This window comes from Diabrotica virgifera, chromosome 4, assembly GCF_917563875.1.
Source record: "Diabrotica virgifera virgifera chromosome 4, PGI_DIABVI_V3a".
Taxonomy (NCBI): domain Eukaryota; kingdom Metazoa; phylum Arthropoda; class Insecta; order Coleoptera; family Chrysomelidae; genus Diabrotica; species Diabrotica virgifera.
The window spans coordinates 146,952,784-147,096,962 of record NC_065446.1 but is presented as its reverse complement, the minus strand read 5'-3'; the positions used below and the strand labels follow the sequence as shown (position 1 = coordinate 147,096,962).

The 144,179-nt window shown below is 31.9% G+C and overlaps 1 protein-coding gene across 1 annotated transcript; it reads right to left on the bottom strand.

Annotated features, from left to right (window-relative positions):
* Nucleotides 1–40,971: 40,971 nt before the first annotated feature.
* LOC126883691 (uncharacterized) lies at nt 40,972–42,597 on the bottom strand. The gene has a single exon (XM_050649352.1). The coding sequence runs from the start codon at nt 42,595–42,597 to the stop codon at nt 40,972–40,974; it is 1,626 nt and encodes a 541-aa protein (XP_050505309.1).
* Nucleotides 42,598–144,179: the final 101,582 nt, after the last annotated feature.

Here is a 144,179-nt window from a genome sequence, read left to right as displayed (position 1 = left end):
CAAGCTTACTTTACGTTTCGACTTTCACTTTGGAAATCGTTATCAATATAAGAACAACATTCATACATTAAAAATTTAACTTTGTTTCTGATGAAGCAGCGCAGTTGGAACAAGTAGATATATTATTATAATTGTGTCACCGGAAAGCGAAAAAGGTAGTCCCTAAAATTTTCAGGACTGAAACAATTCCTTAAAATTCGAGAATTTTTACGATTTTGACAAGGTAAACATTTGGTCTTAGGCCGCACCTACATTGGATCCGATATTCTCCGATCCGATCAGATCAGATCAGTTCAGATGCGATCCGATCCGATAGGCGGCACCTACATAGGGCTTTTCATTCACAGTCATTTTTTTCGAGCTTCTGTCATATGTCGTATAATCCGTGTATATTAATATTATACACAGATTATACAACACATGACAGAAGCTCGAAACAAATGACAATCGATGAAAAGCCCTATTGGATCCGTATTTCTCCGATCAGATCAGATCCAATATAGACCGATTTTCCGGCGAGGGTGCCTACATTGGTTCCGTTAACTTCCGACCACCGACCACCGACAATGAGTTCCGATGAAGATGTGTTAAGGAGATGATGACATTGAATATATTTAAACATGTTAACTTGCAACCCCCAACTTGCAACCAACTTGCAACCAACTTACAACCAACTTGCAACCAACTTGCAACCCATCGGAATGAAACCAAACACTTCTCGATGAGAATAGGGGAAGCTACTCCCGACGTCGGCCGATATCGGATCTGATCTGATCGGAGAAAATCGGATCCAATGTAGGCACCCACATTTAATACTAATTATCTACAATTTTACTAAAGGTTCGTAAGTTTCCTCTGGATTGCGGAAGGTTCGTCAAAATGAAAAATTTTAACGAACATTAACAGCGCCACGAACGTGCGGCGTGCGGCGCTCACACGGCGCGGAGTTCGCGGCGCGGATATGTATCTCCGTCTTTTAAAAATTCTGGTCGACACCTTAACACTATAAAGTCGGGGGTGGGGGCAATTTGGCACCTGTTGCGATTTGAAGTTATTGTAGTTCTTTTATTTGAGGCAATAATAGTTTCATATTTTATGACTTTTAATATTTTGATACAAAGACTTATTTAACACAAAAAAATATTGTTTACTAAATTTATTAAAGCTCTTTTCTAACAAATCTACCATAGAAGTCTAAAGGGGCCAAATTGGCTCTGTGTAAGTTATTATCGTTTTCGGGGAAATTCGACGAGCCTTTCTTTCAAATTCCTGTCGGATGGGTAAAATTATATTTATGTATGTTTATTGTAAATGGTTACCCTTATACTGGTACTGATCATCTACGTAATAAAGATAAAATTGTTGGTGAACACAAAGATACAATTGTGGGTATAAAGGACCAAATGACGCGTCTTTATACTACAAAAGTAACTTCAAGACGATGGTATATGTACGTGTTTTATAATACTTTTGACTTAGAAGCAATAAATGCATGGATTATTTACAAAGAAATAACTGGAAATAGACTTAATTTTTGTAAGTTTATTCTTCGGCTGTGTGAATAATTATGGGCCCCATACCTTGCCTCCCGAAATCTGGAACTACGCCTAGCAACACCAGGTCCACCAACAACTATCACTGTAACTATCCAAAAACAACAAAAATATCAGTTGAAAATATTTTGTACAGGAAATCATACTTCCAATCATTGCCGCGGCTGTAACAAGGCAATGTGTGGCAAATATCAAAAACTGCAAACTGTATGGTGTTCCGAATGTTTTTGATAGGCAGCGAATGTGTTAAACAATGAAAGTAAAAAATAAAATTAGATTGTATCGTCTAGAGTAAATTTAATTTCTTTAAACTGAGTTTTAATTGATTAAAGAACGTGGGGCCAAAATGATTCCTTCCGGCTTTCTAGGTAGGTAAGCTAAGCCCGACTTTCTAACTAGCGTCTAGACAGCATACAAACAAATCAGGCAGATCAGTATCGATTCATACAAATCAGATTTTTCGATAACATCGAAAAGTATCAACAATCGAATCGTATTTAATACTATTTACTATTTCTTAGATCTAACATCTAACCTAACCTAACCAACCCTCTTTTTTCAGTCAGTAAATTAGTAAATACAATAATTATTTTTTTATTTATGTATTTACTTGTGTTTATTTATTTACGTCATAAATGATAAAATAATTCACTTTTTTTATATGGAGTGCCCAACTTGTTGCAAAAAAATACAAAGCGATGTCATAGTAAGAGATACTCGATGAAAAAAAGTAATTGAAACCAAAAATGATAGTAAAAACTATCATTAACTTAACTTTAACTGTTAAACTAACAGCTCAAAATGTTCTATCAAAAAACTAATTAACAAAACATCAGTTGTAAACTATACACAAGTAGCATTAAAAATAAAGAAGGAAGAGTTATTGAAGAAGTAAAATATATGTCAGTTTAAGAGGAATAATTTCAAAAACTACTAACAACAAATTACTAACAAGAAAAAAGTAGAAGATGTGGACCAATTATGTGGAAATAGACGATCCTGCCAGAGATGAAATTTAAGTGTTTATTTGAAAAACAACACATGTCCATTTTTCGCAAATTCGACTTTATGTATTCTTCTCATAGAATAATAGATTCTTTATGCATCTGACACATTCAGTTGTGTAACAATCTCAGATGTCGGGAGTAAACTGCATAGAACATTTGGATAGTTGTATAAAAACAACAGATGTCTGGGAAGTTTTTCTTGATTTGCTAAAATTTAAATTTTTGGACAAGTGTTGTTTTTTAAATAAACGCTTCAATTAATGAAATCATGATGTAACAAAGCACCAGGTAAAGCTAATATAGCAAAGAATTATGCAAATATGACAGTGGCGGCGTTTGGGGGTAGGCAGGATAGGCCGGGCCTACCCAATAATTTTAACAGCTATAAAATTGAAAAACATATATTCAAAAATTTATTCTAATGCATGTAAATAACTTTTAAATGTACTAAATCACTCAATACATTAGCTTCCGTTAAAACAACTGTTATATATCCAGGCATATTCCTGTATCCAGGCATTTTAAATATCATTATTAGGCCCTTTCGGAGCCGGCCGACCCCGCTCACATAAGATCTCCGTACAAAAAGCGTTTGAAGTTAAGTCGCTTGCCGGACAACGATTTATATTGTCGTGTTATGCTTGATGTTTAGGGACCAGACGATCGGGCCTTCGCCGACCATCGTTGCCACTTGTAACGTAATTATCGAGTTGTAACATAAATTTTCTTTTAAATTATGATAAAAAAATATGTAACTGTAACATAATCTATAATTGTAACATATTTTTAAACAAACGGAATTTATTTCTAGAATTGGGCGATAATAAAAGATTCACACAGAATATGGCGCTAAATTTCCACAAAAAGCTTTGGACTCATTGATGGATACATATGAACTACTTTTTAATAAATCCTTATTAAAAACTGAACTGGAAATTATTTTTTCTGCTATTAATCTTGAAAATTTTCACGATACGAGTTTGTTAGAACTAATTAAAAGTATGTTTGACAACGAAACCAATGAAATGCTTCCTGAAAGCTACAAGCTATTTTGTTTACTTGCTACAATACCTGCAACAAGCTCTTCAGTTGAAAGAACCTTCTCCACTTAGCGAATAAAGTCACCTCTTCTCGGTGTCTCTTCGAAATATATAGAAAGAGAGATTATAGAAAGAGAGAGACAACAGGGGTAAACAAGAGCAATATAAGCAACAGAGAGAAAAAGAAAAGAACAGAAAAAGAGCGGCTGTGCGCGCGAGAGAACGGTGTGGAAAGACGTGCCACGCGCGTAAGCCGAGAGTGGGTTTAGTTGGTAGCTGGTAGGCATTGTAACACGGATTCATCCGGGGGCAAGGCCCCCAGTGGGGGAACGGGGAACTGCGTTCGGATGTACTTCGTTTACTCTGAATCCAACACACCCCAGGTACGATTCATCTGGTACGGTGTTTAGAAGATTCCCACTCTCACACAAAAAAAAATATGTATTACACACACTGGCGGCTATTTTTTGGGGGGGTCATGGATCTTGAGGGTGATTACTTTTCTCTGATGCAAGGTCACTTTTAGTCTTACCGCCAATAGGATAAGTGAATTTTCAAATATTTGGGGGGGGGGTCGTGACCCCGTGACCCCTCCCTCTGGATACCCCACTGATTACACATAGCTATGTGTAATTTGCTGGCTTGGCCTACCCAAAATTTTACCCCACCAGCCGCCACTGATAATATGAAGACCAAAAACGTGTCAGAAACTGATACACAAGTAAGGCAATACCAGAGAATGTAAAAATTCTAGAGGTAGTTCTTCTCAATATGTCCTATAAAGTGCAATCAACTATTATATGTATAAAAGAAGATGCAACACACACAACAAAACAAGTAGTGGAAAAATCATATCATTACCAAATAGGGCTTTTCATAAATTCTCATTTGTTTCAAGCCTCTGTCATATGTTGTATAATATTCATATATACTTACATATATCTGTATACCTACAGTGATAAGCACACTAATAACCGCAAAAGATGAAAAATATAATATATTGTGAAACAAAAAGAGATGAAACTAGTGGAGGTGGAAATTATCGTTCTAGACATATAAATAAGTAAGGGGTCATCCATTAATCACGTGATGTTTTTTTGGCATTTTTAACCCCTCTCCTCCTTCGCGATACATGGAGAGGTTTAAGACCACCTATAGACGGAGAGCTAGAGGCGAGAAATCATCGTCATAAGTAATATGGAGTTTGGCATGTGAAATGTGTCTATTGTATATTGATAACTATGACCCCTTTCAGGCTGACACCTCAGTGGATACAGGAAGTAGCAATAAGGGATGAAAGGGGAAAGTTGGTGCAGTCATTAAATGTTTTCACCTTCTATTTTGTTAAACCTCCATCGATTTGCATGAAAATTGGTGAGTAGTTAGAGCATAACTCAAGAAATAAAACTGATATGGTGCCAACGTACGCTTTTACCCTGGGGGTGGATGCCACCCCTTCTCGGGGTGAAAACTATTTTATTAAAAATAACCCCATTAATCGATAGAGGGACAAATTTTAAGCAAAATTTGTTACTTCTAATTATTAAAATAAATCAATACTTTTTGAGTTATTAAAGATCAAAGATTTGAATTTTTCGTGACATAAATGCATGATGTAAAGCGGTTTTTCGTGAATAATTCAAAAACTGTAAGTTTTATCAAAATAGTTATGATTACCAAAATTGAAGATAATAAAAATGAAACCAGATTTATTATTCGAAAAACCTTTGAGAATTAATAAAAAGTGAGTTATAGGTGATGGAATGTACATTTTTTTCGGCTAATACCCAAATCTAAGTATTCAAGCTCAAATAACGGGAAAACGGTGCATTTTATAAAATATATTTACTGAACACTTGTCAAAGTACTCAAGAATACCTATCAAGTGAGCTCCAGATGAAGTTTATAACATCAAAGCTAAGCAAGTGATGATGGAAATAAGAGAACCCTTTCGAGTTTTTAGGAAAATGTGAAATTTAAAACATACGCTATTTATATATTTATTTTGAAATTTGTTAACAGAATAATTTTTAAAGGAATTTCAGGAATGAAGTTATTATTATAATTTATTATCAAGTTCGTTTTATTACAATTTAAATATAACAAGTTAAAAATGCGAGCATTATTATAACGAAAACTTTGTTTTTTATGTATTTAAATTCCTAATATGGAAAATTGCTATTATGAAAAGTTGTTTAGAATTAAAAATTATGTTTAATGTGCAATTATATCCTACTCTTTAAATATTGTGAGCTATAAAGGCACTTTACTGAGCGAATTTCTTGAGCTAAATTCACATTTTTTACACATCGACTCAAATCGATACAAATTTATATAATCTTATGTTTATGATTGCATCTTGGATTTTAGACCGTGCAGATCTTTTTATGAAGAATAATTTTTGTTCGTAAAATTAATAATAAAAGAGTTATAAATGAAAACGATGGTAGGTATCTCTAATTTCAGAAAAAAATTAAATATTTTCTTTTTATTAGAAGAATGTAGATAATAGTTGCATTATTATAATAATTATTAATTATTTAATTATAATAATAACAACTATTGCATATATTAGAACACAGTTTTTAATTCCAAACAATTTTTCGTAGTAAAAATAATTTACAACAGTGTGAAAAAAAGGTACTTTAATCTTGAGCGAAATTCATATTTTTTAAAATACCTCCTATAATATAGATAAAATTTGCTATCTGATGATTGAATCGTAGGTTTTAGACAATGCAGAACTTTTATGAATTATAACTTTATTTCGTAAGATTAAAAATAAAGACGTGTCCCGTAATATATGTGTGTCCAACTTAAGTAGACACACTGTATATTATACAATATAATATACATAATACATAAATCATTGGGTAGACAGCACCAAAAATTTCTAACCTGCCATTTAACATTACTTACATTAAAATTAATAAGTAATATGTATTTATTTGATATTTCAATTCTTTTACAGTTTATATGAAGTAATATATTTTTGAAATAATATGTGTTACTAAAATATTATTTTTATATTATTGCGATATTTAATTGAATTTTTTCTATCGACATAAACTTAGTGGCGGTTCCAGCCAGGGGCAGGGGGGCAGCTGCCCCCCCTACAGTTTTTACAGTACTTTTGTACTATAATTCTCGTTAAAAAGGCACGTTATCTTGTTTATTCACCGGTTGTGTTCCCTTGCCCTCCACTTTTTTTGGTCTAGAACCGCCCCTGTATAAACTGAATATGTACAGAGACTGAGGGTGTCCAAAATGGGCACATTTGACATAATATTCAAACACATTTTTGCTATATTTTATATAAATGTCATAAAACAATTTTAAAAACTTATATAAATAATATAATAATTAAGCTCCAAATTTTTGGAGCCTAAACTTTGAAAAATGTTTGTAGCATAATGTTTAATGGTATCAACTTTTCCGGGAGCTCATTTGATACATATTTCTAAGTACTTTGACAAGTGTTCAGTAAATATATTTTATAAAATGCACCGTTTTCCCGTTATTTGAGCTTGAATACATAGATGTGGGGACTAGCCGAAAAAAATATACATTCCATCACCTATAACTCACTTTTTATTAATTCTCAAAGGTTTTTCGAATAAGAAATCTCTTTTATTTTTTATTATCTTCAATTTTGGTAATCATAACTATTTTGGTAAAACTTACAGTTTTTGAATAACTTACGAAAAACCGCTTTAAATCATGCATTTATTTCACGAAAAATTGAAATCTTTGGTCTTTAATAACTCAAAAAGTATTGATTTATTTTAATAATTATGGGTAATAAATTTTGCTTAAAATTTGTCCCTCTATCGATTAGTGGGGTTATTTTTAATAAAATAATTTTCACCTCTGAGAAAGGGTGGCATCCACCCCCAGGGTAAAAGCGCACATTGGCACCATATCAGTTTTATTTCTTGAGGTATGCTCTAACTACTCACCAATTTTCATGTAAATCGATGGAGGTTTAACAAAATAGGAGGTGAAAACCTTTAATGACTCCGTTAACTTTCCCCTTTCATCCCTTATTGCTACTCCCTGTATTTACTGAGGTGTCAGCCTGAAAGGGGTCATAATTATCAACATACAATAGACATATTTCACATGCCAAACTCCATATTACTTATAACGATGATTTCTCGCCTCTAGCTCTTAGACTACTATATCACCTGTTTTGTGACATTTCGTGATTTTTTATGGACCTTTCCTCTCCCTCCTTTCGAGCCTTATGTGATTAATGGACAGCCCCTAACATTAAATTCCATACTTAGTTTCTCGCCTTTAGACATGTGACAGGAGTATTTTATAAAATTCTACTGTCACAGTGACAGTTGTCATACACCTCTGATACGTCAAAAGGTGGGAAACTATGTAATGTAATTGTAATTTTTACGTTTATAACGATAATCTCCACCTCCACTAGTTTCATCTTTTTTTGTTACACAATGTATTATGTTTTCCATCTTTTGCGTTATTTTGCCAGTTATTAGCGCACTCATTACTGTATAATTCATATATAGTCGGTTGACTAAATTCAGACACAACTGGCTAGTGATTTTAGTAGGTAATTTTTTTGTTTTTGCCAAAATTGGCAAAATTACTAACTAATAGTTATTAACTATTTAATAATTATTTTTTTTTGTCAATTTTACCAAATTGGCAAAACTACTTACTAAAATCACTAGCCAGTTGTGTCTGAATTTAGAGAACCGACTATATACAGATAATATATAACATATGACAGGAGTTCGAAACAAATGAGAATCAATGAAAAGCATGTATGGGAAAAGTAGCCAAACCATAAATGGGTAAAATAGGGATATTCACTATCAAACTGCAATAAGATGAAGAGCCTAACAAACAGTGTCCTCTTCTGGTCATATAGTTATAGTAGCGAAGAGGAGAGATATGATGGCACAAATGTTGCAAGAAGTATGTTCCGAAGAAGCAATGATTTGACTTAAAATAAATGGGAATTGATAAGGATATTCAAAATAAAATAATAAAAATAGGAAGTATATAATTTTTAAGTTTTATAAGAGGAACAGTGTCCTATGTCTTTTCTAAATCAACACATAGTAGAAGTACAGTAAAACGTCCGTTAACCGAAACATTGTTTAACTGAAACGGCTGACAGTTTCAATAAATTCGTCAATAAAAAGTAATTTTTAATCACAAAACGGAAAAAATTCGATGTCAATTTGTCAACGTCACTAACATTGTTTTCATACAACTAAGGAACGCAATTAACCTTTAACTACACGCGCTGGCGTATTCTGTACGCCAGATATAAGAATTCTACTGCAAATATATTTAAAAATTTAATTTTTGACCTTGTTTATCTCTCTAACCTATCACTGGAATGTGCTTTACAATTTGGTTTTAGTTTCGTTATAATCGGCGTTCTGGGAAGATCGTAATTTACAGTTTATTATTTGTTGTTTCCGGTGGTGGACAATATACGCAACGATTATATTACTATAAGTAGTAATATAAGTACATATTTCAATTGATTTTTAGTCATTATGGCACAAAATATATTTTGCTTTATCAACAATACTTTTTCTCCTGTAAAAAATCACATTTCAAAAAATTTTTTATTAGTAATTTTATTTATCATGGAATCCAGTTATTCCATGATTCCAGTTATAAATCCCAATTGGCTTACTGATAAATAACTCCAAGTATTCACTGATGCCGAATAAGGTTTATAACAAACAACTAAATGTATTTTTTCAAAAAAAAATAAACAAATCCGCTGTTTTTAAGTGTATTTTCTTGTGGCGTATAAAGTACGCCACGCGTGTAGTTATGTTTTAACTTGATGCGCGGGTAGTTAAAGGTTAAATATACAACATATTATGAAATGACCTTATAGTATTTTTTAATACCAACTTTGACCAAGAATAATATGTACTTTGATACAAGAATAATACAAAAAGCAATGATATTTTTAACCGAAATTCTTGTTATTGGAAACGGCCTACCACCCTCCCCCCCTCCAATTATTTCGGTTAATGGAAGTTTTACTAGGAAGTGATCCGCTGTATACCTGCCTGTATTCCTTGATGATGTACCTCGATAGATATCATACTTATTTTATCTCTATTAAACCAAGTAAACAGTATCTTAACCATAATATATATATATTGTTCTCTCTCAAAAATATGATGCATCTTATTTTAATTTCATAATAAATGGTATTTTGAAATTTCTTATCATAACTGCGTGATATGTTCATTCAATTTCTATAGTTTTATTGTAATTTTCCTGGAAAATAGTTAAGTACTTTTTAAATAAACCTTTTTTTATTTTTCTTACAGATGTTTTTTGTAGCATTCTATTTTTTTATGAGAATGCTGTGAATAAGCCATCATGTGTTTATTTGCATGTATGATGTGTCATTTTGACTATACTTTATTCAGTTCTATTTACCAAGGATTTTTTAAATTCTTATACACTTATACTTACTGCATCACTAGTTGTACTCACTCAATATCTACCAAACAAACTTCCCATGTGCCATATCGTATGCTTTTTCGAAATGACTCAGATATTTCATTTCTATACACTGCTATAAATTATTTTCTTCCAGATTGTTATACCCTCACTAATACGTGATTAATATGACTCTGTTAACAGTCTTTTGTTTTTATGTTAATAAAGCTGAGATTAATTTTATTTTTGTTTCAATTTTATTAAATCCTGTACTAAAATAAATTACTTAAAATAATTATTATTACAATAAACATTTAAATCAACCTTCGTAGATTTAATATAAATAATAAATCTTGAATGGGTTGCATGTGAGAGTTCATTTTAAATGAAGTAAAAGTCAGACTTACTCTCAATCTTTATTATAACTTCCGACGACCGGTTTCGCTCTTTAAAATTTGTAGAGCATCTTCAGGTCAAAGGTAACAAGTTACAAAATGCTACAAATAAAAACCAGAATTAGCACATTGTCTGGTTGTAAAAGATGCTAAAGATCCATATGATCAAGCCAATGTTGAATAACATACATAAAAGTAGCGAAATAGCATACCAATGCACATGCAAGCATTCATGGGGGTGGTGGTACAAAACTTCCCTCAAACGCAACAACATGCGCAGAAGTATGCTATATATAATCATGCAATCATAACGTGTCGTACTTACATTCGGATACAAGGTGCTATCAACTCAGTTTTCATTATCATGATGTTTCTTTTAAAGTTATGTTAACGGGATATGGTGGAATAGACGGACGATGCAGCAAAGGTAAACAAATCTATGGGACTTAGGAGTTCTTGAGGGTGATGAGATAGTTGGTGTAAGTTAACCAGCAAATCTATGTCTGTTATTATGTTTGTGTAAATCAAATTAGTGAATGACTTATTTACAATTTTACAATTTTAATGTGTGTTGATTTTAAAGATTTTATTTTTATTTTATTTTAATTTTATCTATATTTATATATATTAAAGAATTCTATTTATTATTAATGTAAGATTGACAACGTTTGGATCGTAAATGTATTGAGTAATTATTGTGTATCTTAGAACTTGATTGTGCAGTTGCAAATTGATTATTTTAAGGTCAAAACAAGATCTGTGACGTGTACTGTTCATGTGGGACTGTTGTTCTAATAAGAGTAGGGTGATCGAAAGCTTTTAATTGTAGTTAAAGTGCCATATCGGCAGTCATATAATAAATAGCAATACAAAGTAAAAAGGTGGATTTAAATTAAAAATTAAAATTAAAACAGCAATATAGGTAAACAAAACATTACAAATTTAAGGGTGGAGAATTGGAATAGAAATTAAATAGAAATGTAAATGTATTAGGAAGTAATTGTTTTTGAATAGCAACTATGTTTTAAGTGATATAAGCTATGGATAGATATTAAATATATCAATAGTTCATTAATATCTATATATCTAATAGGTTCAATAGTTTATTAATATCTATCCATAGCTTATATCACTTAAAACATAGTTGCTATTCACAAACAATTACTTCCTAATACATTTACATTTCTATTTAATTTCTATTCCAATTCTCCACCCTTAAATTTGTAATGTTTTGTTTACCTACATTGCTGTTTTAATTTTAATTTTTAATTTAAATCCACCTTTTTACTTTGTATTGCTATTTATTATATGACTGCCGATATGGCACTTTAACTACAATTAAAAGCTTTCGATCACCCTACTCTTATTAGAACAACAGTCCCACACGAACAGTACACGTCACAGATCTGGTTTTGACCTTAAAATAATCAGTTTGCAACTGCACAATCAAGTTCTAACATACACAATAATTACTCAATACATTTACGATCCAAACGTTGTCAATCTTACATTAATAATAAATAGAATTCTTTAATATATATATAAATATAGATAAAATTAAAATAAAATAAAAATAAAATCTTTAAAATCAACACACATTAAAATTGTAAAATTGTAAATAAGTCATTCACTAATTTGATTTACACAAACATAATAACAGACATAGATTTGCTGGTTAACTTACACCAACTATCTCATCACCCTCAAGAACTCCTAAGTCCCATAGATTTGTTTACCTTTGCTGCATCGTCCGTCTATTCCACCATATCCCGTTAACATAACTTTAAAAGAAACATCATGATAATGAAAACTGAGTTGATAGCACCTTGTATCCGAATGTAAGTACGACACGTTATGATTGCATGATTATATATAGCATACTTCTGCGCATGTTGTTGCGTTTGAGGGAAGTTTTGTACCACCACCCCCATGAATGCTTGCATGTGCATTGGTATGCTATTTCGCTACTTTTATGTATGTTATTCAACATTGGCTTGATCATATGGATCTTTAGCATCTTTTACAACCAGACAATGTGCTAATTCTGGTTTTTATTTGTAGCATTTTGTAACTTGTTACCTTTGACCTGAAGATGCTCTACAAATTTTAAAGAGCGAAACCGGTCGTCGGAAGTTATAATAAAGATTGAGAGTAAGTCTGATTTTTACTTCATTTATAAATAATAAAGATAATAAAAAATAAAATTAATATAATGAAAAACAAATGAAAATTTGGTATTTAATACAGTTGTAAATACAAAATAAGACTAATTTACAAATGAAAAAATTTCATTAACTGACAATGTTTAAAACACCATTTTATGCTCAATTTTGATAATGTGGTCAGTAATATTAAGCCTAATTTTATTTGTTAAAATACAGTTAATTCAAGTTTTCCAAAACAGTTACTAAAATGGCGAATCGAAGGAACTAGGTATACATACAAATCTGATCTAATAACTGGACTATAATGTACAATAAGAGCCCTAAAATTAATATTATGGAATCTTTTTGTAATAAAAGTGTACTTGGTGGACTAAGTACGTTATCATAAAATATGCACTTGCATTTTTTCTTTCTCCAGTTATTAGTGCACAAAGGGTACCCCCCGTTAAGACAGGCAAAATGCCCTCACTCTCAGAATTCAATTTTTGTAATTTTTTTACGTTCTGTGCAATTAAAAAATGAGATAACGCGGATTTTTACCTCGCCACCCCCCTTACCCCACCCCCCACAGCCAAAAACGTAGATTTTTAGATTTAATTTTTTTTAGTTGGGTTGCAATTGATCTAAAAATTTCAAAAAATTCACACATGTAGCTGAGGTTTTTGCAAAACATGTCCATTTTTTATGGACCCTTAGGTCGAGTGTACATAACCTCAAATTTTTTTTTAACTTTTTTAAAACCTATAACTTTTTTTTGGAGGGGGCTGCAGGTCCAATTTTTTTTTGGATTTTGTGTATTTTATCAAAAGCTATCTCTCTGATTTTTTTCAGATTTTTCTGTCAGGTGCGCCATCTTGAAAAATCTGGAAAACTGTTTTTTTAGGGGGTTTTTAGGGATTTTCTCCATTTTATAGACTGCAACATAGATCAACTCAAGGTTTTGTTAATAGATTATGTATAATTTGAAATAAAAAATGAGTATTTTAGGATCATCAAAAATTGGGCAAAACACCTTTAAACCCCCCAAAAACTATGTTTTTTTAAGTTATGTAAGGGTCTTTGCGGGCTTAATGATATTTTTTGAGATCGATACAGCCTGAATATTTTTTTTCATTTTTTTACGTTATATGTGATTAAAATATAAGACTAATCGCATTTTTAGCCCACCACCCCCTTCCCCTTCCCCCACAAAAACGTCAATTTTCTGTTTTTTTTTTTTGTTTAAAGTTGCAATTAATTTAAAATTTTTATGAGGCTTATACAAAACATATCTATTTTTTATAGACCCGTGTAGGTGGAGTGTACAATACATATAACCTCAAAATTCCTTTTTTATTTTGTTAAAACGTATTTTTGACTTCCAATCGATATTTTTTTAAAACGTCCAATGAATATTCTACATCTCCCTTTCGCGGACGGCCGCTTCAATACATGCTTAGCGCTCATTTTTAATTATTAAAAATAATAGTTAGTAATAAAATAATGACAAAAATTTCTTTAGGCTATTGCAGGGGGGGGCTTTAAACTTTGAGTTGGTCACTTTATGACTTTAATAACAGTAATTTTTAATCGAGTTATTAAGCCTTAAAAATGGCCATTTTCGCGTTTTTCAAATTTGAAATTGCATGTAACTCGACAACAGTCAATTTTATAGAAAAATCACAAGATACCTTTTTTGCTCAGCTTGATCCAGAGAATCTAAAACAAATTTTTCCGAAGTGAAAAAATTGATTTTTTGAATTCGTTTAAATAAACATTTCCGACCGCGGTACTGCCTGGCACCTTGTGGATTTGTTATAAGGACCTGTTTTGAGTCAGTTTGTGTAAAAAAATTAATCGGAATAATTTACCTAACCGGACAAGCATACAGCGTGGACTATTTGCATTATGAGCCAAACGTAGATGGTTTGTAAAATACACAAAACACAAGAAAAAATAGCAGCCATCGCCAAAAAAAGTTATAGGTACGTACCTATTAAAAATAAAAAAAAAAGAGGTTATAATATGTACACTCGACCTTCGGGTCCATAAAAATAGATGTTCTGTAAAAGCCTCAGCTGTGCGTGTGAATTTTTTGTAATTTATAATTTAATAATTACTAACTATTCTAAATGCGAAATAAACCACAATTTAACTAAAAAATGATTTTATTAACGTTTCGACGTTCACCACGGACGTCGTTGTCAAAATACAAAATATTAATAAATTAAACAAAAATGTTGCTTGGTAAAAAAATCTTCTAATAATTTAATTTAATCTGACTTATTTATATAGATCGTCCCAAACCATTTTTCAGTTCGTCACAGATTATCGAATTCTCTCAATCGCATTACAGGTGGAAAATAAAATCATTTTTTAGTTAAATCGTGGCTTATTTCCCAATTAGAATAGTAAATTACCAAAATGCCACAAAGAAATAGCTTCAGAACAACATTTATAATTTAATTGCAAACCAACTTAAAAAAAAAATAAAATCGAAAAATTGACATTTTTGGCTGTGGGGAGGGGGAATAGGGGAAGTGGGCTAAAATTGCAGCGAGTCCTAATTTTTTAAAATCATATAGAAAAAAAAAATAAAAAAAAATATTCAGGCTGTATCGACCTCAAAAAATATAATTAGACCCGCAAAAATCCTTACAAAACTTTAAACAAACATGGATTTTGGGGGTTTTAGTGTTTCGGCCAATTTTTGAATATCCTAATATACTCAGTTATTTCAAATTATACATAATCTATTAACAAAACCTTGAGTTGATCTATGTTGCAGTCTATAAAATGGAGAAAATCACCAAAACCCCCATAAAAAAACAGTTTTCCGGATTTTTCAAGATGGCGCACCTGACGGAAAAATCTAAAAAAAAATCAGAGAGATAGCTTTTGATAAAATACACAAGATGCAAAAAAAACTGGACCTGCAGCCGCCTTCAAAAAAAAGTTATAGGTTTTAAAAAAGTTAAAAAAAATTTTGAGGTTATGTATACTCGACCTAAGGGTCCATAAAAAATGGACATGTTTTGTAAAAGCCTCAGCTATACGTGTGAATTTTTTGAAATTTTTAAATCAATTACAACCCAACTAAAAAAAATTAAATCTAAAAATCTACGTTTTTGGCTGTGGGGGGAGGGGTAAGGGGGGGTGGCGAGCTAAAAATCCGCGTTATCTCATTTTTTAATTGCACAGAACGTAAAAAAATTAAAAAACTTGAATTCTGAGAGTGAGGGCATTTTGCCTATCTTAACGGGGGGTACCCTTTACTTAGTGTTTTCATATTTTCATTCTACATCAATCTAAAATCCTGCAAGTTTAAAAACATTATGAGATACCAATAGATTATAAGAGACAACTGAATACCTGTTGGAAGAACTTTCACTGCTTTTTAGGCAATGCATTTTTACCTAAAATGCATAATCTAATGTGTTGCAACTAATTTAAATATTGTTAGTTCTTCCATTTAATTATGTCACCATTAATTTAATTTAGGTTATGTTATTGTTTTCCCAATGACATAACCAGCTCTCCGAGCTACTAAATTCAATTCAATTGTATCGATCTGAATGTGATATCGATACTGAATCGCCTGATTTGTTGGTATGCTCATGATACTATAAATAAAGAGATAGTATTTTTCCGTAGCTTAAATACGTCCGAGTTCGCTCATTGATTACGTAACTGGAGACCGGAAGTTGAATTTGAATTCTTGTTAAAGATAAATGGGATTTGTATGCATTATGTGATGAAATTATTCAATTAGCAAAATAACATTAAACTTCAATGTATTCGAAAAGAATTTAGTGTCGAGATTCCAGTCAAAATAAGTGTCAAAGATAAAATATAAAATACAACCGGGAACAATTCAAAGTAATCGGACATTACGAATGATTACGAACCATTACGAACTTGCCGATCTCCAGTTACGTCACGACTTCCGGATGTGCAATATATTATCTTGTTATTTATAGTATCATGGGTATGCTGTTAGACGCAAGTGACTTTCTAGTGTTAATATCAATCTTATGTACAGGTGCAGGTGCGTCAAACGAATCGTGCTGAACAGTCAGCAAGAATGGTTCATCTTTTTTTAACATAATCGATCTTATTTTTAGCCAGTTTATTTTTTGTCCGTCGATGCTTGTTTTTCTGTTGACGATTTTTTTTTCCATACTGACACTCAAAAAATCACAGTTGTTCATTTTCGTTACCACAAAAGGTTTTTTTTTTCGACATTGTTTCATTACCTTCACATATTCGGAGGGCAAATACAATCTTTGAACATAAAAATTTTAAAGTAATATCAGTCAAAGTAGATGATTCATGTAAGATAGCTTTTAACATAAGAGTTAACTTAATATTCCGGTTTTGACCGCCGCATAAATCACTCCAGAGAATGAGATGTTAAACGCCTTTTTCTATGTGAGCATTTATAATATGTTTAAGAAGGCAAAAACCTACCTCTTGAGCCTTGAGCCCCAGTGGCGGCTCGTATAACTTTAGGAAGGTAGTGCCAGAATCCGGGCAGTTGCCTAAATTTTTAGTGACGGTTTCACGATATTGTCAAAAAGGATATAAAATAGAAATTAAAAAAATAGGCGCAGATATTTATATATATATATATATATATATATATATATATATATATATATATATATATATTCTATAACACTATAAAACAGTGTTGAAATTATCGGGAACTGCGGTCTGTGGCTTAGATTGAAACTACATTTAATTCTGTTGAATTCGGTATTTCGATGAGTATTTATTAATTTTTCATCTTCATCAGGAACAAACTATGAAGATGAAAAATTAATAAATACTCATCGAAATATCGAATTCAACAGAATTAAATGTAGTTTCAATCTAAGCCACAGACCGCAGTGCCCGATAATTTCAACACTGTTTTATAGTGTTATAGAATATACTTGCACGGTCGATAAATACATCGGATTTCGAATCCAGTTATATATATTATTATATATTTTTTTTTAATAATAATTTATAATTTATTTATTATTATTTATTTATTTATTATATATTTTTAATATTTATACAACAATGGGTAATTATATATTTTACTATTTAATTAAATATTTTATTTTTTATAATATTTATTATTATTTATTATAATTAAACACTTTTTGTTATATCATTATTGAAATTTTTATTTATTGATTTGTATCGAATCTATTGGGCGCCATCTATTGAGAAATTATTGTACCTACCAGCTCAGTCAATGTCCGAATCCATATATTGCAGGAAACTCTTTTCTTTAGGGGTGTGGGTTGAAATTAATTCTATAAGAGGCATTAAGGACAAAACTGTAAAAATATGTAACCAAAAACAATTGAAGACCACACTGTGATGAAAAATTTCGTAAATATATTTAAATGAAAGAAAAATACGCTTAATGCAACATCAATCTCGGTAAATACATAGAATAGTGTTAAATGTTTAATATTATAACATGTATATGATACATACTCTGGTTTATATATTTTTAATTCGCCACATGAAAGGATATGAAAACAAAATGGAAGTTCAATGACTCTGAAAATTTGTGTGATTATGGAATATAAACCAATTTATGTAAGTAAGGAATATTTCTCTCTTAAATTTATTTTACCAAAGCGGTAAATGATACTAAACTTATTAAATTTTTATTTTTATTATGCATGCTTTTCTCTTTAAATTTTTGTTAATCATGATATCATGTTAAAGTTTTGTAATGTCACCTGATTATTGTCCATCGAAGATGTTCGAACTGTTTCAACACTCCCAGATGCTGCTATACATTGAAATTCCGGATCTCCCCAGGTCCATTCAGCTTACAATCTTATTTTTAGTAACTTTCTAAAGTCAAATCTGCTTGGAAACACTTTCCATACGAAAAATAACTCTTAATGTTTGTTTTTTACTACTTTTTGATTACATTTTCCAAAAATTTATATTTTAAAATCCAAATCTTTTGGGAATAGCTTCACAAAGCGTCTGTTCCCTCTGAAAATCTCGAACCTTCTCCTGAATTCAATTTTTTAAGCTTGGCGTCGTTTTTACAGCCAATCATATTTAAATAAATTAATAATTCATGCTTTGGAAATTTAAATGAACCAATAAGATAATTTTACAAATTATGACATTTAGTCAAAATGGTATTTTTTATCTAAAATTTGGAAATATATGCCTAAATGGTGATTTTATTCTCTTATTTGAGTAAAATTGAATTAAAGAATTGAATTCATTGAACTTTATATATTCTTTTCATATATTTTGCATATCTGAGGATACTCCCAATAAGTTTTTATAGCTACTTTAAGCGAACACTGTCCGTACACTTTCTATACCTTTAATCACTACCTCTACAAATTAAAGTCCAAATATTTTCACTATTAATACATATAAAGTACTGAAATAACTTTCATATTATTCAGAAATAAATTACCAATCGACAGTGCATTAGCCATATCTCAGAAAATCATTTTTCTTTGTTAAAATTGATATCGAATTCTGACATTTCCCAAACCTACAACTTTAATGAGCTATTTTCAACATTTTGGTCAAATTAACATTAATAAAATCTAAAATTGATCTAACTATTATTCTAAATTTTTAGATTGGAGCCTCTTCTAAGATACTTTCATAAATTTACAAACTTAACCAAATCATGGAGACCGTAGTACATCAATGAACATTTTCTCCAAATGATCTTTAGAAAAAAATAATTTTTTATGATTATTCAACAGAAACAAAGTCATCATGGAACAAATTTGTAAGTTATTCTTTTGGTAAGACTAAATTTCAAACTATTGCATGTTTAGCAACAAATTCATACATTCTATGCCTTTTAAATAGCTTCCTTTATATAGTACGGTCTATTTCAAACTTTCTTGTTACTTAAACTGTATAACTCTAAATAAATTCATTCTATAACTATTAAATCAATTAAAATGCAACTTTAACTTCAATTCCTTTTAGTACTCTCATTCTATTCAACTCTCCAAACCAATCACGTCTCTCGAACAAAACCTATATCAAAATACTTACTTAACTGCTTTGGCAGTGCAAAATCATTAAATTATTTATTATTTAACTTATTCTATCAATTTGGTATCTTAAAATCATGACAACTTGCCCTAAATGAAAAATTTACAATTTTTCTAAATCAAATTTAAATTTTTCATTTAAAATTTTAAACTATTCACTAATCATATTTAAAAAAAATTATACTACATCTTATTATCTGTAACTTATCTATGGTAATATTTATACAAATCATTTATATTAAAAATGCCCCTAGATCTCCCTTCATCTATATATTCTAATTCATATGAATTTTGTCCGTTATTATTCTTTACTCTATATGGACCTTCGAAAATTGGCATAAGCTTTGCACACATATTTTCCCTAATTTATACCCCAGAAAGGTAACACTATCTTGGAAAAATTGACATTTCTTTATATTGATTTTAAGACCCGCTAAATCTAATTCTTTTAATAGTATCTCAATATGTTTTAGTTGTTCGTCTTTTGACAGTATTAGAATATCATCAATGTAGTGAAGGATAAAATCATCATACTTATATAAAATACTATGGAGAGCGCGAACTAATGCAATACAGGAACTCTGCAAACCATAAGGCACAACACAAAATCTGTAAAGAACACCATCAATCATAAAAGCAGTATAATCTCTGGATTCATGGGCTAAAGGAATTAACCAAAAACTGTGTCTCAAATCTACTTTGCTAAAATATTTTGCCCCCGTTATTCTCCCGAAAATAGTTTCTGTTGTAGCAGGTGCTTCGTATTGTGGTATGGTATGATTATTTAAATTTCTTGCATCAAGACAAAGTCTTAATTCTCCCCTACTCTTTTTAACTACAACTATTGGATTTATTATTCTTGAATTACATTTTTCTATTATTCCATTTTCTAACATCTTTTCTACTTCTCTATTCACCTCACTTCGGTATCTATATGGTATCGGATATGTTTTTGGTCTAAAATCTTGAATGTTTCTAACTTAATGTTGTGAACATAATCTTTAGCGAATCTGTTTTCCTCATTTATGAGTCCATCATACTTTAATAATATTTTCTTCACTTCTCCTATCCACTCTTTCTTACATATTAATTCCTCCTCCATTATATTCATACTACGTTTACATACATCACCTTCAATATCTTCATATAATACATTATTAATATACATCAATTCCTTGTCCTCTTCTGGACATAATTCATTAAATATTTCATTATCTTCCATATACATTCTCCTCATATTCATTAACTCCTTGCCCTTTTCTGGACATAATTCTTCCTCAAATTTCACACACTCCTCCTTTACTTGTACCAATCCTTTCTCATAATTGATCACCATACCCATTTTATCCAGCATATCCGATCCAATCATAATATCATATTTCATCTTATCAATTACAATCAGTTGTATTATATAAGCTTCTTTAATTAATTTAATATTACTAACAATACTTTTATTAACATGAGTAATCACTTTATTATTTGCACCTACTAAACTTAACTTAGGAATCTTAAAACATGAATCTTCTAAATTTAACCTTTTTATAACTTCTTGACTAATTAAGGAAATCTCTGATCCTGTATCCAATAAAACTTTAAAATATATACCACAAAATTGAATTCTAATAAAAATTAATCCCCTGAATTTTTTAGATACTACATGAGCTCCCATGTCCAAAAATTCCCTATGATGTTCATACAGTTTGGTTTCAATATTGCCTAGCAGGTGCGATCTACAAAACCCGGTTCAAATGTTTCCATCTGTCCGGATGACATTGATGGTTGATCTGAATCATTACCATCCATCACTACATTATTGACTTCAAACCGTGCCCTCCTATCATTATTACCACGACTATTTGGAGGTTGATCAGAATTCGAGTTGTCGTAATCTTGTCTTAATTTGTTATTATCATTGTTATTGGAATTATTATAATTGTTATTTTGGTTATTTTGATTATTAAAAGAATTGTTATCTGTGTTATTGTTATTATTAAATCTATTATAGTTGTTATTTCTATTATTATTATAACCTCTATTATTGTTATTATTATAGTACCCTCTATTGTTATTAGAACTATAATTTCTATTGTTGTTATAATTTCCCCTATTATTATATTGACTATTAAAACCCACACGTTCATTATTATTATTATTATTTGATCTATTGTTATTTTGACTTCTCTGGTTATTATTATTAAAATTACTATCATTAAAGTTTTGTGAATTATTGTAATTATTATTTCTTTGCCTGTAGTTTTGCAAAGCTCTTTCTTTTTCTATTAAAAAATTACAAAGCATGTTAAAGTCTGTAAAATTAAAATTTAGTCTAATATTTTCTATTTGATCTTCAAAATGACCTATTATATGGCTAATCAATTCTTTCTCTGTCAATTTGCCATCTAAATATTGGGCAGCACTAAATAATCTCATAGCATATAAATGCATACTTGTTCGCGAGTTAGAGTTATATTTTCCTCCGAACAATTCAGATCTTACTACTTGTTGTCGAGATAGTCCCCAGAAAAATTCTAAAAATTTTGTTTTAAATTGCTCAAAATTTTCTAATTCATTTTCCACATTAGTATACCAAATTAATGCTTCTCCTCTTAATTGGTTTCTTATAACTTCCCTAAATTCATCAAATTCATTATACTGCAAATATTTGGTCATGAGAATCTTTATGAATGGTACTGGATGTTGTGATTTATAATCCCCATTGAAATATATCCTGTTATCTGAGGTTGTGTAGTATTGTTCCTTTTGTTGTATTTCTTATTTTCTTCTCCATTTTTTCTATTTCTTGTTTCACTTCTTTTACTTCAATCTTCCATTTATTTTCCAACTGATCCTCCTTTTCTTTAGATGTTTTCTGTTCTTTCTTTATTTCACTTATATTTTCATCTACCATTATAAATCTCTTATTCGTCCATTCTGCTTCCTTTTCTATTTCTTCTTCTACCATATTTATTCTTTCTTTATGCTGTTGTATTTGAACTACTATTTCTTGATTTTCAGAAGTTAATTTTGTTTCTAATGTTTCATGTTTATTCATCATTTCTTCATATAACATTTTTACTTCTCCAATACTCTTGTTTATTCTTTGTTCAATTTGATCCTCTAATCTCTTGGAGGTCTGTTCAAGTTTTTTCTGCAACCTCTGACTATTTTCTTCTAATTTGTCTTCCATCTTCTCTAATGTTATTTCTAATTTTTCCCCCAGTCTTTGTTCTAATGATTGATTATTTTCTTCTGTTTTTTGACCATTTTCTTCTAATTTTTGTTCTACTTTTTGGCTATTTTCTTCTAATTTTTGTTCTACTTTTTGACTGTTTTCATCTAATTTCTTTCTCATTTTCTTATTATTTTCATCCAAGTGAATTAATTTTGTTTCTATTTTATTATTATTTTCTTCCATTTTTGTTAGTATTAATTCCATAAATTTTTCAAGGTCAGATTTCTCTTCCTTCTGTTCCTCTCCCTGTGTCGTCTTCGAAACAGATCTACGTCCATCCGCCATTTTGTATTTTTTTTTTATATCAAACTCTAACTTTTATTTATCTTACAATTTTGCCCTATATATTTATTCGTGCCCCACGTTGGGATTGCCAATTATTATATATTTTTATTAATAATATAATTTATTTATTTATTTATTATTTATTCCACGTTGGTTGAGCCAATTATTATATATCTTTAATATTTATACAACAATAGGCAATTATCTATTTTACTATTTAATTAAATATTTTGAATATTTTATTTTTATAATATTTATTATTATTTATTATAATTAAACACTTTTTGTTATATCATTATTGAAATTTTTATTTATTGATTTGTATCGAATCTATTGGGCGCCATCTATTGAGAAATTATTGTACCTACCAGCTCAGTCAATGTCCAAATCCATATATTGCAGGAAACTCTTTTCTTTAGAGGTGTGGGTTGAAATTAATTCCGTAAGAGGCATTAAGGACAAAACTGTAAAAATATGTAACCAAAAACAATTGAAGACCACACTGTGATGGAAAATTTCGTAAATAAATTTAAATGAAAGAAAAATACGCTTAATGCAACATCAATCTCGGTAAATACATAGAATAGTGTTAAATGTTTAATATTATAACATGTATATGATACATACTCTGGTTTATATATTTTTAATTCGCCACATGAAAGGATATGAAAACAAAATGGAAGTTCAATGACTCTGAAAATTTGTGTGATTATGGAATATAAACCAATTTATGTAAGTAAGGAATATTTCTCTCTTAAATTTATTTTACCAAAGCGGTAAATGATACTAAACTTATTAAATTTTTATTTTTATTATGCATGCTTTTCTCTTTAAATTTTTGTTAATCATGATATCATGTTAAAGTTTTGTAATGTCACCTGATTATTGTCCATCGAAGATGTTCGAACTGTTTCAACACTCCCAGATGCTGCTATACATTGAAATTCCGGATCTCCCCAGGTCCATTCAGCTTACAATCTTATTTTTAGTAACTTTCTAAAGTCAAATCTGCTTGGAAACACTTTCCATACGAAAAATAACTCTTAATGTTTGTTTTTTACTACTTTTTGATTACATTTTCCAAAAATTTATATTTTAAAATCCAAATCTTTTGGGAATAGCTTCACAAAGCGTCTGTTCCCTCTGAAAATCTCGAACCTTCTCCTGAATTCAATTTTTTAAGCTTGGCGTCGTTTTTACAGCCAATCATATTTAAATAAATTAATAATTCATGCTTTGGAAATTTAAATGAACCAATAAGATAATTTTACAAATTATGACATTTAGTCAAAATGGTATTTTTTATCTAAAATTTGGAAATATATGCCTAAATGGTGATTTTATTCTCTTATTTGAGTAAAATTGAATTAAAGAATTGAATTCATTGAACTTTATAGATTCTTTTCATATATTTTGCATATCTGAGGATACTCCCAATAAGTTTTTATAGCTACTTTAAGCGAACACTGTCCGTACACTTTCTATACCTTTAATCACTACCTCTACAAATTAAAGTCCAAATATTTTCACTATTAATACATATAAAGTACTGAAATAACTTTCATATTATTCAGAAATAAATTACCAATCGATAGTGCATTAGCCATATCTCAGAAAATCATTTTTCTTTGTTAAAATTGATATCGAATTCTGACATTTCCCAAACCTACAACTTTAATGAGCTATTTTCAACATTTTGGTCAAATTAACATTAATAAAATCTAAAATTGATCTAACTATTATTCTAAATTTTTAGATTGGAGCCTCTTCTAAGATACTTTCATAAATTTACAAACTTAACCAAATCATGGAGACCGTAGTACATCAATGAACATTTTCTCCAAATGATCTTTAGAAAAAAATAATTTTTTATGATTATTCAACAGAAACAAAGTCATCATGGAACAAATTTGTAAGTTATTCTTTTGGTAAGACTAAATTTCAAACTATTGCATGTTTAGCAACAAATTCATACATTCTATGCCTTTTAAATAGCTTCCTTTATATAGTACGGTCTATTTCAAACTTTCTTGTTACTTAAACTGTATAACTCTAAATAAATTCATTCTATAACTATTAAATCAATTAAAATGCAACTTTAACTTCAATTCCTTTTAGTACTCTCATTCTATTCAACTCTCCAAACCAATCACGTCTCTCGAACAAAACCTATATCAAAATACTTACTTAACTGCTTTGGCAGTGCAAAATCATTAAATTATTTATTATTTAACTTATTCTATCAATTTGGTATCTTAAAATCATGACAATATATATATATATATATATATATATATATATATATATACGTCTTCATATCAAGGCGAGATCCGACTAAATCGAGGACAACCCGAGATCCACCGTTAGGAAATTAATTATTGGAATATATTGTTCATAACTATCTTTATAATTAACATATTAATCATGGCACACTTAGAGGGGAAAAGATTTTTGTACTTAAATTTTTCTGATAAATTTACAGCGAAACGAGATCCGTAGCTGAAAAGTAAAGGGGACGACTTATATACGAAATTTTAGATATTTACCGATCAACGCGAGATCACACACTGATGCCAGCTCTAAAGAGTAGTAGTCGAGCGATTGGAGCTCGTGTTGTATTGTATATTTCCCACGATATACAGATATATAGTGGGCGGGCGAAGTCAATGACGGCAGCAACAGCTTTGTCTCGAATTATTTATGTAACTTTTAAGTATCTCTTCTTTTGTGTCTTTAACGTCTACCGTGGTTTTCTTTAAATATACTTATTATATACTTTAAATATATTTATTGTGTATAAACCATATCTGCTACCCTCTTTAACTATAACTATTTAGATTTACCTTTCAGAAAGTCCCTTAGATTTGTTACATACATAAGGGTGTGAAAAAAGAAAAAGAATACTTCACAAATAATAACCATTTAATAATGATAATTATTTGCAATACAATATTTTAAAACTATACATTAATATTCTTAAAAAACACTTACTACAAAACCAAAATGTAATTATTATATTCTTAAATAATACAAATTGTTACAAAATAATTATTTAAATGATTGCTTGTTTTAAAAATACATTACAAAAAAGTAAAAATTTTTATAATTATTATTAAAATTTAAAAAATAAAATAACTCAATATGTAATTATTATTTGATAGTTAAAAAATGATTTTAAATAAAATGATTTAAAAGATAAAAAGAAACACACATAATTTTCAGGGTCAACTCCTAATTGCATGAAAATTTGGATTTAGGTTCTACCCATCCCCCACTTCAAAGTTGAATTTGTGCCGTTGATTGCTTTTACTTAGAGGTGAAAAAATATACGTTTAAAATAAGTCCGGAAACAGATCTGACTAACTTTAAGCAACTTTTGTTCTATAGAGTTTTTTTAACTTAGGTACTAGGTTAATTCAGTAGTAGGTACAAGAGTAATTTGCGACTAAAAATGTTTACTTTTCAACAAAAAAAAAACACGTTTTTCGGTGGTTTTTCGCAAATATTCAAAAAGTAAGTATTTTATCGAAAAAATATTCTTGGAAAAAATGTAGCATATAAAAAAACGAAAAAAATGTATATTCTTAGTCTATAGAACCAGTAAAAGTAAAATTGTAGCTCATAAAAAAGACGATTTTATCCTTCAAATTCCAAATCAAATATTTAAACTTGATACATAGTACCAAAAAATGAAGCTCTTTTCGGGGAAAAACCCATTAAAATTTTTTTAAAGTGTTTACAAAAAGCTTGATTATATTTTATAAAAGTTATATACGCGTAGGAAAGACAACGGAACGAATTTTCGAATGTTTAAACAGACGACATCCCAGATTTACCAATTTCTGGACAATTGATCCAAAGGCTGGATTCTAACAACGAAACAGTTGTGGATTTTCAAGTTTTCAATGAGAGTCAGAATGAAAAAACATTAGTGACCTCGAGTATGATGGTTTGGAGAATTTGGCTGGTTATATCTGCCATAAATTGAAGGACTGCATTATTCAATCCGAAGATGTTTCAACGTACACGTGGGTTGATCATTTGAGTAAGTGTGGTTTATGTAAACCATCAGACACTCTCTTGTCATATTATTATATTAAGTAACTGGAGACAATTTTTCCTTCCACATGAATGGTGATTCCATTTTGGTAACTAAAAATTATTTAGAAAACCTTATGTCCAAAAGTGTAACTGTAGACTGTTCTAACAAAGCGAACAAGTTATTTTTTAGGTCTCGGATGTACTTCCGAATTAAAGAATTAAACAAGTGTCTTAACAACCTGACATTGCGTAAAAGAAAAAATTATAAAAACTGCTACTTAGTTGCTGTATGCAGGTCTATTTAACATGCACAAAATTTGAATAAAGTGCATGGCATGAAAACTGTAAAACTTATTTTTGTCTTTTCCAAGCCTCTTACTTAAATCTGATGAAATACATTATTTAAAAAGTAAAAATTTTTGTTTTTTTATCAATCCATTAAATTTGTGGTTTTATTTTGGGGCTTTTCTTCCCCTTGGTAAAAATTATATTTACTAATGTGTAGGCCACTAATCAATTTTTGCCAACTAACAAAATATAATAATTTTATTAGATATCGATTATATGAATATTTTTATTTTCCGGATACCAATATAATCACGAAACTGGGAACTTTACAAATAACTGAAAATCAATTTAAATAAAAGTAAATAGTTTAATAATTTTCCTCTAAACTATAAAAATTACTTAGTTTCTGTTAGTCATAATTCATTCATTTTTACTATTCTCAAATTTCATTCGCGTTCGTATTACGAACGCATAGACGGGATTATGCTTTACTCTGTTGCTGACGTCATGCGACAATCGGAAGAGCTTACGTAACTAGAATATCAGGGTGTGCATATTTCCGGGTCCCGGTGAATTTGTATCTATTTTAATCCCCCATCCTAATTACAGGCCAACTGGTAACTCTGGTGCGCAGTTAATTTTTAGACAACCCATTAACTACAGGTGAATTGGTAACTTTCATTTTTTAAGTATTGCTGATAATCTAATATCGGTATTCCAGGTATTTCGCGCTGCACTCCTAGAAAATGGAAAAAATGACACAGGAAGTGAAACCGATAACGAAACGAAACGCAAAAGAGAAAACTTGGATGACTGTTTTAATAGAAGTAATATTACAAAACGGTCACCAAGCAAAGCAGGCAACGAAAACAAGGAAGACATGGAAAATGTTATGATTACAATGATGAAAGAGCTAATGAATAAAAACGATTAAATGCTTTAGGAAATAAAACAAATAATGAAAGAACAACAACAAACCAATAAAGAGTTAATGGATGTAAAATCAGAGAATCAAAAACTAACAAAAGACGTAAAACAGCTACATGAAAGAATGGAGCAACTGGAGAAATTTAGCAAAAAGAAAAGAAAAGAAAATGATTATAAGAAATTAAAAGAAGAAATGGAAAATTTCATAGCCCAAGAGTTGCAAACACAAATAAAACTAAGAATTGCAACAAAAATAGGAGAAACAGTATGCACAATAGAAACAGAAACCCTCACGGATAAAATGGAAATCCTAAACAAGAAACATAAACTACAAGAGTATAAAGATCGTATCTATATAAACAACGATTGGACATCGAAAGAAAAAGAAATACAAAAGGAAATAACTAAAATACAAAGGACGAAAGAAGCAAAGGTAAGCAAACGAAAATCGGCTACAAGAAATTAATAGTGAATGGCAAAATCTGGATATGGGACGAAGAGAGAGAACAGCTGATAGAAAATTCAAAAAAACTAATAAACGAAGAACATCGGCTGAAATTGACATGGCAAAAAAGACTCGGCAATGCAAACGGTTAACGAAAACAAAATAACGCACACAAAATAAAGAAAGAATATCAATAAGAAGAAGATGCCATGCTGGCAGTAGGTAAGATGCATACGATGAGGGGATTGATACAAAGAGGGAACGAATGGTACGGCATTTATGGTGAACAAAAAAATGAGGGAAAAAGTGATAAACTTCAAAGCAGTTAATGGAAGGATATCTTACATAAGAATAGAAAATAAATAAGCCAACATCTCGATAGTCAATTGCTATGCACCCACCGAAGAAGCAAACCAAGAAGATAAAGCACAATTCTACGACATCCTGGAAGAAACCTGTGAAAATATTTCGAGGAATGACATATTAATAATATTGGGTGATTTCAATGCGAATATCGGAAAGGAGGACTATAATCGTAATGTAGCTGGCAAAGAAACCATTCATGAAACTACGAATAATAAAGTAGGAGAAATCTGCAACCTAGCAGCAGCAACAAACATATATAATAATAAAGACTTTTTATTCATTTGGTATGTAAAAACAAATAAGCATATAGTTACAGCACATTGAAGAATATAGAACAAAAGCAAAAAAGTTAAACCCTATTGGGATAACATCGGGCGAAGTCTAGCTAAAGCTACTCTTACTTAACCAAATGCTAATCCCCGACGCTTCTAATTAATCTAAAAATAAACCTAAACTAACTAATTAAAACGAAACCTAACTTAAAAAAAAGGTGGAGAAAAAAACTAAATATTAACCAAATACTCAAAAAAAAATATTTTTTTTCAAACTCATCATTGGGAAAAAATTCTTTCAAAACAGCCCAACCAAAAATATGTCCATGAAGCTCAATGCACAACCAAATTGTTAAGCAATGTTATTGTTTATCAAAAAGATATAAACGAAATTTATACTTGAATTGATTAATTGAATATAGTTTAATATTATGAGGAATTGAATTATACAGCTTTACTGCGTTGTAGGTAAAACTCCTTTGGAACCAAGCTGATCTGTGTTGTGGCATTGTGAAAGTGTCTTTCAATCTCACGTCTCGCATATGGATTTCCTTTCTTCGGACGAGCTTTTGTTTAAGGATAGTGGAGGTGTTTGGCATCAGAAGTAACTTGTGAATAAAGTTACCCAGATGATATGTGCTTCTATTTTTCATATTAAGCCAACCGCATTCTTTTATTTTATGTGAAATGTGGTCATATTTTCTAATCCCGTAAATCAGTCTACAACAGGAGTTTTGCATTTTCTGTATCCTATTCTTCTCCGCCTCCAGTAGACATGGCATAAAAATAAAATCATATAGTTAGTACTGGGCATAAACATAAAAAAGAACACAAAATAACATGGATGATACCAGGAAGAATGGATGGAAACCAAATAGATCATACTCTAATTTCGAAAAAGTGGACACAAATAGTACAAGACGTAAGGTCATATAGAGGGGCAAATGGAGGCACTGACCACATATTGTTGATAGCAAAATTTAAGATGAAAATAATCAAAGCAAATAATCATAAGGAAGGAAAAAGGAGGAAATGGAATATAGCCAATCTGAAAACGCAAGAAACAAAGCAACAATATACAGAACAACTGGAACAGAAATTGGGTCAGTATGAGCACATAGAAATAGAAGGAGAATGGAAAAACATAAATAACAGCATAATAGAGACAGCAGAACAAATAATAGGATTCCAAAAAACAAAGAATCGAAAGAATTGTTTGATGAGGAATGTCACCAAAAAATTCAACTGAAGCACCTCGCAAGAAACAAATGGCTACAAAGTGCCGAACAGGAACAACTGGACCAATATAGAAAAGAAAAACAAGAAGCATTGAAACTCTATAGAAGAAAGAAGAACACATGGATCTCTGAACAAAGGCAAGAATTAGAAACGAATAATAAAGACAACAAGAAATTGTTCGTATAGATAAAACAACAATACAGTACCAAAAAAATCTGTCACAAAAATAAACAAAAAATATTGGGAAAAACATTTCACGGACCTATACAAAAACGACAACAAGGCATATTCAGAGGATGAGGATATAAGAGATAACAGAGGTGAAGAGGAAGGCGCATGGAGGTATTAAAACAACTAAAAGTAAACAAAACACCAGGGCCAGATGAAATCAACAACTAACTGATCATCAACGGAGGAGAGGAGCTCACGAAGCGAATGCACAAGTTAATGGTTACAATTTGGAAGGACGAAAGCATGCCCATAGAATGGAAAAACGGACACATCGCACCAATCTTTAAGAAAGGAGATCCAACTAAGTGCTGCAACTACAGACCAATTATGCTACTAAATACAACGTATAAGATATTGACCACAATTATAAGAAACCGACTAAATCAATACACAGAAAAATTTATAGGACCATACCAACAGGGTTTTAGAAAAGGAAGATCAAGAATAGATGCAATACACGTACTGACACAAACAATTGAAAAAAGCTATGAACATGATATAGAATTATACATACTATTAATCGACTTCTAACAGGCCTTCGACAGCATATACAGACAACCATTAAAAAAAATTAAAAAAATGGAGATACCGGTAAAATGAATAAGACTAACTAGAATGACAATAATACTCAACAGCAAAAGTTAAAACAAATGAGGGCGATACAGATGACACCAAAATAGAACTTGAAGTAAGACAAGGAGACAGTCTGCCAACGACACTATTTAATATCGCTCTAGAAGGAGCAATTAGGGACACAGGGCTGAAAAAGACAATTGTTCAAAGCTCAACACAGATCAGATCATAGGATATGCAGATGACCTGGGATTGGTAGCACGAGATAAAAAAAGACTAGAAGAGTCACTTTTAACCCTGGTAACAGAAGCAAAGACGAGAGGATTAATAATCAATCAGAATAAAACAAAATATCTTATAAGCACACGAGACAATGTAAACAGAATAACAGAAATAAAGATAGGTGAAAATACATTCCAGAGAGTAGATTGCATTAAATACCTGGGGGTGATAGTGGACGGCAAAAACGGAAGGAGTATAGAGATAAACGAAAAAATTAAAGCAGGTAATAGAGTATATTGGAAATATCACCGACTACTCAAGGACAAAAACCTGAGCAAAAAAAACAAAATCAAAAATATACACAGCAGCAATCAGATCAGTGATAGCCTATGGGGCAGAAGTAATGTGCCTTACGAAAAAAGACGAAGAAAAGTTAAGAATAATTGAGAGAAAAATTATGAGAAGAATACATGGCCCAGTAAAGACAGAAACAGGGGAATATAGAAAGCTGATGAACCATGAAATAATAAATATAAATAAAGGAGAAGATATATTAAAATTCATTAAAGCACAAAGGCTCAGATGGTTTGGGCACACACAAAGAAGAGGGGTAGAAGAACTGATCAGGAAGATAATGAACTGGAAACCAGTAAAAAATAGACCAAGAGGAAGACCAAAAATAAGATGGGAAGATCAACTGCTAGACGATATATCAAAGATGGAAATTGCAAACTGGAGAGAAAAGATTCAGGACCTGAGAGAGTGGAACAAGTTAGTAGAGAAGGCAAAAAACATCACAACCTATGAACTACGACCTAAAAGAAAAGCGGACTAATTTACCGCGTGAAATGGATTAAAAGAGCTCATATTTGAGCGAACTATACTCTAACAAGAGTGAACGGTCCATATAATAATTCCAGGTATGTACCTGTATAAATTACCCTCCTTGAAGGTGGTGTAAAAGGTACTCATCATTTATGTATTGTCTTTTGAAAGGATTACTAGAGAAAATCCAAATAAATTTTGAAAAATGGCTGAAATCGCTGAAATTCTTGTAACAGATTTCGTAATGAGTGAACATGGGTGTAAGTTATTGGTGGTAAATGATTTTAAATTTCACTTAAAGAAAGTGCTAAAAAGTGGAAAACATTTATGGTACTGTTCTGCATCTGGTTGCCAGGCAACCTGTTATACTGACGGTTAGTTTTTTAATATTTTGAGTAGTAACTATGTTGGTTATCAACAATTTGATATCAAAAATGCACATTTTGCCATTTTTTGTCTACCAGTAAGAAGAAAAATATTCAAAACAAAATTTGAGATAACCGCATTATAGAGCATGTAAAACAATTTAAACAAGGTTTTATAAATTTCGCTATACTTAATTGTTGCTTATAAAACTATAAATTAAGTCAGTTGAACGTTAATATAACTTATGTAAAAATACAACTTATATCTCGATATTACGTGAAATAGCTCGAAGGAATGAGTAAAAATACACGGTTTTTATAACACTCAGTGTAACTACGTAACAATTGTTTTAGTTTCTATATGGACGGAATAACAAAATTTATGTAAATCATGTAAATGTATTATATATTGACAATTTAAATGAAAAATAGCTGATTTTAAGAATTTTCGTCTATAAGTTACAATATTTTACCAAAAAACTGAAAAAAGAACCGATTAGTTTATTGAAATAGCCTTAAAATGAGTTGAAGTAAAATAGAATTGGAGCTTTGTTTATCAATAAACATTAATGAAAAGTATACATTTACGATAGGCTCTGTGTCGGCTTAATCCGTTACTGTTCAAATTTATTTCTTACGTTTTAAGCTAACTACCTGAGGTACCCCTAAACCCTAAAAATGTCATCAAAACGACGATTTTGAAGCTCTTACGACTGGATTAAAGAAGCTATTATCGATTAAAACAAAAGTTGTGTATTTTCGATTCTAAATTTCAACCATATAATTAAAAATAAAGTGTTTCAGTTGAAAATTCAAAGTTGCTACACCCACCGCTTTCGCAGGCAGAATAAGAACTCTGCTATTGCATAAGTATATAGATTTTGAAAAACCATTAAAAAAGCAGTCCAAAGTTTTTTCGATATGACGTCTAGCTCTCGAGATATTTGACAATCGCCTTTCTGGACAGAGCCCTTAAATAATGTAAATATTCTTATTCAAGCTAGACATAAGCCGAGTGAGAGAGCTGACCGTGAAATTCATTTGCGATGTTTCCAAATTTACCGGATCTCGGATTGTCTGCAAAATATATATTTAGCATATACACAACGGATCGCGCGCGCTGCCCTCTACAGCGGATTTAGTGGTACCACTGCAATATAAAATTCACCAAAAGGGGTGCAAAATGAGGTCCAGACAAAAATCGATTTCCTTGTACCCCAACCATTGTTACATCGAGATGACACTATATACACGTGAATACAAGGTGAGATCCAAAATCGGATCTCGCCTTGCAAAACGGATCTAATCTTGTATAGCTTATGATACAAACGGATCTCGCCTTGATATGAAGACATATATATATATATATATATATATATATATATATATATATATATATATATATATATATATATATATATGTTACAGTTCAAGTTGATTCTCAGTTAGAGTTGACTCCAACTAGCTGGAGTCAACTCCAACTGAAACGAGCAGTAAAAGTTGATTTTAAAAATTTAAATCAACTTTTACTAGTTGGAGTTGACTCTTCCTGGATCGATTCAGTAAATGTTGATTATACGAGAATCTCAAGTGCATTTTTGATGAGTGTGCGTTTCTTTGTTTTGACCGTTTCAACTTCTTATAAGTATACTCTGTAACGTCGCCCCCGTTAGGTAAATTATTCTGATTCGATTTTTTGCACAAACTTACTCAAAAAAATACATCCGTATAACAATCCTTATAACAAATACACAGGGTGTCACGCGGTACCGCGGTCGAAAAATTGTTTAACCAATTTCAATAAAGTCAGTCAGTAAAGTGACTCTTTATCGAACGAGTCTGATATTACGAGCAGAGGAACAGACGCGTTCGATAAAGAGTATTGAGTTGGTGCGTACAAAATTGTATCGTCAATCATAAAAAACATTAACACTTACTTACAACTTTGAGGAATTTTTTTTAATTTTAGACGAAATAAAAAATTCGTATGACAGTAATGACAGATGACTTTTGCATGAGGGCTGGTTTTGATGTTTAATCGATAGTTATCAATATTGTATACCTACTTAATTACTAAATCTGTAAAGTTTTTATTTATTTTGTATGAATATAATTGCGAAACACTACAGAATTTTACTTTTTGACATAAATTTTATTAATAGATAATAAGATAAATTTTGTACAATATTTTTAATAATTAAAGTAAATAAATTTTAATTTCACTCAAATAAATAATCGATTGCTGCCATTGACCACTTACATTCAATCTCGGTTAATTTGATTAATTATCGCGGCAGATAAAGTAACATTCTTCTTTCAATACAACAAAGTGTTACTTTACTGCCGAAAATGAGGGTAAATGAGTACAATAATGAATGATTTTAGTGAATTTTGGCGATAAACAATGATTTTAAACAAATTCGCAAAAATACATAATTTTTTCACTTCGTACAAATTTTTTTCACTTCGTACAGGGTTAAAGATGAGTAGAAAGGTAGACACTTCGCTCTACTTTTCATCCCCAGATTTTTGGAAAAGCGCTCAGCTCTTATGGGAGAGTATGGCAAATTTCCCCAGCCCCGTATCTCAAATTTCCCCAGATTCCACGTGACAACACTCTGACCTTGATTTTAAATTAAGGGTAATGATTTATGTAGGTAGATATGTAATTTCGAACAACCCTGATGAATACTCAAAATATCTATTTTTATGAGCGTTTTATATGAAGACAAAGGAAGGAAAATATAGATAGCTGTTATCTATCTATAGATAGCTAGTAAATTCTGAAAACAATTCTGCTTGGTAAACGAATATTCAAGGATAAATAATAAAATACAAAAATGCTAAATAACAGGCATTTCGTTCCAAAAACACTACGAAGTAGCGATAAGAAAACCACAGCGTATCCTGTTTGAGCCCCTCGCCTGTAAACACATGTGTAGAACGTAGTTGCTTCGTAACAATAAAATTAAAAGGTTCTAAAAAAAAAGCATGTATGTATAAGGGGGGCTTTTTTTTGGGTGGTGAAAAAAGGAAGTGTCGGGCTACGTAAAATTTATAAGTTCGATGAAAGGATCAGGGGATGAAACCGGTAAGTAGCACGTGGTCAAAGCCTAATTAACTCGTAATATCTCGAAAAAATGCATAATATATAAGAAAATAAAGCAATGTGTATTTTTCTTTCAGTAATAGCCACAAAAGGAACACAAAAAGAAAGGCATCGTTGGTCTTCGAAGGATAAATTTACGACAATAAGGTAAGATATTTGTATTTTGTGCTTTCTTATTCACTAAAAGCTAATAAACAACCATAAGTTATGCTTCGTTATTATTCATGAAAGCGCTAATAATTAACCATATGCTTCTTTCAACAAATAGGAAGCATTTTCCTAAAAAATAATAATGCACAAGGGGTCCCTAACGTGCTTCGCTTTTGATAAAGTAGCTTATTTAGAAAATAAATAACAAAATATATATTTTTAGATAATGAGGAGGCCAAAGGGGGCCAAACATGTGACAGGAACATGACAGTCGACGCAGTGTAACAAAAATAAGAAAACTTCTGTTGGAGTGATATACTCCAACAGAAGTAAGAAAAAAAAAACTAAGTAACTAAATAGTTGTGGCTGAAACGAAGAGGGTGAAGTGACTTCTACGTTGAGAAGCCGAAGTAAGAAAACAAAAAAAAAATACTACTTTGCAGTTGTACTGAAGAAAGGGGGATTAGAAGGGATAGAAGTAAAGTGGGAAGAGACAGAGGCAAACTGAATAGAGTTGGCTAGCTATAGATGCAAGAGAGCAACTTGACACTCAAGGATGGATACGGCTCGTTTGCATGCCTGTCGAAGAACAGTAGCTCTATATAGATAGTAATGATGACTAGAAGATGAAATAATAAAATAAGAATAATATACTGAAAATGAATGGAGATGAATAATGACTAAAAACGAACAAAATAAATAAAACTAACTAATCATGGGCGCCATGAAAATGATCTTCGATCATTTTCCCAGGTATCTTACACTGCTTTCAAATATTAAATATATTAAACCTGTAATAGTGAACATAAAGGAATAATAAAATAATTGATATACAAAATAAATACATATTTATTAAAAATAACTACTAGATTTTTGACAATCTCTGAGTTACACAAAGTGTATATCATGTGACTCTAAAATGACAAAAGTTTGCAAAAGTTATGTTCAACCTAAGATAACAACAATGTTACCTGTTACAAAATTACAGGTAGAAGTACCTCTCACTAACATATAGGGTACAAAATTACATAAGTCTTCTACCAAATGGTTATAGTACGCCTGCTACGTACAACTAAAGGAAACTGACAAAGATGAAAATACTACAAATAAATAGGCCCAAGCCTCACTAAGAGAAAATACCATAATGAATAAATAAAGTTAAATATACAATTGACTAAAGTAGAAATGAAGTTGAGATAAATACCGACGATGACCTAAATTAACCGAACAAATGGAATAAAGCGAATAACAGTAAAATATTTGGGAAACAAGCTAGTAATATTAAAAAATAAATTTACCCGAATTACATAAACCAATATCAAAGCAATAATAAAGTATTAAAAACCTAATTTTCTCTAGGCTTATTCCTGTGCACAAGAAGTTACCGTAGATACAAAGTTTGGGAACCAAATAATCTAATATACAAATATGTCAAAAAAAACCAGAGGTAACCTAAATCTGGAAAAAAAACATAGTGTATTTAACAGATAGTCTGATATATAAAAAAACCAATAGTTACTAAAACACCTCACTAAATGTTCCCAAACGAGGTTGCGGTTGCATCCTAGAAAATGATGCACCAGGATGGTGCGACCCCATGACTCCTGTAGGCCCAGGTGCCAAGACGAAAACTGAGCTGGAATGCTCCCATAGCTTGCTCCCAATTAGACATACTCCCATGATGACTTGACTGTGGCTGTAGTGGTTTCTCTAGGTGGTCAAATAAGGTCTATGACTTCATGGTAGGGTTTCTCCTAAATGGCTAAAAAACATTCCCAGTTTTATTTCTCATTTTAAACATGAGCAAAAAGTAAAGGGAAGAAGAAATAATTGAGGAACTTTTTAGAAGCAATAGTATAGAAAAACCGACCATTAAAACTGGAACAAAAACCAATCTCAGGTAACCTTGAACTGTTTTGAGTGTGAATACATGGACAAATGACATTGAAATGATTTATTTGAGGAAATATCTGTAAAAATATATTGAATTTATAAAATATTGGATGTTGAATAATTTAAAACCTACAGAGAAATGGTAATTATTTTCAATATTAATTTGAGGACTTCAAAAATGTTTGGTTATGTAAAACCAAAAACCACATTAATATAAAAGATCGATATAAAGATAATATAAAGATCGAAATCATCTACACCCTTCCCTTAATAGATTGACTAAGAAAGTTTAACAATGGGACTAATATTTTAAATATTCCACAACAAAAAAACACATGACAATGGCTAATTAAAAATTATTACAAAAAAAATAAATCTCACCGAATGATTCCTATTAGGCTCCAACAGGAGTTGTCACACACATGTCTCCCTAACTCGACAACCCTTGCTGGTAACTTTTTACTTTACTTTAAATTGCTTGATGTTATAAAATAAGTTGGATGAAATCATCCGCCATTCTATATGGTACCTCTATTCGACACAACAGCCAACAGTCAAGTAAAGAACGAGAGGCGCTTCTCCGCCAAGGTAAACGTCAAACTCTCTCAGAAAACGAAATCATTCTCGATAGGTGGAGTACGTTCCATCACCGAGGTATGACGTCACGTCAGTGGTCCTATACGAGGAATTAGAGAATTTAAATGGGAGAGCGAAGGAAAATAATTATAAAAATAATTAAAGAGTTAAGTTAGTAACGTGACCGTTACAGCAGGACGTGACAACTGAAGCGACATGTGACATTTGAACGTGAATGATGTGACAGTTGACGTGACAAGATTGTGAGAAGAATCCTAAATAAAGAGGTAAGATATTTGTATTTTATACTTTCTTATTTATTAAAATGCTAATAAATATCCATATGCTTTTTTCAACAAATAGGAAACATTTTTCTAAAAATAATACACAAAGGCTCCCTAACGTGTTTCGTTTTTGATAAAGTAGCTTATTTAGTGTTGACAGGTCAAATTTAAAAAAGAGTAGCCTGAAAATAAAATAACTAGAATTTCACTAGATCTGTTCAACAAAAAATATTACGTAAATGCATCTATAAAATTGACTGCTTTTATAATATCGTCCCATTTAAACATCGGGAATTGGAAAAGATTATAAAAATATGGTATTTATGCGGTAATCGATGAAGTAAACCCGCTTAGATAACGATTTCCTGTTTTGTTAAACCATTTTGCGATCAGCTTATGGCGATAAATTCTACTGTTACAGGGGTGATAATAAAAGTTACATAATGGAAATATTATTCTTCAAACAAAAAATATAATCTAAAAGGGCTCATTAAGTAAATTATTAGGGTGGTTAAAGGTGGTGACAGTTGTACACAAATAAACATTTAAATAAAAAAAAGGGTGTACATTAATAGCATGAATTATGAGTTATTATTGAAAAATCATACATCTATTTCCATGGCCTACCCAGGAGGTAATAATTAAACAGTCCTCACCATGTACAACTATATGACAAGGTCTGCTTAATTATTGGAGATGTTTTTAGGCCTCGTTGAGATTCCCCATCTCATATCTTAATATAGCGAGTATAGAAAGACATTAGATAGGCCTACGTTATATGTATTTTGTATCCCTTCATTTTTTTTTGTTTATGTAGAAAGAGCATATAACAGGTGTATGGTTCATCAGACATCTTTTTATGATCTGAGTGTCTTTTTTTTATTTTTTATTTTATTTTTTTTTATTTTTCTTTGTTTTTTTGTTTTTATGTATGGCTACACGGACACATGGCTCTGGAGTTAAACAGAGCATTAAGTATCAATGTTTGACCATATCAGATATCTTTTAATGGTCTTTAGAACGTCTTTTGGGCTACATATTGTATTTTTAGGCCTTTATTTAATAAATTTTACACCATATGCAAGTCATTCTTCGTAAACAAAAACATGAAAGGATACATGTAAATATTATGCAAAAAAAAGTACAACAGCTCTGAAAAATTGTGAAAATAAGATAACATTCTGCAATTTACGAATCATGTGTATGCTTTGTAGTTGAAAGATAAGCAAAGCACAGACAAAAATGAATAAAAAGTACTTATCGGGGCATTTTTAAGATTTGAATATCAAATTTCGTATCTTTAAGTTGTATATAGGCATTGGAGCTGATCACCTGTTCGATCTGCTCTAACATTTTTGACATATTGACATCTGAGCTAGCTGTTGTTGAAATAGGGTGATTAAAGTTGTCATTTAAGGCAACAATGCGTATTCTGTCATTCTTTTTGTAACCAGCTTGTTTTTTTATGTTGTTAAGAGCAGACTCTAATGTATTTTTCAAAGAATCATGATTAAGGGCGCCACCTACATAGTTATTGCAGCATAGTTGGAAAGTGCACTGATGAGCATTGAATTTTTTAATTTCTCGTTGATTTGTAATACTAACAGACCACATCTTGGTACGCCTGTACTCTACGAGTGTTCAACTGTGAATGAAGAGCGTTTGTTGTGTGAGTTAAATATATCTAAGGGGCCTTGTAACCTAGAGGTATAGTATCCATAAAATCATTATTCGGTATGATCTTACGTTTTTTGTAGTCCATCTTAAAGGTCTTTGACACCCTCTTTCTGGTTACAATGTCTTTAGTGCGGACATCGCGGCATATTTGGTCATACTGCAAGCTGATTTGCTTGGAGGGATCGTGTATGATATCACTCATCGCTGAGGCATTCAGTAGTAGGCTGTTTTCATAGTTTAGAGTAAAACCCTTGATTTTAGTCACCTCTTTGCCTTTGTCTGTTTTGTAGTAATAACTTTTTGGGCCAGTTGCCTGCCATTCTACAATATAATCAAGAGCTCATCATCTGACCCAAGCTCATCGCTCCAATCGCCTAACATTTCACCTGTTTCAACAGTGTTTAGGCCATCATCAATATAAACAACGGAGTCTGTATCGAAATAAGCTACAGCCTCTCCTAGCCTGTCAAGCATGTTATATAATCGGAGCCTGGCATTAGAAGTAGTAAATAAGGCCACAAAAATATTTGTAGATGTGGGATCTTCCACAAATACGTCTTTATAATCATAAGTGACCTGTACTATGTTATCATTTATAAATATGACATTTGTTATGTAGATTTTATCATCGAGCAAAAGGTCGTGCCATCTTTTGAGGTCAGCTACATACTCTGTCTGAGCCATATTCATTCTCTGACCGTATTTACCCCATAGGCTACACAGGAATATTTTAGCGCATGCGCGTTTTCCAGGATTCGGGGCAATTTTAGCCAGATCTAAGTCTAGACCCATTTGCTCTTTTACGACCCGAACGTATTCTTCATTTGAGGCATACGTATGTGGACTGGTTTCTAATTTTATCTTCATAAAATCTTCGACATAACCCTTGAACAAAGCTGTTGAGGTTTGATTAAAATGCCAAACCTCGTAAATATTTATTATTTTATACCCCTTTTCCAATGCTTTATGAATTTCCAAAGTGGTCCATGTACCTGTCAACATTCTTTCCGGTTCTGTGTGTGTACATTCTTCAGGTCTATCCAATACACACTGGTTACAGAGAGGAAACATTAATTTGTCAGTTTTGACAGGTAGGACGGGATGATATAAATTAGTAGGTGGCAGTATTTGGCAATGTACCAGGCCAAACCACATAGGATCGTAAGATTCAGGTGCATATATTTTAACAGGGTGGCCAATGGGGTAGCGGTCATAATACTGTACAGTTGGATACAATGATACAATATCTATATACCTGAGCTTTTTCTCTGTCACATTTAGCTTTATAGCATTTGTTCGGCCCCCGAAAAAAGCATCACGAGGCTTTAGGGGTTCAAAAATGTGAGGTAGTGGAGCATTTTTACATTCTTTTGATTTTAGCCACTCACGTTCCCAAATTTCTACTAAGTTGTAACCTGCTTCTTTTATTTGTGTGGATCTCCGTACAGTTTTTTCGTATAAATCACTCATGTTTTCATTGTTGACATGTATTACTGTCTCTCTCTTATAGCATTCTGAATGGCCATGCCAGAAACAACCCTGATACTGGTACACAGTATTTGTACTGGAGTCATAGCCATCCACTTTTGCCCCGCAAATTGTCACTTCTCCTCCATTAAGAGCATGTTGTACGGCTGGAAACTGACTCAGCCATTTTATCGACGCCTGGCTATAAGTCTCCTTTATGTCCTGCTTTACAACCCCAATAGTGTTTGGTTGCAGATATTTGGACCTGTATATAGCCATGCAAACACTGGCAATGGTCAGATATTGAAAAGGGTCTATGTTAGCAATTCCCAAAAATTCCTTGCGAAATTCCAGGCAACCAAGTCTTAAAATGTCTACATCAGAATCACAATAAGCATGTATCTCCTTTTGAAAATCAAACTCGTCGTTTTTATGTGCCTCATGCCATTGTAGAAACTCTTCCCTTTGCTTGAGCTTCATTGTGTTGGAACCATAGTACTTAACATCTGGTAAACAGCCTTTATAATCTTGGTTTTCAGGAATATTGAAATAGTGAGGAGATAGGTAAGCCCTTCTTAGCCTCTTTTAGATCAAATGTTTTAGGAAAATTTGCCAGAGGGCCACTCACGAAATTAGAGCTGTCTATTATTTTCAATTTAAGAGGCTCAACTTCCAAAAGCATCAGTTTTGAGCCATTGTAGATTGTGTAAGGCTTTATCGTATTGTCCACACAGTACTTCAATATAAAATAGGAATCGTATGATTTACTATTGTGAGCTATGGCGGTATAATTTCTATGTTTCTCAGAAATTAACCATTTACAAAACTCTTCGTTATCTTTAAAAACAAATTTCTTTCCTTCAAAATCGTGGGCTATTATCAGATTTGGAACGTGTATACCTGTGTCCTGCATTGCCTCGTAGTCGAAGAATAAATATTTTTCTGTATACGAACACCTCCTTATGGGATTGTCTGCAAAACCGTTGCATAAGCAAGGTTCTGTACATGTAACAGATTTTTTATAATGCTTCCGACATCCCATATTTTCTTCATCACTAAGTTTATTACATATACAAGGTACGCCACAAAAGCCTCCTTTGGCAGGTTTCTTTACCATGTAGCATTGATGGGTAGCTATTTCTACAAATGTGTTACAATTTCTACACATTGAGTAACCACACACATGTTCCTTGGCTCTTTTGCATAATTTGTTGCAACTTGTACATTTAAAGACTTCGCTGCACATTGCTGCGTGACTAAGCAAGCACTCTGCGTTATAACAGAAACGGTTGCATTTTTCACACAGCACTGTATTTTTCGTAGCCAAGTCATGCTCAGGACTTTTACAAATTGTACAAAGAGGTACGTTCTTGCACTTATGCTTGTTCTTGCCCTGATAAGAGGTGTCGCATTTGGTACAATAAAAGCGGCTGCCGTACAATCCTTTCAAGTTGTTAATCACGTCAAAGTGATTGCCTTTTTTATATAAATATATTTTGACTGGTCTTTCCACGCCCTCGTAGATAATAGAATTAAAGTTTTCGGCACATACAATTTTTATCTGCACATCCAGCAAATCCTCCGCATTCTTAAAGTCAGCCCAGGTAAACCCTTCAACATAGTAGCCACCCAGCAGATTACATAGTTTTTCTGCCAAAGCAGTCTGCAATTTTCGCCCCTTTCGTACAGTTCTTATTTCACAGGGTGTTAGGCTGCGCCCTAATATTTTATCTATGTGATATGTTAGAGCTGTCACAATAGCCCGGGCTCCGCAAAGATTATCATCATTAATAATCCATGTAATACTCTTTTTTGTTCTTAGATCCTCTGACAAATTTATCATTCTACGCCTGCCGCTACCCCTAGGCATCTTAAAAATTTGTATATCGAATTTTGTGTCTGTTAAATGGACAGTATCACTAGATGTTAATATATTTTCAACCTGTTGCAATAAATTTTCCATATTGACATCTGTAGTCACCTTCGTCGATATAGGATGATTGAAATTGTCATTGTGTGCAATTATGCGAATTCTGTCACCTTTTTTGTAGCCACCCTGATTTTTTGCATCATTCAGAGCATTTTCCAACAGACTTTTCAAATTCTCTTGGTCGTTGCTAAGGGAACCCCCTGTATGTTTCTCGTGAGCTCAAAACTATGTAGATATGTGCAAAATTTAGTTATGAATCGATGAATCATAGTCCTTAATGACCACATTTTTGGAAATTATCAAAAATTTTTTCAAAACTAAAAAATTATTCAAACGTGTACAAATTCAAAATTTAAAGATTCACAATCTAAAAATACCCACAATACTTTAAAATTACTCAATTTCTATAAATTACACAATAAAGAACAACAAAATTTGTTCAACAAAAAAGAAGCATGTACAAATTCGATATTAAAAATGTAATATCTATTTTCAAAATAATTCAAAATATGCAATTTTACAATACCGGCCGTAAGAGCTGATAAGAGCACGAGCTGATAAGAGAGCACGTCTTAAAGCCAGAGCTGACTGATAAGAAGTGAGAGTAAATAGGGTTTTCAGGCTTTTTATACATTTTCGCTCTAGGTCACGTTACACTTGTTGATAAGGAAAAGAGCCTAAGAAAATGCTGTTTGAGAAAAATCAGAGGTGTTTATTTTCAATTTTTCGTAAAAGCAGCTGTGGAAAGTATTTACAAAGCAACAGTTAGTCATTTTACGAAATGCCTGTTGTAAATTATCTGTATTTTCGAGTTGAGGTTTGCACATTATCATACAGTGATAAAGCAAAGGGAAGTGAGTTTATTCAAAATAATGAAAGTATGTAATTTTATAATTAATTATTAGAACAAAACACAATTTATTTTTCGAAAAGCAACGATCATTTTTTCAGGAAACATTATTAAAATTTATGGCAATGTTCCTCTCGGGAGAACTCGGAACAGTTCGGTTAGTCACTCTTCACGGCTGTGATGATTACGTCATCCACTGTTTGTCTTGTATCACAGTATAAGAAAACCAGTTAAAGCCAGTTAGAAGTAGCTGACGTCATCGCTATTATCTAGAAGAAAAGATAGCGATGTGTGCAAGCGATGAAGGAATGAAATAGATCATAAAAAAGAAGGCGAATTTCAATACTATTTTTTATTTACAATTAATACATATAAAACGCTACTTTATTATATTCATTCTTGGAGGTCTTAATGTCCGAAATTTCTTTGGCTGTTCTGCATTTTCTTATATTTAGATAGCGCTGCTCATCTAAGATTTCTTCTGCTTCTTTCCCGGTTAGAGTGTTGTCTTTTGAAAGATTTTTAAGGGCATTCACAAGCATGTCTGGGTCATTAAGTCTGGAATAGCTTATTCATTGTGTTTTTTAAGTCCATCCTTCTATGTCATATCGGAGCACCGACCATATACAGTATTTCATGAATCTTAGTCTTAGGCTTAGGTCAAAGTCAGAGTTCGTAAAGACGTTTCTGAATTTCATGAATGCACTTCTGGCTCTTTCTATCCGCCTTTTAATTTCCATATCAGACAAGCAGTCTTCACATAGCCAGGTTCCCAGGTACTTAAACTTTCTTACGCGCTCTACCTCTTGGTTGTTATATGCTAGTCTTGCATTTTGATGGTGACATAGTTGACGTCTGATTATAAGGAACTTCGTCTTTTTTTATGTTGATGCTAAGGCCCATGTTCTCGCTATGCTCTCCAATTTATTAAGAAGGTTTTGGAGGTCTTCTATATTGTCTGCTATTAAGACCGAGTCATCCGCATATCGTCGACGTTATTCACGTCGCGTTATTTACGTCATTCATGTCACGTTATTTTACGTCACGCTATTTTACGTCACGTTATTTCACGTCACACCATTCACGTCACGTAACAGCATTCACGTCACGTTCTGTTAGGCACTGTCACGTTCTGTTAGGCACTATACGGAAAAGAAGAACTGACAGTTAGTATTGAACGTTGACAGAAGAAGAATTGACAGATGGCTTCTGATGGCTTCTGCTACACTCTATTCCCTAATGGTATAGGTATGGAGACCTACACAGAGGAGAGGAATCGAGATAGGACGACCTTGAAATTTTTGTACACGATTTTGCCTGTTTGCTTGGTTTCTCGCTAGGGTGGCGGTGGCGTAGAGATAGATGCTAGTTTTGCATTGGAGTGAATGTGAAAATTTCGAAAATAATTAATTATTCGTAGTTAATATAAGATTACTGGTTTTGATGGTTAATATTATTTAAATATGAGTGCCAAGAAAGCTTACAATAAAAGAAATTGCTTCGTACCAGGATTTATATCGAGTTATCGTTCCGATAAAAAATTCAAAAGGGAACTTAACGAAGTTAATAAAGACTTTTTATAAATATTTGTCTTTATGTTATTTATAACGTTCATGGATTATACCTATTCGTTTGTATGTTATTTCCTTCGGTGTAAATAAAATTTGTGTATTACCTATTATTGGTTTTTATTTTAACCTGAAAATTATAGTGATAATAATAGGAGGATCTTGAAAGTTTTTCTGTCGAAACAATGCATTTTTTGAGACAAAATATTTCACAAAAATTAACATTAATTTTATAAAAGTCAGACTGTCGTCTGTAGTTAATTTACATATAATTTATTAACTAAATTTAAACATCTGATAGGTAAGCTTTCAGAATATAGATAAATGAAGTGTTCAAAAGAAAAAACATTTTAAATTTTGATAAAAAGAATAATTTAAAAAAAAATTGATCAATAAACTTCAAATTATTTAAATAACTTTTTAAAAACAATTACGTACAGTTAAGTTCAATTTTTTCAACTAACAAACTTTTTGATATCAGTTACAAAGATATTAACAAATTAATTTGCAGTTAAAATACCATTGATATATAAATGTGGCAGTTAGATAATGTGACAAAATATTTCCGCTTCAAAATAAGCTGTCCTCATATTAAAGTAATGACAAATTTAAATTTGATGTCACATCTCCATCTACAATGGTATAAAAAGAATACACTTTTTACCACACGTCGATATGTTATAAGGTTAATATAATTTATTTTTACTGCTGATACTGATGATGATGATGAACCCCAAACAAAGAAGAGGAAAAGAGAGTAAGAATAGTAATTTATGCTTTAGTTATACATTACATAACTAATGATCAAATTTGTTGCAGATGAGAAGAGGTTGCACCACCAACACCACCACCACCCCATAATTATTAATTAATAGTTAGAATAGCGATATATGTAAATTATAAATAAATAAAATAAAAAATATAACAATACAGTGTTTTTTATTATATAGTAAACAAGGGTAAATAGTTAGCAAATTACATATTATAGTTCAATTAGCGCATTATAGACAGTAGGAGTAAATGCAATATATATATAGTGCCAAAAACGCAGTAACCATCGGACGGATTTACTTCTTGAGTGAAACCCTCATCAACATAAAGATTTTCCATATAAACCAAATCACCATTTCTAAAGAATTGCAGTTGGCACAAATCACCTTCACCATAATTCAGACCAAGCCAGATCTCTCCACCATACAATAAACAAAACGTTAGGCAAAGAAGATATACATAAAACGCTAGGGATCCACTGGTCACCGGTTGAAGATGTAGTTACATTTAAAATAAATATAACAGAACATAAAAAAATAACAAAGAGGCTGGTGTTATCAGAAATAGCAAAAATATATGACCCATTAGGATGGATTGCGCCAGTGATAATGCAATCAAAAATATTCATACAAGGTTTGTGGAAAAAAAGGATAAGTTGGGACAAAGAATTGGATAATTCTGATAAAAAAAGATGGATTGAGTATTACTCACTGCTAAAACACCTCGAAGAGATAGTAATACCTAGGTGGAATAATCATACCAATTCAGGGAAAATAGAATTGCACGGATTTGCTGATGCCTCTACCAAAGGATACGGAGCAGTAATATATACTAGAACATTATATCCTGAGGTAAAAACAAGCCTTATAGTAGCCAAGACAAAGGTTGCACCAGTTAAAGGTTTAACAACACTGCCGAGGTTAGAACTATGTGCAGCATTGCTGCTTAGTAGACTCATGAAAAGAACAATTCAATTTATCAAAAAAGAACAGGTCTACAGATAAAGCCTCAAATGGTTTCTCCGGAGAATGCCTTACATTTAAACCTTGAGTACGATTCCTACGATCAAATTTTGAGAGTTGACAAGTAGGGCATAAAGTAATAAATTCGGTTATTTCTCTATACATATTTTTCCATTTATAAAGTTGTCGAATTTTGTCTGCAGTTTCATTAATTCGTTTGTGATAATTACTCGGGTCGTTGTGATATTCGAAAATTATCCTTTGCCTATCTTCTACGGGCGGCATAGTAACGATATTTTTACAAATTACAAAGTTAACGTCTGGATAAAGGAAACTGAGCATTTTATAATAAATATTGCTTTCAAAATAAGGTATGCTATAAGTTTTATTTCGGAATAATACTAGTTTTTTCAAAGTATTAAAATTCTCAAGGCAATGGTGTGGCTTAATTTTAACTATATTAATCTCTCTACTACGATTTTCGTTATATAACTTTAAAATTTTTTCAAAATCCGAGTCACCAACTGTGGGAAAATTATCATTGATAATTTCGAAATGATTTATATTTCTGTCATTCTCATCGTATAGATATAAAATACTCTTATTGTTAACGTCTAAGATTTGCTCATTAGAGTAGGAAAAATTATTTAAAACTAAGTTAGTTTTAACATTCTCAAATTCGGTATATTCATTTTGTTTTTGATGCACATGGTTTAATTGAATTCTTGACAGAGCGTCTGCAACTCTGTTTGCTTTGCCCGAAATATGCTGAATATCAAAATTATATTCACTTAATTTCAGTCTCCATCGTGATAATTTAGAATTAGGATCTTTTAAATTTAAAAGCCATATAAGTGGTCTATGGTCTGTGACTAATCGAAATTTAACTCCAAATAGATATGGACGGAAGTAATTTGTAAAGTGTACAACAGACAATAATTCCTTTTCTGTAGTGGAATATTTCATTTCAGTTTCATTTAATGTTCTCGATGCAAAAGCGATAGGTCGATCCTCACCGTTGTCGGACATCTGTGACAAAACCGCACCGACAGCGACATTCGATGCATCGGTCGTCAAAATAAATTCCTTAGAGAAATTAGGATAAACCAGAATTTTTTCCGAGGTCAAAAATTGTTTACATTTGTCAAAGCATTCCACTACTTCGGGTGTAACATGAAACTTTATATTTTTTTTTTCAACAAACCCGTTAGAGGTTTAGTTAAATCAGCAAAATTATTTACAAACTTCCTATAATAGCCGAATAAGCCGAGAAATGATTTACATTCAGTTTGATTTTGCGGGACTGGAAAATCTAAAATAGCTTGAATCTTTTTCGGGTCTGGTTTAATACCTTCCGGTGTCAATCAATGACCTAAGAAAGTTATTTCATCCGTTAAAAACTTACATTTATCAAGTTCGATCTTTAAATTATTTTTTTTGTATTAATTCAAAAATTATTTCGATATTTTTAAGATGATCTTCGACTGTATTACTAAAAATTAAAATATCGTCCATATAAATGAAACATGGTTTGCCTATGTGCTCTCGAAATATGTCATTCATCACTCTAGCAAAGGTACTAGGAGCGTTTTTAAGCCCAAACGGCATTCTAGTAAATTCAAAGTGCCCGTTTTCTGTGGAAAAAGCTGTTTTTTCGATATCTTCGGGATTCATGGGAATTTGGTGAAAACCCGACGCCAGATCGATTGTAGAAAAAAATTTAGAGGTATTGAGAAGGTCGAAAATATCGCTAATATTCGGGATAGGAAATCTATCGTCAACCGTGATAAGATTTAATTTTCTAAAATCAATTACTATCCTCCATTTTTGAACATTATTTTCGTCAGGTTTTTTGGGGACAATAAAAAATGGCGAATTCCAAGGACTGACAGAATCGCGAATTATTCCCTGCTCTAATGACCTCTTGACCTCTTTTTTATGAACGTGAGGGTGCCGAAAATTTCTAGTACAAATCGGACTGGCATTTTCAGGGTTAGTACGGATATTATGTTTTATTCGACTGCTAAAAGTTAGATGTTCGTTAGGTAACGAGAATATATTTTGGAACTTCACATGAATATCTTTTATCTTTGTTTGTAATCTTTCATCAAGATGGTCTAATTTTAGTTTACTTATAATAGTATCAATTTTTTCAGTTGAGTCGATAACATTACTTCGGACTTGATTTTCGTGTATATTATTTAGACTAAATATATTATGTTCCCGATCAGACGAAAACAATGGGATTTCCTCATGATTAGCAAATAAAGTATTCAAACCAAAGTCAATAACACATTTATTCTTTTCTAAAAAATCATAACCAAGTATTCCATCAAAAGGAGAATTTATGTCTACTATATAGAATTTTTCAACACTCGAAAATAATTTAAAGTTTACGCTCTTTGTAACTTGAATTGGTTCGTTACTAATACCAAATATTTTAAAATTTTCATGATTAAAGTGATAAGAATCTAAAATTTTACTTGGTTTCAATATTGATATAGCTGCCCCTGAATCAATTAATAACTTTAAATTTAAATTTTTAATATGCGCGTAAAGAAGCGGTTTATTTGCTACTTGGTAAATTGTAAAGTTGTCAGCGGAACTTGCTCTAAAAAAATCCTGATCAAGTTCGATTTCTATGTCTTTTTCGCTTTCTGAACTGTCGTTGTCGCAATAGGTATTATGAACAACATTGTGAGATTGTGGTTTACGATAACATTTTTCTGCTTTATGTCCATATTTATGGCAAAAAGTGCACTTTGGAATGGTTAATTTAATTGGTGGATTTGGATTTATCGATTGATTTGTTGAACCGGGCGCAGAAAATATTTTTTGCGTACCTGCATTACTTGAAGAAATTGTATTGTCATTATTTATATTTAATTTAGAAAAATTGTCATTTGTTTGTTTGAAATATTGTTGGTTTTCATAATCGTTTAAAATTTGCTTAATTTGAATCAACGAACTGGGATTTAAAGAACGAAGCATTTGACACAAAGGTTCTTTTATGCCCGTAATAGCGGTCAGAATTGCAGTCTTACTGTGAAAATTATTTAAACATTTTTTTTTCAACATTGTTCAAACTTGAATCGTATTTGATAACTTTACTGATTCTTATCAATTGTTTTTCAATTCTATCAACGAAATTTACCGGTTTTTCATTAGAACGTTGCTTAAAATGGCATAACTCAAAATTTAGACACTGCAAATCCAAATTTTCACCAAACTGAGAAAGGAGAGCATTTTTTATCTCTTGCCATGTCGAAAATTCTTTCGAGCCAATGAAATCAAGAGCCTTTCCCTCTAACCTGCTTTTTACAATAAAAGGAAAAATTTGTAAATCCGCTGGGTCAAATTTCGCAAAAATGAAATCAACAGAATCTATAAAATAGTGTAATTTTGAAGAAGACCCATCAAAAACATTTATAAGCTTGATAGCTTTGTCACTATTAATATAATTATTAGTAGTGTTGGCGGAAATTATGGACGTATTTGCTGTTACGTCGTTAGTTGCCATTGTATTAACAAAAATAAGTTAAACAAATAAAAAAAATAAAAAAAATGCAAATACTAGATATGATATCTTAAAAGTTTGAAAATAGCGAAACAGAGTAAATAAAAAAATGAAAACAAATACAAAATTAATATAATTCGACTAACCTCAAGTACTTCCGTGAGAACGTGGCCTTACACCGGAACGGGTCGAGAACGTTGCAGCGTCTCAGATCAGGTGGATTTACACTGGAACGGGAAGAGAACGGGTGGAGAACGTTGTAGCTTCTGGATCAAGTGGCTGTACACTGGAACTGGTCGAAATTCTAAACTGTATGTAGTTGCTCCTTCTGTGGAAATGCTTCACCGTTTCCAGGGTCGAGTGGCTTTTCACTGAAGCTGGTGGTTGAGAAGATTTCACGAAGTTGCTAGTTGCGCCTCTCCAGAACTTCCGAATTGCTTTGTGGCTTTACACAACAAGTGGCCTTACACTTGGAATTCTTCAAGTTGCTTACGGGTTCCTTCAGTTTTCCTTCCTCGTCGCCTTACACTCGGAACTCAATACTAAGTCACTAATTCTCCAATTTCCCAATTAACGATTAAAATCGATTAGAAATAAAGGCTTTACTTTTTCTAATTGGAAATTTCTACTAACTGCGCCAGTCTTATTCTTTATAAAATGTGGTGTGTTCGTTGGAGAATTGAGTAACGTAACTACTGAAGGAAATGCACAAATTTATTGAGATGTTAACAGTTAGAGATACAAAACGATACTAAACTAATGAATACAAACTACATATTTCTTAAAACCTTTCATAGTCCATGAACATTTCTCTGACACCGCGAAATTACAAGCGTTGGTGTTTATCATGTCACGTAGTCTAAATATTGAAATATAAACACACACAGTGGCGTGCTCGCCATAACATATATATATATATATATATATATATATATATATATATATATATATATATATATATATATATATATATATTAATATATATATATATATATATATATATATATATATATATATAATGAATAGTTTTGGGGAATGCAGTCAATGTGTTTTGGGCTGATTAGAAGAGAAACACTTTGAACTTTTGTCGAGCTTTCGGACAATTTATTTCCTTTATCAAGACAATCTAAAAATACAAATGTTTAAATTTAGATGAAAACTAAAATATATATATATATATATATATATATATATATATATATATATATATATATATATATATATATATATATATATATATATATATATATATATATATATATATATATATATATATAAAAGAGACCAGAAGGGAAGTCTTTGCTGAGAATGTTAGATAAAAGGTTGTAGTATTGGGGAATTCAGCAAATTTTATGTGAAAAGAAAATATATATATAATATATATATTAATATATATATATATACAACAAAGGAGCACTCGTATATATATATATATAGATATATATTGATGTGATCTTGATTATTGATATGAGATAATAATTTTATATGTCATTTAATTTAATCAATGCTTTAATAATAATCTAATTAATTTACCAGATCACATATCAATATGTTTTCAATCTCAGGGCTTTTTATAAAATTAATTACTTACATACGTGGCTTCTAAGTATTTCTCAATGGTTCCTAATCGGGATAGGAAAGAAAAGAGTAAAATAATAACACATATGAGTTACAATTGTAATCAAAATATTGTTTATTTTATTTAAATGGCAATCACTGCTTATTATTTGCTATATCTTATTATTCTTAAAAATAACATTTACACATGGGAATCTTATTTCCTTTTGGTTTCCAATTGAAAGTTTTTATTAACATTTAACTATTATGATTTATTAGCAACAATTCTATTTAAGTTTGATGAAGCTTTTCTGATATTATTGACTATGTTTCTTCAATTTTAAATGTGGTATTTAATACGAAAAACCCATACATTCATGTCCAAACAAATGAGACTGACCTTTTTCTGGTGAACTAAGAATGTCTTCACACAAGACCCGTTTCCTGCTATCCTTGGCTGCAATCAAAACCTCGTCCTGGCTTCCAGTAATATTCTCCTCTGAAACTAGCTCGTATAGCTCTCGTTTCCTGCTTCTGTCGTGATGCTGTGTTCTACCTTTTTCGAAACTGCAATCAGCTACCGGGAACTCTTGGCTCAAGGAGGTTCTTTTACTCTCAACCTGGCCTACCTCTCGTTCCGCGATAGATACTCCACACTCACGGAACTACACCGGCTTTCTCACTCTCCGTACACTACCGTCTACTACTCGACTTCACTTCTCGACAGCTCAAAACATTCTGATCTCTCTTTGTCATTCATTCCCCTACTTTCTAAATATCCCTTCCAAATTCACAAATCAATCTTCCACCACCAACTCTCATTCGTAATATTCCTCAAAACCAATTTTTAATCTTTCTAAATATGCTTAATGGATTTCAAAAGAAAATATTTAATTCCCATTCTAAAATACTTTCTAACTATTTACAAATTTTAATGACCTATTCTCTCTTTCAAATGAGTCTTATTTAGCATAGGCTAATGATCGAAACCTTCCGCGAAAAACGATAATGAACTATCATCTATTTCACTGAGTTTTATTTAGCATAGGCTAATGATCGACCTTCCGCGAAGAAACGATAATGGTACGCGTCATTCACTTTGTTTATTCTAAGCACATTGTTCCGAGTTTCGTACGCTTATTCTAATCACTTCTTAAAATTACATATAACAATTTGTTGTATACAGGTTGTTTTAAATTTATATGCCCGTGGTTGAGAAAATTGAAAATATTTTATATTGAATTGAATTTTGTTTATAATTATCAAAATTTAATTTTCATATCAAATAAAAATATAACAATATATATATATATATATATATATATATATATATATATATATATATATATATATATATATATATATATATATATATATATATATATATATATATATATATTTTGATAAGGGGTACCTTTTCGCCTCAGAAACGGTGAATCGGTAGACGTTGTGGCCTCATATATGACGTTGTCGCCTCACTTTGGTGAGGCGACAACGTTTTGGGCTGAAAATTTCAGGACAGCTTTCCAACCACCTTATGAGTCGATGTGCAAAAAATAGTTTTGAGGTGACAAGGTACCCCTTTTCACTATTTTTTGGTTCGTTAGTTCGGCAGTATATCACTGGCGCTAGTATCGGCATTGCATCAGTGACTGGCTGTATGTTGTCGCCTCAGCATATAAATTCTACTTTCTGGTTAACAACCGGTACCTTGTTGCCTCAGATTTTGGCAACGTCGCTTTCAGTTTGCATTGGGTATTAGGTCGTGTAATATAAAAATATGCGCTGTCGGCACCGTAACAAGGCAGCTAAAAAGTTTAAGATAAAATTTGCAGCTTACGATTTAAAATTGTTGCCCTTATACAGGGTGTCCAGAAACTCTACTAACAAACGAAAAAGGGATATTCTCCAGATAATTTTAAGATAATTTAACCCAATTCACTTAGTCCGACAATGCTTCCTAAGAGAACTAGAGCTCTTTGAAGATGGCGTCTTGTAATTAGTTTTTCTTAACTACCGCCAGAACGCTTCTATTTAGAAAAACGAAAATTGGTACGCATATTTATCATCCAGATATAAATCGGTTCTATTCATTGTGAATTTCCAGTACGGTCATAGGCGCCCGTTTTGGGTACGGCAACGGTTATTTTATCCCATAACATTTTTGTGTTTAATTTTTAAGCATTTTTGACTATGGATTATTTAATTGTGAGTTTTTCTAGTACTAAAAGGTACTCTTGCTTTAAAAGTCCATAGAATACACTAGTGTTGCCCAAAATCGGTCTTGGTCTTGCAGTCTTGGTCTTGTTCTTGCGTTTTAGCAAGACCAAGACCAAGACCGCCTTATTTTAGCAAGACCAAGACCAAGACTGACCGTGCAAGACTTGAGCAAGAACAAGACCAAGCCTGCGAGACTCTTGCGTCTTGCAGTTTGAGTGTCGTTTTATGGAATAATACAGGGTGTAACAAAAATACAGGTTATAAATTTAATCACATATTTTGGGATCAAAAATAGTTCGATTGAACCTAACTTACCTTAGTACAAATGTGCACATAAAAAAAGTTACAGCCCTTTGAAGTTACAAAATGAAAATCGATTTTTTCCAATATATCGAAAACTATTGGAGATTTTTTATTGAAAATGAACATGTGGCATTCTTAAAGCAGTAGTATCTTAAGAAAAAATTATAGTGAAATTTAGACACCCGATAAAAATTTTATGGGGGTTTGGTTCCTTTAAACTCTTCCCAAACTTTTGTGTACGTTTCAATTTGATTATATTATTGTAGTACCATTAGTTAAACACAATGCTTTAAAAACTTCTTTGCCTCTTGGTGCTTTTTCGAAAAGTCAGTATTTGTCGAAATATTTTGCATATTACTTGTCAAATCCACCACACATTTGTATATGGCCACATATATGTTATGTTCATCTGTGATATGGTTAAGTGCGATTATGGAGACTTGATAATAATAGGAAAATTTATTTACGATTTACATATTTAGGTATATTTTAAACCATATTAAAAAAGAAGTCACATCTCGATACAATGTGCCTTATCGAAAAAATACACAGAAGCAAAAACGTTTTAAAAACACTGTGTTTAACTAATGGTATCGCAGTAATAGTTTAATTGGAACGTACACAACCATTTGGGAGGTTTAAAGGAACAAAACCCCCATAAAATCTGTACGTAAACATATTAGAAAAGAAGCCGCAACTGGATAAAAACTGCCTTGTCGAAAAAATACTAAGAACCAAAAAAGTTTTAAAAATATTGAATTTAACTAATAGTATCACAATAATAATTTAATTGGAACGTACACAAAAGTTTGGGTGGGTTTAAGGGAATAAAACCCCCATAACATTTTTATGGGGTGCACAAATTTCACTATAATTTTTCTTTAAGATATTCCTGCCATAAAAATGCCACATGTCCATTTTCAATAAAAAATCTCTAATAGTTTTCGATATTTTGGAAAAAATCGATTTTCATTTTTTAACTTCAAAGGGCTGTAACTTTTTTATATGCATATTTGTACTAAGGTAAGTTAGGTTCATTAGAACTATTTTTGGTCCTAGAATAGGTGATTTAATTTATGACCTGTATTTTTGTTACACCCTGTATATTAGTTCGGGTATATGCTTAGAGACTATGAGATACAAAAAAATATGTAACAAAAATTTGGAAAAATGGATTTATCCGCATTATGAACAATACGATGAACATACATACCGAATTAAAAATATGAACACTTATTTATTGGATACGTACTCAGAGGTCATAATAAATTATTATACAATGTAAAAATAAAATATTTCATTCTTTTCTAATATCAGACGACGCCTTCGCTCCGAAATTAATTACAATTGAGCAATTGTCTAGATTTTGAGAATAGCAACCTTTCATAAAATAATCTTCTTGTGTTGTGTGTATAACAATATCGCATTGAAACTTTTAAAGAAGTATGTCGCCTATAAGGTGATAAAAATATAATACGAATACCATATTCACTGTTACGGACTCAATTGTTTTTCCTTATCCATATCGTAAAGACTAAACATCCTACTTTTTGCAGGGTGTGCAATTAGATATTAGATCAATCGGCCCAACAAAATTTTTTGCTGAAAAAGCACTAGATAAGATAATGCCTGGCTACCATGTATAGTCCATTGGCGCACGGTAAAATGATAAAAAACCTTCAAATTTCAAAAAAAGAGATATTTATTATTATATAAAAGAGATATTGGCCGATGTGTGATTTTGCCATTGTTTTTTTTATTGTTAATGAAGAACTTATGAGAGGATGGGTGATCGGGCTGCATTAAAAACTAAAAAACAATGTTTTTTAAAATGAAATAAACAAATTACTTATCGACAACTGATAAATAAAGTTTAAACTTCAGTTTAGGCAGTTCGAGATTTCGAAAATAATATTTTTTTTCACCTACCTCTACCGAAAGTATACTTTTCCGGACCTGATTGTAGGGAGCAAAGTTGTACTTTTCCTCCCTAGGGAGGAAAATTAAAAGTAACGTCATATGTCATTCCTGAAATATAACTTATTGACGCCCTGTATAATATCTATTTTCTATTACGTAAGTATCTATACATTTTAACATTTATATATAAAACACTCTGTATTTTGCAGAATGGTAAAAAACAGTAAATTGTTATTTTGATTTAACAATGTTTACATTAATAATTTGACTTATATTTGACAGTTGAGAGTTATATTGTATCTACTTGTTCGATTTAGTTCTAACAAATTTTGTTGGTAAGTTACATAAAATAAATTAAGTAAAAATGAAAAAATGACTTGTTATTTGAGGAAGGTGGGAAAACCGTATGTATAACATGGGAGTAAAGTGCCTTTTCCACCCTTGGATGATTACTGCCCTCCGCTACGCATCGGGCAGTAAACTTCATTCTCGGGAGCAAAAGTAGCACTTTCCTCCCTTGTTATACAAATAGCTATTACTTGTGATTTTGAGCCTTGAACATCGTCATTTTTCGATTTTTTTCAGTTTTAAATTGTTTATAACTCGGAAACGAATAACTTTAGACAAAAACTACAAAAGACCTTTTTTTGTTCCATATAATTCAAAGAACCTAAAATAAGTCTGCCAGGGCTGAAACAATTGATTTTTATAATTTGTTTAATTCTTTTTTAAATAAATATAGAAATAACTAATATATAAATTACGGCATTTCGGTATATAGGAAATATTACATGAAAATTAATTAGTAGTTATTATGGTTCAAAATGCAAAAATATACAGGGTGTTCTATTCGAAATACTTAAGTTCATTATATTTTCAAAAAAACGCAAGATCTGGTAACAATCTGTAATTACCACTATAATATCGGCCGCACTAGAACACCTTTATTCACCAAATTCTATAAAAATCGTTCAAGTCGTTTCCGAGATATTTGAGGGGTTCTATACATAAATCTCACTCTGTATAAATGTTATATAATTAGACTGCGTGTATTACTTTGTATTAATTCTTGTTAAAAAAAAGTCAATCTTAAAATTTTCAACTAATAGCAAACAAAAATTTTCAACTAATAATAGTGTCAAAGCTATTGCGTACTGTGTTATAATTTAATTTGTATTTTTTTTATTTTTTATTTGAATAAATGGCAAATTGTAGAACTCTTCTATTCCATTTCATTTCATATACCTAATGTGAGAGTCCATCAATCCCTTTCTAGACAGATAAGTACAAGGAAAAATAAAAGAGAAGAGAAAATTATATAAAAAGTGGCAAGAAACCAGATCCGACACAGATCTTCAAAACTATATGGTGGCAAAAAAGGAAGCGAAAGGAGCAGTAGCAAAAGCCAAAGCAGAAGCGTATTCAAACCTATATGATCAACTTGATACCAGGGAAGGCGAAACGAAGATATATAAAATAGCCAAACAGAGAGCAAGGAAAGCAAAAGATTTTAATCAGATTTGATGTATCCGAGATGAAAATAATAAAATACTAGTTCACGAAAGGGAAGTCAAAAAGAGATGGAGAAAGTACTTTGACAGCTTATTAAATGAAGAATTTGACAGACAGCCTGTAGAGTCAACGGAGACAGTAGCAGCAATGGTCACCAAAATAACCAACGAGGAAGTGGCTCAAGCGCTTCAAAAAATAAAGAAAGGAAAAGCGGTAGGACCAGATGATATTCCTGGGGAAGTATGGAGAGCATTGGGAGAGACAGGAACAAGGTGGCTAGCAGGTCTATTTAATAGAATTATGGAAGTCGGACAAATGCCAGACGAATGGAGAAGCAGTATACTGGTACCTGTTTACAAAAACAAGGGAGATATACAACAATGTACAAACTACAGGGCTATAAAACTGCTTAGCCACACCATGAAAATATGGGAAAGAGTAATTGACAGACGGATACGTGAAGAGACCGAAATATCCGAGAATCAATTTGGCTTTATGCAGGGTAGATCAACAACAGATGCAATTTTCATTATAAGGCAGTTGATGGAAAAATACAGGAGTAAAGAAACAAACGCTCATATGGTATTCATTGATCTTGAGAAAGCATATGATAGAGTTCCTCGCGAGATTCTGTGGTGGGCACTCAATAAGAAAGGAGTCCCTGGTGAATATGTAAAGATTGTGAGGGATATGTATGAGGGAGTAACGACTAGTGTTAGGACAGGTGTGGGAGAGACTGATAAATTTCATGTGAAAGTAGGATTGCACCAAGGCTCTGTGCTTAGTCCGTATTTATTCTCATTAGTTTTGGACCAGATAAGCGAAACTACAGGGTAACATTCCATGGTGCTTAATGTATGCTGATGATGTCGTGTTAGTAGGAAATAGTGAAAGAGACTTAGAACAAAAACTGGAACAGTGGAGACAAGCTCTGGAGGAAAAAGGTTTAAAAATTAGTAGGACAAAAACAGAGTATTTGGAATGTTCATTTAAAGATGGAGCTACTACAAATAAAATGGTATCTTTGGATGGTGAAATGATTGTGAAAAGCAATAGTTTTAAGTACCTAGGATCGGTATTACAGAGTAATGGAGAAATAGATGGAGATGCATGCAGTAGAATTAGGGCTGGATGGATGAAGTGGAAAGAAGCGAGTGGTGTGTTGTGTGACAGAAAAATTCCAATGAAGCTGAAGGGAAAATTCTATAAAACAGCCATAAGACCGGCTATGATGTACGGGACTGAATGTTGGGCAGTGAAAAAGAAAGAGGAACAACGAATGCATGTGGCGGAAATGAGAATGCTTAGATGGATGAGTGGAGTGACAAAGAAGGATAAAATTAGAAATGAGTATATTAGGGGAAGTCTAGGTGTGGCACCAATTGATGCCAAAATGAGAGAGCATAGGTTAAGATGGTTCGGTCATGTTCAACGTCGAGACGTTAATCACCCAATACGAAGAATAGCTGAAGTGCAGATTCCTGGAAGGAGTAGGAGAGGAAGACCAAAGAAGACCTGGGGGGAGGCGATAAGGCAGGACATGTTGGTAAAGGGGATTAACATTGATATGACCCAAGACAGAATTGTGTGGAGAAATGCAATTAGGGAAGCCGACCCCGCATAGGGATAAGGCAAAGAGAATGATGATGATGATGAGACATAAATACATGTCTGACGTTGTCCGACGTTAATAACTATATGTTTGCAGTTCCAGGCAGTAAGCTAAAATGGGACAAAGGGGATATTGCGATCCGTAAATTGACAAGCAAAATGAATTTAACAAACCGTGAAGCTATATCAAGCAAAAAATTACGCAAAAATATTGTAACAGTAGCACAAATTTTAAGTATGTCCAAAAATTAAACTAAACAATTTGCCAAGAGTATGGGGCATGATGAAAAAATGCATGATGAATGATATGAATTACCTGCTGACATTTTTATCAAACCGTAAAATTACAAAAATTTTAATAGTAATGGAAAGGGATTATCTTCCTATAGAATATAAAGGAAAATCGCTTGAAGAACTAGATTTTCACCACGATTCAGAAATACGGAAGAAAATAAAAAAAGCAATCTTCAAAATACGAATATTAATTTTCCCAAGTATTTCAGGTATGCAAGAAGTTAAAAAAAGTAAAGCGTTGGTTGCAAAAGATAACGTTCTAGCTCAAACAAGTAAAGAATTTAAAACGAACAGCGACTATAAGTACTATCCAAATAAAAAACTACTCAAAGCATCAAAAAACCAAGCGAGGGAAGATTCCGAATGCGATTGATATATGTGCCTCCACAAAGAAGAAATATTAAAAAACAAACCTTTTAAGAGAACACTTTTCAAATTGTATTCAAGATGGCGTATATCCATCTAGATAAAAAGGTGAATTCCAATATTATAAAATCAAAAATTCAACATCTTATAAAAGTGAAATAAAATATGTATGGCATCTGTAAGTTGTTTATATGTTGCTTAAGTGAAAATATAGAAATTTTTTTTTAACAATAAAACACTGAAAAACGTTTGTTTTCTATACTTCCACAAAATTTATTACAACTATGTTGTTACTACAGCTGTTCCGGCAAAGTGTCTTTCTCAAGTGATATATTTTACAAGGTGTTTGCCTTTTTAAATCTTTAACTGAAGAGGTTGAGGAGTGGGGAGCTGTTTGTCTCGAGTTGGTCATTCAGAATTATATCTGTATTTTTCAATTTATTAATTTCCATTGATTCTAAAAATGATAGTTTAAGGCCTTTATTTTGAATATGTAGAATTTGAAACTCTTCATTGAAAGAATGATTATGATCTAGAAGGTGAAGTGCGTATGTAGAAGTGTCTGTTTTTCTATTGTTGAAAGCCCTTTTGTGTTCTGCTATCCGTTTGTCAAAAGTTCTGCCAGTTTGACCGATGTAAGTTTTCGGACAGTCACCACAAGTTAGTTTGTACACACCAAAATATTTTTTTTACTTTTTGTTGATATTTTTATAAATTTTTTTTATTCTTAGATATAATAAACATCTCACCTACGCCTCAATTAAAGGGTTTGACGACTTAGATATTAGGTCCCCATTTCGCAAACATCCGCTAATCATTTAAACAAAACATAATGAAATTATTTTTGTAGAAGGAAAAAATTAAATAGGTACCTAAAAACCTAGTTTTAGTTTTTCTCAAAATTTTTTTAAATTAGGATCAAAAGAAATTTCAGAAAACCATTTTAGCCCTTAAAACCACCCCACCTTCACCACCTTATGTATTATTTTCGTACACTTTGCTGTAAGAATACATTTTGTTGTAACATTTTTACGGCTATTCATACTAGTTCACTGGTTTTTAATTAAAATTTTTAAATAAACCGTTGACACTTTTTTCTGTGAGATAGATAAATAATAAATTATGTATAATATCGTTAAGAGCCTTTATAATTTTACTGTATAAATGCAATAATTCACACAAAATAATTTGGCTTAGCTTAATTTATTGCAAAATACTAGCTTTGGAATATCTACTAATAAAAACATTTTGCACATATAATCCAAACAAATCATGTTCATATCTTAAGCTTATTTAAAATATCAAAAATATCCATCCTTTATTTTTATTGTAAACAACAATAGAACATGTAAACAAATTCCCACTATTTCTTTACCTACATCCGTATTAAATACCTACCTCTCGCTGTGCACCAAAATTCGACCCACTCACTCAATCCTTTATTCATTTTCCAATATTTGGCAACGCCGTCTGAGGCGACAACGTACTGGCTTTCATTCTTAGTCATGTATAGTTACGAGGCGACAGCGCATTGGATTTGACCGTAAATTTATATATAAAAAAAACATCTAAAATCGTTTCCCCTCTTTAGAGATTCTTAATTAGAAAGTTCCCCTCATTATATATATGCATATATTTAAAAAAAAAAGTACTACAAAAGGGTGAGGCGAGGTCGTCATAGTTTTCACCGCGAGGCGACAACGTACCTTTTATCAATATATATATATATATATATATATATATATATATATATATATATATATATATATATATATATATATATATATATATATATATATATATATATATATATATATATATATGTATGTATATGGCTCACAAATGATAGGAAGCCCGCTACAACCTGCAGATGAATGGAAGCCCGCGGTTTACGGGGTAAGGGCATTGTAGCACTGTCTTATCCCTACAGTCTTACGAAGCCCACTCGTATAAACGCGTTCACAGTGTATATGGATTACGCATTATACGAAGCCCGACGATGTTGCCATGTTTTAATTTACGTTTAAATAATACGACTGTTCTACGAGATCCTTATATGTGTATATAAGTCGTCATATTGCCTGTTATAAGAAGCCCAATTCTATTCAGCAATCTATACGAAGCATTTTAGAAGAGTCAAGATAGAACGAAAAGATGCATTGTTTCGGAGCAATTCAAACAAGATTATCTTTTTCTAAAACTTTTTTTGTTAGTTTATATACATGTTAAAGTAAAAAGTTCTACTCACAGATTTTGCCGCTAATTGTTTATTATTTGTTTAAACAATAACAATAATTGTTTTGTACAGTGTGTCCAATTAACACGTTGACGGACACTGCGTCAAATGTATGAGCAAGTGTTGTGACACTATATGTATTTTGCAAAGTAGAATAGGGAAAAATTCAACGTATATAGACGTTGTGTCACATTACATCAATGGAAATTAGACGACTATAGACGTTCTGTTCGTCAACGTGAAAAGTTGTGCATGGTCTAAATTAAAAATAGAACCATCAGTTCATTTTTTTTAAGCCGTATACGAGATATTATGGCAAAAAATATGAATTTTACTCAAGAGTAAAGTAGCTTTATTATTCAAAATATTGAAAATTGTTATAATGAAAAGTTGTTTGGAATTAAGAACTATATTCTAATATGCCATTTCATCTTTCTAATTAAAAAAAAGTTGAATTTTTCTTAATTATGGATATACAACATTATTTTCAGTTATTTCAATTATGATAACTCTTTTATTATAGACCAGTAAGGATCTGTGAAAAAACGTCTATTTTTGGATGTGAAAGGTGGCATTCGAATTTTTGCAGATAAAGTAAGGTGCTTCGTTAATAATAATTTACTTATGCTCCTTCTCAAATATGCCCGGAACATTAATAAAAAAAAATAAAATATTTAAAAATTTCGAAAAACGTCGATTTTTTTCTGCTTTCTTTGCTTATAACTTTAAAACGATTCGTTTTGGAACAAAGTCGTAGTGAAATAAAATAAAGATAATTGAATTTTGTATGATATCCGACTGGTCAAAAATGTCTTAACTTATTACCTTTTCTGCAATATAACAATAAATACAAAATAAGGGGGCAAAATATGCCTGTTGTTATTCAATGTTTTTAACCACTTCGGTGGTACTTAGAACCTTAGTAATTCGCTTAGGAAATTATTTGTAACATACTTAAACCGTGTACCAAATTTCATTAAAATCGACCTAATAGATTTTGCATAATAAATTTGCAATTTAAATGTTTTTAAGAAAGTTCAAATTTTTTAAAATCTTTCTGAACAAAAAGTAGACCATTTAGAAGTTGTCTAATTTTTTTACATATAAAGAGGTGCTTTGCCTATCTAATACACTTCACAGAATTAAAATCGGATTATTTAAGGGGCAATGTTTTAACTTATAAACAATTTTTTGGCTTATAAACAAATAGCTTTGTTTAATAATAAAAAATTAATTTTTAGCAATGCAAATAATTAAAACCTGTATAATTTGATTTAAACTTTCAAATGCTGTCAGTAGAATTGCTATTTTATTTTTTAATCAAAAGTTATTCGCGTTCAAAAATTGCACTTTTTCGATTTTTTGAAAGTTCCACTGCGTTTATTTCGAAAACTATGCATCCTACGAAAAAACTTGTAAGAACATTTTTTGCTTAGACTTACCCAAGAAATATAAAAAAATGTTTTATTTTGCGAAAAATCGATGTTATGTAATTCCGCAAGTTCTTTGTTTATAACAATTTTATTGACCTCCGGATCAACTGTTACCCAAAAAAATCGGGTTCCACGGGTCAAAAAATACATAAAAATCTTGGGTAAGTCCATCTAAATAAAGGAGCCCGCAGCACCCCCTCCTGGCCACAGGACTAATTTGTTTATAAGCCAAAAAATTGTTTATAACTTTAAAACATTGCTGAGGCTGCTTAAACAATCCGATTTTAGTTCTGTAAAGTGCATTAGATAGGTGGAGTGCTTCTTTATATGTAAAAAAATTGACAAATCTTTGTATTTACTAGTTTTTGTTGTGCAAGATTTAAAAAATTTTAATTTTTTAAAAAAAGTTTAGATTGCAAAATTATTATTCAAAATCTAGTAAGTCAATTTTAATGAAATTTGGTGTACGGTTTTAGCACATTACAAAAATTTTCTAAGCGAATTAGGAAGGTTCCAAGTGTAACCTAAGTGATGGAAAATCATTGATTAAGAACAGGCTTGTTTTGCCCCCTTATTTTTTGCCCCCTATTTATTGCTATTTTGAAGCAAGGGTGATTAATTAAGAGATTTTTAACCAATCGCATCTGATAGAAAATTTAATTACCTTTGTTTTATTCCTATACGACTTTGTTCCAAAATGAATCGTTTTAAAGTTATAAGCAAAAAAAGTAGAAAAAAACCGAAATTTTTTGAATTTTTTAAATATTTTATTTTTTTTATTAATGTTCCGGGCATATTTGAGACGGAGCATTAATCAATTATTATTAACGAAGTTATCACCTAACTTTATCCGCAAAAATCTGAATGCCACCTCTCACATCCATCTAAAAACAGATCCTTACTGGTCTATTATTAATTATACGAAAAAAAGTTATCCTCTGTAAAAAGTTCTGCATGGCCAAAGACCTTAAATACAACCATCTTATATCAATTTTGATTAATTTTATACGAGGTATGTCAAAAAAGATAAATTTCGATCAAGAATAAAGTACCTTTATAGTTCAGAATATTTCAATGAGAAGGATGGAATATTGGAAGATGGTTTTTAGTGTTGTTCTGAAGCTATTTTCTTGTGACATTTTTATAATTATTTTGATTGGGAAATAAGCCACAATTAAATTGAAAAAATAATTTTATTAACGTTTCGACGCCCAAATCGGATGTCCTTGTCAAAATACAAAATATTACCGAGTAAATATTAGTAATATTTTATATTTTGACAACGACATCCGATTTGGGCGTCGAAACGCGAATAAAATTATTTTTTCAATTTAATTGTGGCTTATTTCCCAACCAAAGATAGATTCCCAACCTAGCGACCCGGCATTGGTCGCTAGGTAGATTGTTACGCGAGTGGTCGCGCGTGAGATTTTCTCTCACATATCTAAATTTTACCTTTTTTTACAAAATAAAGTTTTTAAACTTTTTTTATTAACTAATAATAAGAAAAAACGAATGTAACAATATAGATAATAATATAATAAAATAAAAAGAAATAATCGGAATTAAACCAATATTAATCAATCTCCGTATCTTGATAATTTACGGCACAGCACACAAATATAACAAGAATGCTCTGGAAAAATTGATTGATGACAATTACAATTTTTGTTACATTATTTCAGGTTTTAAGTGCCAAAATAAAATTAATTTTTATGTACAGTTCGTAACGCGGGTGGTCGCTTGATGAGAGAATGTCTCACTTGAAGCGCGCTGACTCAACAATTGGGTGATATTGGGTCAACTGAGTCACTATCTAAGCGGACGATTCTATTAGATTGTCGAGGGAGGATAGTTAGGAGACTAGAAGGAACTACAGATCTTATAATTTCCCAGAAAAAAAATTCTGTGCAATTTTCTGAAACCGTGAGAGAGAATCTCATATAGCGACCACTGGCGGGTTAATTATGGTTTTTAGTTCTAAACAACTTTACATAAGCACAATTTTCAATATTGTGAAAAATAAGGGTATATTATTTAAGTACTCTTGAGCAAATTCATATTTTTTTATATACCTCGTATAAAATTGACAAAATTTGATATTAGACGGTTGTATTTTAGGTTTTAGACCCTGTAGAACATTTTATAAAGAATAACTGTTTTTCGTAAAATGAATAATAAAAGAGTTTTCCACCTACCTCTACCGAAAGTATACTTTTCCGGACCTGATTGTAGTGAGCAAAGTTGTACTTTTCCTCCCTAGGGAGGAAAAGTAAAAGTGACATCATGGTATTTCATTCATAAAAATATAACTTATTGACGCCCTGTACAATATCTATTTTCTATTACGTAAGTTTGTATACATTTTAACGTTTATTTATAAAACATTCTGTATTTCACAGAATGGTAAAAAACTGTAAATTGTTATTTTGATTTAACAATGTTTACATTTTTATTTTGACTTATATTTGACAGTTGACAGTTATATTGTACGTACTTATTAGTTTTAGTTCTAATAAATTTTGTTGGTTAGTTACATAAATAAATTAAGTAAAAATGAAAAAATGACTTGTTATTTGAGGAAGGTGGAAAAACCATATGTATAACATGGGAGGAAAGTGCCTTTTCCTCCCTTGTTATACAAATAGCTATATGTATCATAAATTGAAATAAACAACTAAAAATAATGTTGATTAGAAAAATTTTCAAATTTTTTTTTCCATTAGAAGGATGAAATTGCATATCAGAATATAGTTCTTAATTCCAAACAATCATGTTAAATTATATAATTTAAAATAATTTTAAAAATATCGTTGAATTTTGTTTCTATTTTGTTTTTGATTATGCTGAATCCGAATATGGCATTACAATTTGAAAATGCTTATAAAGAAGCTCTTCTACACTATGTCTGCGTAGCAAGGAACCATATTTGAAACATTTTTATTACAAATTTTACGAAAAAAAGTTTATTCTTCATAAATTCCTCTGCATAGTCTAAAATCTAAAACCCAATCATCAGATATCAAGTTTTATCAAATTTATACGAGGTATGTCAAAAATACGAATTTTGTTAAAGAGTAAAGTACCTTTATATTCCAAAATATCAAAATATGGGTATTATAAAAAGTTGTTGGGAATTAAAAACTATGTTTTATTATAATTACATCATTATAATTAAAAAAAAATTCAATGTTTTCTCAAATTACGGATACCCATCATCATTATTTTATTTCAATTATTTATTTCAACTATTTTATTATTAATTTTACGAAAAAAAGTTATTCTTCATAAAATACTCTATTCTGGTCTAAAGTCCAAAAAACAACCATCAGATATCAAACTTTTTCAATTTTATACGAGGTATGTAAAAAATATGACTTTTGCTTAACAGTTCAGTATGGTTTGTTCAACAGTAAATGGTTGAGTTCAATTAGTGCGGTCGTAAATATTATTAAATTTATCTGACCTGGCCCATTGTTAAGACCCACCCGGAGCGATAAGCAACCGAGGTAGACAGAGTTTGTCTTTTGACAATTAACACTGACTAGACGGTAATCCCATAATAAAGCAAAGAAATTGTACCAGAAAACATATTTAAATTTTACCTGAAACCGGACCTATTATAATATTATCGGTTATTCCAGGATCTTTATAGTGGTAACTAATTGAACTCGAACCATTTACTGTTAAACATACCGTACCTTTATAGTTCACAATATCTCATTTAGAAGAATGTAATTGAACAGTGAAACATATTTTGTAATTCCAAACAACTTTTTTTAATAACAATTTTCGATATTGTGAAATCTAAAGGTACTTTACTCTTGAGTGAAATTCATATTTTTTTACATACCTCGTATGTCGAAATGTAAAATCGTATGTAAAACCTCGTATGTAAAATTAATAAAATTTGATATTGGATGGTTGCATCTGAGATCATATACGATGCAGAGTATTTTATAAAGAATAACTTTTTTCGTAAAACTGGTAATAAAAAAGTTATTAATAGGTTCGAAGTTACGCAGACATAATGTTTAAGAGCTAAAAATATTTTTTTGTTGAAAATGTATTATTGTTCAAGCTTATTATTAAATTTATTTTAGGTAAGTTTTAGAGAAAACATTTTTGATCACTTTTTATAAACAATTTTTTAGTTGGTAATTTTCGATTTTTGTATTAGGTACATTTTTGTTATCTTTCTTAATTTTTGTAAAAAAGGAATAGTTTCATTCATAGTTTCATAGTTTCATTTCTAAAATAAAATTATTGAGTAAATTTTAAAAAATACATCAAATGCTTTAAAAAACACCTATAAAATTGTAAAAAATCTTTTCAAACTTGAGTAATACCGTTTTAAAGTGCTGGTAATTCTGTAAACTACGTTTTTACTTAAAACTTACGTAAAAGTTTTCAAAAATTGCATTTTTGCATCATACCATTTGAATTAAATTTTTGGCATTTTTTTGAATGAAACATTGTTTAGTAAGATGTTTGAAAGGTAATTTGTGCAAATTTGAGAGCTTTATAAGAAGAATTTTATTAGTTACACATTTTTAAATAATGTTTAAACAAAATTCAGCCCACACCGTACTTATGCCCATACATTTTATTTCTTTTTATTATAACCATAAGATAGCTTAATTGTTCTTCTTTCCAATTAAGCTATCCTTTCTTGTTCCTTCTCTTAATTTCCTTCTTTCTTGTCCAATTTGTAAAATTTTATTTGATCCATTAATTGGAGAAATACACTGAAATAACTCAGCCGTGCACTTCGCTAGTTTACAGTGCGCCAATGTTTGTGAGAAGGGTGACTTATAGCGTTATAGCGTGAAGCGTTATAAATAAAAAATTATAGAAGCTACAGATTTAATTTTATAAAAATTTTAATCTTATATTTAGGTTTTTTTCAATAGTCTGAATTTTTCAATAGTCAAGTCAGTTTTTTTCTAAAATTTATATTTTCGGGGTTATTTAAAGAAACATCTAATTTCGCAGTTCATTAGTTTAATAAAAAATTAAGTGCCCACTTCTAGAGTAGAACTTTTTAATATGTTGTTTATTAAACATTTCTTAGGGCCATCGGTACATAATTCGCAAATATTTTAAGGCTATCCCTACTTTTTCTGTCTTTACACGGCAAATTACGTGTAGTAAAATTGTCACTGGTATGGATATGTAAACTTTACTTGACAATTTCATCATTAACTGTAAAGATGGCTTTTGAATATTCTTGGATAACTTTTACTAGTATAATTAATTGCCTTCATTGTTAATTCAGTTAATTAATATGATTATTTCATATTTCCGACCAATAGAAAGCTACAGAAATACAAATTAAATTGATTATTTTTGATAATATCTCATCGTCAAGTATATTACGTCAGATGCCCTTCGTTGCTGTGAAAAAATACATTCAGTGACATTAATGACAATTACTGTTTTAAAACTTATAAAAGTGATGACTTTCAATCGTCAAATATTTATAACAAGTGTGTGTTTAATTGTACTAATTTGTACTTACATAAATAAATTACAATAAAATTTTGGTTTTAAACAGTTTTATTCATGAAATAATCGCAGCAAATTGCAGCTCGATCTCTGAAATTGTTATCGAATTGTTTCCCTCGTGCCACTTGACGTAATTTCACTCCCCTTCGGGTCGTGAAATTAATACTGTCAAAGTGTCACTCGGGAAAAATTCGATAATTTCAGAGCTCTTGTGCAATTACTACTGATAATTTTTTCACTACCTATGTATTCAGTAATAATTTATCTACTGTACAACAAAAGCTAATAATCAATCGAGAAAAGAGGAAAAGTGATAAAGTGATTTTTTTACTATGAAACGCTTACAATTTTGAACATCTGTAACAACACAATACTTGTATCACTGAATATATCCTGGTGTATTCTCTGCTTTGGATCTTCCATAAATAATAAACAATAAATAACTTTTTATTAAGTTCACGTCTTAAATCAATTATTTATCAAACACATTATCAATATTATTTAATCAACAACTGAAAATATTCCCAATGCCAGGTCAAATTTTTAAAATTGTCACTGTCTGACTGACAATATGCTGGCAATATTCTATTTACTACTGACAAAGATTTGGAAAATATTACCACGGACATTGTGTTCATTTTTTTTTCAAATCCTGAAAAAAAAACAATAAATATTTTTGAAAAATTTAAACGCAAAATGAAAGACTAAATTATTACCGAGGGCCGAAAGTCTCTTACAATAAATAAAAAGTTTATTTTGAATGAGATATTTTGGAATTAAAAGTCACACTAAATTTTCTTTTAGTTTTTTAGCCCTGTAACTTATTAAAATAAACATTATGGAAGTTCTCAGGGACTTTCGGCCCTCGCTAATAACGTAATCTCTTATTCTGAGTTTAAAATTTTCAAAAATACTTATTAGTTTTCTCAGAATTCGAAAAAAAATGTATTCCATTTGAATAGCATTTCAGCAGAAACTACGTACCCATCCCCTTAATGAAATTAAAAAACATCTATATTGTTTGATTTTTTCCGAAGGGAAAATCTATATGCATTTGTATTAAATATTTTGTATTTGTATTAATTGAGGCGCTCAGAGCAACAGTGGCACAGTCCACAAATTGAGCATTTTTAGATTAATACATCAATAAAAGCAGAAAAATTGGATATATGATTCAACAGTGGTCTACACAATCTAGCTCTATATTTGGCAAGATGGCACTACATAATGTATTCTTGCCTTGACAAATACTAAAAATACGAATGAAACAGTGGCCTAACCCTCAATTGTGTGGCTCAGACCCATCAAACAAGTGTTCATCGTATCAGAATCAGAATAATACGCATAATTCATAAGAATGACTATTTTTAATTTTATAACGTAATATTTAATAAGATTAACTTTAACCCCGTCCTTGAATGAGTGGTAAGAGCGCCTACCTTTGGATCGAAAAATCCGAATGGTTGTGATTTCGAATCTCACCAGGGTCAGAAATGTTTCATTTATTATAAATTAATAAATGAAAATAGTTTCTGTCCTTGTGGGATCGGTACTCACCGGAGGGACCGCAGACGTTCGGATACAGTTAGCGTCTCTTTGCAAAGACAATAACGTCAACTTTGCAAAGTAACAAGACACTTACTCAACACACACACATTACACTAGGTACCTAACTGTTAAAAATTACCGTACCTACCATGCCAATGGCCATTAGTTGTCGTGGCAATAACTTTTTTAAGTGAAAAAAAAACAATAATTTAATTTGTCATATTAATTTCCTATTTGGTAGCAAATTTTGTGGCTTATTACAAACTAAAATAGTAAATTAGTAATACAAAGTATTAATTTGTATTAATTGTATCAATTAAAATAAATAATTCTTTTGCGATTCAATTTTTAAATCTTTTATCTGTCGGTATCTTACTGTGTACAGGTAATGCTAAGAATTACCATAATCTGTTCTCGGGAGTCTTAGTACACAAGATTAATGACGATGAACGACCCAAAAATACGAAAAATGTGCATTGCCAGGTAATAATAAAAATGTTTACAACCTAATAGTACTTTGAGGAATACGCAAAAACGTTGCCAAACTTCAGGGCTTCTTATAATCGGTAGCTCAATGTGGGCTTCCTAACGCTGCTGAACTTCTACAGAGTATATACTTTTTTCGCAGCGCAAACTGGTGGTAGATACCATGAACTACGAGTGTATGTTTTGATAATAATTCCAGGCATAAGCAGCCCGGGCTTCGTATTGTTAATCATGATTTCAGAGCTACCTATGGTACATTTCTAAAATTTGTCCGAATATATATGAAGCCCAAGCGTATTTACATGTTCTGAGCTTCGTTAAAATATCGAGAGATGGTGTAAAGTACGTTTTTTGGGGAAATAACATTAAAGAATTACGAAGCCCGAATGCGGGCTTCGTAAGGAGGTGTCGGGCTTCGTATGACCGGTGCGGTGCGATATAGCGTTTTTGGCTTATATATATATATATATATATATATATATATATATATATATATATATATATATATATATATAAAAACATAAGATGTAGATCTTTGAAACACACTCAGTGAACCAAAGATCCAAGGTTATTGGTTTAACGACCACTCGTACGAAATCAAATAGATGAAATAGAGATATATATATATATATATATATATATATATATATATATATATATATATATATATATATATATATATATATATATATATATATATATATATATATATATATATATATATATATATATTGATACATGTATCCATGTGACTTCCAAAGTAGATTCTGGTAATACGTTGTTACTTCATATATACCGTTATGACTTCCGATTTCGGAAGTCACAACGTTTTGCCTATATTCTTACGAATTTGGCTACTAGAGGGTATCAGAAGGCTTATATTAAAAATTTCGCTGGAAGTCATATCGTATCTAACATACTCATAAGATCAGATTTTAGTTCGACGGTATATCACCAGCGCTAGTGTCGCTCCCGTGCTACTATACAGGTTATGTACACAACGCGTAGCGTTTTCCGTATACCACACCGCTCGGTGTGACTTCCGTTTTTTGGCAACCCTGTGTAACGGTTTCCAGACATTTATCTGTTGTAGATTCGCAGTCCTAATCGTACTTAGTGTTTTGTGTGCCTTTTATTTTTAAACATGAATAATAGCAGCTCTGCTTTACTTTTAAAGTTAGCCTTAAATGAAGGTACAATAAGTGATTATATATCTCTATAATTATATATTTTCTGTACTTATTTTAATCTATAATATTTACTTACCTATTTACTTATATAAATTCATTTTTGTCGTGTTTTTGTTTACTTCCTTTTTTACAATGAACTTCTAATTTAATCTACACTCACCGGCACGAAAAACGGGCACCCCAAAAAAATGGGTAATTTTTGATGTCTCGTATCTCCCAAACCTGTTGTCCGTTTTAAGTAATTTTTTTAATATGTTATAGCCTTATTCTTTAACAATATAGCTATGATAATATTGTTGATAGACAGGTAAATTTTCATTGTATACCGGGTGTACCAATCAAACTGGGTTTTTTCTCAATTTTCACAACACCCTGTGGAATATTCTAGCCTTTATAAAATATTTAAATTAAAGCCTAACTATAGCTCCAGGTTTTATTAACATTCTGTTTTTTTATTCATTCGCTTACGTTGGATAATAAAAAAGTTAAGGACTTTAACAACTAGCCATGTTCTTTATCGATACAGGTGTTTCTAAATATAAGTGCGACAAACTTTAAGGGGTAATTTCTGCATGAAAAAATAATGATCGTTTGGCAAAAGAATTTTATATTTGCAAGCATTTGCGGACATAGCTTTATCAAGTAAACGATCATTATTTTTTCATGCAGAATTACCCCTTAAAGTTTGTCGCACTTATTTAGAAACACCATGTATTGATAAAGAACATGTTTAGTTGTTAAAGTCCCTAACTTTTTTATTATCCAACATAAGCGAATGAATAACAAACAGAACGTTAAGAAAACCTGGGGCTATAGTTGGGTTTTAATTTCAATATTGAATAAAGGCTAGAATATTCCACAGGGTGTTGTGAAAATTGAAAAAAAAACAGTTTGATTGGTACGCCCAGTATACAATGATAATTTACCTGTCTAGAAACAATATTATTACAGCGATATAGTTAAAGAATAAGGCTATAACATATTAAAAAAATACTTAAATCGGACAATAGGTTTAGGAGATACGAGCCATCAAAAATGACCCATTTTTTGGGGTGCCCGTTTTTCGTGCCGGTGAATGTATCTATTAAATGATCTAAATTATTTTTAAAAATCTTATTAAAAGCTTAAATACAAGAAATGTAGGTAAATGTTCTCATTTAACGAAATTTCCGAAAATTGCGTATTTTTTTGACCCAAGTAGGCTGAAAAATCGATTTTATAGTTATTGTTATTTCGAAAGTAATAAAACGTGTAAAAATATACAAAAAAATTGAATGTACAATTACAATTGAATGGAATTAAATACACGAAAAAATTAATCAAGAGCGATAAAAAGTTTAAAGTAATAAATTCTAGTAATAATATGAAAAATTATAGATGAGCAGCATATTGATATTTTAGTGGTACTCTTGAACAAAATTTATAGCTCAGGCACATTACCCAAAGAATGGTTGACGTCGATCTTTATTTGCCTCCCTAAAAAGAAAAACGCACGAGAATGCGGCGACTACCGCACCATTAGTTTGATGTCCCATGTGCTAAAGTTGCTGCTGAAAGTCATCCATAACCGAATATATCATAAACTAGACATAGACATTAGCGATACGCAGTTTGGGTTTCGCAAAGGCCTGGGAACTCGTGAAGCTCTTTTTTCACTAACATACTTATACAAAGGTGCCTGGACGTCAATCAAGATATATATGCGTGTTTTATTGACTATAATAAAGCATTCGACAAAGTACGACATGAACAATTAATGCATGTTCTGGAATCAAGGAAGCTGGACTACAATGACCTCAGGATTATATCGAATTTGTACTATAAGCAGCGAGCAAAAGTACGTGTTAACGATCAGCTGTCGGAGGAAATTGAAATCAGACGTGGAGTGAGACAGGGATGCGTGTTGTCGCCGGTTCTTTTTAATGCCTACTCGAAAGAGATCTTGAAAAAAGCTCTGGATGGTGAAACAGCTGGAATAAAGGTAAATGGAGTTCCCATTAACAACATTAGATATGCGGATGACACTGTCATCTTAGCTGAAAATATTGGGGATCTTCAGAGGCTGGTGACCAGAATAGCAGAGTTTGGAGAAGAATACGGGCTAACAATGAATGTCAAGAAGACAAAGTTTATGAGAATATCGAAAACTCAAAGAAATAACGAAAATCTCGTCATCAAAGGATCCAATATCGAACGAGTCGTACAATATGCATACCTTGGAACAATGATCAACTCCACAGGAGATTACTTACAGGAAATCAAAATCAGGATAGAAAAGGCTAGAGCAAATTTTAACAAAATGAGGAAAGTGCTCTGCACAAGAGATTTGAAGTTGGAGCTAAGAGTTAGGTTGGCTAGGTGCTACGTTTTCTCGACTCTGTTTTATGGAATAGAAGCTTGGACCTTGAATGCTGCATCAATGAAAAAACTAGAATCATTCGAGCTGTGGGTGTACAGAAGAATTCTGAAAATATCGTGGACAGAACACGTTACAAACAAAGAGGTTCTGAGAAGGATGAATAAAGAAATGGAAATCCTAAATACCATCAAAACAAGAAAATTGGAATATCTCGGACATATTACACGTGGAAAGAGATACAGCTTGCTCCAATTGATTATGCAGGGAAAGATTCAAGGAAAGAGAAGCATAGGGCGACGCAGAATATCGTGGCTGCGCAACCTGAGAGAGTGGTACGGATGTACATCAAATGAACTTTTCAGAGCAGCCATCTCTAAAATACGAATAGCTATGATGATTGCCGACCTCCGCCGCGGAGATGGCACTTAAAGAAGAAGAAGAATAATATGAAATACAGTAAACTCTCTCTTAAGGGGGTAGGCGCAAAATCTCGGTCAAATGCTATTTAAATGCATTCATTTTTTACGAATTCTGAGAAAACTAATAAATACTTTTTAAAACTTACACCCAGAATGAAAGATTATTATTGCGGAGGACCGAAAGTCCCTTAGAATAAACAAAAAGTTTCTTGATAATGAAATATTCGAAATTAAAAATCACACTAACTTTTCTCTTGTTTTTTTATCCCGTTATCTTATTAAAACAAACATTATATAAGTTTTCAGGGACTTTCGGCCCTCGGTAATAATGTAATATTCCATTCTGCGTTTAAATTTTTCAAAAATACTTATTAGTTTTCTCAGAATTCGAAAAAAATTAGTGCATTTAATTAGCAATTTACCAAGATTTTGCGCCTATCTCCTTAACGAACACCTCCTCTATACGGACGGTATTTAAGACAAAACTCATTTGCCGATAATATTGAACCTGTACTCTTCAACGGACACTCCCTTAAAATGATGTGTAAATGAAAAAAAATACATAGGTATTTTTTCCAAATATTTTAGAATACAAAACTACATATATTTTATTATTTAAAATTATAAAATTAATACAGAGATGTCAACGAGTGATATTTGATACTGTTTAATTTATCAGCAGTAGGTAATAAAAATATGTTTCTTAAGTGTGATGTTTCTACTACATTCTTAACTGTTTAGCAAAATGTGGGATCCGTAATTAAAATATAATATGTGTGTCGGTCATTAAAAGAAACGTGACACCGTAACGTTGTTCTAATAATATTTAACATTGATATGTTGTGACTAAAAATTCTGCTTGAACGGAAATGTCTGCTTGAACATATCCAATAAAAATTTTATTTTCTTTTAAAAATGTTTGGGATTCAAGGGTAACTTGACTGTATGATAAAACAATAATTATACAAACAAAACAATTGTAATTATCAAGATTTTGCTGTAAACTCGTGGAGAAATACATCAAATTAATATTGCTCGGGAAATATGCACTTAAAAATACCTTAAATTATGCAAAAAACAGTTGAATAATTGAAATATGCACTAAAATATTATGCTTTTATACATTTATAAAAAACGCAATGATTATTGGTGTATTGAAAGTAGGTATTTTATTTTACCTAGTCCAGGTTGTATCTTAGTCGATAGGAAAAATATTTTGATTCGTTTTTTACGATCTTACCGAAATACATAGTATAGTTCATTAACGGTTTTTGCTCCAAATTTTAAAGAACGGATTGACGTGAAATTTAGCATACACATAGGTAACATGTCAAAGAAAAAAGTGAAAAGAAAACTTTGCCCTGGGGGGCGAGTTTCTCCTCTTCTCGGAGGTGAAAAATATACGTTCAAAATAAGTTCGGAAATGGACAAACTGACTAATTCTAAGCAACTTTTGTTATATAGAATTTTTTCACTAAGTTAATACTTTTTGAGTTATTTGGGAGTCAATATGTCAATTTATCATCAAAAAAACACTTTTATACGGTTTTTTTGCCAATAACTCAAAAAGTAAGTATGTTATCGGGAAAAACATTAAAAATATAGCTTATAAAGTAACAAAATTGATGTACGTATGAACTTTTTAGAATCAGTAGAAGCAAAGTTGTAGCTAATGTAAAACAGGAAACAGGTTCATATTCGTCAAATTTAAAAACGAATAATTTCACGTGAAATAACCAAAAAAAGATAGCAACCAAAAAATGATGCACTGTTCTGAGACAACTTATTACAACTTTTTTAAAGTTTTAAAAAATATTTTTTATGTTTTCTAAAAAAGTTTCTAGCATCAAAATTAAGCAAGATACGCTCAAAATAAAGTAGGTTCTATTTTTGTTAAAAAAATTCGAAAAAGCACCCCCTAATTGGAATCTCATATGAAATTAATACTTACCGCTTCACAAGTTACTTAACTTATGTAATATTTATATGATCTGTACATCTTATATGATCGGCTCAAAGGGCTAATTTTTGAAAAAAATTGGTTTTAAAGTAAAAATTTTTTTATTTTGAAAAAAATGCTGTTTCAAAATGACATAAAATTTATTAGTGATACTAAAAATAACGAATAGTAAAAAATGTAGGTTTTGCTTTTCTGAATATTTAGGATTATGTGTTTTTCTTTGAGACAAATATTGGTTAAGATATGGCTGTTCAAAATTGGCTTACACAGTTGGTTAGTGACTAGTTCAATCCCTTTCAATTACATCCCCTTAAAATAAGCATTTTGAACCGATGAAGCTTACAGATCATATTTATAAACAATACATACACGAGTAAATCAACTTCTGAAGTGGTGACTATTAATTTCATTTCGGATGCTAATTAGGGGGTGAATTTTATAATTTTTTACAGAAAAAAAAGATCTTCATTTTGAGCGTAACTTCCTTAATTTAATGCTAAAACTGTTTTCTTTAACCTTTTTTAAACACTACAAAAAAGTTGTAATGAGTGTTCCCCAAAAAGTGCTTTAGTTTTTGACAGTTCACGTTGAAATATTCAATTTGGAATTTGGCGTGTATGAACCTATTTTTCATTAGTTACAACTCTTCTTTTACTGGGTCTAGGGATCTCATTCATAAGCAAACCATTTTTTTTACTTTTTTATGGGCTATATTTTTCCTAAGAATGGTTTTTTCGATAAAATACTTACTTTTTGAGTTAATTGCCAAAAAACCGTTAAAAAATGTTTTTTTTTGTTGAAAACTGAACACATTTACTCGCAAATAACTTGAAAAGTAACTAAGTGAAAAAATGCTATAGAACAAAAGTTGCCTGGAATTAGTCAGTTAATCCATTTCCGGACTTATTTTGAACGTATATTTTTTCATCCCGAGACGAGGTAAAAGTCACCCCCATGGCAAAACACACATCGGCACAATATCAATGTGCTTCTTTGACATGTTACCTATGTGTATGCCAAATTTCATGTCAATCTAAGCGGTTTTTTTTAAATTTATGGGTTTTGTAATATTTTACCGTCAGCGAACGGACTAATAGTAGAGGATCCGATATAAGACCGATCTGCATCGATCTATTTAATGGATAACGTGTGCGTGAAGTAACAATGTATTTTAAACGGGATTTACTTTTTCGCACTGTTTTTGACACACTTTCATATAATCAAATATCCTTAACTATCGCGTTGTCATGGTGATGACATAATGAGCAATAAATTACAAAAAAAATTTGACAGTTTTGTGGTTTGAAAGAAATTAGAATGTTTAAATGTCAAAGTTCTAAAAATTGTAGAATAGGAATGAATTCCAGTGATAAAGAGTTACAGTTTTTTTATTTGTTTATCGTAGATAAAATATTGTATGAAACTGTGCGTGAAGTACTTTTTGCGAACTTACGCGATGTATAGCACTCGCTCCGTTGTCGCTCGTGCTCTAAACATCACGTGCATTCGTAAAAAGCATACTTCACGAACTGTTTCATAAATAATTATTTTCATATATTAAAAAAAATGTTTCGACCCGGGTAGATATTATTCCAGATTTTCAGATTTCAGCACAGTGTTAGATGGTTGGGGCACATATGGAGAGCAGGTAGCGTAACAACTATAAACTCAATTTTACAATGGAAACCCGGAGTTAGAAGGAGACGCGGAGGAACTAGAATAAATGGTTACAGGAAGTAAAGGAAAATTTATATAGGGCAGGAATTAGAGACTAGCAGAAAAAGACAGAGGATAGAAAGAAATGAAGAAGCACAGTCAATGGTATCGAGTAGCAGACTGGGACTAATCTGCTCTAAAAAGATGGATCTAGATAGCTTTTTAGCGGCTCAACCCCACCTGGTGTATTTAGCCATTTAATTTTCCTATTACACATTATTATTGGTACATCAAAAATTAAAAGGACGGTGCCTGTAATAAAATCTAAAATTCAAAATTTAATCAAGAAAAATAATAAATATTAAAATTTCCTATATATATAATAAAAATAAATATAATAAAATTTTTGATATAATTTTCATAAATAAATTACTTACTAATAACACTTTTTTAATTAATTCCAAAAAATCCATTTTGCAGCAATAATAAAATATTAGTATTTGTAAAATAAATATCAATCATATCATAAATAACACAGGTTTACAAAAAAAAAACTAAATTTCGGACTATTTGACGAAACCATTTGACAAGGGGGTTTTTGGGGTGGCTGATCACGAATCCGGGGTCCGCTCACCTCTTTCACGCCAGGTAAAGGTCATTTCAAGGTCAAATCAAGATAAATCGACAGTCGCTCTGAGAAAGTATATTAGGGCGTTTTTGGTGTCGCTGATGACGAATCAGGAGTCCGCTGACCTCTATCACGTCTAGTTCAAGGTCAAATCAACATAAATCGACACAATCGCTCTGAAAATATAGGGGTTTTGGAGTCACTGATCATGAAAACTGCGGTCCGTTGAGCTCTACCACGTAAGGTAAAGGTCATTTCAAGGCAAAATCAGGACACAGGTATCAAGTCCACAAAACTGATTTGACCTTGAAATGACCTTTACCTGTCGCGGTTGAGCTCAACGGACCCCAGTTTTGTGATCAGCGACCCCAAAAACCCCCTAATATACTTTTTCAGAGCGATCGTGTCGATTTATCTTGATTTGACCTCTAAATGACCTTGAGCTAGACGTGATAGAGGTCAGCGGACACAAAATTCGTCATCAGCGACAACAAAAACCCCCTAATATACTTTTTCAGAGTCACTGTCGGTTTATCTTGATTTGACCTTGAGATGACCATTACCTGACGTGATAGAGGTCAGCGGACCCCGGATTCGTGACAAGCGACCCCAAAAACCCCCTAGTCATATGGTTTCGTCAAATATTCCGAAATGTATTTTTTTTGTAAACCTGTGTAATCAAAAGAATATCAATCTTTTAATTTAAATAGACAACTGTAAAACATAGAACCTGCATTCACAACTGTATTCACAGTAAAAGTTTCAAAAGATCACACATTAAGCTTAAAGTAAGAGGTAAATCAGCAGACGAGTCGTTGTGACTTCCAAAATATGACAACACCGCTGGAAGTGACAACGCACCTTGAACTACCCTATATATGGAAGCCATAACGTATGCTGTACGCTTCGGTATATACGTATATATATATAGAAAATTTATTGTGGTAAATCCTTTCCCCTCAATAGGTAGACCCATTTTATAAGCCCCCCTTTTACCAAATACACAATTTTTAAAAAATAATTCCTAGTAGAGAAGGTAGAGGTCGGACAGTCTCTTCTGTATACCGGAAGTCACAACTTAACGTGCATCTATATATATATATATATATATATATATATATATATATATATCTGTTTGATTTTATATATATATATATATATATATATATATATATATATATATATATATATATATATATATATATAGTATCTACTTCGGAAGTTACATGGATACATGTATCAATATATATATATATATATATATATATATATATATATATATATATATTGCATTTGCGTCCCTCGTGGCTTCTGTATAGTTTTGACTCTTCGTGACTTCCGATCAATATACAGCGTGTATATTAACAAGAATAATTTCATACAGTTAGCGCTCGCTTTGGCATCCGTTATACTGGCAACAATGTACTTATAATATCAAGTAAAATATTTAACCTTGGTCGTGTTTATGTGCAAATTTAGTTGTAGAACCCAGACAAATTCTATTTATAACTTTTGCCAATTAGGTGGTTTTGCTCGGATATACGATAAGGATTTGCTGTAAATTGTTTGTTTTCGTTTTTTTATACTCTTAAATCAGGTTAGAAAAACGTATTTCTTGGGTGTAGTTATGAAAGATGTATTTTCTAAACTTTTAAATTTTCTATTTTATTTCGATGGAAGAAGATTATGGATTTCGGAAGATTTCGATGGAATAAGTTATAATGTACTATACTTAGCAATACCACTATATACCCTTGACAACTGTTTATTTTTTAAAGTTAATAATTGTTTGATGAGCCTTTCGATAGGTTAGGTTAGGTATATTATTAAATTTTATTTTGATAAATAATCGGTATTGTTTCTCTCTCTCTCTCTCTCTCTCTCTCTCTCTCTCTCTATCTCTTCCTGTAATCCCTTCCCAGCGCATCCTTTTCTGTTTTATTCTTTCGAAATTTGCTATACAAGTATTTTCCATTGCTCTCTGTTTCTCGCTCTCTGTTGGACTTCTCTCCATCTCAGGCCAATTCTTTTATGATCTCTTATTACAGTTCTTCTTCAGCTATTATCAGGTCTTCCTCTTCTTCTTCTTTCGTCTGGTTGGTATTCGAGTGCTTGTTTGGTTATATTATTTCGATCCTTCCTCAGAGTCCGTATAATCCATTTCCATTTCCTATTTTTAATCGTGACTGTTATTTTCTCTTGTTTTGTTCTTCTCCGTAGATCTATGTTTTTTATTTTATCTGGCCAGTATATTTTTAGGATTTTCCTCAACGATTTTTTATAAAGGTTTGTAATTTTTTGCTAGTTGTCTCTTCCTGTAAATATTTTGATTTTGGTTAATTCTGATATATCGCGTGTGTTCCAGTTTTTCCTTAACCCGCCGTTACACGCGTCTTCTATTGTGACGTGGTTGCACGCGTATGAGCGTCGCCCTCACCTACATAAATTCGACTTATTTCGAGGAAGAATGAATGTCAACATGTATAAATATAAAATGGGTTGTTCTCACATATTATAGAAAATCTCGTAAACCAATTTTTTTTATTAATTTAACAAAACAAAAGTAAAAATAATATACATAGATCAAAAGCAAGTTTTCTTAATTTTCAATTTCAGCAAGCCACTGAAGAAATTAACGTTCTTTACGCGAATTCATTTTACTAAAAATACAAATTAAACTTAACAACTGTTCTGAAGCTATTTCTTTGTGGCATTTATGTAATTAACTATTAATATTTTGTATTTTGATAACGACGTCCGAGGTGGAATTCGAAACGTCAATAAAATCAATTTTTCAAGTTAAATTGTGGCTTATTTCCTAATTAGAATAGGTAAATTTAAAAATGGGTTCTTTACCCTCTTTAGAATTTTCCTCTGGGGGGGGGGGAGGGGGGTTTGCTTGGGTACCGAAAGTTTTTTGTATTATTTGTGAAAGACAAGTTACATTTTCCTACTTTCTTTTATATATATTTCTATATGCTCTGGGTGGGATTTTAACCCCCAAACCCCCCGCTCGGTGTGCCACTGTTCCTAACCTAATCCAAACAATAATATTTTAATTAAACCTACATAAATATTAAATAAAAACCTAAAAGTTTCTTTGATATAACAGAAACGTGATTTCACCGTGATTGCACGCGCAGTGAGGAATTCCCTCACTTGAAGAGGGATGTCTCTTCTTTCAACTATCACACAGCACACTGACCGCCTGAAATATTCTATAACTTTTTCATACCCTCTCATGAACCATGCTAAAGGCATTCCTGGGTGCTTAAGGTTATCGTATTAGTTTACACAATTTCATTGGTTATAAACAAATATGGTGAGGGATTCCCTCATAGCGCGTGTAATGGCGGGTTAATGCATTATGATTATATGTATAATGAGTGCATATTGTGCCTTTACTATCCTTTTTTTTACATCTGATCTACTAAATAGCTTTATCTCGCTAACTGTTCACTGTAATGAAAATCTATGCACAAGGGAATTTTACTTATTAAATAATAAGCTACAATTTAGTAGTCCATATTTTTTTTCGTATCTCCAGTATTTTCGGAGATATTTTGAAGTAAAAGGTGACAAATAGGAAATTGCAAAAAGTCAATTTTTCTTTAAACTCCACTTTTTCTAAAATTGGGCCTTTTAAATAGGTCAAATTTCTTGGGTGTATTGATAATACGAATATAAAAGGAACTACTTACAGAAAGGTGAAGATCAATTTTTAATTAGAAGGGTAGTTGGGGGGCTGTTTTCACTGATTTTTTCATAGAGGATAGCAGGTACCGACCTTTTTTTGATCATAAATCTCTTAACTTTCATGCTAGTAGCTTCATATTATTATTTTTTAAAAGGTCTAACAGTATACTCGAAAAAAGATTATTTAAGTTTAATTTAATTTGTGTTACTAAAAGATTAATTTTTGATATCTACAGTTTTTTTGATTAAATGCATATTTTTCGAGGTATTCTCAAAAAACCCTCTATAGTGGAGTCACTGAAGGTGGATATGAGCTATTACCTCCGATTTCATTGAACCTCCATCGATTTGTATGAAAATTGGTGAGTGGTTAGAGGCTATCTCAAGGAACAAAGGTGACATGGTGCCAACTTGCGCTTTTACCCTGGGGTTGGATGCCACCCCTTCTCGGGGGTGAAAATTATTTTATTAAAAATAACCCCATAATTCGATAGAGAAGCAAATTCTAAGCAAAATTTATTATATAAAGTTATTAAAATAAATCAAAACTTTTTGAGTTATTAAAGATCAAAGATTTTAATATTTCTTGAGAAAAATGCATGTTTAAACCGATTCTTCATCAATAACTCAAAAACTATAAGTTTTTACAAAAAAAGTTATTATTACTAAAATTGAAGCTATAAAAAATGAAATAAACTTCTTACTAGAAAAACCTTTTAGTGTTAACTAAAAGTGAGTTATAGGTAATTGAATGTATATTTTTTTCGGCGAGTAAAAAAATCTACGTATTCAAACTGAAATCACGGGAAAATGATGCATTTTATAACATAAACTTATTAAACATTTGTCAAAGTACTTAAAAATATATATCAAATGAGACCCCGAACATGTTGATAGCATTAAAATTTATGCTCCAAAATGTTCTCAAAATTTATCTTTTAAAAATGTCTCCAAAAAATGTTACTGTTTTTTTTTTAATAACTCCGTTCATTTTTACGATGTCAGGTTCATCTGAAAACCGTTTAAAAGCTAATTTCAAGAGCTATTTCACCAAGTTAAACTTAATCTCTTAAACTCCTTACTTTTTTAAAAATAAAACGTTAAATGGCCCCGGTTGCATGGTTCTCACAGCAAAATTTAAGATTTAAACGTTTCTATCTCGGTTATTTTTTACCCTGTAGAAATAATAAAACAGGTAAAGTATTTGTCACAAAAAAATCTAAAATTTGGTTGTATATTATTTTTACGTGTATTGAATATTTTTGGAGTTATTATCAAAAGAATATAAAAATTACAATAATTTTAAAAATTATTATTTTTTTAAATTATATCTTTTTTTCAAAAATATGCATTTTAAACCAGTCAAAATTATTGAAATCATTACTTATGCTAATATGAAGAAGTTCTTATAAGGAAAATTTTATTTTTTGTGGAAATCGCGTATGATTGATTTTTCACTTTTTTCTTAAAAAATTCCAAAGGGTTCTCTTATTTTCATCATAACTTGCTTAATTTTAACGCTTTTAACTTGCTTCGAAGCTCATTTGATAGGTATTCTGAAGTACTTTGACAAATGTTTAGCAGGTATATTTTATAGATTGCATCGTTTTCCCGTTATTTAAGCTTGAATACTTAGATTTGAGTACTCGTCGAAAAAAATACACATTAAATTGCCAATAACTCACTTTGATATAACATTAGTTTAGTTCTTTAAGTGAGGAATGTATTAAATTTTTTTATACAGCGGCATGATATAGAAAATGATCCTTGGACTATTCCCTACCTTCTGTGAAAATTTCAAGTAAATCCATGCTGGACAAAAAAATTGCGAGTCAAAATGCTTCATTTCCTCGACTATAGAAGGAGGAGAAACAATCAGTAAATGTAACGAATATAAATACCTGGGTATGAATATGAAAATCACGAATGATGGAACACTGGACGGAGCCGTTAAAGAACGAAATACTCAGGGCAGGAAAGCAATTACGCTCCTAAACTCAGTACTCTGGGACAAGCAGATAAACAACCAAAACAAGAAAAAGATCTATAACGCAGTAGTGAAAAGCATTATAACATACAGCTGCGAAGTATGCCATATGAAGGAAAAATCAAAATGAATGTTAGAGGTCACCGAAATGGATTTCTGGAGAAGGGCTGCAGGAAGATCAAGAAGAGAACATGTCACCAATTAACGGATACGAGAAATAATGAACGTCACACATACAATAAATGACGAAATTAACGAAATACAACTACGATGGTTTGGTCACGTACAAAGAATGCATGAAGACAGAATACAAAGAATAATACTATACACTTCGCGCTCGTTTTGGCATCCGTTATACTGGCAACAATGAACTTATGGTATCCGGTAAAATATTTAACCTTGGTCGTGTTTACGTGAGAATTTAGTTAAAGAACCCAGACAAATTCTATTTATATATTTTGCTATTTTGGCGTTTTGTCATAGAAAATCGGTTTTATATATAAAAATCTTTTAGAATCCTAAATTTATTCTTTAAACACTTGCTCTGTATGTGAATGAACAGGAAAAATTATAATTTTATAATTAGGTAGTTGTATTTTGCTTGACCGGTTTCACAAAGTTTGTATTTGCATGATCAAACGGTTTAATAGAATTAAAATCACGAATGAATTCCTTCTTTCCCTTAGCGCTATCTTGATTTTAAACGAGAACCTGTTTTGCTCAATATCTCAATTTTTAACTTTTCGACAAAAATGGTAGAAACTGAAACTGTTCCTATTAATTTTACTATTTACTATTTACAATTACTATTGAAACTATTTACAATTACATATTACAATTTCTTTTTAACAATGTTTTCCATTGATACTTTACGATAGAAAATGCAAATTTGGTTAAATAAACACCAAATCACTGTAAAATCGCATAAAATAACATTTTGAGAAAAAAGAAGAATATTTTTTGACCTTAAATACAGTCGGAAAAATTAAAGAATACCCATGAGCGATCACCTCATTCACTTATTTTGTATTTGCTGTCTTTTTCTATAAATAACAAACGTTAGTAATAGAAAAAGATAGCAAATACACAATAAGTGATTGATGTGATCGTTCTTGGGTATACGCTGTGAGCTCGTACGTAGAGGGGATATTTACAAATTCGCGAGCGCCAGTAGTGGCAAGTCTGTAAACGTTTACCGGAAATTTGACATAAATGTCAAAGTGATTAATTTAAAATTAAAATTAAAAACATTAATTATAAAAAATATTAGTTGGTCAAAGCTGTGGTATATATTTTTACCTTAAATATATCTACTTACGTTTTAAATACTGAATTTAAGTTTTTTTAATGTTCCGTAATATGTAATTATAATTTAATCTAAAAATCTTAGCGCCATCTACACGATAATTGTGAAAGTATCCGAAATAAGAAATTCATATTTTATTAATAGAACGTCAAATGATTAGCAAAATCTTAAAAAAATCGATTACAATTTAATTACTTTTTTGTGTTGTAAATGTTAAGCGATAACAATTAAATAATAAATTTAAAAATTACCGGTGAAAGTTGCATTAGTAATCCGCTAGGAGCGCCACCAGCGAAGCTCAGAGCGTATAGGGCTTTTCATCGACTCTCATTTGTTTCGAGCTTCTGTCATTTGTCACATAATATTAATATATCTACGCCATACGTCTTTGGTTTGTATCATTCCAGATACCAATAACGTATGACGTAGATATATTAATATTATGTGACACATGACAGAAGCTCGAAACAAATGACTGTGAATGAAAAGCCCTATTGTTTCATTTTTCCGACTGTATTTAAGGTCAAAAAATCTTCTTCTATCCTAAGGTCTTCTTATAATAGCTTATGCAACCTTGTTTATCCAAGTATTTTCTACTCTGCGTACGTGGCCGTACGGTACGTGGCCGTACTTGTACGTGGCCGTACTTGTACGTGGCCGTACTATTTTAGTCTTCTCTCTTCTATATATTGCAGGGCATCTTTTTCCACTTGCATTCTTCTCCTTATCTCCTCATTTTTTATTCTGTCTCTTCTGGTGAGACCACAGCATCTTGTCCAGTATTTCATTTCGGTTGCCAGAATGCTCTTTTGGGCTTTTTTGTTTATGACCCAAATTTCTGCGGCATATGTTATGATGCTTCTTACTATTGTTTGGTATATCATTTTTTTTATTTCCCTTAATGTTCTTATTTCAGATTACATTATGGAGTTGTCTGATGCAAGATCTTGTTTGTCCCAATCTATTTTTTATTTCTGCTTCTGTTGTTCCGTTTTTCGACATTATAAAGCCCGAATATTTAAAATTCTTCGTTCCTTTTATTTCTACTTGTTCTTCTATTTCTAAGTTTTTGACGTCTTCTTCCGATATTGCTAAGTATTCCGTTTTCTTCACATACATTTCCAGGCCCACCTTTTGTATTCCTCTTTTAGTTTTCTGCAACTGATATCCTCTGCAACATGCAACTGATATCCTCTTCATCTTGAGACATAACCACCTGATCGTCTGCGAAATACAATGTGTAGAGGTAATCGTCTCTTATCGGTATTCCCATTCCCATACCCCTACATTTTGTTTTCCAAGTTGTTAGTGCGTGTTCTAAAAATATTTTAAATACAGTTATGTACAGTTAGTAACGTTGGGAATTGGGCAGCCGTGTAGTAATCCTCTTGTTGTTTTGAAGATAGCAACTACCTTGTTTTCTATTTTTATATTTACTTCATTTCCACTGTACATGTTCTTGATGCTTGTGTTAGGTTAGGTGGTATCCCTATTTTAGTCATTGCTTTGTACAGTTCTTTCCTTGGCACAGTGTCGTATGCCTTCCTAAGGTCTATAAACACCATGTGTAAATCTTTGTTCTTAGCTCTTCTTTTTCTCTCTCTATTGTCTGTTGTATTATATGTATGGATATGATCTAGACATGATTTCCCTGCTGTGAAACCTGCTTGTTCTTCTCCGATTTTACGTTCTATATTTTTATCTATTTTGTTCCTGAGGATCCTGCCATACAGTCTTCCCATTGTAGTGATGACGCTTATCCTCCTGTAATTTTCGCAATCTTTTCTGTTCCCTTTTTGTATATTGATGTTATGTAGGATTCTTATCATTGTTTAGGGATGTCCTCTCCATTGATTGCTCTTTCCATGATTCAGCATATCATTCTTCTTAATTTCTCTGTTCCATATTTGATTTGTTCCACCATAGGCGTAATCGGGATGATGCTAAGGGGGGTTAAAACTACTGGAAAGGGGGGGGGGTTACAACTACTGGAAGGTCTCTGAGGGGTATGGTGTTTAGCGTATAGAGCTCAAAGTCCATCCAAATGGGGGGGTTATAGCCCCCAAACCCACCCTGGTTACGCCTATGAGTTCCGCTACAATTCCTCCTGGTCCTTCCGCTTTATTGTTTTTCATGGAATTTATTGCTGGTTTCATCTCTTTTTCTGTTATGACTATTTTTCTTCCTCTGTGGTCATTATTTTTTGTTCGTTTCCATCAATGCTGAATTCTGGTCTTTGCTCTATCAGTATCAGATTTTTATAGTGGTTATTATGTTATTGCTTACATTGTTATTGCATATATTGTTATTACACCTTATTAATTATTTTCTATTTACGGTAAACTTTTAAGGTTATTAAAATTTTAGTTGGTAGGTAACTACTAGGTAATGCCAAGTAGCTATTTCTTGCGTGTCTCTAAATTTTAAACAGCTTTAGTTATATAATATACAGTGCCGGATTAACTATTAGTCGGACTAGGTGGGCGCGCGTAGCTATGAGGCCCGCACGCCGTGCAAAAATATTAATATATTATACATATATAGCGAGGGCCCTACAGCTCTGGCTGCTTCCTGCACTTCAATCTCCAGTTTTGTCTCTCCTGCCAATCCTCTTCTTCTATTTCTCTTTTTCGCATGACATCCATTATTCCTTGTTTCCAAGATTTACGAGGTCTGCTTCGTCTTCGTCTAGTTGTTAGAGTAGTCTAAGCTTGGATCTTTCTTGGCCATCGTTTATTGTTCGTTCGTTTAACGTATCAATACCAAATCAGTTGCCGGAATTCAATTCTGTTGTCAATGCTACTCTTAACCTTTGCTCGTTCCCTAACTACTTCGTTTCTTATGTGGTCCAATCGAGAGATTCTGCACGATCTTCGTAGAAAGTCCATTTCTAGTGCTTTCAGTTTGTCTCTGTTTCTTTGTGATATCTGCCAATATTCTACGCCATATGTTGTGATTGGTTCTACTATACTGTGATAGAGATTTATCTTTGTTGTCATCCTGATATTTTTTGACCATAATACAGAATTTAATTTTTGGATAGCCGTTCGTCCTTGAATTATTCTTTTATAGATATCCTTTTCTGTGCTACCATCTTCGTCAATAACAGTTCCTAAATATTTATATTCTTTACAGCTGTTTATAATATCGTCTTCAACTGGAATATTTTCTGGTTTTCCTCAAACTATATGATGTTCCGTTTTATTTATGTTTAATTTTAATCCCTATTTAACGTATTCTTCGATTAGCTTTCTTGTCATGAATGTTATGACTTCTGCATCATTTGCCACTAGTACTTGGTCATCTGCAAATAGCAAAGTATACAGGCAGTCCTCTCCAATTTCTATTCCCATTCTTGAGCACTTTTTAATCCGTAGTTGTGGCGCTTTTTGGATGTAAATTTTGAACAGCGTAGGAGAGAGGCAACATTCCTGTCGTAGACCTTTAGATGTTTTAAAGGGTTTTGATAAATTGTCTCGTATTTTTATCCTACTAATCGAATTTTTGTATATGTTATAAAGAGCATTTACATACGTTTTATCTAAACCAGATTCTTGGAGCACTTTAAACATCCTGTTTATTGGCACACTGTCGTAAGCATTTTCCAGATCTACAAACATTAGATGAGTTGTCAAATTTCTTTTCATTATCTTTTCTACCAATTGCTGTAATACAAAGGTATTGCCTAAATAGGATCATCCTGCGCGAAATCGACTTTGCTCTTCGATGTCTGGGAAAAACATCTCGATTCTTATTTTTAAAACTCTACCATACAGTTTTCGCCCAGAACTGGTTACACTAATACCCCTATAATTGCTACATGTTCTTTTACATCCCTTCTTATGTACTGAGCTTATAAAAGCCCTTTCCCAATCTTTCGGGATATTATATCCCTTTATAAGACAGCTATTGAAAATATCTGTAATTTTCTCTATTAGCAAATCTGAGCAATATTTCACCAGTTCTATAAATAGGTATGCCTCCAGGTCCCGTTGTTTTCCCATTTTTCATAGTTTCATAGCTTTCCTAACTTCTTCTTTAGTGATCATTTCTATATTTGTAGTTATTTCTTCTTGATCAGACTCAGTGTTTTCTATAAATTCCGGTCTATCCTCTGTTAGTAACATTTTATAATGCTCTTTCCATTGATCCATTTTAATTAAATGTACGTTAGTATTATGCTTTTCGTCTGTTCTTAAATTTCTAAGGGTTTGCCAAACTTCAGATACTTTCGTTCCTCTCATATATATCTATTCAATTCAGCGAATTTCATTTACCACATTTCGTTTTTTCTTTCTGCAACTTTCCTTTTCACTTCTCTGTTTAACCGGGCATAATATATCTTTCTATCTTCACCGTCTTGTGAAACTAACCATGTCTGGTAAACTTTCTTTTTGTTTTCTATCAAGGATTCTAGATCTTGTGACCACTATTCTGGGTATTCTCTTTTTATGTTTTCCTTTTTTCCTAGCCCTTCTTCTGCTGCTCCATGAATGGCTTCCTTTACCTCCTCGTATATCGCTTCTGCGTTTCTATCTACTATGTTGTTTAGTTTTGCAACTAGTCTCCATTTATACATAAAATATTATATAAAAATAATAATTAATGTTTAATTATTTAAGTAGTAAATATACGAATAAATATAAAATGTTTTCATTATCATAAAAAATTTCAATTCAAATACTGATTTGAAGACGTGTCTGTAGATTGTAGATAAATAATTTGACCAGGGCGTCGACGTCGCACCGCTGAGTAATCGAGAACACATTATATCTTTAATACATGCCGACACAGAGTTGGTGACATAATTAAGAATTTAGTTGTTTAGTCTACGATGATTTATGGTTAACGGTGCGAATATGATTTTGAGAAAAAAAATATTTGAAGATTGAAGATGATATTAGGTTCATAAAGTCAAAATATTCACTTGTCATCATTTTTTTGTTAAGAAAAGGTAACAACCTCGTACAATCACATTATCAGCCTTCATTTTATTTTATTATTTGGTATTATCTAATAAAGTTATAAACTTCTCATTATAAATTTAGAAAACATTACAAGAATAGAACCAAATTTAAATAAAGAACCAAAACAAGGACCCACTTTAAATAACTTTTTCAAATACTTTTCAATTACGATTAAGTGAAGGACGTTATAACAGTAGAATAGGGTGAAAAACATCCCGTAAAAACGGGATTGTCCCGTTTTTTAACGATTTGTCCCGGGGTCCCGAAAAAGTCTCTCGGGACGCCTAAATGTCCCAAATGTTTGCTTTTGGTTGATTTTTTGTAACTGACCATATTTTCTCTCTTTAATTTTTCTTCAATTGCGGCATTTGTTTTCATTCGTATTTCTCTCTCTGTTGCTACTTTGTGGCCCAGTATTATTCTCATTCTGTGTTATTAGATATTTCTGAATTATTGTGTCATCCTTCCCTACCGTCATGTATTTTGTTTTTGCTTGTTTATCTCTAGTCCTATTCTCTTCGCTTCCTTATGTAATTTTCCAAGTGCTTTTGAAAGTGTCATCTTTGCCTTCTCTATTATGACTACATCATCTGCATTATGCTACTAGTTAAAGTTGATCTGTAATGTTTTTTTGCACAGTTTATCCTTCTCATGATTACTTTCAATATAAGATTAAATCATGTCGTAGCGAGATAGAGTCATCTTGTTTCACACCTTTGTTTTCATTAATCTTCTTAGAAGTTGTTCCGTTGAAACTGATCCTTGCTCTGTTATTCTTTAGGCTCACTGTTAGCATGTCTTAATTTTTCTGGGATTCCAACATTCTCTAGCTCCCCCATCATTTTCTTCCGATTGATTGTATCAAAGCACTTTTGAAATCCATGAATATTAGGTGTATTTCTCTGTTTTATTCTCTCGATTTTTGAATTACCTATTTGCTCCACTGTATGTATGGAACTAATCATCGACCTTCCCGGTCTGAACCCATTCTGGTATTCTTCTAATATTCGTTTAGCGCATGATTCAAGTCTTATGTTTAGTATGTTTGCTAGAATGTTATATGTGGTGTTAAATAAAGTGCTTGCTCTGTAATTCTCGCACTCCTTCCGATCTCCTTTTTTATATACAGTAGAACCCCGCAAATCAGAACCCCGCTAATCCTAACGTTCGGCAAATCCGGACCAACGGCAAGTGAAAAAAATTCAAGACAAAAACTTAGAAACATGTTTATTATACAGAGTAAAACCAGAAAATTGCACAATCTACGTTTAACAGGTCTTTGACTCCGTAACTTTCTTCTGACGCATGGAAGTGTAGCGAATTGACGCAGTGATGATAAACTATTTACACATAAACATTACATCTACTGGTAACGCAGCAGAGTTATGCTCCACGTAACGTAGAGCCACACCCAGAGCTTTAGTGGCATCTGCGTGTGACACCCAATATGACAGGGAAACTTCTTCCTCGCTTTCTTCATCTTCATTAGTCATTAGGGTTGCCTTGTGGTTGAACCAAGTCTACAATGTATTCATCCGTAAATTCTTCGCTCCATTTGTCGTCAGCTTCAATCCATTCTGTAATTACACTTTCTTCTTGGTTTTCTCATCCATCTTGTATAGGGGAACGGGGAAAAATGGAGCTTATTTAAATTAGAAATCAAGCCATGGAGTTAACGACTAAGCACAAATGATGACACTGGCTCTGCATCAGTAACATCAATCTGAGATGGGTGGAAGAGGGAGAGAGACAGGCACAGGGACTCAAAATCAACGACAAAGTAAACTTTCAATTATTAGTTAGGCTAACTTTCGGATAATCCCAACTTTTCGGAATCGGAACAGGCTGTCCCCCCAATTAGGATTTGCGGGGTTTTACTGTATATAGGTACCTACTATAATATCTGCATTCCAATCGGCTGGTAGTCTGTTTTGTTCATATTTTTTGTTGTATTAGCTGGTTTATTTCCTTATGTAATTCTCTTCCTCTGTATTTTATTCCACGGTTATTTCATTTTCTTCTGCTGCTTTTCCGTTTTCTATGTTTTTAATATTTGTTTTTGTACGTTTTCTTCTGTGAATATTTCTACTTCGTTGTTATCTTGTTCTTCTTCATCTGTTTCCTTCATACCGAATAGTATTTTTTCGTAATATTCTTCTCATATTCTGCTGATCTGTTTGTCTTCAAACAGGGTTTCTCTTTTTTTTTGTTTTTTAGTACTCTTGTTTTAATGCTGGACGTATTTTTTTATCTGACTATTCTGTAAAATTGATATATTTGATTGTTTTCTCTGTCTTTTTTAATGTCCTCCAGCGAAACCCGTCATTTTTCTTCTTTTTATTTGTTGAGTTTGCTGTGTTTCTCGCTATTTTTTATTCTTCCCTTTTTTGTTTTGACGAATTGGTTGTTTATCCACGTCATTCTAGCGTAGTTTTTTAGTTTTCTGCGTGTTTCGCAGTCTTGATCGTACGTAAATTACACATTTAAAATTGAAAAGGATTTATAGGTTCCAAATTAGCTAAAAGACGGTGTTTCAATCCCTGTTTGGGTATCGCTCCAAACCCTTCTTGGCAGTAGCGCACCCAGGGGGGGTTTGGGAGTTAAACCCCCTTTCCCCCAGGGCATATGAAAAATATATAAATAATAGCAGGAAAATGTAACTTGTCTTTCACAAAATATAGAAAAAAATTTCGACGCCCAAGCCAACCCCCTTCCCCCCAGAGAAAAATTATAGGTGCGCTACTGCTGCTTGGATGTGTCCCGTTTTTTTCAAATTTATGATATGGTCACCCTACAGTAGAAACGCTTCTTAATTCACGAGAGTATTCTACACACTTGTTCTTAATCCAGGATACAGTTTTTTGTGTCAAATTAGAATTTCATAATGGTAGATAAGTTTATTTTAATTTTCTAATTTATTTCAATCGGGCCCCCGCATACTGCAGACTTTTTACCTGCCGATAGTTTAGTCGGGGTGGGCAAAATTAAATATTTTTCTTTTTAAAATATGTAAGAATGTAGTTCGTTTGGTATGGCATGAGTGCTTTAATTTTTTTTAAGTATTCTATTTGTTTTTAATTTTGTAGACTAGCAGACTTAACTACTTTATGTAATGTAAAATTTAAGACTTACTTACTATATTTTAAATATTTTTCAAAATATTATTTTCTATATCCTTACATAAAAAAATACATTGAGTGTATGAAATAAGTAAGCAATGTTTTAAACATTTTTATTATTTTCCAGACACCTTTGCACCTATTAGTTGAACAAAATATATTATTAAAAATTTTGTACTTACTTTACTTAAGCCGTCCTCTTGTACCCTACGCTGTTGAGGTAAAAATTTTGTAATAAAAAATTAAGAATTCAATTTTAACACTTCTATAATATGTTACAATTGAGCAATTAGACCAGCAGATTCGGCAACTGGTTATGATAAATTCATCAATTTTAATGAACATGTTTTATTTTTGCAGAGAAAAAAATACATTGTTAATTATACAAAAAAATATCATTAATATATCACAACAATATTTTTTTTAACATACTACAATAATCAATTATAAAAATATCCGAAGTCTAAATTCCAACATTTAAGGTGGCAACAGCGCAGTGGAAGCCATGAGGACATAAACTCAAATATACGGAGACCACCATAACCGCAAACTGAATAAATATATATTTGGATGCCATCAAAACCGTTAAAGTGATTTTAGATATACAGCAAGCGAACATGGCGCGCCTGACGGCAATTGCTCCAAGTAATGTGTATATTATTATACAGATAACGTGACTGAGGACGTCCGGCCAATATTTTGTGTAAGCATTGTAGGAAGTGGTACCTTTAATTTGCGATACATTTTAGGGAAAGTCCTCGTGGCAACCGTATATCGGAGTTCACGAAGACCTGGAAGCCACGAGAGACTACGGTTTAACATGGGGGGACGTCATGAGATGCTAAAAATAAATATATATATATATATATATATATATATATATATATATATATATATATATTGATACATGTATCCATGTAACTTCCGAAGTAGATACTCGTAATACGTTGTCACTTCATATATACCGTTATGACTTCCGATTTCGGAAGTCACAACGTTTTGCCTAAATTTTTACGAATTTGGCTACTAGATGGTATTAGAAGGCTTATATCAAAAATTTCACTAGAAGTCACATCGTATCTAATATACTCATAAGATCAGATTTTAGTACGACGGTATATCATCAGCGCTAGTGTCGCTCCCGTACGAGAATACACGTGATATACACAACGCGTAGGGACTTCCGTATACCACACCGCTCGTTGTGACTTCCGTTATTTGGCAACGCTGTATAAACGTTCCCAGACGCCAGACATTTCATTGTTATAGATTTGCGGTCGTAGTATTTTGTGCAGCTGTTATTTAAATATGAGTAATAGCAGATCTGCTTTACTTTCATAGTTAGCGTTAAATTAAATATATTATCTTTATAATTAGTATATTATGCATGTACAAAATTCAAAGTGTCCATTAAATAATATAAATTATTTTTTAATAACCCTATTAAAAAATAAATTTAGGTAAATATTTTCATTTCACGAAATTGCCTAAAATCGCGTATAGGTATTTTGGACCTAGGCTGAAAAGTCAATTTTAGTGATTGTTACTTCGGAAGTAAGTAAAAGTATAAAAACACACAAAAAATTGAAACAATGAATTAAAAGTGATAAATAGCTCTAATAAAGTAATAAATTCTAGTAATAATATGAAATACAGTAAACTCTCTCTTAACAGACACCTCCCTTTGCCGGGCACCTCCTCTATATGGACGGTTTTTCAAACAAAAATAATTCGGCGATATATGAACCTGTACCCTTCAACTGACAACTGACACTCAACACCGGACGTTGACAGTAAAAATGATGTGTAAATGCGGATCTTCTTCTTCTTCTTATGCCGTCTTCTAACCAAGGTTGGCGATCACCTTTTTAAACGCTTCTCTGTCTTTTGCAAAGTGAAATATCTGTTCAACACTGAGGTTAGTCCAATCTCTGATATTCCTCAGCCAAGATTTTTTCTTTCTTCCCAAACCTTTTTCCCCGCTACTCTTCCTTGCATGATGACGTGTAGCAGAGAGTATTTATAGTTACGAAGTATGTGGCCCAGATACGATGTTTTTCTTATTTTAATTGTGTTCATAAACTTCCTGACATGTCCAATTCTTCTTAACACTTCTTCGTTTGAGACTTTTGCAGTCCAAGGAATTTTCAGAATACGCCTATACAGCCACATCTCGAATGCCTCCAATTTTTTTACGGATTGTGCTTTTAGAGTCCAAGCTTCTACCCCATATAATAGTTGCGACCAAACATAACATTCGACGAACCTCAATCTAATGTCCATACTCAATTTCTTATTTGTAAACATTAACTTGAATTTTATAAATCCTTTTTGAGCTATTTCTATTCTCACCTTTATTTCCTCATCTTGATCTAATTGTGAGTTTATAATTGCTCCTAGGTATTTATACCTCTCGATTCTTTCTATCGGTTTACCTCCAATGTCAGATGTATGTTGTCAACAGGGTTTTTTGAGATCACCATTAATGTGGTTTTATTTATATTCATTGTTATTCCCATCTTTTTGCTTTCTCTGTTAATGATATATAGGAGAATTTGTAAATTGTCTATATTCTCTGCCATGATTGCGGTATCGTCTGAAAATCTTATGTTATTAATGATGCTACCTCCAATCCTTACACCTTCAATTCTTTCCCATAGTGCCTCCTGAAATATTAGTTGGGAGTACACATTGAATAATTGTGGCGACAGCACCCATCCGTGCACGACAGCACGTATCCGCAAATGTGGATAGTAAATATAAAATGAAGAACTTTTTCCAAATATTTTACGATATAAAACTACATTTTTTATTATTTATTAAGCTCAATATTCCTTGTTGGCCTAAGAATAAAACGTTTACATTTCTGATTACATTTTATTTTAGTCTTATAAATTTTATTTAATTACAATTCAGTCCATTTATACAATCTTTCACCACCTACTTCCCTCTCCTTCAGTTCAATGCTAGTTGCTTCCATCTCGCAATGTTACTTTTCTTCAGGTCTTCGTACACACTGTCCTCCCATCTTTCTCTTGGCCTGCCTTTCCTTCTCTTTTGTTATGGTCTACGTAAGAGTACCATTTTGGCATTCTTTTACTTCTCATTCTTTCGATTTGCCCCAAATGTTATTCTCTGTGCTTTGATCGTCATCGTTATCGTTGGCTCTTTATACAGTTCTTCCAGTTCTTTATTGGTTCTCCTTCTCCACTGATCTATTTTCGCACCTCCATATTATACTGCTCTTAGCATTTTTCTCTGCAATCTTTCTAAAAGGTCTGTTTCTGACTTTTCAGCACCCATGTTTCGCATGCTCTGCGTATGATACTGTAGGTCATTTTTTATCGTTTCAAATTGATACATAGCCCGATCAAAGAACAATCTGACCCAAAAAAATAAAGGAAGGATGAAAATTTGGGAATAGGTAGTTGAAATTGTCTATTATTATATAAGAAAAAGTTAACTACTCGACGCACCCTCCATTTTACAAAAATTGAGGGGAATACCCCTTCTCGGAGGTGAAAAATATAGAGTTATTTGCGAGTGAATATATTCATTTTTAACAACAAAAAACATGTTTTAGACGGTTTTTCGCAAATAACTCAAAAAGTAAGTATTTTATCGAAGAAGATATTCTTAGTAAAAATCTAACTTATAAATAGTGAAAAGAATGGAGTACGCATGAAATCTGTATACCCAGTAGAAGCGGAGTTGTAACTAATGAAAAGTAAGTCCTTATTCGTCCAATTCCAAATCGAATATTTTAAAGTGAAATAACCAAAAAACGGAGAACTTTCCGGGGAAAACTTTTTAAAAACTTTTTTAAAGTGTTTAAAAACAGGTTTATTTTTGTTTTTTTTAACTTCTAACATTAAAAGTAAGTGAGTTACGCTCAAAATATTTTTGCTCCCTTTTATATTTTGGTAAAAACAATCGCGAAAATCACCCCCTAATTAGCATCCCAAATAAAATGAATCGTTACTGCTTCACAAGGTATTTTGTTTATGTATTCTTTATAATGATCTATAAGTTTTATTGGTTCAAACTGTTCAATTTTGAAAAAAATTGGTTTTAAAATAAAAAAAATTTTCTGATTTTGAAAAAAATTCCTTTTTTTTTCAAAATAACTGAAAAATTATTAGTAATACCAAAAACCTCAAACAGTAATAAAATGTACGTTTTGAGTTCTGATTATTTTGGATTTTTTGTTTTCCTGGTAGACAAAAATTGGTTATGCTAAGACTGTTCAAAATTTGCATACACTCGTGATTAGTGACTTGTTCAAGCCATTTTAACTAAATCCATTTCAAAAAGAAGCACTTTGAACCGATGAAACTTACAGATCATATAAAGAATACATAAGAAAAGTAAAGTGTGAAGCGGTAACGATTAAATTTATTTGAGATGCTAATTAGGGGGTGATTTTCGCGATTTTTATACCAAAAAATAAAAAGGGTTGAGCTCTTTTATTTGCGTAACAATATTTTGAGCGTAACTCACTTACTTTTAACGTTAAAGGTTCTTTTAAAAAACAAAAATAAACCTTTTTTAAACACTTTAAAAAAGTTGTGATTAATTTTCCCTGAAAAGTGCTCCGTTTTTTGGTTATTTCACGTAGAAACATTGGATTTGACGAAGATGGAATTTAATGAAAAAAGAAGATTTGATGAAATTTGACGAAGAAGGACCTACTCCTCATTAGCTACAACTCTGCTTCTACTGGTTCAACAGACTTCATATGTACACCATTTGTTTCACTTTTTTATAAGCTATATTTTTGCTAAGAATACATTTTTCGATAAAATACTTACTTTTTGAGTTACTTGCGAAAAACCGTTCATAAGCATAAAAATGAACATATTCACTTGCAAATAACTCGAAAAGTATTGACTTAGTGAAAAAACTCTATAGAACAAAAGTTGCTTAAAATTAGTTATTTTATCCAATTCCGGACTTATTTTGAATGTATATTTTCAACCCCAAGAAGGGTGTATTCCCCTCCATTTTTGTAAAATGGAGGAGATGTAGAATTGTAAACATTTTCTTATATAATAATAATAGACAATTTCAACTACCTATTCCCAAATTTTCATCCTTAATTTATTTTTTGGAGGTTTTCGATAAGTTTTGTATTCCTTGATCGGGCTAACAGATCTTTACACAAGTGATATTAGGTATGAATTAGCAACGCAAGCAAAATTTTAATGTGTATGTCGATCCATGAAAGAATTGCTGACCCCATTATTACTCTGATAATAAATACCTCGATAAATTTTTGTGTTTTGACTGAAATATGAATCTTAACTTAATTGTCGAATGAAGATATTTGGGTTCAATAGACGTCATTGTATTAATTTGTAGGCCTTAGCGTTTTGGTTAAAATTTCATAAATTATTTTCGGATTAAATTTCACAATAAATTTTGTGCATGATCTGAGCCATCAACCTATATGTACATATAATTAAAGTAACTGAAATAATTTTAGTTATTAAAGTTATTAAAAATTTTAAATTAACAAAATACAAAATATTACTCTAGTAATACATTGTTACTCTAGTAATATTTATTTTGATGACACCCGACTTGGTCGTCGAAACGTTAATGAAATAATTTTTTTTAGTAAAATTGTGGCTTATTTCTCATTAAAAATAATTAATTATATCATATTTATTTTTCCCTTAAACGGACACCTGCCTTAAACGGACAGTTTATGCGGATCAACTACTGTCCATCCAAGGGAGAGTTCACTCTATAATAGAATAATTGTATCTAATTATTAAAAGTTTTTTGCTTTAAACGTGTGCAGAAATACATCATATTAACAGAGCTCGGAAAATAAGCACTTAAAAATTCTAAAAATGTTTTAAACAAATTGTTACAGTTGCTATTTTTGTGCCGTAAAAAATTTTTTGGATCACTGTTACTGTTAAAAAAACTGACACTTACACTGACACTAACTTTGGATAACTGACAAACTCCCTGAGCGTTTTTTGCAATTATAGGATTTGCAACATTTTGTTTTTTATTTGTTACTAAGCTCGATTTTCTTGGCCGGAGTGTATCTACCTTTATATTGTTCATAATATTTTATTATTCAATATTATATTATTAAATTTAAAATGTCGTTAGTAAACTCCAACTCCAACAACAACCTGGAGCTAAAATAAAATCACTAAAAATATTTGTTAAAATTACTATTACCTAGCATCATTTTATTCATTATATTCATTTATTCTTCTTCTTCATCTTTTTGTGTAGACATAACTCTGTCTGTTTTTCAATGTGACTCCAGTAAGTTGTCATTCCATCGTTTTCGTGGTCTTCCCACTGATCGCCTTCCTATTGGGGAACCGTCTCTCGCCGTCCTTACTACTCTGTTTATTGTCATTCGGCTTTTGTGGTCATTCCACCATTCTACTCTTCTGTTTTTCACCCAGTTATTAATGTTGTCCACCTTGCATCTCTGTCGTATACGTATATCTGCATTTCTGGCTCTATCACATAGTGTCTTACCATCGATTTTTCGAAGTGTTTTCATCTCTGCTGTTTCTAGCATTCTTTTTGTCCTTTCTGTATCAGATTGTGTTTCTGTCGCGTATGTCATTATTAGTCTGAGGACTCTTTTGTAAATTCTGCCTTCCATTTCTTTTCCGATATTTTTATTTCTCCATATTGTGTCATTCAGGCAGCCTGCGGCTCTGTTTACTTTATTCACCTGAGCTTGTACTTCGGTTTCGAGCTTTCCGTAGATAGAGCTAGATAGTGTGATGCCTAGATATTTAAACTCTATGACTTGTGCTATTATCTGACCGTCCAGCTCTAATTTACAACTAGATTTGTTGTTATAACCATGCATTTAGTCTTTTTTGGGGAAATCAACATGTTAAATTTTCTAGCGGTTATATTAAATTGGTGCAGCATAGGTTGTAAATCATCTTCACTTTGAGAGATTAGTATTGCGTCGTCTGCATAGCAGATTATTTTAAGTTGTTTTCTTTCTTGTATCTTTCTTTTGTTCTTACTTTTTTTTATTATTTCATCCATGATCAGGTTGAACAATAGAGAACAAGACAGGGAGTCTCCCTGTCTTATCCCATTGCCAGCTTCAATTGGGTCAGTTAGTTCTTTATCTACTTTTACTCTGATCGTGTTGTTCTGATAGATATTTTCGATCGTTTTAATTATTCCTAGAGGTACCTCTCTTGCGTAAAATAAATGGATAACGTCTTTTAATTTGACTCTGTCAAATTCCTTTTTAAAATCGACGAAAAATAAGTATGCCGGTTTGTTGTATTCTACTGATTTCTCTTGAATCTGCCTCATTATAAATATAGCGTCGGTACATGATCTTCCCGACCTTAAACCTTGTTGTTCTTCTGCTAATCTTATAATTGTATTCAGTGTGTTTGTTATCACTTAGTGTTGTGTTTAATAAATTAATTCCTCTGTAATTCTCCGGGGGTCCGAATTACAGACTCATATTCATTTACAGAATTATGTTCATTAATAGCTGTAATTGACTAATGCATAGTTTTAATTATTGTAACAATTATTATTACAGTTAAACTATATAATATTAATGATATTTTATATATAGAATTAAGCCGTTTAACCAATTTACCAATTAAGCCAATTAACCAATTTCGATTTCCAATGCGAAAATGACATGTAATGAGAAATCAAGAACGTTACCGCCTTCTCCAACGGATTTTTCAAGGGAAGGTAAGTGGTAAAAGAGGACGTGGTAAAAGTGGTAAACTTTACGAACGTGGTATAACATGACTACCACTGAACTGTCCCGCGCTGCGGTAAACAAAGTCAAGATAGCCATGATGATCGCCAACATCCGGAACGGGTAGGCACTTTAAAAAGAAGACATTCTTATTGGAACGCTAGATACCAATGAATTCCACTGCCAAGTGTGAGACTCTAAGATAACAGATCACGCTCAAACTACGAGGTAAATTTGGCAGAAGAGACGTTGTGACTTCCAAAAACATGACAACATCGCTGGAAGTGACAACGCGACTTGAACTACCCTATTTACAGAAGCCACAACGTATTATGTCCGCTTCCGTATATACCTATATATATACAACATTTATTATGGTAAATCCTTTCCCCTCAATACGTAGATCTATCGTAGCACCCCCCTCTTATCAAATATACAATTTTTAAAAAATAATCCCAAGTAGAAAAGGTGGAAGCCAGACAGCCTCTTCTGTATACGGGAAGTCACAACTTAACGTGCATCAATATATATATATATATATATATATATATATATATATATATATATATATATATATATATATATATATATATATATATATATATATTTAGCATCTCATGACGTCCCCCCATGTTAAACTGTAGTCTCTCGTGGCGTCCAGGTCTTCGTGGACTCCGATATACGGTTGCCACGAGGATTTTCTCTAAAATTTATCGCAGGTGAAAGGTACCACTTCCTACAATGCTTGAACAAAATATTGGCCGGATGTCCTCAGACACGTTATCTGTATAATAATATACACTTTACTTGAGGCAGTTGCCGTCAGGCGCGCCACGTTCGCTTGCTGTATATCTAAAATCACTTTAACGGTTTTGATGACGTCCAAATATATATTTATTCATTTTAAGGTTGTCGCGGAATCCGTATATTTCAGTTAATGTCCTCATGGCTTCTACTACGCTGTTGCCACCTCAAATGTTGGTATTTAGACTTCGGATATTTTTATAAATGATTATTGTAGTATGTTAAAACAATTATTGTTGTGACAGATTAATGATATTCTCTTTGTATAATTAACAGTGTATTTTTTTACTGCAAGAATAAAAACAATTAAGAAGTATGTTCATTAAAATTGATGAATTTATCATAACCAGTTGCCGAAACTGATAGTCTAATTGCTCAATTGTAACATATTATAGAAGTGTTAGAATTTAATTCTTAATTCTTTATTAGGAGATCCAGATTTAGAAATTAGAACAACAAATACATTTAAAGAATATAAATATCTCGAATCTATATTATCTAAAGAAGGCAAAAGAGACATCGAAAACAGAACACAGCAGGGCAAAATAGCGGTAAACATTCTAAGCTCTCTACTATGGTCTAAAGAGATAAGACAAAAAACGACAATCTATCGTACCTTGGTAGAGCCTATTATGACTTATGGAGCAGAAGTTTGGCAGATCACAAAAAAAGATAGAAAGAGAATAGAAGTAGGTAGTAGAAATAGATTATCTAAGGAGAGCGTGTGGTATATAAAAGATCGCATCAGGAAGGAGGACAAAAACTGTATATTCCAGTGTAGATAGAATTGAAACGAGACAACTAGTGTGGTATGGTCACGTCAAACGAATGAATGAAGATAGGTGGCCAAAGAAAGCTTTAAATTACATACCACAACAAAGAAGAAGAAGGGGAAGGCCTTCAGTTACCTGGGAAGAAGATGTACAGTACATCATGAGAGATAAAACCATCAAAGAAGACGAATGGATGGACAGAAAAAGATAGCGGTCGAAATGCGAGAAGTAGCAGAGGCTATAGGAACCTCGCTTATAGATGCATAGATATAATTATTTATTACAATATTTTTAATAATATAATTTTTCTATTCTCATACTATAATATATCAATTATAATGTCACCACCTGTATAATAGATATAATCAGATAGATCATTAGATAGAACTAAAAACGCAGGACGAACTTCTCCAAGAAGTAATTACATAAAATAATGCCCTCTATTCATAACGGAACATCACAAGAAATATGGGAGACTTTTAAACATTGTGTAACAACATCTAATCCTGTGAAACGGAAACACTGGATAACAGATGGAACCTTTCAAATCATTGAGAATAGAAGAAATCTTTGTCAAAGTGGTATGCATAGTGAAAGGAAAAAAGCTAGTTTGAGAAACCTCAATAAAAAAGTAAAGCGAAGATGCAAGGCAGATAAAAAACTGTACTATCAAAGTATATGCAAAGAAATTGAGACATGATCAGAATAATCAGCCGAGAGATCTATTTAGAAAAATACGCTACTTAACAAGATACTTCAAAGCCAGAACTTGGGCCATTGAAGACAACACTGGAACTCTGAGAACAATCAGAAAAGATATAGCAGAGACATGGAGATTGTATTGCAGGTACCTATATAAAGATGATTAACCCCAAGAACCTGTTAACCAAATCTTTGATGAAGTAGAAGGAGAACCTGATATACTTGAAAATAAAGTAAGACTAGTGATCATTAAGCTTAAATATAATAAAGCACCAGGTCCAGATATGATAACAGCAGAAATACTCAAAGCCACAGAAGAAACTGGCGTAAAATTACTTCATCTACTCTGTAACCAAATATGGCATTCTAAACAATGGCCTGAAGACTGGACAAAATCTACAATAACAACAATTCATAAAAAAGGCAGCTTCCATAAATGCGACAATTATAGAACTATTTCTCATATATCACATGCCAGTAAAATAATACTAATATAATCAATGAGAGACTAAAAACATTCCTTCAAAGAGAAATTCCACAAGAGCAAACTGGATTTACCAAAGGTAGAGGTACTCGAGAACACCTGTTGAATATAAGACAGATAATCGAAAAATATAGGGAATTTAATATTCCACTGTACATATGCTTTATAGATTATCGTAAGGCGTTCGACAGGGTCAAGTGGAGACACTTATGGCAAATACTAAAAGAAGTAGGCGTACCCCAACACCTTATTTCGCTTATAACTGAACTATACGGACACACTATTGGATCAGTTAAAGTGCTTGACACACTTTCAAAGGAATTTCATCCAGAACAGGGTGTCATACAGGGATGTATACTATCTCCACGATTATTCAACATATATGAAGAGCATATTATGAGAAGAGCACTTGAAGGATGGGAAAAAGTCATCTCAATAAATAATCATAAAATAGACAACCTACGTTTCGCAGATGACACAGCCCTTCTTGCAAATAGTCAATCAGAGCTGATTGATCTTACACGACTGGTTGAAAACGAAAATCAAATATTTGGTCTGCAATTAAACATATCAAAGACATGCGTCTTTGAAGTAAGGGTCAAAATAAAGATGAAATTAGCCAAAGACAAAAACCGGAAAGTAAACAAAAGAATCGAATTCACAAAAAGATTGAAATTAAACCGAACAGCAGTGTCCCAACATGAGGAAACAGTGGAAGAAATATGGAAGAACTTCAAGGATATTATGCAAAAACTGCAAACGAAATTATAGGGATGAAAAAAAAAAGAGAAAAGAAATGGATAACCGGAGACACATTGTACTCCAGGGAAATAAGGCAAAAATATACGTTCGGAACACTTGACCGGCCAGGTTGCAAATGGATTTTTTGGATACTATATACCTATTACATTATAAATATAAAAATGTCCGTTACAGTTCGGACGATAATTTTAGTTATTAGCAAATAAGGGTCAAAAATGTTAGTTTTTGAATTTTGGTACGATTATTTGTTGCTTCGGAAGTTGCAAAATAAAACTTAAATTTCAAAAATAAAAAATTTGCTATGTGAAAACCGCATGAAAAAAGAATACTTATGTTTTCAAAGTTTTTAAAAAAATAATAAAAAGTCATTTTTATCATTCCGAAAATATTTTAGTAAAGTAGAGTCATTTTTGGCTTATAAACAATTTGAATAACTTTGTTAGTATTGACTGCAAACTAAATTAATCGATTTAGGGATGGGAAAAACCTACCGGTTATAACCTAAAACCGGTTTTTTAATTCGAAATAATCGGTTTTACCGTTTTTTTTGTCCCGGTTATAACCGGTTTTTTCTTTTTAAAGTAATAACCGGTGAAAAACCGAATAAGTTACCTGTGGAAAAAAAATTTATTTAGAGAAAAATGAAGAAATTTCTATCTATCTTCGATCTCAATCATATGTATTATAAATAATATGCGAAGTAATAAGTAATTAACCCAAACAACCATAATTCAACTTTTATTTACTAATAGAGAACTGGACGAAATTGTCACATCAGCTTTTATGAAACAATTTTGGGAATAGTTATTTAGTTTTAGATGATAATATAGTTACGTAAAAAAGTAAGTGATCTGCTTGAAATCGATATTCCAACCATCATCTAAAAATTGTTTTTACTTGAGTACTTGAGACTTGAGAGTCTTGTATGAAATGTGAATACCGAAATACGATTAGGAATCTCCAATATGTAATTTTTAAATATTAGGAAATACATAAAAGGTAGGTATTACAAACGTATTAAAAAATATAACCTACTGAAATTTTTTGATGGCAATAGAGAAGTAAATAATGAATTGGTTTATCGAATTTATTTTTAAGTAAAATATAAGTCATTTGGATATTTTTCTAAACTTGATAGATCTAAGGCACATTCGGTAGATCGGGTAGGATCATCATTTTTGAGAATATCCCAATTATTGACAACGCACTATACGCCGAAGCCGTCTACAACGAGCGACGAATCAGAGATTGGGGTACTTTCGCCCATTTTTAGGGTAATTTGAGAGCGCCTAGGAAAATTTTTATAGGTTGAATTGGTTGGGAAATTTTTCGGGAGGAAAATTGAGCAAACTAAAGTGCAATATTTAACCGGTTTTTGGAACAACCGGTTATTTGACCGGTTATAACCGCCAGGTTAAACCGTAAGTAAAAAAAAACGGTATAACCGAAACCCGGTTTTTTGTTCAACAACCGCCATGCACCATCCCTAGACTTTAGAATTTAAAAAGCTGGTACTTTTACATTATTATTGTATTATCGGTTTATAACCTTCTCCGTCTTCCGATACCCGTTCGCCGTTCGCCATTCCTCTCTGTCCGCACATTGATCTACTTACAGACCTCTTTCATCCATGGCTTTGTTTATTCCTACCTGCCAACTTTTTCTCGGTCTACCTCTTCTTCTTCTACCTTGCGGTTTCTAGTTTTGCACATGTTTTGTGATTCTATCTTCATGCATTCTTTGTACGTGACCCAACCATCGTAGTTTATTTCGTTGATTTCGTCATTTATTGTATGTGTGACCTTCATTATTTCTCGTATCCGTTCATTGGTGACATGTTCTCTTCTTGATCTTCCTGCAGCTCTTCACCAAAAATCCATTTCAGTGACATCTAACATTTGTTTTGATTTTTCCTTGATATGCCATACTTCGCAGCTGTATGTTATAATGCTTTTCACTACGGCGTTATAGATTTTTTCTTGTTTTGGTTGTTTATCTGCTTGTCCCAGAGTACTGAGTTTAGGAGCCTAATTGCTTTCCTGCCCTGAGTATTTCGTTCTTTAATGGCTCCGTCCAGTGTTCCATCATTCGTGATTTTCATACCCAGGTATTTATATTCGTTACATTTACTGATTGTTTCTCCTTCTTCTATAGTCGAGAAAATGAAGCATTTTGGCTCGCAATTTTTTCGTCCAGCATGGATTTACTTGAAATTTTCACAGAGGGTAGGGAATAGTCCAAGGATCATTTTCTATATCATGCCGCTGTACGCTAAAAGCTTGGGGTGGTTGCCACCCCATTTCGGGGACGGGAATTTTTTATTATATTTTAACCACGTAAATCGATGTAAAAATGAATTCTAAGAAAAAAATGTTTTTTACATTTTCTTCGTAAAACTAGTATTTTTCGAGATATTCGCGCTTGAAAGTAACAGTTTTTCGACGAAAAAATCGACTTTTTTAGATGGTTTTTTGAGAATACCTCGAAAAATATGGATTTAATCAAAAAAACTGTAGATATCAAAAATGCAACTTTTAGTAACACAAATTAAATTAAACTTAAATAATCTTTTTAAGTATAATGATAGACCTTTCAAAAAATAATAATATGAAGCTCCTAGCATGAAAATTAATCGACTTATGATCAAAAAATGTCGGTACCTGCTATTCTCTATGAAAAAATCAGTGAAAACAACCCCCTTAACTACCCTACTGATTAAAAATTGATCTTTACCTTTCTGTAATCCCCTTTATATTCGTATTATCAATACACCCAAGAAGTTTGACCTATTTAAAAGGCCTAATTTTAGAAAAATTGGACTTTAAAGAAAAATTGATTTTTTGCAATTTCCTATGTCACCTTTTACTTCAAAATATCTCCGAAAATACTGGAGATACGAAAAAATTATGGACTATTAAATTGTAGCTTATTATTTAATAAGTAAAATTCTCTTGTGCATGGATTTTCATTACAGTGAACAGATAGCGAGATACTATGGCTATTTGAAACCTCTATTTACGAGCAGACACCCCCTTATTCGAGTCTTTTAAACTCACCCCAATTAAAAACTAAGGGATCTTACAGAATTTAGTTTTCACGGTCTTAGAACTCTTCAAAAATCCTACAGAATTATTTTTGGAAAAACTTTTTATCGTCAAAAATGAAGGAGCCATGTTTAGAAAACGATTTTTTTTAAATATCGAATAGGCTTCTTATGGATAATTTTCAATGTAGGTATAATACCACAGAACCGGTTGATATACTGGAAGATGACTAAAAAACTATTTGTATTTGTACATATTTGTAAATTCGTATTTTTTTGTAAATAAATGTTTTTGTAATTCTTTAATTCTACTTTTTTTCTGTATAGATCTATTAAACTATCTACTTATAAAAATTGTGATGTTATTAAGGGTGGTTTTTAAGGCTTGAAATACGATATTTTATCCTAAAGTATAAAACAATCATTATTTAACCAATCAAAACCAAATTTTACCCATATTAAAATTTACAATGTTTTTATATATTTTTGTCAATAAGGGGTAGGTTACACCCCTAAAATAATCAACGCCCTTAAGCATGATCTAGAATATGAAGTACAGGGTGATATGATCCTAATCCCAAATTTTTATGTAAATCGATGCAAGCCGAAATGATTCTTTTAGGATAAGTAATTTTTTTATATATAGCTTCAACAAGGGTGGTTTTAAGGGTTGAAATATTATGATAGTATATCTTAAAGCATAAAACAATCATTATGTACCTAATAAAAACCAAATGTTGACAATATTAAAGTTAAAAATGTTGTTTTATAATTTTTTACAGTTAGGGGTAATTTTCACTTTTCACATTTCTATGCTTATATTTGTATTCTCCATTGCCTCCCATAACTTTACCGAAGGTACACTGTCGTATGCCTTTTTCAGATCAATATAATATACGAAATGAATCTCTTGGTTAATCGCTGTTTTCTTTTCCATGACTTGTGCGATTGCAAAAAGGTGATCAATTGTAGATCTTCCGGCTCTAAATCCTGCTTGTTCTTCTGCTTCCATTTTCTTGTATTCGTCTCTATTCGGTTTTTTAAGATCCTTCCGTATATTTTGCTGATTGTTTGTGTACAGGAAATACCCATGTAGTTATCACATTGTTTTCGATGTGTACTTTTACATAAATGTTAAAAAAACATTCACCTTGGTTAATTACGGTCAAAGTTAGCCACTTTTTTTTATTAAGAAAGCTAACTAGCGCTAGTTTGAAGTTCAAGGTATGTATATAGTTTATATGTAAAAGTTTGAGTAAACTTGAACAGAGTGGTTAATATATCTTTAAAAATAACGCCCTAACGAAATCGACTCGTGGTCGGTGGAGGGGAATTATTAAAATCCATGCACTCAAAAAATGAAATTTATTTTTCAAAGATATGTTGCTCTTTATATCTCCAGAGATAGCTATGGATTTTGATCATTATTTTTTTTAAATTTATATATATTTCTTGTAGTCTTGTAGAGCATGTTATGTACACATATACCTACCTAACAATACAAAATGTTATGGGGCCGATAATTATGATTCTAAGACCTTCGAGTATACATATATAATTTCATAAAAATCGTTCAAGCGGTATCGGAGGATTATGGCAACTAATATTACGACAGGAGAATTTTATAGATGTAAATAAATAGATGGCTATTAAAAAATAGGGTCTTGGTGATAGAAGGGTGAAAATTAAGGGTTGTATATATATATATTTAATGGTACATACTATAAAATTAAGGTAGACAATTTTTTCTAAAACAATAAAAAAGTGGCAGAGGGTAACCCCCTTTTAACTTATGGGTATAAATAATAGATTACAATCTATTTTCAATCCTACAGAATATATGTGTAAAATTTCATAAAAATCTGCCAAGCCGTTTCGGAGGAATATGATAACTAACACTGTTACAGGAGACTTTTATGTATATAGAAGTAACTGTAAATTAAATAAGTAATAAAAGTGGCTTAATTTGCTCGTAATTAACCTAGGCGAAAAGTTTATTTTTTTAAATTCGTGTCAAAATATCAGCTTTTCAAATCCCAACGCAGATTTAGTCAATATGTTAATATGGTTATTCAAATTGTTTATAAGCCAAAAATGATTCTACTTTCGTAAAATGTTTTCAGAATGGTAAAAATGACTTCTTATTGATTTTTTAAATAAGTTGAAAATGTAAGTATTCTTCTTTTCTGTGGTTTCCACAGAATTGCTGTATCATTATTATTTTCTGAACAACAACATTGCAAGAAAGTTCTTTGTGATAAACAAATCGAATGCAATTTAAACTAATTGACAAATCGTCTTGCATTTTTTTATGCATTATGTGGACTGTTTGACTCAACATTTCATGCAATATCAAAGTCTTAAGTTCATTTTTGCAAAAGTTATAGCTATTTCTTTATTTTCGAAATTTAGTTTTATTTTGCAATTTCCGAAGTAACAAATAATCAGAACAAAACTCAAAAACTTCCATTTTAAACCTTTGCTTATCTACTAAAAGATGAATAATCTAAATAAAATATTTAATTACGTTATTTTTACCTGTAGCTATTTAAACGAAAAAATTGTCATATTTGACCCTTATTTGTTAATAATTAAAACTCTCGTCCGAACTGTGACGGGCATTGTTGTATTTATAATGTAATAGGTATAACTCTAAAAGAACCATTTGCTACCTGGCTGGTCAAGTGTCCTGACAAAAACCTTATTTTAAGGAAAAGTAGTAGAAAGGAAATACAAAGAAAAATATAGCGGTTAAAAAGCAAGCCAGAAAAGACAAAAGATACTACGTAAATCATATGGTAAAAATGTCAGAAAAAGTTGCGCAAGAAAACGACCATCAAATACAGTACAATATCATCCGAAATTTGACAGGGAAAACACTAAACAGTAATAAACAAATCAAAGATAAACAAGGAAATAATATAATTAAATCAGAACATAAAATAATACAAAGATGAAAAGAACCCTGCGAGGAAATATATTCCAAACACCACATATAGACGGAGATAATGTAATACAGGAAATAAACATTAGAACAGTTGAAATTACCAAAGAAGAAATACAAAACACACTGAATCAACTAAAAAAATGGCAAAGCCGCTGAAAGCGACAAACTACCGATAGATTTAATAAAGGCGGACGCAAACGAATCAGTACAAATGTTACACAAATTCTTTAACAAGATATGGGCCGACCAGAAATGGAACGTGGGTTTAACCATTAAGATACCAAAAAAGGGCGATTTAAATAAATGCGAGAATTGGCGAGAAATAACACTGCTATTGTCCTTTTCATGATCATTTTTCAGTGCGTCACAAATGATAGGAAAAAGGGTAAGTCCGTGATAATACACATTTATGACATTTATTCTAACATGACATTTTAGTTAAATCTGACAGTTGTCACATTTTATTTTCAATTTAGAATAAAAACAAATCAAATGTGTTTCTTGCATTTATAAAATGGTATTTTCTTTGATTTGTATAGTCTTATAAATTATAGAGATTATATTTGTAATATTATTATCTAATTAAAAAAAATAATTTTTTTTAATTATGGCGCCATCTATCGACAACTAGAATAATCACAGAACTAGAAGTAATCACCGACGTGCCTTTTTTTCTGTCACATACAATTTAATGCGTTAGAAAGAAATCGAAAAACTGTGACGCACTGAAAGATGATCATGAGAAAAAGAATAAGTGCCACATTCAAACTAATCTCAAATATCATATTGAATAGACTGAAGCCAGAAATAGACAAGAAACTAAGACTAAGAAACAACCAAGAAGGTTTTCGCGCAAAACGCTCCACTATCGACCACATTTGTATTATATCTGTACCTATCTCTGTATCTTGTCCTTGTACCTCTGTATCTCTTGTACTCTATAATTATCTTGGAACAAGCTGGTGAATGGCAAAAAAATATAAACATGTTTACTTTCACTTTGACTTTGAAAAGGCCTTCGATGGTATAAACAGAGAACAAATGTGGAAGATTCTAAAACTATATGGACTACCGATAAAATAAATCAACTTAATCAGACTATTTTACAGGAAATATAGAGCCAGACTAGAACATGCGGGAAAAATGGTAGTAGATATAGCTATACAAAGCGGAGTTAAACAAAAATGTGTGCTATCCCCGACAATATTTATAATAAAAGCGGACTGAATCATGCAGAAAATAAGCGATAATAAAACAGGTATTAGATGGAAATTGCATAACTAGTTGGACGATTTGTAGTTCGCAGATGACATTTGTCCCCTAATCGAACATAGCAGCCATAAGCAAAAGAAGATCGACAAGCTTGCAAAATACTCCCAAGATAATGGGCCTGAAGATAAAGACAAAAAAAACCAAACTTAAAAAAAAACAGCAACCAAGAAACTAAAATTAAAATACAAGGAAGACAAATACAGGAGGTATGTAGATAGCTTTACATATCTGGGATCGATCATGGAAAAAAGGCGCTAGTAGAGCAGTTGTAGAAAAAAGGATAGTAAAGGCACAATATGCACTCATTATATAATCATATAATGCATTAAGGTGATACAGTAGCGATCAACAAGTAGCCAAAACGCGTTCCAAGATTGCGGCTCTAATTTTGAATATTTTTTCGAGATATTTGGCACACGTATTCGTAATATAATAAAGAATGGCGGTACAGAGCCCAATTTGAAAAATATATTAATATGTGGAAATTACTCTGTAATTAAATACAATATTAAAAAAACGAGCCTGTACCGCCATTAAGAAGAACAAAAAAATACACTTTCTTCAAATAAACTTTTTTTCCGATGCCTAGATTTTGTGTCATTTTGGAACTACTAATGAAATAAAAAATTTTAGTATGTAGTTCCAAAATTACACAAAATCTAGGCATCGGATAAAGAAGTTTATTTGAAGGAAGTGTATTTTTTTGTTCTTCTTAATGGCAGTACAGGCTCGTTTTTTTAATATTGTATTTAATTACAGAGTAATTTCTACATATTAATATATTTTTCAAATTGGGCTCTGTACCGCCATTCTTTATTATATTACGAATACGTGTGCCAAATATTTCGAAAAAATATTCAAAATTACAGCCGCAATCTTGGAACGCATTTTCGCTACCTGTTGATCGCTACTGTTTCCTCTTAAGGAAAATCTGGAACACAGGCGATATATCACAGTTAACCAAAATCTAAATATTAATAGCTGGAGAAGAACTGTTACAAGAGATCATGAAAGAATTGGCGTTGAGATGAAGAGAAGTCAAACAAAGAGCGAGAAACAGAGAGCAATGGAAAATACTTGTATAGCAAATTTCGAAAGAATAAAACAGAAAAGAATGCGCTAATCCTGCGAATCAGATATCTTTGATTTTTGGCTAAGAAACGCAAGAGCGCCCAATACTTCATAATAAGGGAAGGTATTACAGGGAGAGGGAGAGAGAGAGAGAGGGAGAGAGAAAGAGAGAGAGAGAGAGAAACAATACTGATTATTTATCAAAATAAAATTTAAGGTAAACCTAACCTAACCTATCGAAAGGCTCATCAAACAATTATTAACTAAAAAAAAACATTTGTCAAGGGTATATAGTGGTATTAGGTATATTACATTATAACTTATTCCATCGAAATCTTCCGAAATCCATAATCTTCCATCGAAATAAAATAGAAAATTTTAAAGTCTAGAAAATACATTATTCATAACTACACCCAAGAAATAAGTTTTTCTAACCTGATTTAAGAGTATAAAAACGAAAACAAAGAATTTACAGCAAATCTTTATCGTATATCCGAGCAAACCACCTAGTTGGCAAAAGTTATAAATAGAATTTGTCTGGGTTCTTCAAGTAAATTCTCACGTAAACACGACCAAGGTTAAATATTTTACTTGATATTATAAGTACATTGTTGCTAGTATAACGGATGCCAAAGCGAGCGCTAACTGTATGGAATCATTCTTGTTAATATACACGCTGTATATTGATCGGAAGTCACGAAGAGTCAAAACTATACAGAAGCCACGAGGGACGCAAATGCAATATATATATATATATATATATATATATATATATATATATATATATATGTATATATATATATATACATGTATCAATATATATATATATATATATATATATATATATATATATATACAAGAAATACTGGATATTAGTGACTGTCGATATAAACAAACAACTAGTTTATTAGGGTTGCAGTCAGAAGGTTGGCCAGGATGTTAAAGAAACACTCTTCTGACTTTTTGTCTAGCTTTCGGAATGGTTTTATTCCTTTTTCAAGGCTTAGTCGTTGAGATTATTTAAAAGCTTTATGACCCTCAACAATACTAACACAAACATAGAATACAGAAAATAATGGACGAAATACATTCTAAAATTTGTTAAGGATGGTAAATTTTTATATTTATTCTATGACATCTTCACAGATGCACACCATCAAAAGATGTCATAGAATAAATAAAAATTTACCATCCTTAACAAATTTTAGAATGTATTTTGTCCATTATTTTCTGTATTCTGTTTGTGTTAGTATTGTTGAGGGTCATAAAGCTTTTAAATAATCTCAACGACTAAGTCTTGAAAAAGGAATAAAACCATTCCGAAAGCTAGACAAAAAGTCAAAAGAGTGTTTCTTTAACATCCTGGCCAACCTTCTGACTGCAACCCTAATAAACTAGTTGTTTGTTTATATATATGTATATATATATATATATATATATATATATATATATATATACAAAATATGCATAAGATGGAATGCAACCACAGACACGTGTTTCTGACTTATTAGTCGTCATCAGTATGGTATAGCCAAACAGGAGCAACGCAACCAATTTGTGGCTGTAATGTTAGAAGACCCTCAGGATTCGAGAGCAACAACTAACACATCCACGGAGGAAGCTACAGCTACCTGAGGAAAGTAATGCCAAACGTTTAAAACGTTTTAAAATCAAACAAGGAGAGGTTAACGCGAGTTAATAGATATCGGCATGGCTCGCAACAATGAAAATACAAAATATGCATAAGATGGAATGCAACCACAGACACGTGTTTCTGACTTATTAGTCGTCATCAGTATGGTATAGCCAAACAGGAGCAACGCAACCAATTTGTGGCTGTAATGTTAGAAGACCCTCAGGATTCGAGAGCAACAACTAACACATCCACGGAGGAAGCTACAGCTACCTGAGGAAAGTAATGCCAAACGTTTAAAACGTTTTAAAATCAAACAAGGAGAGGTTAACGCGAGTTAATAGATATCGGCATGGCTCGCAACAATGAAAATACAAAATATGCATAAGATGGAATGCAACCACAGACACGTGTTTCTGACTTATTAGTCGTCATCAGTATGGTATAGCCAAACAGGAGCAACGCAACCAATTTGTGGCTGTAATGTTAGAAGACCCTCAGGATTCGAGAGCAACAACTAACACATCCACGGAGGAAGCTACAGCTACCTGAGGAAAGTAATGCCAAACGTTTAAAACGTTTTAAAATCAAACAAGGAGAGGTTAACGCGAGTTAATAGATATCGGCATGGCTCGCAACAATGAAAATACAAAATATGCATAAGATGGAATGCAACCACAGACACGTGTTTCTGACTTATTAGTCGTCATCAGTATGGTATAGCCAAACAGGAGCAACGCAACCAATTTGTGGCTGTAATGTTAGAAGACCCTCAGGATTCGAGAGCAACAACTAACACATCCACGGAGGAAGCTACAGCTACCTGAGGAAAGTAATGCCAAACGTTTAAAACGTTTTAAAATCAAACAAGGAGAGGTTAACGCGAGTTAATAGATATCGGCATGGCTCGCAACAATGAAAATACAAAATATGCATAAGATGGAATGCAACCACAGACACGTGTTTCTGACTTATTAGTCGTCATCAGTATGGTATAGCCACAAATTGGTTGCGTTGCTCCTGTTTGGCTATACCATACTGATGACGACTAATAAGTCAGAAACACGTGTCTGTGGTTGCATTCCATCTTATGCATATTTTGTATTTTCATTGTTGCGAGCCATGCCGATATCTATTAACTCGCGTTAACCTCTCCTTGTTTGATTTTAAAACGTTTTAAACGTTTGGCATTACTTTCCTCAGGTAGCTGTAGCTTCCTCCGTGGATGTGTTAGTTGTTGCTCTCGAATCCTGAGGGTCTTCTAACATTACAGCCACAAATTGGTTGCGTTGCTCCTGTTTGGCTATACCATACTGATGACGACTAATAAGTCAGAAACACGTGTCTGTGGTTGCATTCCATCTTATGCATATTTTGTATTTTCATTGTTGCGAGCCATGCCGATATCTATTAACTCGCGTTAACCTCTCCTTGTTTGATTTTAAAACGTTTTAAACGTTTGGCATTACTTTCCTCAGGTAGCTGTAGCTTCCTCCGTGGATGTGTTAGTTGTTGCTCTCGAATCCTGAGGGTCTTCTAACATTACAGCCACAAATTGGTTGCGTTGCTCCTGTTTGGCTATACCATACTGATGACGACTAATAAGTCAGAAACACGTGTCTGTGGTTGCATTCCATCTTATGCATATTTTGTATTTTCATTGTTGCGAGCCATGCCGATATCTATTAACTCGCGTTAACCTCTCCTTGTTTGATTTTAAAACGTTTTAAACGTTTGGCATTACTTTCCTCAGGTAGCTGTAGCTTCCTCCGTGGATGTGTTAGTTGTTGCTCTCGAATCCTGAGGGTCTTCTAACATTACAGCCACAAATTGGTTGCGTTGCTCCTGTTTGGCTATACCATACTGATGACGACTAATAAGTCAGAAACACGTGTCTGTGGTTGCATTCCATCTTATGCATATTTTGTATTTTCATTGTTGCGAGCCATGCCGATATCTATTAACTCGCGTTAACCTCTCCTTATATATATATATATATATATATATATATATATATATATATATATATATATATATATATATATATATATATATATATATATATATATATATATATTATTGTGTTTTCAATTTATCAATCAAAGGTAAAATGAAAATTAAATTAAGTTTTTTTTAAATAACGCGGGCACATAAATTTGATACACCCTGTATATTGAGCTGTAAATATTTATTAGAATTTAGTTTGGATGTAAGTGGATTTCTCTTTTAATGAGCTTTCCGATGAACCATTAAAGACTTTTGTGAATAATTAAAGTGAAAAGGACGATGTATTTAGATTTAAAATGGAAATAGATTGTTTATTACGAGAACTATATAACCCACAGGTAGATGTAATTATCACTTTCTAGAAAAGGCGGTTTAAAAGAAAATTTGTAATTTTAATATTTGTTTCAACCCGAGTAAATGTAGAGTTTCCCCGAAAGTAATTAAGGATGGTCGGAATAATGTTGAAAAAGACTGTTTGTCGAATGGAAAAGATTGTTTATGATTCTTAGCAAGTTGGAAGGGGAAAAGTGGTTTGAATGATTGAGAGAGTTTGAAAAAGAAGTCATTATGTTTTTGGCATCGCTGAAGAGCAGTTCGACGTTTTTTGTGGATAGATAGTTAGCAAGTACCAGTGGCTGGTTGATAGTGGAGAATAGTGTTGAAAAGTGGAACGAGAGACAGATCAAATTGAGACGAATTGAGAGAATTGAGACCTCTTTGATTCTGTATTATTGTGAGAAGGAGAGCAGAGAATCTTTGGAGCTTTGTTTGAATCGAGTACGTGTCAAAAGAGGCCCGGCTTGTTGAAGAATTGGTGCTGGTATGCTGATAGTTTTGAAGCTGGAGAACGGAGAGGGCTTTGATGAGTAGCCTTTGACATAGTCAACGAGGGAGAGCTGTTTTTGGGTCACGAAAAGACATCAGAGTGATTGAAGCAAAAGGTCAGTCAACTTATGAGAAAGATATTTTTTATGTTCGGAAACTAAAATTTTGTGTAAAAAGCATATGAATTAAAATTCCAATATTTCTAAAAGTAAATAGGAAATATAGCTAATCTTGCGAATACATAAATTTGTTTTGTTTAGTTTGTTTTATCAAAGTCATCGGGAACAAACAGATAAATTTTTTTTTAACTATAATAAATTTAAGTGGTAAAAATTTCATTCGGACATCTCTGTCCACAGGTTTTTAGATTCGATAGATTTTAGAGTATTGATTTTGATAAATAAAAGGCAATTCTGTATTTTTATTTTAATATTTTGCTTTATTTCTTTTCCCTATTTTATCCCGATTAGGATCAACTAAGAGATACTGAACCCACGAGAGAAGATAAGTATAACGTGAGACAATTTGGATTTTTTTTAATAGCATAAAAAGGCACCCTGAGATTTTTTATTCATTTTTTATGTATGATTTGCGACAATTATATAATTAATCAAATAAATAATAATTAATATAAAATTAATAAGAAGCAGATCATAACAACATGGCGAGCCAACGTAGGACATTAAAGTATCTCTGGCTGTGAATTTGAAGGGAATAGGAAACGGAAAAACAGGTGAAGGAAAATTTATTTGCCCGTCTGAAAAAGTTGATGTATTTAAAAATTTTGAAATATTTGTTTGACTTAATTTTTTTTGTCTAGGTACAGTTTTTACGTATTTATTTTATTTTTGATTGATTTGAATTTTGAAATATTTAGAAATTTGTGGGATAAATTGATTATATTTGGGGAGAGAAAAAATTTCGTCTCGACAGCATACAAGGTATTTTCGAATTTCATATTAGGCGGGGATAAAATTATAACTACATGTCGATAACAACCAGAAGCAAAAGCAAGGAAAACAAAAAACAAGACGAACATTTCGAACAAAAAGAACATATAGAACAAGAAGACATTTTCGAAACAACAATCATGGCATCAGAACAACAAGAATTATCAGGAATAGATAAATTATTACAACTAATGCAACTCCAGTCACAAAAACTGGATAAAATGGATGAATCACAACAAAAACTGGATAAAAATCAGGAAGAAACATCAAAGAAAATGGATAAAATGAAAGAAAATCAGGAGGAAACAAAACAAGCAATAGAAGAGAACAATAAAAAGATAGAGGAACGCATAGAAAAGTATGAAAAGGAAATAAAAGAATGTTTGACAACAATGAAAAACGAGATAGAACAGCAAGAAATGAAAATTAAAGATCACATGCAAGAGCAAGAAATTAGAATGAAGGACCACATGAAAGAACAAGAAATGAAAATTCAAAACAAAATGGAGGAATTAACAAATTGCCAGAAAAAGGAACTAGAAAATTTGGAAAATAAGTTGGAAAACGCATTACAAGAGGACAGACGAGAAATAGAAAGACAAATGGAGGAAATCAAGAATCAACAAAATTCCGGAGAAAGAAGGGAAACGATTATCCATAGTACAGGGGATGTGAAAATAAGATTTGGCGGGGATGTAAAAAAATTACACCCAGTAATTTTCATAAACAATTTAAAAAAGAAAATACGACACATCGGTAACTTCGAGACAGCCAAAGAAACGATAAGGAACCATCTTAAAGATGAGGCAAATTTATGGTTCGATAGCAAGGAAGAAGAATTGGACAATTGGCATAAATTCGAACAAAAGTTCCCGAGTTATTTCTGGGGAAAAATACAACAGCTAGAAATAAACAAGGAATTGCAAAATGGGAGGTACCATGATAGAATGGGTATTTCGGAGAAAACATATGCACTACAATTATATAATAATGCAAAACATCTACAGTACAATTATTCATCCGAACAGCTAGTAGAACTGATAGCCAGACATTTTGAAGATACCTTAGAAGATCACATAACTCTACAAAACTACAAAGATATCGACAGTTTGTGCCAATTCTTAAAAATACGAGAAGCAAAAATGAGAGAAAGAGAAATAAGAAGATCGCAAGATAATTATAGACAACGCGAAAATCGAGACTATAGAGATAGAAGACAGAACTTTAGGAGAGATTATACAAGAAGAGAAAACGAAAATAGAGACAACGGAAGAGGAAACTATGAACAAAGATATCGGCAATGGAACGAAGACAGATATCGAGAAAACCAGAATAGAAATAACACCCGCACAAATCAAGAGGACAGAAATGATAATAGAAGGAATGAACAGGAAAATCGTGGAAACCGATACGGGTCCGACAGACAAAGAGAAAACAGAAGAGCGGTAAACAACACGCAAATATATGAATATGAGGATGAGAGACAAAGCGACGGAAGAAGAAGTGAAGAAGAACAGCAAGCATCTTTTCACGAAAGCGCTCACTAAAAACAAAAGAACAAACAGGAATTTTTTGTCACCCGAAGGAATTTATTAAATTAGCAGGAAATAATGATAAAGGAAGTGGATCTAATTTAAAGTTTGTAGATGGTTTTATCAATGAGAAACCGATTAAAATTATGATTGATACTGGTTCAGAAATTACTTTGATTAACAGGAAATTAATAGAAGAGGTTGATTTGACGAATTTGATTTACAAAATTCCCAGGGTAAATTTAGTGGGCGCAAATAAACGGACTTTGGCAACAATAAATGAAGGAATACGAATAAAGGTTCGACTGGGGAAGAAATTTTATGCACTACAATGTGTTATAATGCCAAACATGATGCATGATATGATCGTAGGAGTGGATGAATTGTCAGAAAAATATGTGATGATAGATTTCAAAAATAACACGATGAAAATCACAGATGGAAAAGAAGAAGAACCGAACATTCTGAAAATGGACAAGGAACATGAGAAACGGAAAAAGGAAAATGTAGACAAAAAACAAACGGTGGAAATGAATTTGGTAATGAAGCAAGGACAGGGAAGAAAGAGGAGAAAGCAGCAGAAGATAAGTAAAAACAGTGAAGCCTGGGATTCCTCGAAAAAAGAGATGAGCCCAGAAGAAGAGAAAGAAGAAAAAAGATTGATAAAAGAAAATGAAGATTGGGATTCCTCGAAAAAAGAGATGAGCCCAGAAGAAGAAAAAGAAGAAAGAAGATTGTTAAAAGAAAATGAAGATTGGGATTCCTCAAAAAAAGAGATGAGCCCAGAAGAAGAAAAAGAAGAAAGAAGATTGACAAAAGAAAATGAAGCTTGGGATTCCTCAAAAGATGAGATGAGCCCAGAAGAAGAAGAGATCAGAATAGAAAAAGAAGGCGGAAAGGATACAATTGAGACTGAGGTATTTAAAGAGGAAGTATGCAAAATGGAGAAGACAGAATACACAATAAACATGTGTAGAGAATCGGAGGAAAAAGAAAGAAAATTGATATGTGGAGAAGAAAAGGAGAAGGAACTGCGTGTATCATTGAGGAAATGTGAAAATTTAATAAATGATAAAACAGAGTAGCCAAAAAGTATGAAAATTCATTTGAGACTAAAGACTTAGCAAATTTTCGATCGAAAAGTTACCCTATCCCATCTAAGTACAGACACTGGGAAAAAGAAAGCAATTGTTTTTCAGGTTGGACTCAATATTTTGACACAATAGAAAAGTGTTGTTGTCGAGAGAAAATCATATTTTTGTTGCACTTATTAATACTGATTTTATCTCAAAACAAGGCGGGGATGTTATTGTGTTTTCAATTTATCAATCAAAGGCAAAATGAAAATTAAATTAATTTTTTTTTAAACAACGCGGGCACATAAATTTGATACACCCTGTATATTGAGCTGTAAATATTTATTAGAATTTAGTTTGGATGTAAGTGTATTTCTCTTTTAATGAGCTTTCCGATGAACCATTAAAGACTTTTTTGAATAATTAAAGTGAAAAGGACGATGTATTTAGATTTAAAATGGAAATAGATTGTTTATTACGAGAACTATAGAACCCACAGGTAGATGTAATTATCACTTTCTAGAAAAGGTGGTTTAAAAGAAAGTTTGGAATTTTAATATTTGTTTCAACCCGAGTAAATGTTGTAGAGTATCCCCGAAAGTAATTAAGGATGGTCGGAATAATTTTGAAAAAGACTGTTTGTCGAATGGAAAAGATTGTTTATGATTCTTGGCAAGTTGGAAGGGGAAAAGTGGTTTGAATGATTGAGAGAGTTTGAAAAAGAAGTCATTATGTTTTTGGCATCGCTGAAGAGCAGTTCGACGTTTTTTGTGGATAGATAGTTAGCAAGTACCAGTGGCTGTTTGATAGTGGAGAATAGTGTTGGAAAGTGGAACGAGAGACAGATCAAATTGAGACGAAATACCTCTTTGATTCTGTATTATTGTGAGAAGAAGTGCAGAGAATCTTTGGAGTTTTGTTTGAATCGAGTACGTGTCAAAAGAGGCCCGGCTTGTTGGAGAATTGGTGCTGGTATGCTGATAGTTTTGAAGCTGGAGAACGGAGAGGGCTTTGATGAGTAGCCTTTGACACAGTCAACGAGGGAGAGCTGTTTTTGGGTCACGAGAAGACATCAGAGTGATTGAAGCAAAAGGTCAGTCAACTTATGAGAAAGATGTTCGAAAACTAAAATTTTGAGTAAAAAGCATATGAATTAAAATTCCAATATTTCTAAAAGTAAATAGGAAGTATAGCTAATCTTGCGAATACATAAATTTGTTTTGTTTAGTTTGTTTTACCAAAGTCATCGGGAACAAACCGATAAATTGTTTTTTTTAACTACAGTCGAACCCGCTTATTGGAATAGCCTTCGTGCCAAGCAAAAGTATTCCTATAGCAGGGATATTCTAATAACCGATCCTATGTGCACAGTATAAATGTTTTGGGACCTCAAATTTTTATTCCTTAAACCGGGATATTCCTTTAACCGGTATTCTAATAAGCGGGTTCGACTGTATAATAAATTTAAGTGGTAAAAATTTCATTCGGACATCTGTGTCCACAGGTTTTCAGATTCGATAGATTTTAGAGTATTGATTTTGATAAATAAAAGACAATTCTGTATTTTTATTTTAATATTTTGCTTTATTTCTTTTCCCTATTTTATCCCAATTAGGATCAACTAAGAGATACTGAACTCACGAGAGAAGATAAGTATAACGTGAGACAATTTGGATTTTTTTTAATAGTATAAAAAGGCACCCTGAGATTTTTTATTCATTTTTTATGTATGATTTGTGACAATTAAATAATTAATCAAATAAATAATAATTAATATAAAATTAATAAGAAGCAGATCATAACAATATATATATATATATATATATATATATATATATATATATATATATATATAATGATGTTGGATAATCGAGTACAAATATAAAAATAAATAAGCAAAAGCATTGGCTAATACTCGTAAAGTGAATGTGAATTTAGTTGGAAATATATAAAATGATGAAGGGTCATCATTCCATACATTTCTGTGCAACTATATACACCGGTGTTTCGGCCTATTTGGGCTTCGTCAGTATAGTGTAGCTTTACCTCCTTGGCAATGTTAGTTGTAGCCTTGCAACTGCGGGTCTTCTAACAACCTGACCAAAATTGGTAACCTTGCTCCTGTAGTAATCCTTTTACAAGTTAACAAACAACTTTTTTAACTTGCTACACTATACTGACGAAGCCCAAATAGGCCGAAACACCGGTGTATATAGTTGCACAGAAATGTATGGAATGATGACCCTTCATCATTTTATATATTTCCAACTAAATTCACATTCACTTTACGAGTATTAGCCAATGCTTTTGCTTATTTATTTTTATATATATATATAGAAAAAAGAAGTACTTTGTTGACTTGTTTATAAAAAACACTTTTGAGTTTCGGTGGGTTGGAGTAAATAAAAAGGGGCTGTTAGAATACTATTTTTTATTACTCGAGCTTTCGAATGTGTTTACATTCATTTTCAAGAGCTAAAAAGTAACTGATAAAGTGGAAACAAAGATCATGTAAAAATATAACTCACCAGATAAATCTAGATTGCTTATTAAAACTTGCTAACATTAATACATATAAATAAGAGGAAAACTATTAATATCCATATCATGGATTTTGACAACATAAAAATTTTGTGCAATGAAGGTAATAAATTCAAAAGGACTTTTTTGGAAATGGTGTCTATTAGTAGAAGTGATCATAGTTTAAATAAAAGATCAGAAATTCAAAATTTAAGCAAAATTTATAATTACATTATTTCCTTATAATTTTAAATAATATTCAGAGCACCATAAATATTTCACTTTTTTCACATCCTTATTACATTTCTTTTGTACTTCTGTAAACTACTAAAATATTTTTTTCTCTATTTATTTATTTCTTCTTTCTTTTTTTTAACAAATCATCACGTTATAATATATTTAAATAAATTACTTTTAGCTACTTGTCGATGTAGGCTGATTTTTTCACTGACATTGTCTTTTTGTATTAAAATTTTTTTCCAATTTACCGATCATTCAAATTCAAAATTCATTTCAAAAATTTAAATCTTTTGGCCATTAATTTATATTATGCAGTCTGGGAAGAATTCATTTTATGGATATTAATAGTTTTCCTCTTATTTATATGTATTAATGTTAGCAAGTTTTAATAACCAATCTAGATTTATCTGGTGAGTTATATTTTTACATGATCTTTGTTTCCACTTTATCAGTTACTTTTTAGCTCTTGAAAATGAATGTAAACACATTCGAAAGCTCGAGTAATAAAAAATAGTATTCTAACAACCCCTTTTTATTGACTCCAACCCACCGAAACTCAAAAGTGTTATATATATATATATATATATATATATATATATATATATATATATATATATATATATATATATATATATTGATAAGGGGTACCCTGTCGCCTCAGAAACGGTGAATCGGTAGACGTTGTCGCCTCATATATGACGTTGTCGCCTCACTTTGGTGAGGCGACAACCTTTTGGGCTGAAAATTTCAGGACAGCTTCCCAACCACCTTATGAGTCGATGTGCAAAAAATAGTTTTGAGGTGACAACGTACCCCTTTTCACTATTTTTTGGTTCGTTAGTTCGGCAGTATATCACTAGCGCTAGTATCGGCATTGCAGCAGTGACTGGCTGTATGTTATCGCCTCAGCATATAAATTCTACTTTTTGGTTAACAACCGGTACCTTGTCGCCTCAGATTTTGGCAACGTCGCTTTCAGTTTGCATTGGGTATTATGTCGTGAAATATAAAAATATGCGCCGTCGGTACCGTAACAAGGCAGCTAAAAAGTTTATAATATAAGTTGCAGCTTACGATTTAAAATTGTTGCCTTATACAGGGTGTCCAGAAACTCTACCGACAAACGAAAAAAGGAGATTCCTCAGATAATTTTAAGATAATTTAACCCAATTCACTTAGTCCGAAAATGCTTCCTAAGGGAGCTAGAGCTCTTTGAAGATGGCGTCTTGTAATTAGTTTTTCTTAAATACCGCCAGAACGCTTCTATTTAGAAAAACGAAAATTATTACGCATATTTATCATCCAGATATAAATCGATTCCATTCATTGTGAATTCCCAGTACCGGTCATAGCCGCCAGTTTTGGGTACGGCAACGGTTATTTGTTATTTTATCCCATACCTTTTTTATATTTAATTTTTAAGCATTTTTGACTATGGATTATTAAATTGTGAATTATTCTAGTACTAAAAGGTACCCTTGCTTTAAGTCCATAGAATATACCATTTTCTAGAAAAATCGATTTGAAAATTATTCGTTTCTTGAATTAAAAAAGAATTAAAAAAAACTATATAGAAAACAAAAACTGGTACGTTTGTTTTTATTCCAGAGTTAAATCGGTTTCATTAATTGCAAATTTTTAGTACCGGTCATATGCGTCCGTTTTGGGTAGGTCAACGGTTATTTTATCGCATAACTTTTTGTCTTTAATTCTTAAGCATTTTTGACGCTAGATTATTAAATTATGAGGTATTCTGGTACTAAAAGTTACTCTTGCTTCAAGTTGGTAAAATACACCGTTTTTTTTAAATCTTTTCAAATTCAAAAAACGAAAAGTTTTCAAATAAATTTTTCTAGAAATCGATGTGTATTACCAACTTAAAGCAAGAGTACCTTTTAATTCTAGAATACCTCACAATTTAAAAATCCAGAGTCAAAAATACTTAAACGCTAAAGACAGAAAAGTTATGCTATAAAATAACCGTTGCCCTACCCAAAATAGACGCCTATGATCGGTACTTAAAATTCACAATGGATGGAATCGATTTATCCCTGGAAGATGAATAGGCTTACCAAATTTCGTTTTTCTGAATAGAATCGTTCTGGAGGTATTTAAGAAAAACTAATTACTAGATGCCACCTTCCAAGAGCTCTAGCTCCCTTAGGAAGCATTTTCGGACTAGGTGAATTGGGTTAAATTGTCTTAGGAAAATATCTGAGAAATCGCCTGTCTTCGTTTGTAGGTAGAGTTTCTGGACACCCTATATAAACAAATTCTATAAGAGAGAGGGCATGCCGGAATAAAAATATTTTAGCTGGTCGCATAGGAATTAATAAAAATTACAAACAGAATATTAGTAATCATGGAGCGTATGTAATACTTAAGTAGTTATTATAATATGGAACTGAACAAGTCTATGCCCAAAGGATCATGAAGACGAAGGGATAGGAAAATTCTAACCAATTATTAATTTAATCCTAAAAATAAAAAAATCATTATATTATGTGACTTTATTACAAAAGTAAGAACATAAATGATTTTTTCTGTAACCGCAGTAGGAAAAAAAAATAACAGTTATGACATAGGATAAACACTGATATACTATCGAAATTACAGAAAGTTGAAAAACACAAAAATGAACCTGAAAGGCTTAACTCAAATAAAAATAAACTAAAACCAAAATAAATATCTTTATGTGAGTGACATGCAAAGTGCATGGGAGTGAACAGTTTCAAAAATATCAAAAATGAAACAACAAAACACTATCCAACATCAGAAGTTTACTACTTCTGCTCTGAAAGAAAAACCCGTATTCTGACATTAAAATGTTTGAATAGAAATGACAACAGTAATATTTCAAGCAAAAAAATATAGGACGATAAAATGAGAAACTAACAAAAATAAATTGACAAGACATCCAAAAAAACGTTGTCCCCAAATTAAATGTTAAGCGGCGTCCTCATTGAGTCGACGTTGTAGATCGACTGTGTTTATCAACACTCTCGACTGAGTGTGTACGCGGCAATCGACTTTGTCGATCGACAAAAGATGTCGATCGACGTGTCGACTGATTTTCCATGCTCTGTCGGTAAAATCAAAGGGTAGTCGAGTCGAATCCGAAGTGTGAACGTACATTCAACCTTCGACCTTCGACATTTAAAAATACAGTAAAAATAATTCAGCGTGCGGCGTAGTCTGCCTCATCTAAAGTCTCGTGTTTTGTACTTGTCGGCAAAATGGAATGGGAAAAGAAAAAGTGATTGCATTTATTGAAGCTTACAAATTAAAAACAAATGTGTACACTAGAAGCAAATATTATATGGACCGAAACATGAGACACGATGCTTTGATGGAAATTGCCAGTGAATTTAATATAGAAAAGCAGGTGATAGAATCTTCTTTTACGCGATGATTTACGTTTTTAGTTGTGATAATAACAAATGCGGCACAAACAATAATGGCGTCATCTTCGTCACACCTTTTCGTTTCGACTGTCGACAAATATTCTGCCTACCTGGTGTGAACATCGAAGCTTTTTCGATTTGTCGGTCGACAGTGTCGATAGACAGAGTCGATTGACAATGTCAACTCAATGAGGACGCCGCTTTAAGGAACAAGAGTCTTCGACAAAACGAAAGATGTATAGCATTTACATTTACGTTAATTTTGGTAATTCTTACTTAAAAAACCATAAGAGAGAGGGTATAAACTATGCATGTAGTGGAAGAATGCGAACCCTCTCTATATTTCTTATTAAGTATAGAACGATGGTAAATAATAATACGATTGCTTTAAAGCATATTTTAAGACCCAAAAATTTTGACGATCTCAAGTGTTCCAAGAGTTTTATATGTCAAAAATGAATAACCATTTTCAATTGCAACGCGAAACTACAGGCGCATCATATTCTAGTCCAATCCGAGAGCGCTGCAAGCGCCTCTACAGGTTTCGAAACTTATTAGTCTCTCATCAGGAGGCGGATATACTGCTCTCTCTGACCCAACTAGGACAAACCCCGGCGTGCAGTCACGAATTGCAACGAACGAAATGGCAGGGATGCTCTAGCGGCAACTGCTAGCAAAAGACTAAGTTTTCAACCTAATAGCACATAAAACAACACCAAAAATGTTGCTCCACATCCTACCAGATTGAAAACAATGGGAACATTCTCTGGTTACACCTTTGAGGCTTCTAAAATTTCCAAGCCGTAACGGATGCTGAGACTAAGGAAGATGAGGGAATTTTATAATTCAGTCTCATCTGCTCAGCGCGGTAAAGTTCCAACGAGAATGGTTTCCTTCGTACTCCAATCAGAGTAAACATGTAAATCAAAAATGAATAACCATTTTCAATTTCGTTGCAACACGAAACTACTTAGTCTTTAGTTTTATATGTATATAATAGTTTTAAAAAGACCTTCAGTTCTCCTACTCGTATTATCGCGTTGCACTTGGGTACGTATCTAAAACTATGTTGCTATGAACACCTCCATTTAATACTAAAAGGATCAGCTGATTTTACGTGTTCAACAGAAAGACAAATACAGGAATTGCCCAAGGGCTATAAATACATAATTTGAAAACGTTGCTGACAAATCGTTGGAGTTTGGAAATTGCTTCTCTCGCTAACAAAGATATTCAAGAACAAAAATTGCCAAAGCTAGTACCACTTGTACGTGATATTAAAATATTCTGAGAAGAAAGTATTAAAATTGGTGTGAGGTGTCAGAAGACGTTTGAGAGCAATATTGATAATTTTGAAACATAAAAATTTAGTTAACTATGCTCTAGCATTAGCGATTATTTTTAACAGAAGACGAATAGGTAATGTTAAGTATTTAAAAATTCAGCACTAGTAACGAAAGATAAACGGACTTCAGTGATTTTGAAAATGTTTTAACTGAAGGAGAAAAGGCACTTACGAGAGGACAAAAAATTCCAGTGTGTTCTGGTAAAGGTTCTTGAGCTGTTGTTATTTTACTTCCAAAAATGTTGCAAGGTTTCATAGAAACTTTAATAAAACATAGACATAAATACATGTCTGACGTCGTCCGACGTTAATAACTATATGTTTGCAGTTCCAGGCAGTAAGCTAAAATGCGACAAAGGGGATGTTTCGTTCCGTAAATTGACAAACAAAATGAATTTAACAAACCCTGAACCTATATCAAGCAACAAATTACGCAAAAATATTGCAACAGTAGCACAAATTTTAAGTATGTCCAAAAATTAAACTAAAGAATTTGTCAAGTTTATGGGGCATGACGAAAAAATGCATGATGAATGACATGAATTACAAGCTGACATTTATCAAACCGAAAAATTGTCAAAATTTTTAATAGTAATGGAAAGGGATTCTCTTCCTTTAGAATATAAAGGAAAATCGCTTGAAGAACTAGATTTTCACCACGATTTAGAAATGCGGAAGAAAATAAAAAAGCAATCTTCAAAATACGAATATTAATTTTCCAAATATTGAAGGTATGCAATGAAGTTAAAAAAAGTAAAGCGTTGGTTGCAAAAGATAACGTTCTGGCTCAAACAAGTAAATAATTTAAAACGGACAGTGACGATAAGTACTATGCAAATAAAAAACTACTCAAAGCATCAAAAAACTAAGCAAGGGAACATTCCGAATGAGATTCATATGAGATTCATATGTGCCTTATTCATGTGTGTCAACACTTTTCAAATTATATTCAATATGGCGTATATCCATCTAGATAAAAAGGTGAATTCCAATATTATAAAATCAAAAATTCAACATCTTATAAAAATAAAATATTTATATCATATGTAAGTTTTTTATATGATGGTTAAGTGAAAATATAAAAATATTTTATTTTACTTTTTGTTGCTATTTTTATAATTTTTTTTTATTCTTAGATATAATAAACATCTAACCAACGCCTCAATTAAAGGGTTTGACATTTAAGCAAAACATAATGAAATCATTTTTGTAGAAGAAAAAAATTAAATAGGTACCTAAAAACCTACCTTTGAGTTTTTCTCAAAATTTTTTGAAATTAGGATAAAAAGACCACTACACAAATTGTAGATTTTTTTATCGCCCACAGCTTTTGCGTTGAATTTTTTAAACCATGCAATGTTTAGCCAGAAATTTCAGAAAACCATTTTCGCCCTTAAAACCACCCCACCTTCACCACCTTATGGATTATTTTCGTACACTTTGCTGTAAGAATACGTTTTGTTGGAACATTTTTACAGCTATTTATACTAGTTCACTGGTTTTTAATTAAAATTTTTAAATAAACCGTTGACATTTTTTTCTGTGAGATAGGTAATAAATATGTTTACTGCAAATAATAAATTATATCGTAAAGAGCCTTTATAATTTTACTGTATAAGAGCAATAATTCACACAAAATAATTTGTCTTAGCTTAATTTATTGCAAAATACTAGCTTTGGAATATCTACTAATAAAAAATTTTTAAACATATAATCCAAACAAGCCATGTTCATATCTTAAACTTATTTAACCTTCCGATGACCAACCTTTTTCTGTTACACGGATAACCAAGGGGGGGGGGGAATGACCCCAGGTCAAAAATGACAATTAACAAAAAAATAAAGTTTTTTTTTCTTTAGTTTTTTTTGGCATGGACTTTATGTCTTTCAGCCAGTCACAACATGAGTATTAGTGTCATGTGTAGTGTGTATGTTGAGTAAGTGTCTTGTTACTTTGCAAAGTCGACGTCACTAGCGTAAAACTACTTGTAATTACACATAATAGACGCCATTTTACTAAACATCAACTTCAGAATATATTTTTTATTCGTAAAATATAGGGAATTTTTTTTATTTCAAAATATGAGGATATCTAGAATGATATTAAAGTCAAATAAAAAAATAATGAGTTAAAAATTGAAAATACTTTTGAATTTATTAAAGAAAAACATACGCTGGGGTCACAATTTCCCCCGCTTGGTCATCCGAAGGTTAAAATATCAAAAATAACCATCCTTTATTTTTAATGTAAACAACAATGGAACATGTGAACAAATTCCCACTATTTCTTTACCTATATCCGTAATAAATACCTATACTACCTCTCGCTGTGCACCAAAGTTCGACCCACTCAATCCTTTATTCATTTTCGAATATTTGGCAACGCCGTCTGAGGCAACAACGTACCGGCTTTCATTCTTAGTCATATATAGTTGTGAGGCGACAGCGCATTGGATTTAATCGTAAATTTATATATAAAAAAAAACATTTAAAATCGTTTCCCCTCTTTAGAGATTCTTAATTAGAAAGTTCCCCTCATTGTATATATGCATATATTTTTTGAAAAATAGAACTACAAAAGGGTGAGGCGAGGTCGTCATAGTTTTCACCGCGAGGCGACAACGTACCTTTTATCGATATATATATATATATATATATATATATATATATATATATATATATATATATATATATATATATATATATATATTTACTCCCAGCGTATGAAGTGAGCCACATATCAAAAGAAACTGCGGTTGAAGTGAGGTCCTGTACAAAGTGAGGTCCAATATACGGACCTCACTTAGTCAATCAATGTAAGACTTTTTCGTAGACATGTACTGATAGCAAACACTGTTTTTTTACAAAAAAAAGTGGGACCTCACTTTGTATGGTCCACATCAATTTTTAGTTCAGAGATTTTCCGCATAGAGGCGCTGACTTTGGCGTATATTTTCTAACCATGTATATTCTATGCCCTGTTGAATAACTTACGATACACATAGTGAGGACCATACAACTGGCAACATCTGTTCAACCAATCTTTAAAACAGTGGATCATCAATCGTCGCATAAATTCAAACAGTACAAAAATGTTTAATACTTTAATCCTTTTTGAGAGCCTAGGCGCAAAATTTCGGTCGAGTTCTTTTTAAACGCATTTATTTTTTTCGAATCCTGAGATAATAGGTATTTTAAAAAAATTTAAACGCAAAATAGAAGACTACATTATTCCCGAGGGCAGAAAGTCCCTTATAATGAACAAAAAGTTTCTTTTGAATGATATATTTAAAATTAAAAATCAGACTATTTTTTTTCACCCCTGTGACTTATTAAAATAAATATTTATAGAAGTTCTCAAGGACTTTCGACCATGGATAATACAGTAATATTTCTTTCTGCGTTTAAATTTTTTAAAAACACTTAAGGTTTTCTCAGTATTCGAAAAAAATGAACGCATTTAAAAATAATTCGAGCGAAATTTTTGCGCATATGCTCTCAGAAAGGCTTAAAATACTATAAATTTTTGTTATCAGTATTTCAATAGTTATTTATGATATAAGTGTTAAAAGTACACGTTTAAGGCACGCATGTGAAAGTTTGCAGAATGAGCGACAGCGAGTTCTGCAATTCACATGAGTGCCTTAAAAATGCACTTTTTAACAGGCATATCATGCAATATTTTTTCTACAAACGTAATTACAGGACAATATCTACAAAAACTTTTACTTGAACTTGACTGACATTCCATTTTTATATTTTTTTGACATTACATCAAAATTGCCTATACGATCAATACGAATTGCAGTGCCATAAAAATTTTAAAGCACTAGTGCCTTAAAGCAGCGCCGGATAAAGGGGCGGGCGAGCCGGGCGACCGCCCGGGGCGCCAGAATTTGGGGGCGCCAAATTTTGAGAGACGCTGATATATAAATATAATATTTACCCCCCTCCGTGGCTCAGTGGTAAGAGCGCCTGCCTTTGGATCGAAAAAATCCGAAAGGTTGTGGGTTCGAATCTCATTAGGGTCGGAAATTTTTCATTTATTATAAATTAATAAATGAATATAGTTTCTGTCCTCGTGGGATCGGTTCTCACCGGAGGGACCGCAGACGTTCGGATACAATTAGCGTCTCTTTGCAAAGACAATGACGTCGACATTGCAAAGTAACAAGGCACTTACTCAACACACACTACTTACACATGACACTAGGTACCTAACTGTTCAAAATTACCGTACCTACCATGCCAATGGCCATTAGTTGTCGAGGCATTAGCTAAACAAAAAAAAATATAATATTTTTTACATTCATTATTTTTTTGGACTTTATAGATTATCTTTGGGCTAAGATTACACCTAAGACAATTAATATTAAATAATTGTAACAATAAGAAAACTATTTCTAGGTCACAAAAATTCTCTAATAAAAATAATGCAACCTAAAAATTGTTATGGCTTTTAAAGGTCATTTGTCAGGTAATACCTATCACTTTTATGGTATTACAATGTTATACATACATACTTAAAATACACGAAGATCAGATTTACGAAGTATCAACAAATTTATGAATAGTCAGTGATATTATAATACTGCTGCTTGTCATTATAGCCTCAATGGTTAAATAGTTTTGTCTTCCTGTTCTGTAAACTTTGCTTTATCAACATTGTCGTGTGTCCGTGGGTGTGTAATTTGAAATAAAAAAAAAACAAACCAGGTATATCTATATGAATTAGAATTGACAAGTTCTTTTTCATAATAAGAATATATAGAAATTTATTTCGAATACTTTGTACGCGTTAAGATGTTTCACTTTTTGCGTAAAAACGGCACGAACGACGTATGAAAAAAAGGAATAATAGATTTTTGTATATATCATAAATTGAACGAGTAATTCCAAAATGATTTGTTATTTGAAATATCTCAGTGGCGTACTATGTTTTTCTTTAAAAAAATTCACACCATTTCAACAGTAGATATAAAATTATTAATTTTATGTCAAAAAATGCGCAATAATTACCTCTTAAAACACATCAAATTTCATTTGCATATCTGAACCGGTTTTAGAACAATAAAGAAATCGTCAGTTTGTAAGAAAAATGTCAACACCCCATATCTCGGAAACGAAGTATTTGCTGACATACGCTTATAGAGCAAACTGTCATTATTTTTTCTTATAGAATTACCCTTTAAAGTTTGTCGGATTTATTTAGAAACATCCTGTTTTTTCTTGACCACCCTGGATTTCCATAGTTTTTCCTGTATTATTTCACTTGACCGTTATTTTCAGTTCTTTCTGTTTTTCCAGTCCTGCAGGTTTCTTTTCTAATATTGCTTCGTCCATTTTATCTCTAAAAGATTTTCGGGGTCTGTCTCTCTTCCTTCTTATATACTCGATAGGTTATAATGTTAATATAATGTTATATGTTACATACATTTATATTGCAATTCAGTTTGCTCAATTTTCCTCCCGAAAAATTCCCCAACCAATTCAACCTATAAAAATTTTCCCATGTACTTTCAAATTACCCTAAAAATGGGCGAAAGTACCCCAATCTGGCATCTCTGATTCGTCGCTCGTTGTAGACGGCGTCGGTGTATATTGCGTTGTCAATTGGGATATTCCCCAAACTCCCAAAAGTGATGATCCTACCGATCTACCGACATATCCCTAGGATCTATCGAGTTTAAAAAAATATCCAAATGACATATTTTACTTAAGAGGAAACAGTAGCGATCAACAGGTAGCGAAAACGCGTTCCAAGATTGCGGCTGTAATTTTGAATATTTTTTCGAGATATGTGGCACACGCATTCGTAATATAATAAAGAATGGCGGTACAGAGCAAAATTAAAAAAATATATTAATATGTGGAAATTACTCTGTAATTAAATACAATAGATATTAAAAAAACGAGACTGTACCGCCACTAAGAAGAACAAAAAAATACACTTTCTTCAAATAAACTTTTTTATCCGATGCCTAGATTTTGTGTCATTTTGGAACTACTAAAATTTTTTCTTTCATTAGTAGTTCCAAAATGACACAAAATCTAGGCATCTGATAAAAAAGTTTATTTGAAGAAAGTGTATTTTTTTGTTCTTCTTAATGGCGGTACAGACTCGTTTTTTTAATATTGTATTTATTTACAGAGTAATTTCCACATATTAATATATTTTTCAAATTGGGCTCTGTACCGCCATTCTTTATTATATTATAAATACGTGTGCCAAATATCTCGAAAAAATATTCAAAATTACAGCCTCAATCTTGGAACGCGTTTTGGCTACCTGTTGATCGCTACTGTATCACCTTAAAAATAAATTCGATAAACCAATTCATCATTTATTGTCATCAAAAAATTTCAGTAGGTAGTATTTTTTAACACGTTTGTATAATACCTTTCATTTCCTAAGAATTATGTATTATTTAAAAATTACGTAATGGAGATTCCTAATCGTATTTCGGTATTCACATTTCATACAAGAGTCTCAAAGTACTCAAGTATAAACAATTTTTAGATGATTTTGGGAATATCGATTTCAAGCAGATCACTTACCTTTTTATGTAAATATTCATGTGTTTCATAAAAGCTGATGTGACACTTTCGTCCAGTTCTTTATTAGTAAATAAAAGTTGAATTATGGTTGTTTGGTTTAATAATTACTTCGCATATTATTTATAATACATATAGTAGGGGAGCAAAGTATGCTAAATGTGCAGTCACTCGAGCGCTTTGGGGACCTATTGGGTTGTGATTATTAGGTTCTAAAACCAAAAAAGTTAAGTAAAATTTTCCATTTTAGTGGGGACTTTCCATATTTTAATTTAATTTTCCATTTCCAACACCCGTTTTCTCCGATTATAGCGCCACCTATCCGTAATTAGAAAAAACGTTTCGAATAAAAGTTGCTTATTTTTACGCAAAGAATCCAAATCTGAAATAAAAAAAAGGAGTTCCTATTTAAGATTTTAAAGTAACCTCCCCCCCCACCTCCGTGGGGGTCGTGTTTGGTACCATTCGATAGATTTCAGAAAAAATATTCAGAAATTGTAGTGTATTACCTATAAGAAGTTACCGTTAAGCCGGGTCCAGACTATGTAACAAAACATGTTAAATAACAAAGTTTTGTAACTTGTTACAAAATTTTAAATAAACAAGTTTTAAAACACAGTGTTGTATAACATTTTTCTGGTTATATAGCATGTTTTATGTTATCCAACAGATGTCGGTAAACGTCAAAGAAAGTTATAAAACCGCACCGCACTGATCTACACATAAAAACATGTTATTGAAACATTTCTCTGGCATAGTACCTACGCGAGCAGCAACCGTTGGAGTCATATCGCCTTGTTCATTCTGGAGTGATTGTGCTAGATTTTTCTTTACTCTGTTCACGTAGGGTTATTTACGCGATGAAATTGTCGAAAGAACTGACTCATTTAATTGAGCTATTTCGTAAGTAACGAGTATTATGGGATTGCTATGGGATGAGCTACATTTATTGATTTAAAAAACAAATAAAAAACACGATGAATAGACTGAAATAGAAGTGAAAATAGATACAGAAACTGTAGTTAAAACTAATGCACGTACGCCTATAACTCAAGCCAACAAAAGAAAAGCAGTACGCGGAACCTTAACAGCAAATCGGTGCAAATCAGCTCTAAATTTGACATAAATACTATTCTCTACAGAGCAGAGTGTTCAGACATAAAACCTGTAACATTCACTTCATTCGCTACACAGATGCAGACTGCTTCATCAGCTACTCAAACAGGCACTCAATCATACAATATATCTGAGCCTTTCTATTCCGTCCACTACACCTACATCCGCTACTTCTCCAGCTACACCAATTCAAGCAGACAGTGACACTCAATCATGAACAGGTGAAGACGATAATACTGAGGAATTAAATTTTACACAAATGTTATACGTCCTCTCTGAAACAATGAGTAAAAAGTTTAAAAAATATACTTTGCTAATAATATAACTGTTAATCTTTCTCTTATTGGAATTGCATCTCGAAATGTCTTTCCTGCCTATTTTATGGCCGATTTCATTTATAAGAAATTCAAAATCAGAACTTTCTATTCTTAAGAAGTTTTTAAAACTGCCATCACATTTAATGTCTCCTGTCGATGGGTCTATGTTATCTCTTTCCAGATCAGCTAAAAGAGCTGTACCACTACCTATATTTTGCTCGAGCTGCTAATGAAGGACACATCCAAAATATTAATTTAACACGCCGGTGTCGCCTCCACAATATTACACAAGCTGCTGTTGCTATGAAGAGATCCTCCATACTTATATGACGCAATTTTATATACTACCTAACCTACCAGCTATCCATCTAAAATGCTGCAAAATTTATGCGCATGTTGTTGTTTTGTTTTTTGTTATATAGCCTGGATACTCATGCTATATTATAACAAGTTACATAACAAAGTTGTACAACAAATTTGTTGTACAACTTTGTTATTAGCATGTTTTGTTACATAGTCTAGACCCGGCTTTAGAAGTTCCCCGTTTCAGGAAAAAATATTGTCTTAAGAGCGATAGCCTAGTGACCTAGTGGGTACACCTCGGATCTCGGATTCGTAAAGCAGAGGTTTCGATTTTAAATCCGGGGTGTGGATCTCCGATTTTTTTATTTATTGTTACTGCATTCATGTCTGTAGACAATGTTGCAATCTATTATGAGCACAATAAAAAATATAGTAATAAAATAATAAATAAATATTTCAAAAAAAAACAAGAAAAAAAATACAATCACTGGAAGCGAAACTAAACAATACGGAAGAAATATAACCACTGGATTCGGAACTGGATATGGAACTGGATAATATTAGAAAACTGATATTATAATATGTAAGCAGTACGAGCCTAGTAGGCCCATGGCTTGATGTACTATTCTTTTCCACTCCCTTTTGTCAGTCGCTTTTGTTTCCCAGTTCCTTAAGTTAATTCTTCTCATATCTTCTCTAACTCCATTACTCCATCGTGACCTCGGTCTTCCTCTTCGTCTTTTCCCTGCCAATGCACTAGATAGTACCATTCTGGGAATTCTAGATGGAATCATCCTCTGCACATGGTCCAACCATCTAAGTCTTTGCGCCTTAATTACTGCTAGTATGTTAGGATCTTGATAGAGCTCAGTTAGTTCCTTATTTGTTCTTCTTACCCATTGTCCATTTAAGTTTTTCCCACCGAAGATTTTGCGCAGTATTTTCCTCTCCCAAACTAATAACAACTCTTGATGTTTTTTTGTTGTGACCCATGTTTCAGAAGCATGCGTTACTCTCGGCCTTATTACGGTCTTGTAAGTTCTTAGTTTTGCTCTTCGTGATATGTTTACTTCTTAACAACCCATTAAAAGCAAATATAGCGCGGTTGCCCGACATAATTCTCTTTTGTATTTCTTCTTCACAGTTAGGATCTCTTGTGAAGACAGTTCCTAAGTACTCAAATCTCTCAACTTCTTCGAATTTATACTGTGTTCCCTTCGCTGTTGTCATTGTTATGTATTGCCCCCGAACGAATTGCTTATTTGTCCATTCCATATACTTTGTTTTTGCTTCATTTATATACAATCCTTTGGTTGCTGCCCTCTCCTCGAGTTTCATGACTGTTTCTATAAGTTCTATTTTGCTCCTAGCCAAGATTACCAAATCGTCTGCGAATGCCAAGCACTGATGTTTTTTGTGGTAGATCAGACCTGTTCTATTAATGTTTGGTTCCTGTATAACCTTTTCTAGTAATATGCTAAATATTATAGACGATAATGGATCACCCTGCCGCAGTCATTGTTTGACCTCAAAGCTTTCTGTTATAGTATTGTTTATCTTGACTTTATCATACTGATATATCATACTTATATATCATACTGATATTGTTTAAAAACACTAATAATATTGATATAAAATATTAATCAATTTTATTTATTGTTATAAGAATAAAAGGTAAATATGATTAGGCGAATGAAGCCTTAGGTTTCGCAGTCAATATCCCAACCACACACACATGTTGCAATCTATTTCAATACGGTTTATAGTACAAACTATACATTTAGTATCAAAATAGTGGGATATATTTTTTTAGTTGAGGACACTTGGTCACATTGCATTGTTTCCAGGGGCGTGCGGTGAAATTTGAAACAGGGGAAGCAATTTATAAAAAAATTGTAAAAACATCTATTTATAATGTAATTCAATTCTTCTACCATTTTTCGAAAACTTGTCTATAACTTCCTTGTACAGACGTGGATATTGTGACATTTCTTTAATCAGATTATATTTAATTGAAAAAAAAAACAACAAAAATCCTTTATAAAAGGTATACATACTACTAGGTATACTGTATACTCCCTAGGGAGTAAAAGTACTTTGTCTCCCTAGGGACGAAAAGTAGGTACGACTTTCCTCCCTACAATCAGGTCAGGAAATGTATACTTTCGGTAGAGGGAGGTGGAAAAAAATATTAGTAACTCACTGGCAATATTTTTTGTGTCAATACTCAATATCCTCAGTCTCATATAAAGCTGTTCTGAAGGTAATGAAATCAAGTCAAAATATTGTCCATAAAGACGCATCAAAGATTTTGTTTGTTTTTCAGGAAAATGTGTTTTTCTTAATGTATTAAAATTGCACAGCTAAAGAAAGTCTCGGTCATCAAAATTATTAAAACCTATTTTCCATTCGTTGGCATATTTGATCTAAAATCTGGTAAATAGTATAGTCGGCGAGTCGGCGGTAGCACGATTCGACATCTCAAACATTATCAGTGCGTACCTAGTCGTTTCCTTTTAGGCTCAAAACTTCTTGCCATCATATTATTTGAGCATTTTTCAAAGTCATCTCTTTTTGTTAATAATATCTTTAAATACGCTAATTTTTTTACACAGAAACCAATCTCGTTTATCTTGCATTGCAATACATTAAATAAATTATCTGAGAATAGAAATATTTCTGAAAAAAGCTAAGTTATAAAATAAAATTCAAATAATTTAAACTATCCAAAAATCCTCTCGAGCTATTTATGGTTTCTGTATCCCACTTTTCACATTTTCACCATTTTCCAAAACACTAATACATATTGTATAATTTATTTATATAAATAATATTTATATTTAGTATTTATAATATAAATAATTCTATGTATTTTTTTATATAAATAATTCAATAAAATCCATCTTCATACTTTCAAAAAATCAGTCAACGAAGCCCGTCATTGTCAAATGCTGGTAAATCCCATTTAAATTCACCAAAAACATCTTCGTATGCAACTGACAAAACTGCTTATAAGCTAAAGATATACCCCAAATTTGAACTCACCGCTCACCGTGTAACCCCGATGATTTTTACATAGGCTGGAGTCGCTGGAGAGAAGCAACTTAAAAATCAGATTATTATGCCGATATAACTCCGAATACCACCGTAGAAATACGATCATGGTCCGAGTACGGAAGGACGCAGCATGCAGCGCTGCTTATACGAGTATGAGTACCTATTTCATTGCTTTGTTATTTACTGTATGACAAAAATAGAGTAAAATACGTTTGTCTTTTCTTATTAGGTAGGTACTTGCTGCTTGTACTACATAATTAAATATTCTCGTATGCAACTTAAAATCCTGCTTATTATGTGTTTGTTGAATTTTTTTTTAAATTATCTCAGTTACTCAGTTGGTACGGCATAACTACGGAAACCAAGGGAAGCAATGCTTCCCTTGCTTCCATGGACTGCACGCCCCTGATTGTTTCAGGATAAGGTGAAATATCTTCAATAAATGAAAAAAAGCATGTATGTCATATATTATAATACTTTCTATACTCTTAATATGTAGTCTCGTATAAATTTGTAGTGACATGATTTTAAGTATAAGAACAAGAAGCTTGCAACAATTTTCAGAGAAAATAGAAAACTAAAACTATTTTAAAATGATTATTCGAAATAAAACATATGCACATATTCACTGTATTTGCCATCTAGTGGAATAACTGTAAAATTAAGTCAGTAAAAAAGGTACATTAAGTTTAATTAAATTAAGTAAATCATCTTGTATACTAAAATTAAGGTTGGAAAATTGTCGTTTCATAATGAAAATCGACAGGGGCAACAGTACCTATACTAAAATACACTCTGTATAGATAATTATGTCAATGTTAATAATACTGGATAGAGAATTCAATATCCTTTCAAATGAGCTAGCACACGCCCTATTCCCTATTTAAAAATAAGGGGTGGGGGAAATGGAAGGGAGGAGGTTGACAAATGACAGATATGTATGTACCGTAAAAACTGTGTTCCCCTTAGATCAAAAGTCGGGCTTTTATATTTATATGTTAAGTTCAATATAAATTTCACATAACTGAACTATCACTGTATCCTCCATTTTGATTATTATTGTTCTCAACTAACGCTATTTTCAAAATTCTTGCTTTCCTATCCTTCTTTAACGTAAATTATTAAAAAATATAAAACTATTTCTTTATTAACGCTAGTCTCCGATAAGGCTACCGTGATTTAATGCTGAGGTACTAAAATGTTATAAAATTAACAAACAGTACGAGCAAGAACAAAGAGTCCACATCCTTCTTATAACTACAAGTGACTGAAACATCGAAACAATAATAATTCTTACTGTGTTATACAGAAAAAGGCAGTAGAAACGATTAGTCTCATATTTATCGACAACACTGTATGGTCCTCACTTGATGAGCTGTAAGGAAATATACACGTAAAGTTGTCCTCACTTTGTGCGCATAACGAAAAAGTATATACAGTCTCACTTTAATAGCTGCGTATAATGGCCTCACTTGGGTGGCAATATACTTGAACAATACGGGGCACATATACGTAATTTTTTTTGTGTATACTCGTCATTTTTTAATTGCTATTTACTTGTCAAGGTCACTATGAAGAGTTGAAACGATTATGTCTACGTTTTCTACCGGTCCTCACCAAGTGCGCGTAATGTCAGGACCTCACTTTGATATCTGTGCATAAATATATATATATATATATATATATATATATATATATATATATATATATATA

Excerpts from the sequence above, each read along its gene's own strand:
- LOC126883691 (XM_050649352.1), bottom strand. The coding sequence starts at position 42,597 with ATGAAGCTCAAGCAAAGGGAAGAGTTTCTACAATGGCATGAGGCACAT.